This window comes from Phragmites australis, chromosome 19 (genome assembly GCF_958298935.1).
Source record: "Phragmites australis chromosome 19, lpPhrAust1.1, whole genome shotgun sequence".
NCBI classification, from domain to species: Eukaryota; Viridiplantae; Streptophyta; class Magnoliopsida; order Poales; family Poaceae; genus Phragmites; species Phragmites australis.
The window spans coordinates 25,708,595-25,818,984 of record NC_084939.1 but is presented as its reverse complement, the minus strand read 5'-3'; the positions used below and the strand labels follow the sequence as shown (position 1 = coordinate 25,818,984).

The following is a 110,390-nucleotide window of genomic DNA, read 5'->3' as shown; positions in this document are numbered from 1 at the left end:
CCCCAACGTGTTGGGCTTCCTAATCCTGGTCGTTTCAGCAGTCCTCGAGGAGGGGTGCGGTGCGTTCAGATCGTCCATGCCCAACGCTAGGTCCGCACCCGCAGCCGTGGCCGTCCTTCGCGCAGCGGCGGCTGCCGCCGACCTATCCAAAGGCAAGGCGATCCACGCGCGGCTCGTTAGAGCCACTCACTTCGACCTCGTCCTGCACAACCACCTCATCGCCTTCTACGCCAAGTGCGGCTGCCTGGGGCTCGCCCGCCGGGTGTTCGACGCAATGCCCTCCCGGAACTCTGTGTCGGGGAACCTCCTCATGTCCGGGTACGCTTCCTCCGGGCGCCCTAGGGACGCGCTCCAGCTTCTGAGGGTGGTCGATTTTGGCCTCAACGAGTACGTTCTCTCGGCAGCGGTGGCCGCGACTGCACATGTCCAGAGCTATGACATGGGTAGGCAATGCCATGGGTATGCTATTAAGGCGGGGTTGGCGGAGCAACCGCACGTTTGCAACGCGGTGCTTCATATGTACTGTCGATGTGCACACATGGAGGACGCGGCCAAGGTATTTGAGACTGTGCCCGATTTTGATGCATTCGCGTTCAACTCGATGATAAATGGGTTCCTTGATCGGGGGCAATTGGATGGTTCAGTCAGAATTGTGAGAAACATGGTCCGAGAAGTTGGGCAATGGGATCATGTGTCGTATGTCGCAGTTCTTGGGCATTGTGCTAGCATGAAGGACTTGGTGCTTGGGGGCCAGGCGCATGCCCAAGCTTTGAAGAGGAGGCTTGAACTGAATGTGTATGTGGGGAGTGCACTTGTTGATATGTATGGGAAATGTGACTGTGCTCATCATGCTCATTGTGTGTTCGAGGTTTTGCCAGAAAAGAATGTTGTGTCTTGGACAGCTGTTATGACTGCTTACACTCAAAACGAGCTGTTTGAAGATGCATTGCAATTGTTCTTGGACATGGAAATTGAAGGAGTTCGGCCAAATGAGTTCACTTATGCTGTGGCTCTCAACAGCTGTGCTGGTCTTGCAGCCTTGAGAAACGGAACCGCCCTTGGTGCCTGTGCTATGAAAACTGGGCATTGGGCCCATTTGCCAGTTGGTAATGCCCTCATGAACATGTACTCAAAGAGTGGCAACATCGAGGATGCATGGAGAACCTTCATTTCAATGTCCTTTTGTGATATAGTCTCTTGGAATTTGATCATCACAGGCTATGCTCATCATGGTCTTGCAAGGGAAGCGATGGAAGCATTTCATGATATGCTATTTGCGGCAGAAATCCCGTCTTATGTAACTTTCGTTGGAGTGTTGTCAGCATGTGCTCAGTTGGGTCTTGTTGATGAAGGATTCTACTACTTGAATACTATGATGAAGGAAGTGGGAGTAACACCTGGAAGGGAACATTACACTTGTATTGTTGGCTTGTTATGCAGAGCTGGACGGCTAGATGAGGCTGAGCGGTTCATATTGAATAATTGCATCGACACAGATGTTGTTGCATGGCGATCACTTCTAAGTTCTTGCCAGGTATATAGGAATTATGGTCTGGGCCATCGAGTAGCTGAACAGATTCTTCAGCTGAAGCCTAACGATGTAGGAACCTATGTTTTGCTCTCTAACATGTATGCCAAAGCAAACCGATGGGATGGTGTCGTGAAGGTCCGGAAGCTGATGACAGAGAGGGGCGTTAGGAAGGAGCCTGGTGTTAGTTGGATTCAAGTGGGAAGTGAGGTCCATGTTTTCACATCAGAGGACAAGGTGCATCCACAAATGTACCAGATCACCAAAAAACTTGAAGAGTTGATTGACCAGATAAAAGTGATCGGATATGTTCCAAACTTTGCGGTGGTCCTACATGATATTGAGGATGAACAAAAGGAAGAGCACCTTATGTATCACAGTGAGAAATTGGCTCTTGCGTTCGGCCTCATTCACAGCCCTAGGGGAGCAACTATCCGTATCATGAAAAATCTCAGAATATGTGATGATTGCCATGTTGCTATCAAACTCATATCAATTGTCACAAGCAGAAGAATAGTCATTAGGGATGCTGTTCGTTTTCATTGTATAGAAGGCGGAAAATGTTCATGCGATGATTATTGGTGATTCGTGCTGCACTTGTGACAGGTTACTGTTCCTGAAGGAAAGAAGAGAGATAGGAGGAATGATTTGCTACTTATACGTGATGGAGGGGAGTCTTTTAGAATTGTTGACAAGGTAGTCTGCTTGCTTTAATATTTTTTGGTAGAACTGTGGCTTCTAAGGCTAATTTTGGTTGTTGATGTCACTGTATCAGACTAAAAGGGACGACTCAACCACTGTCCTTAAAAGAGAAGAGTGGGCGAAATCGAGACATGATGTGGAGAAGCATTTCAGGAAGGTCCGGGACTTTGACTACTCGAATTGGTTCTGAAGAGTGGGCTGTTTGATTCCTTGCAGAGAAAAAAATGATATGCAGCGATTTTGCTGTTCCTGCTGCTGATTATATTGGAGCAAGCTACCGGTGTGTGGAGGCTACAGACTGTGTGGTTGGGTTTACAATTCCGCATTTCATTTGATGTATCAAAAGATTGTATGAGTTTCCTTCATATTCTGGATTGTATTTGCAGGTTGTGCAAGGGTTCCAGGAACTGTTTGCACAAACGAAATACAAGGAGGCAGAATCACCTCAGGGCCTCCTGAGAACACCTGAAATTGTTGCAAAATTTCAGGTGTGTTTCTGTTTCTTTTGCCTATCAAGCTATTAACGTATATGTACTTCCTTTTTGCTGGTGCCACTTTTGTACATTCTCAATGTGCCAACGATTCTTGATGGTACCAACTGTGTGAAATTATGAAATGTGCTTGATATGCTGTTCGTAGAGATTAGTGCGACTCTTACATAGTAAACTCAGCAAGTGACTACTGTGCTAGAATGTTGATAATCATGGGGTTTTGTTAACTAAAGTTCTTTTGTGTACTGCTTATGAGAAATCTGTGGTTACTAGTCATTCCTTGGAGTATTGTTGGATACAACCGAAAAGTACTATAACTAATCTTATCTCTTTTACTCTTCTTTCAGGACTAATTTACACATATACAATTAATCTGCTTTTTGTGTAGGTTCCTTAACTGAATTGTTGGTGGTATGGTTAAAATTGCAGAGTGTTCCCGTGCAAGCTGGGCAAACACCCCCACTGTTGCAGTACTTCGGTACATTGCTAACTCGAGGGAATCTCAATGCTTTCAAGTCTCTCGAGCTATCTCGACTTGTTGTCAATCAGAACAAAAAGAACCTTCTTGAAAATTGGTTGGCGGAAGACAAGCTAGAGTGCAGTGAAGAACTTGGAGATCTTGTGAAGGTAAGACGTGTGCTGTGCTGTGTTTATTGATTGCATGGATTTTACTGTTTCTACCAAATTGCGTTAACTGTTTAAAGTCTGGATTGTCCACTAATAATTTCTTGTGCCCTTTGATGTAGACTGTGGACAATGATCTTGCACTGAAAATATACATAAAGGCTAGGGCGACCCCTAAAGTTGTTGCTGCTTTTGCTGAAAGGAGGGAGTTTGACAACATTTGGTTCGTGTTTGTGGGGTTCTTTAATCTTTATGAATCCTTGCCTCACTGTCTATCCTGTATCTTGTTGAGCAGGGAGCTGTGAACTTCGCTTTCATGATGTCACAAATGGAGGGAGGTTGTCCAGTAGATTATAATACTATAACTGATCTCTTCCATGATCACACTGTTGCATATCAGTGCAGACTATTAGCGAGATATTAGCTATGACCATTTACTTGTTCATTGTCTCTCCCACGTTTCCTATTCTGCCTAGAGACTAGGCATGATAGTTAGACTCACATGTAATATATACCTAACTGATCAATAGACAACTCAAGTGTTGGCTCTATCCTCTCCTTCATGGTATCCGAGACCGGACGGTCATCACTAATGAATCCGTTTGCGCATCGATCCTCTCCTGCTTCTGCTGCCACGGGCTCCATGGATTCCAACGCTTCGTAATTCTCCTTCACTTCTCCCTTTGCCGATAGCTCGAGCACAGATCAACTCTGCCATGCTGCGAAGTCGTGCCGGCGTAGCGCGGATTGGGCTTGAACACACCGGCGTGGGTCCAAGCTTAGCGACCTGTCGTCTTACCGGAGCCTCGTCGACGCGCTCCAATATCTGACCTTGACCCGGCCTGACCTCACCTACGCGGTTCAGCAGGTGTGCTTACACATGCACGACCCGTGGGATTGTCATATGGCGCTGGTCAAGCGGATCCTCAGATACATATGTGGCACCATCAACTTTGGTCTCCATCTTCGGGGCCCGACAGGCAACATGATCACCGCGTATTCAGACGTGGATTGGGCAGGGTGTTCGGACACGAGGTGCTCACCATCAGGATATTGTATCTTTCTTGGCGATTCGTTTATCTCATGGTCATCAAAGAGACAGCCCACCGTATCCCTGTCAAGTGCCGAAGTCGAATATAGAGCCGTCGCCAACGTCGTCGCGGAATGTTGCTGGTTGCAGCAGCTTCTTGGTGAGCTTCACAGCGGTGTCACAAAGGCAACAATTGCTTATTGTGACAATGTTTCAGCGGTATATATGGCAGCAAATCCAGTGCACCATCGACGTATGTTAAGTTTGTCATCGGTACATGCTTATGATGGAATGAAAAATGTATCGAACATGCTACTATCGCTATTAGAGTCGGTGTATAGACTATGGTGCTTCCCGCACTTTAACATTTCAATATTACAAGTGGTATTGTTTAGTACCGATATATGCCTAACCCGACCATATAGATGTACATTGAATTTTGCTTTGGTCATACCTTATTAAATGATTCTTCCCAAATTAAATAATAATATTATAAAAATAAAAATTATTGAAATACCATACGTCGAAACGTTGATTGCCGACGAACCTGTCGACACTTGGAATGCTGACAGGCCGGTCGGCTATCGCCTAGCCCAACAACAATATCGGTGTCCTTCCGGGGGCCTGTCGTGTGGATAGGCCTTTTCTGCCCCCATAAACATGGTGACAGGACCCTGGGCCCACTCGTAGGATGTCAGCACGCGGAGTACCGACAGGTCTCTAGTCGGCACTACACGTGCCAACAAGTACCTGTTCTTACAATTTTGTGAATTTAGCTATTATTTTTATAATTTTCCAATAAAATAATATTATTAAAAAAATTATAATGCTATCTGCAATAGTTTAACCCAGATGACTAAATTGGTCACTGCCGACCAGCTACAATGATATGATACGTGTTGCAAGTAGTGATGCCTACACACCAACTAATCGATCAACATCGAATCCCTGCAGATGAACCATCTATACATATAATCTCGATTGCCATGGGGAAATATACTGGCATGTGATATATTGCTAGTCTTTATTTCAGGTAAAATCAGAGGGAAACATCAGGATTAGTTTTTTTTCACTGACTGACTTCACTGGTTTAGTTTGGTATCATCCAACACACACTTGAAAAGGTTCCCCATCTCGATTCCTTTCAACAATTCTAGTAATATTCCACGCAAAGCAATGACCATTTTAGTGCCCCAAAGCAACTTACCATGAAGCTAAACTACTTCCTTCAGACACAAATAACTGTCATATTACAACTTTTCTTTTTTTTTTCGAAAGATCACGGCGAGCTAGAGCTCCAGCCGAGTATATATATAAAGAAGAAAAGATTTAACCTAGTTTATAAGAAAAACCGGGTCAAAAACCTTAACAAAAGCATGGTTTTAGAGAGAAAAATCGGCAAACAACCTCGAAATGACAATACGATATCAAGACGTCCACACCGAAAGGCACAACCAGACAACATACAAGTTTAACCCAACTCAACTTGCATGCTAATCAACCAAACGACTGTCACCCTCACAACTTGGACGACGGAGCCCTGCTCCCACATTGCCACAACTTGGTTGGTGGAGCCTGCTCCCATGCCGCTACAAGACAACTCGGTCGACGAAGCCTTGCTCCCACGTCGCACCACTATGTCACACAAGTCGGCAGTGTGTTGTTTCGGAGGAGCACGCATTGGAACAAATCATCGTCAAGAAGCATCAGTCCAGAATGGAGAGTCATCGCGAAACAAGGATGTAGGGGTAAACCTACAGAAGAAGCCGGCGGTCCAAACCAAACTTGACCACACCGCCACTAAGCCAACGACCACTGTGGCACGAGAATTGGATTTCTAGAGCGACGCCTCCAAGAAAGACGCGATGTCGAGTCATCGCCATCGCCAGTCCGATTGCCCGAACTATGTTTTCACTCAAAAGCCCCAGGGGATGGGAGTGGGGAGACGTCCTGACAACGCCTCCAAGTAGGAGAATGGTGCCTGAGGGTGTCGTCGTCATCGGTGGCGGCCAAAAACAAGGCAAAGCTTTCGCCAGTGGCTCCCACCTCCCGCCCCTCGTGCACAGCCAGTCTACGCAAGGGCCCTGACTAAAGCAGTAGCATCACCGCCAACTCGCGGTCACGTCATCCCACGGCCAACCCAGGGCCGCGAAGCTCTCCACGGGCCCAACCTGCAAAAGAGGAGGAGGCCGGTCAAGGAGAGAGGCAATACAAACGCCAGAAGCCGAGATCAGCATGGTGCCATCACCACCGAACGCCAGCCGGAGCAGTGGAAGGAGGGGCAACCACCGCCCATGGCGCTCCGCAAACGGTCCCTGCCAAAGGAAGATTAATTCATATTACAACTTTTCAATGTCCACAAAACATAATGGACCATCAATTCATATATTAATTGGAATATATTTGTTGAATTGGCCTACTAATATTAAAGTAATAAAGATGTACTTTTTTGTTGAAAACTATGTATTCTCAAATCATTTCCATATGGTTGATCTTAAGAAAAAGGAAAAGCTGGTTGGACTGATCGCTGTTAAAATGAGGCACCATTTGGAACCTTCTCTCCATCCTTTCAATTCCCTTGAATCAGAAGCAAGATTGTGCAGGTCTAGAATTGTCGGATCCTTGAATTCTGAGAGAAACAACCCTTCTCTCTCTTCCTCTCTCTCCCCCTCTCTCTTTCTCTCCCCCCTGACCCGGTGCCACCCCGCGCCCTGCCTTGCGCCGTGGCGTGTCATGCTGTCGTGTTGCCGCGCAGGCAGTCCTCGCACCCCGCGCCGCCTTGCCCCTCACGCCCGTGCAGCCCTGCCTCCGCCCCTATTTAAGGGGTGAACAGTGTCACCCTCTCCCTCACCTCCGCCGCCTCTCTCCCTTCCACTCCGTACACCGCTACCGCCGGTGAGCCCCCCCCATTCTTCTCTCTCTCTCCCTCTCTTCTTCCCCCCAGTGGAGCGTACCTGGGCCCCTCGGTCGTCGCCAGCCGCCGCTTCTTGTTGCCGACTGCCGCTCCTCGTCGCTGGCCCCGACCGAAGCCCCTGCCCCCTCTCTCCGCTGGCCAGATATGCCCCTCTGACCAGATCCGACCACCGACGCCTCGGTCCGCCAGCCGGTGAGGTCCGCCCCCCCCCCCCCCTCTCACCTCTCGTTCTCTCCGTCGAGAGAACACCGGGCCAGCTCCCTCCCTTTTATCTCTCTCTTGTCTGACAAGCGGGCCCCACCGAGCTGAGCCGTCGAAGCTGAGCCGAGCCGACCCGACCCGAGCCGATTAAAAAAAATATTCCAGGCATATTCCCCCCCCCCCCTTTTCCTGATTTTCTCTCCCGGGAAAACTTTCGAAGCCGTTTCTCCTCCGTCCTAACTCTGTTGTCAATGATTCTTCCACCGATATTCATCTAAATTTGAGATCTACCCAATCATGTTAATTTCATTATTTTTTGTAATTTATTTAGTTTTTTTAATTGTTTGATTGATTATGTGCGCTTTTGTCGTTTGTTGCAATTGTTAGAGGAAGGTGCATTCGAGAAAGACTCTCGAGGATTCAGAGTTTGAAGAAGGAGCGGACGAGGACTTCAACGAAGGCAAGTCCTACACCGTTGATCATATTGATCCTATATTTTCAAATACAACCCGTAGAGCTATTGCTTCAAATAATAGGGATATGCGTGACTAAGTTAATAGTTGTGATTTTAAAGAATATGCTAGAATAGTTATGACCTAGCTTGTTTATGTCATGCCTTTATATTATTACCTTTATTCCGTTGAAACCCTAGAAGGTCCCTAACATCAACTATAATGATTGTTTGGATGAATGCTTGTTTACTAGCATGCTTAGGATTGCTTTGCTCAAAAGGAAGAACTAGAGTATTTACATATGTTTATCATGCCGTTTCAAAAATATGAAGTGTTGTGTGCTTAGTGCGTGTGCGTGTAAAGCTTGTGTTCTTGGAAAACTCTAGAGTATTGTTGACGAGGGTGAGTAAGGTACCCCACAAAGGTGGGAACTACCTTAGAGCAAGGTTCGCCTTTGTGGTGTTCTTGCTAGGAGACTTTTGCCTCGGTTGTATAATGATCGGTTCACTGTGACATCTTACCTAGTATCCATTCGTACAACCACATGGCCTGAATGGGCAAGATTTGATCTAACCCCTTTGACTTAGTTTGGTACCCATCCGAAGGCCGGTAGTGGCAATGGGGACCAGGAGAAGACTTGGGTGGTACGTAACCCAAGGTTCGACTAGTGATATTGTTAAGGCTATGTCAGAGCTTTGGGATTGCTAAGTGGTCCTTCCCGTGGATCTTCTAAGGCTACTGGTATCTTAGTGCCCCATGGGTGGATATTGTGACTACGTTGTGAGGTCGTTGCGTCTCGTTATGAAAGCTCCACCAGTTGCTAAGGTGAGAGCCTCTGCATATCTTATGGGTAAAGTGTACAACCTCTACAGAGTGTTAAACCTATCCAGATAGCTGTGTCCTCGGTCAAGGACATACTATGGTTCGGTCACAATGATTAGCTTTTCGGCGTGAGTACCTCCTTGGTGTGTGAGTGGGTAGTGTGCCCGCATTTTTAAAAATAAGGGGTTGGTTATGTGCTTTGAGTATCTTAGATTGTGTGTCCACCGACAAAAGACTTGTGGAAACTGGTGGGATGAAAATATCTCCCTCAGGACCAACAACCCTCATAAGCTCAACTTACGTGTTACCTTCAGAAATACTTTTAAGATAGCCTTTGCAAATTGAACCTTACATCAAAAACTAGTTTTCTGTAAAATCTAAAGACTCTACAGCCTTATCCTTGATCTACCTATATGCATCTAATGCCCCCCCTGAGGTAGGACTTGCTGAGTACTCTCCCTTGCTAATTGTGGATCCAGATGATCAAGAGGCCGACTTCGTTGAAAGGGAAGATGAAGAATAGAGAAGTTGGTTTCATCTGCACTCAAGCTGACTGTAGCGCATGGGTCGCTTTTGTGTTATTTTCGTTGTGCTTTGAGGGTTTGTTTAATTATACCTACGGGCCTTTATTATAATGAACTCTGTGTTGTACTCTAATATCGTACTTGATCGATGTATGTCTGTGATATCTATTTCTGTTGAAAATATGTGCGTACCAGCTACTAATCCAGAGACTTGTATGAATTACACAAGGTGACCTGAAGGAAGGGTCTGACAAAAATAATACATGCTCAAATAAGAAAAAAGATTTACTGCTCTACTACTTGGGTCCAAGAAATGACCAAGAGGTTGGCTGTGTGAACAGTGAACTGTACCTAATGGCTTTATCAGATACTTTGACCAAACGATTAGAAACAAATGTTACAATAACACAATTTAAATACACTATCAACGGATGATGGATAGTTGTGGTCCAGGCATTATATTGTAGAAACTTGAGAGGATGGACTGCCCTGAGCTTGTGGATGCATATGCCTGTCATATTCGCAACAACTTAGCTTTAAAACAAAATATCCTTCTCAGCCTGGAGACTGTTGACTCCTGCCCATGCATATTCTGACAGACAAATGGCGATACAAACCATGAGGACTTTAGAACAAACAGAGCATGAGAGATAGCATAATAAGTATATCCTGCTCAGCCTGGAGGAGACTTCATGCATAGTTGAATAGTCAGTGTCATATAAATTTGTCCTTGGTCCATGCATGTCTCTGGCATCTATGATGGAGATGATCGGAATGCTTCCGGCCAGGAAGTTCTTTATTTCCTCCAAAAGGCAAAAAGGAACAGAAAGAGCAAGAGAAGATTCTTCTCCCAATCAAGAGTGATTTGCCTTCTTCACCCTCATCCATGGAGTCCGGGTCAACCTCTCGTCACCCATGAGTGCTTAATCTTCGTTGCCCTCGTCCATGGAGTCAGAGATGACCTCATCATCGTCAATAGGGACTTCCTCTTCTTCGGCCTCATCCATGGAGTCTGGGACGATCACACCATCGTCCATGAGTGCTCCATCTTCTTCGCCCTCCTCCATAGAGTCTGGAACTACCTCTATGTTGCTAATGTGTGCTTCAACTTTGTCGCTCATAGAGTTCTTGTTTCTTAGTTATGGTGCTTTCATGGAGGCTGACCAATGCGTTAGCTATATAAGCATGTATGCAGCTGTTAGTCTTCTTGGTGTGGAGCACGAAGCAACGCCTAACATTGCAACCAGTTAATGGCATGCAGTAGCTTAGAGTAAATAGGGGTACTATTGACCAAAACCACTCAAATATGCATGGGAAAGAAACCACGTCTTATATTGTTGGACAAAATGAGAAGTGAAACGTGCCCTATACTTTTAGACAAAGGGAGTATTGTTTAAGAGAAAAACTTAATTAGTCTGATGAGATGAGATTATAACTCAATACTAACTTTTCTGTATTCTTTCGTTTCATATGTTGCAAACACATAACCTGTAGAATCCCTTTCATGTTGCTGTGTTTTCTTTCGTTCATACGTTTCCTATTCTTCCATTCCAAACACCCTTAACGTGTGAGCACCATGGTCCCACAGAGGTCCTTATGAGATATGGACCTTGGCATGACACAACAAGGCGTACGTAGAGCTAAAGAGTTGGTATTTGACGTAACATGTTCCTATGCAAACGCAAACATAATATTTGCTTTTAAAAAAATGCCAAAATGTTAGAATTTTCTCACGCAGGCATGTAGGCTACGAAATCTACGTCACCTCTATGTTGCTAAAACTACCTATATAGGTAGCATAGCTAGGCCGGTGGTTTTGTACGCACCTAACTATAGGAGTCCAATCTTGTCAAATGTAATATCAGGATCTCTTGATAAGAATGATTGGACCCCTCTCCACGACCTCTGTCAAAATCGCAAATTTTGTTTGAGGCTAAATCTTTGAGTTTTTTTTTTCTGTAGTGAATGTATTGTTTATTCCCAATTCACTCATGTAGGTTCCCAATTCACTCATATAGGGTGGCAGAGAAATCATCACATAGATCTACTTTTGCCGATTGTATATTAATTTCAAAGTATGGACCGGACTTTGAAGGGAATGATCTTGAAAATTATTGAAGAGAAACTGTTAGAGTGTTAAAAAGAACGAAAATTCCGTTGTGAAATGATTTTGATCTCTGAAAGAAAACCGTTAAAGATAGTATAACACTAGCTGCATCTAGTAAAAATATTTAAGGTTCAGCCGGAATAAGTACCGTGCTCATTTGCACAGAGAAAAATATAAAACGAATGTTATGTACGAGCGTCAGTACCGTCGCAGGAGGCAAGGCAAGTGGTTGCACAAGCTCAGAGTCCAGCTGAGTCAAATAAGGCATGATCATTGTTGCCGACTTTGTTAGACTAGATTATCTCCAATTGGTTAGCTTTGGTTGCGTAGATGGATTGTATCGGCCAGGCTATATTATGCCAGCCTTTTCTCATGATAATTAAGCATTGGAAAACCAATCTGTTATCTCATCTCTCTTCTCTACTCTCTCATGTCCTTGCTGGCTTGATGCCTCGCGGGCGTCGGCACAACCACCATGGGCAGGAAACCGGCCGAGGAGCAGCCGGTAACCTCCCAGGCATACTCTATCTGGTCATTGCCTCAGGGCCATGACAACGAACTACATAAATAGCTACACATGTAGTCGCAAACCCAACAACCAGAACCAGGTTACTGCCACTTTCCCAATCTTTCTCCCTCTGTTATTTCTGTTCAACTCATATCCTCCGTCTTTTCTCCGCTTGAACCAGTAGCAATGCGAGTGCGGATGGGTTAACGAGGTTCAGCCGAAGACTACATCCTAAATTGCCGTTATGTAAATACTTTTTCATTTATTAGTTCCAAATTTTACTCCCATTTTGCAGTTTTTTCTTCACCCTGAGCTGCTCATTCTTTTGTGACTACCTACTTTTGCTGTAGTGATGGAATCATTATGAACTAAGATATCCAAATTTTAGGCTGACTAATTTGTGCTCTTGACTGCAATATGGTTTGTGAGATTTCATGATTTTCCATTGAATAACTTACCATGTTTCTTATATGTTATCATTGTGTCGATGACATGTGGATCCAAGTCCCACATGTCATTCTCAATATGGATGGTATATTACGGATTAGACAGTTATTTGGTGGTATATCGTCGATTTATCTATATGGGTTTTGCCTTTGCAGAGTTTGTCCTTAGGCTGTTGTGGCTTTTCCTGCATTCTTTTCTGCCAGGTGGTGTTGTCATTTATCAATTGTGTTTACGGTTGAACTAGGAGAATCATGCATCTTGATGCTCGAGCTTCCTTCCATTATGTCCTAGTTGCGCAACTAGTTAGAATTCCTTACTCCCATGAGAGGAGCTTCTGGTCCTCATGTACAATCTTAAAGTGTTCTTTCCTTAACTCCTTAACAGTCATGCATGTGTCTGCGTTCTGGGGTGCACCGGTGCACTGGCACTAGTACTTGTAAAATTTCTAAGTTAGGTATTTGATGCCTTTGTTTGCATCTTATGTATATGTTAACATCAGTATATGCTGCTCGTCGTATTCAACTCATTTGCAGTGTGTATTATGCTGTACAATATATCAGAGGTTTCCGAGCTAGGACTCGATGATGCATTCGACTTTGATTAGAACCATCAGAAGGGCTCGCGTGAGTCAAGGTCATGTGTTTGTGTAGAAGAAGGTACATGGCGGCTGGGATGATAGAGACGATGAGAGCAACTCTCTGAATGCAAGTTGAACATCACACAGCAACTGGTATCCAAGTGCCGCGTTGCGCTGTCTGGTATGCAATGGAGGAGATTGAGTTGCATCGATCGTCGTCGTACTCCTCGTCGTTATCCTTGTTGGACTAAATCTATAATGAAGAGAAGTTGCTATTCTTATGCTGTCGTTTTTCCTTTTCTTCTTAGACGAGCTATTGCCTATTCAGAATATGATGACGATGATGATGTTTGGAAGGAGGCACTTTTAGCTGGTCAGAAATTGTGATGGCACCTTGGAAGATGAGTGTTGGCGACGCCGGACAATACGTACCGGGGTGGTACCTCCCCCAACGGAAGTTGAGCCTTGTCATTTTCGTTCTACTGCTTGCAGGGAGAAAGTGAAGAAGAGATGAGGGACGAGAAGACACCTCCCCGAGACAAAGGGGAGGAAATCGAATCATCTCCATCTCCGTCTCCTATACTGCGTTGAGATTGATTGGTGCGTCGCTTTATATTTTGTGCTGACTGACGTCCTTCTGTAGTGTATAGGGACGGTACGATTGTTCCCACATATCACTGCACTGCACGTCGACTATAGACTATAGTAATATCTTCTCTTTTCTTTTTGTTTGGCATTTTCAATTAAAGGAGCTAAATTTGACAAAGGTTCGTAACTTCATATGGCAGGAGGGAAAGAAAAAGAGAAACCGAAGGCTTGGGTAACTGCTGTTGGCACTAGTATCTGATAAGCCAACTTGGAAGCTCCGTCTGTAGCACTAGGTATTATTATCGATGAATAATAATGAGACCAAAGTCAATGCAGACATCTCTTGGATTTGATGTTTCCATGCGTGACGGCATTAGCGAGGAACAATGCAATCAAGCTCCGTCCGTCACAGTATAATGCTTGGATGGATGACAAAACAAGGTGCGGCAGTTGACAAAGAAACCCCAGGAAGATAGATAGCGCCTTCCCAAGAAGAAACCCAAGCCGGTCGGTAGGTAGGGCAGTGCTTATCAGGGTGAGGTGACTACTGATGAGTGCTGTGCTGTGCCCAACACCTAACCCAATGAATGGTCCGCGTCCGTTCGTCCTTTTAGGTACGGCACACCACCTACGTCAACAGCGATTTGCCTTTTATGATACTTGCAACTCTTAAATTTAGTCAAGTGTGTTCAATAAATCATTAGTTATATATATATATGGTAAAGTTAATAAAAAATTGATTGTATAATATATGGGCTATAGACTAATAAAATATAATTTATTATAATTATAACAGTCTATCAAACAGTTTAGACGTGATAATGTTAAACTCAAACCAAACATGTTATATATAATATAAAAGATAAATCCCCACTTTTTTATTTGTTGCCAAATACTAGACATTGCAAGATATTTCTTACTAGTGATTTAGTCTATTTGGTTAAAAAATGCATATGCAAATACACGTTACTAATCTTCGCATATTATGTAGTCAGCAGTCTTGGCTTCGTGACAGCAAGGAGAAAATAACTGAAAGGGACAGAGTTTAGGTTTGTGCATGGGAAAATTCATTGCAGATGCTCAGCCAAGTGAATGGCTGAGAGCTTATTATTCGACTACACATTTTTGCTTTGCGAAAGTGGAACCCTCCACGGATAGGTCTTCGATTGACGAATACCTAACATTCTTTTTTTTTTTATCTTTTCAACTTTTCAACAAAATGTGCCATGGGTCTATTGCTACTAAAGTTCTTTGTCTTCCTATCTACCACAGAATCCATTGCTACAGTAAAGAAGTAGGTAGGATGTTGCTTGGCTCGCCCCGTAAAGTGCTATAGTGAAGTCCATATCAGGTGATACAGTAAAATAATGGGAAGGAGATACCGTAAATTTGTGGGAGGAAAGAGGTGGCCATAATATTATCCTTAAATAATACTATAATAATATTATAGGGGACGAATTTTTAAAATATTGAAGATGACCTTACAATATATATTTTTTCCCATTGGAGAACAATATAATCACGCGGCTCTTGAAATCAAGAGCTGAAACCCCTTGCATTAATATAATTTATCAAAATTGATATTATAAATATCTATTTCTCAGAACATATTACAATTATTATAATAAATATATGTATTTTTAAAAATCCGATAGAATCATGATTTTATAATCCAATTATTTTGAGAGAAAAAACATTTTACCTAGGACCCGATCTTATCGATCCAACTTTTTAAAACGAAACTGGCAAGAGAGTTGATCGTTATATATATATTAAAGAGAGAGTCTTGACGGGGCAGAAGAACACGACATATAAAAAAGACACGTGACAAAAAACCAAAAAAAAAAGAGAAAAAAGACTACAAGAAAGCAAAGCAGAACACCAAAAGACCGCAGGCCTGCAGCAGGGTCTAATTCCACGTCATGAAGCACCTTAAATGGTATAGCTTGCAAAAGCCCAGGTGTTGGCTTCATAAAAAATACGCCCAAAACCTATTTACAAAGAATTTGCAATTTGATGACGCCCACATCTTGCAGATGAACTGAGAGAAGTTAGTGACAGTGAAGCCCGTAAACATCATCGTGTACGTCGAGCTGGCACTATAGGAAGGAGTCCGAAATGTCTGACGGGAGGAATTGAATTATTAAGCTAATGGTTTCCGTACCTTGTAAATTACGGTCCACCGGGCCGACGGAGCGGCGCGGGACACAGACCTTGGCCTCCTTTCGGTAGTCAACCCAGGTGAGGGGTCTACATGTCTGTGTCTTGGGTAACATAGGCGTCGGGTGTGTTTAGGCTTGGCATATCGTACCCGTCCGCACTCGCAGGCTGTACGATGGCAGTCCTGTCCTCCCCTCCCCCGCATCATCCTCTCCCCACTTGAGATGATGCTTCTCGCCGCTTTCCCCCTTCTGCCCCCGCCTGTACTCCCGCCGTACCGTACTCCCCTCCGGCTTATTTCCCGATATACCCCTCTCGCGGCCGTTCCCCCTCCCGTCTCGTCAACCGGGCACGAGTGGGGCAAATGTGGAAAACGGACGCGCAACTCGCCGCTCCCAGAACAACACGTTGCGGGGGCAATATGGTCACTTCCGCTTCGCATCTCGCCGCTTCTTCTCCTCCTCCTCGTTCCAAGTTCAACCATTTCCTGCCATTATTGCTCCCTCGCTCCGACCAAGAAGCCACCGAGAATCCATGGCCATGGCAACCCACCACCAGCCCAAGCGCTGCCGCTTCTCCCCTGCGGCGCCGCCGCCGCCGCTCGCCTCGCTCGCGGACGAGCTCATCTTCCTCGTCCTCGACCACGTCGCCGCCGCCGACCCGCGCGCGCTCAAGTCCTTCGCCCTCGCCTCCCGCGCCTGCCACGCCGCCGAGTCACGCCACCGCCGCATCCTCCGCCCGCTCCGCGCCAACTACCTCCCCGCTGCGCTCGCGCGCTACCCCTCCGCCTCGAGCCTCGACCTCTCCCTCTGCCCGCGCGTCACCGACGCCACCCTCACCGCCGTATCCGGATCCGCCGCGCCATCCCTCCGCGCCGTAGACCTCTCGCGCTCCCGGGGCTTCGGCGCCGCTGGCCTCGCCGCGCTCGCCGCCGCCTGCCCCGACCTCGCGGACCTCGACCTGTCCAATGGGGTCGATCTTGGGGACACCTCGGCGGCGGAGGTGGCGCGGATGCGGCGCCTCCAGAGGCTCTCGCTGTTGCGGTGCAAGGCGGTCACCGACATGGGCCTCGGGTGCGTCGCCGTCGGGTGCCCGGACCTCCGGGAGCTCTCGCTCAAGTGGTGCCTTGCAATAACAGATTTGGGGGTGCAGCTCCTCGCCCTCAAGTGCAAGAAGCTCAGGACCCTGGATCTTTCCTACACCATGGTGAGCGCCGGTTTCTTGATTTCTTCAGTTCAGTTCATTTCATTTCTTGGACCAAGGCGACGGAAAATTCCGTCTTTGTTTCCTTCCACGAGTTTCTTGATTTTATAAGGTGTGCGTCCCCGCCCCTTGATTCATCGGGCGGGGCAAAAGAACCGTTTTTTTTTCCCTTTGCTAAATCTACTGGCGTCAGTTAGTGCTTAGGGAATTGGACCACTGCACTATATATTCTTGATCTGCAGATGCTCTTATCTATGCGTAGCAAATGATCTTTACACCAAAGGATCAGAACCAGTAGTAGCCAACTGCAGCTTCTCTTCTTGTCTCAACATTTCGTGGTCGTAGATTTAGTTTGTCTTGCAGTTTTGTAAGTAGAGTACCAGACGCACTTATCATGTTGGACTAATAGAAACCTATCTTGCGTTTCAGATCACAAAAGAGTGCTTTGCATCCATCATGAAGCTACCCGATCTTCAAGTGTTGGCACTGGTGGGCTGTGTTGAAATTGATGATGATGCCCTTGGTAGCCTTGAGAAAGTATGCAACAAATCATTACAGGTGATCATCATAATTTGCCATTTTATTCACCTGTAGCAAAGTCTCACCTTCATTTCAAACTAATGATATCTTTACTGAAAAAATTTCTGATTGAGCACAGGCTATTAGGTTCTGAACTCTATACATTTGTCTGAATTAGTCATGTTGTACTAAAACATGAGTTGGCCTTCACAGAAATAGCATCACAAAAATTTGCTTACTGAGCTTGCAAATAATGTTTGTATCATTGCAGGCGCTTGATATATCAAATTGTCAGAATGCCACTGATGAGGGAGTTTCATCCGTAGTGAAGTCGATACCAAATCTATTGGAACTGAATCTCTCATACTGCTGTCCTGTAAGTAGCTAATCATCTAATTCTGTTATTGTATCGCCTCAGCATACCTTGAGCTCCTCCAGCTTATTTTAAGTCCTTTTGGCAGGTTACTCCTTCTATGGTGAGCAGCTTCCGTAGTATTGCTAAGTTGCGGACCCTGAAGCTGGAAGGCTGCAAATTCATGGCTGATGGACTAAAAGGCATTGGAATGTCTTGTGTTTCTGTTAAGGAGTTAAGTCTGAGCAAGTGCTCTGGAGTGACAGATACGGAACTTTCTTTTGTTGTGTCAAGACTGAAGAGTTTGCTGAAGCTGGACATTACTTGTTGTCGCGATATCACTGATGTTTCGCTAGCTGCCATCACTAGTTCATGCACTTCCCTAATCTCTCTGAAAATGGAGTCCTGTAGCCGTGTTACCAGCGGAGGACTCCAACTGATTGGAAAGCGCTGTTCTCACTTGGAAGAGTTGGACCTTACTGACAATGATTTGGATGATGAAGGTTTTCACTGAACTGACTATTTAAATATTCGTTGTTAAATGGACATAAAGTTGACTAAGAATATTTTCTTTGCAGGGTTGAAAGCTCTTGCAAGATGCAGCAAACTGTCAAGCCTAAAAATTGGCATTTGCTTGAGGATAAGTGATGAAGGTCTAAGCCACATTGGAAAGTATTGCCCAGAACTCCGAGACATTGATTTGTACAGGTTACTATTAGGCATGCCTTGTGGTGTTCTTTCTTTGTTTTTTCAATCATGAAACTAACTTATGGTTTCTGTTTCAGGTCTGGAGGCATCAGTGATGATGGGGTTACTCAAATTGCGCAAGGCTGTCCAATGCTAGAGTCTATCAATATGTCCTACTGTACAGGAATCACAGACCACTCGCTGATGTCACTCTCAAGATGTGCAAAGCTGAACACGCTGGAGATTCGTGGCTGCCCCAGGGTTTCATCCTCTGGGATCTCAGAAATAGCAGGGGGATGCAGGCTACTTTCCAAGCTTGATATTAAGAAATGCTTTGAGATTAATGATATGGGGATGCTTTACCTTTCCCAGTTCTCTCACAGCCTCCGTCAGGTATTAGCTCTTTCTGTTGTAATTGAAATATGCTAATACCATGTTTTAAAGTTGTGCTAATAGCATCTATGTCTCATCACAGATAAACTTGTCATATTGTTCAGTCACCGATATTGGACTTCTTTCCCTTTCCAGCATATGTGGCTTGCAGAACATGACCATTGTACATTTAGCGGGTATTACGCCTAATGGCTTGATAGCTGCTCTTATAGTCTGTGGTGGTTTGACAAAAGTGAAGCTTCATTCAGCATTCAAATCCATGATACCTCCTCATATGCTCAAAAATGTCGAGGCACGTGGTTGTGTTTTCCAGTGGATCAATAAACCATACAAGGTATTCCACAATTTTTTTTCAGCTTGCCTGGTTGCCTGTACATTAGGTTGAATCCTTGCGCCCATCGACACCTTTAATCGGCTTTCCTGTTTTGCTACTTGAACACATTCATACTATTTGCTTCATTGGAAGATTCCATTGGCCCTGCAGAAAGGGACTGTCTGTTAACTACAGAAACGTTCTGGTTCTATTAAGCCATTTCTGTGCTGTCATATTTAACTCTGAAGTTTCTTTCCCTTTAACTGTTATGTCTATGCTTGAAAACAAAAAACCCATGCTTTGATTACGGATTGTGTTGAAAAAGAAAAGTAAATGTCTAAGGACATAGCATGGTCCTCTTATATACTGTACTCTTCCTTGTCTTCGTGTTTATTTAAGTTATTCAAACGTGTGGACATCCAATGTCTAATAACAGGCTTGGTCTTGGGCAGGTTGAGCTTGAACCGTGTGATGTATGGAAGCAACAGTCACAAGATGTGCTTGTGCGATGAAAAGGCTTGAAGCATAGCTATTGTGTCAACCAGTGCATGCATTGTGGCGATCGATGGTTCTTGACTTGGCATTCTGAAGCCTAAAGAATAAGCTCGAAACATGGTACTGTACCGATACTTTGTCAGAAGTTTGTTGTAACTAGATCAGTAGATTCGGCCCCTTTGTTTGCTCAAGTGAGCCTGCCAGGGGAGTACATTGTTGACGAACAAAACCAGGAAATTGGAATTCTTTGGCAGAAGATTGTTGTATACTAGATCCAATTCTTTTGTTTGCTCAAGCTAGCCCGCCAGTGAGTTTTGTTGGGCCATATAAGTGACGTATTTGGTCTATATTTTAGAACAGTCTAGTCCGTATTAGATTAGAGTCGTATGTATTTATTTCTATAAATATATCTCTATTTATTGTAATCTTCTGTATTGTATATATTCTTGATATAGTGAAGATCGTCAATTAACGTTGATTTTTTTTTAAAGATCGTCGAATCTATTGTGCTTGTTTTTTTACAAGTGCTGAGAAAAAAAAATAGATCAGTTTTTTTTCCGTCTCTGATTTTTGCTGTAGTACTCCACCTCTTTCTTCGCGGCGCACATATCTGCCCGCCGTCCGTTCGTCGATTTTTTTAATCGTCACGACGCATGCATCTGCCGAGACCGTATCTGAAAAAGGAAGCTGATCCAAGTTTCTAGTGACATCTCAGCCAACACCTAATGTGAAAAAAAGAAAAATCAAATTTTGCTACGTGCACCCGAGAAAAGGTACCAGGAGATTAGTTTCTGATTTGATTGCTGCACATATACGAAGTGTACATGATTTTTGTAGTTGATTATTCTTCGCCATGACTTCTTTAAAGTATGATATTCTGCTGCTAGACTGAGATACAAGGTTTTTTTATGGCAAGTCAAGATGCAAGCTGTTCTTGCGTATACTGATCTGGATGATACGCTTAACAATTTTGAAAACAAAGATCAAAAGTCTTGGTCCGATAAAGATAAGAAAAAGGATTGTAAGGCTTTGTCACAAATTCATCTTCATTTATTAAATAATATTTTGCAGGAGAAAACCGCTGGTGCTCTATGGTTAAAGCTGGAATCAATATGCATATCAAAGGATCTAACCAGCAAAATACATATGAAGATAAAGCTGTTCAAGCACAAATTATAAGAGGGTGGTTTTGTGTTGAATCATCTTTCGGTCTTTAAGGAGATCATTGCTGACCTACAATCGGTGGAGGTAAAATATGATGATGAGGACTTGAGTCTTATTCTTTTATGCTCATTGTCCAATTTGTAAACTTCAGAGATACCATATTATATAGTCATGATACACTGACTTTGAAAGAAGTCTATGAAGCCTTGTATGCCAAGGAAAATATGAAACAGATGGTGTCTACTGATGGCTTGACTTCTAATGGAGAAGTTTTGATTGTGTGTGGCAGGGCAAAGGAAAAAAATTCGCAAATAGCCAAAGAGGTAGAAGTTTAAACAGTTACAGGGTTTGTTCGAAGTCCAGAGACAAGAAAAAATTCTGCAGGTATTACAAAAAAAATAATCATGATATATCTGAATGTTACAAGTTGAAGAATAAAGAAAAGAGGAAAGATAAATCTAATGAAGAATGTAAAGTTTCTGTTGCTACTTCCGATAATAGTTCTGATGGAGAGACTCTCGTTGCTTTTGCTGGATGTGCTAGTAGTGGAGATGAATGGATTATTGACTCTGTTGCGTCTTTCCATATATGCATACATAGAGATGGGTTCACCACTTATAATTCTGTTCAAGATACTGGTTTTGTTAGGATGAGTGATGACAACCCACGTCCAATTGTTGGAGTTGGATCAATTATGATAAACATGTATGATGACATTGTTAGAACATTGACAAATGTGAAACACGTTCTAAGTATGAAAAGGAATCTTATATCTTTGAGTACTCTTGATAATAAAGGGTATGATTGGTCAGGTGAGGATGGTATTTTAAAGGTGAAAAAAAGTTCCCTTATTATAATGAAAGGTGATTTAAAGTCTGCCAATTTATATCATCTCTGAGGTACTACAATCATAGGTGATGCCGCTGTAAATTCACATTCATTATCAGATTCTGATGCTACTAATCTATGACATATGCGTCTTGTGCATATGAGTGAACTTGGTTTGGCAGAATTGAACAAGAGAGGCCTTCTTGATGGACATAGCATCGGTAAGCTGAAATTTTGTGAGCATTGTATTTTTTGCAAGCATAAAAGGGTGAAATTCAACACTTCGGTTCATACAACAGAAAGTATTCTTGATTATATGCATTCTGATTTATAGGGAACATCTCGTAGGCCTTCGCTAGGTGGTTCTCGTTATATGTTAACTATTATTGATTATTACTCTATGAGTGTTTGGCCTTATTTCTTGAAGTATAAATCAGAAGCATTTAAAGAGTGGAAGGTTATGGTTGAAAGGTAAACTGAAAAGAAGTTAAAGAAACTTCGCACTGATAATGGGATGGAATTTTGTTCTGATGAATTTGATTCATATTGTAAGTCTGAAGGTATTGTGAGGCACTATACTATTCCTGATACTTCACAACAAAACGGTGTAGCTGAGCATATGAAAAGAACTATCATCTCGAGAGCTCGTTGCATGTTGTCTAATACAGGTATGCATAACGTTTTTGGGCTGAAACCGTTTCCACTGCTTTCTATCTTATTAATCGATCACCAAACATTATCATTGATAAGAAAACTCCAATTGAGGTATGGTCTGGTTCTCCAGCTGATTATTCAGAATTGAAAGTTTTTGGTTGTCCTACTTATGCTCACGTTGATAATAGTAAATTGGAGCCTAGAGCTATTAAGTGCATCTTTCTTGGTTATAAATCTGGTGTTAAAGGTTATAAATTGTGAATTTTTTCAACACAAAAGGTGGTGATTAGCAGGAATATTGTCTTTAATGAATCTGCTATGTTGCCTAATGCTCCTGTTCAGAGTCAGTAGAGTTCTAGTGTGCAGGCGGAGCATTTTATTAATGTAGAAAGTACACCAGATGTTGTTGTCCAAGATGCATCTATTGCTGAAAAATTATTTATTGACCATGATTCATCTAATGTTCCACCTTGTTCTCCCGTTGTGCAGCATACACAATATTCTATTGCAGTTGACAGGCATAGAAGACAAATTAATCCACCTAAGAGGTTAATTAAGGAGTGTAATATTGTTGTCTATGCTTTGAGTTGTACATAAGAAATTGAAGGTAATGCAGAACCTTTTAATTATAATAAGGCTATTATTTCTTCTGATTGTAATAATTAGATGACTGCAATACAAGATGAAATGGAGTCACTTAAAGAATGGTACTTGGGATTTAGTTAAATTGCCAAAAGAAAAGAAGCTTGTTCGTTGCAAGTGAATTTTCAAAAGAAAAGATGATATTTCTCCTAATGAAATAGCAAGGTATAAAGCAATGTTGGTTGCTAAAGGCTATAGCCAAATTCCAGCTATGATTATAATGATGCCTTCTTCCCTGTTGTGAAACATAGTTTTATTCGTACTTTACTCAATATAATTGCTATACGTGATTATGAACTTAAGCGATTAGATGTTAAAACTGTATTTTTATATAGGGAGTTAGATGAAGATATTTATATGGATCAACCCGATGGTTTTGTTATTCCTGGAAAAAAAGAACTTGTCTGTAAATTAAAGAAATCTCTTTATAATTTGAAGCACTCCCCAAGACAGTGGTATAAGAGGTTTGACTCCTTTATGCTCTCTAATAGTTTTAAGCGTTTTGATTATGACAGTTGTGTCTATTTGAAGACTGTTAATGGTTCATCTATTTATTTGCTTCTCTATATCGACGATATGTTGATTGCTGCAACGGATAAATCAGAAATAGCCAAATTGAAATCACAATTGAGTAGTGAATTTGAGATGAAGGATTTAGGTGCAGCAAAGAAAGTTCTTAGCATGAAGATCATTAGAGATAGGAAAGTTGACAAGTTATATCTTAATCAACAAGGCTATATTGAGAAGGTCCTTCGTCGTTTTAATATGCATGATGCAAAACCAGTGAATACTCCGTTAGCTGCACATTTCAAATTATCTTCAGCGTTATGTCCTGAGTCAGATTATGATGTTGAGTATATGTCTAGAATTTCATATTCAAGTGCAGTTGGTTCACTTATGTATGCTATGGTTTATTCTCGTCCTGATTTATCTCATGCACTAAGTGTTGTTAGTAGATTCATGGCTAATCCTAGCAAAGAACATTAGAAATCTGTTCAGTGGATTTTCATATATTTGCGTGGTTCTTCTAATGCTAATTTGCAGTTTGGAAAATCTGGAGATGGACTTCTTGGTTATGTTGACTCAGATTATGCTGGTGATTTGGAGAAGAGGAGATTTCTCATAGGTTATATTTTCACTATTGATGGTTGTGCTGTTAATTGGAAAGCATATTTGTAGGCCATTGTTATTTTATCAACTACTGAAGCTGAATATATGGCTATTTCTGAAGCATGCAAAGAAGCTGTTTGGCTGAGAGGTTTGTACACTGAGATTTGTGGAGATAATTCTTGTATTAATATTTTCTGTGATAGTTCGAGTGCTATTTGCCTTACAAAGGATAAGATGTTTCATGAAAGAACAAAACACATTGATGTGAGGTATCATTATATTCGAGATGTCACTGCTCAAGGTGATATTAAAATATGCAAGATAAGCACTTATGATAATCCTGCTGATACGATGACAAATTTAGTTTTTGGTGTTATAGTTTGAGTCCTAGAGACTTTTGGCGTCGGTGATATTTATTATTGAAGTGAGTTCATTGATGATTCTTTATTTGTTACAAGATGGAATTCGTCTTAAGGCGGAGTGTTGGATTGTGATCTGAATTCTTGTTGGGCCATACAAGGGACGTTTTCGATCCATGTTTCAGAACAATACGTATTAGACTCGAGTCGTATATGTCTATCCTTATAAATAAATCTTGTAAGCTGCCAGGAGAGTTGAGACATTTATTGTAATTCTCTATATTGTACACATCCTTGATATAGTGAAGATCGTCGATTGGTGCATATGGTTTTTTCCGGCAAGAGTTTTTCACGTAAAAAATCATGTCTCGTGTTCGATCCTATCGTGCTTGATTTCTTATATTTCATTTCATCGAACATAATCTTCATGTATTGTACAGCCTATAGTTGGATGAAAGGGATTGATAGTAAAGATATCATTTTGGGCCTTGGAGTTTAATTTGTGTGATATGCCTTGCAGTGCTTATTCCATGCCCCTGGTGTTCAGTAGTGTTTTGGAATGCTGGATTGAAGTGGCTTGTATCTGTTTGGGATCCAGGATCGTAGTTGGAACTATACTGGATATCTCTGCCTGGCCCAGTGGGGGTCTTGTCTGCAATTTCTTGAGAAAAAATGAAGTCATAGTCCAGATCTGGATGGATAGAAATAGCAAGTCTGATGCAGAATAGAGGGGTGTGCTGCAATGCCCGGCAAGGCAAAGCATTCGTTGAGCCCGCCAAATGCTTAAATCTCGTAGCTGTTGGCACTGGCGGCCCATCAGTTTTTTTCTTTTTTTTGGTGAAGTGCGAGTGAATGTTGAATGGAACTGATGACACGCAGAAGAGAGAATTCAAGTTGAGAGACGGACAGGTAGGGAGTGAAGGCAACTCTGCAATCTCAAGTAGTGAGACGGGTTTGCAGGCAAGGCAATCATGAAGTGCCATTGAAGAGGAAGTGATGCTGGTGCGTTGGAACTACGAAGCGACATGGGGCGCAGGCATCACGTTGGCGCCAACAGACATGACAGTTGCCGACCAAGGCGGATGCTACACTCCACTACTGAAGAGTAAATGCATGCATTCCATGGCTGCACCCAACCCAACCGTACTGTCCGTCCCTTTCTTCAACCATTACTACTAGCGCTCGCTGTTTGTCCTCTCCTCTGCGCGTACGTACAGTTGTATCACTCCGCCCTCGCCGTTGAGCTCAGGGTAATCCTCTCTGTCACCGTCCGTCCATTTCTGAGCTGTGACTGTGAGCTCATTGTATGCTCCGTCCGTCCTGGACCTAGCTAGAGCCACCATGACGGTCGTCATACCCGTCCACATTAATGGCGGCCGTCGGGTGGGTACCCTACCTCACTCACTCTGGACTGGAGGTGAATGATAGATTAAACTCCCAGATGCCCATTGATTGCAGCTGCAGGAGCTCTCTCTCGGAGCAATGGGGATCTGCTGCAGCAAGGCAGCAGCAGGGGAGCTCGACGATGAGGAGGGCTTCCCATGGATGCAGGATGACTTGTTCCACCACCACCTCTGGAACGATGCTGGGGTCTCCATGCACACCAAGCAGGGGTGGAAGGGTGCCAATCAGGATGCCATGACCGTCTGCCAGGTGACCTCTCTCTTTCTCTCTGCACCGTGGAGTTGCTAACTCTTGCTTCATTGATTTTCTCCGTCGATTAGAGAAATTGTTCGGCCGGTTCCTGCTTGTATGCATCCTCTCATCTTGGCACTACACAACCTGGTCATGCTACTCTTTGGGAATTCTGTTCACCCACTGCAAGTAGCATTCACTACTTAATTTGACCAGGATGCAACGGATCCATCTCTACTATGCTGCAACTGGAACTCTGCAGCCTCAAACACACCTGAATTTTCTAACACCTATATGTACTTTAGTATCTTTATTTGCCACCACTGTCCTAAAAGCATCAAATCTACATGGTAGTTTGATACTATCTTCTCCTATGCAATTATGTCTTGGCTGCCTGTATGTATCTTCACATTTTTCTTTTTTTGGGATTACGCAAGCTGTTCACAGTATTGTTGCAAGTTTGTTTACCCAGCACAAGTTGCATTTGGAACTTAATTTCAGCAAAGTGCAATGGATCTACCTCTGCTTCGCTGAAAAATGAAATATTGCAATCTAAAATGTTGGGGGGGTGGGGGGGGGAGGAAATTGAAGTTCTTGCAACCTGAATTTATGTACCTCACCATCTTCGTTGCCCACCATGTCCAAAATCCTGAACTGTATATGATCCTGAGGCACATCCGATCCTGTGTAGGAATATTGAAAATTGTGGGAAACATCCATATCTAGCTTAACATATCTAATGCAAGTACATTAAATCTTTCCTCAATATCTTCACAATTTTGCTTAATCTTGATGCGCTACACCTGTGTCAAGATGCTTAGGACTTTGCTGGCCACAAAGGCCAGATCTTCTGCGGGGTATTTGATGGGCATGGCCCCCGAGGCCGTGAAGTCGCTCGCCATGTCCGCGACGTCCTTCCGACAAAACTATCCTCTTTGAAGCTGAAAACTGAAGAAGATCCCTCAATCAATACAAATTTGGACTCCTTTGACAAGTCAAATAGCACTTCATCGAGCGATACAAGCGATGAAAATCAATTGTTGACCACATGGAAGAACATATTTCTGAAGGCATTTGAGGATGTGGATGAAGAGCTCAGGCAACACTCTGGAATTGACTGCATTTGTAGTGGCACAACTGCAGTCACTGTTGTTAGGCAGGTACTAATACTATTATTGTTTCAAGCAATGTATTCTGATTTGGAACTAAAAATCTCAATGGTATGAGCTGAATTAGTTGAACTGCATATCCTATTTCAATTATAGATATCAGTGCTGAAAAGTACAGCTTAAAGCAACATAGCTGAAACATAAGTCTGACTTATTCTGTCTTCCAATTATCCATCTTGTGCATAGGGTGACCACCTTCTCATTGCCAATTTGGGCGATTCTCGTGCTGTTGTTTGCACCCGAGACAGCAAGGACCGTCTGATTCCAGTCCAACTCACCACTGACTTGAAACCGGATCTTCCAAGTAAGCTTCTGAACTTTTCACATTTCACAGTTCTTGACATGCATTTACAGTTTTATACACTTCTTGATTGCATTTTGTATTGTTGTGCACTTGCGATAGGCGAACTCGCAAGGATTCTGAATTGTAAAGGACGAGTTTTCGCCATGGACGACGAACCAGACGTGCCTAGGCTGTGGTTGCCAGACCAGGATGCGCCGGGCCTCGCCATGGCAAGGGCCTTTGGGGACTTCTGCCTGAAGAATCATGGCCTTATTTGTACACCTGATGTTTACTACAGGAAATTGTCTGAAAAAGATGAGTTCTTGGTGCTTGCTACTGATGGGGTAAGAAAACAAGAATTCATTCACTTGACAGGACGTTTATCAGTGCCTTCTTTATTTTATAAAAAGAAAGGTTTCCACTTTCAGTGCTAGTCCAACTTAACTGAGTACGAAATAGGATAAAGGCCTTTATGATTAGAATAACAAAAGCAACCGGCTACCGAAAATGACAAATCTTTGTCACCTATTTGATCATGATTGTTTTGAATTGATTTGATTAGACAGTAGACAAAAGATTAGAGGACATAACTAAACTAACATGAGCAATAAATGCTTGTCAAAATATGTTTGTAGATTTGGGACGTTCTGTCCAACAAGGAGGTGGTCAAGATCGTGTCATCGGCCACCGACCATTCCAAGGCCGCCAAGCAGCTGATTGACCGGGCGGTCCGAGCATGGCGGCGCAAGTACCCGACGTCCATGGTCGACGACTGCGCCGCCGTCTGCCTCTTTTTGAACCGGGAGGAGAGCCTCCCAGGGCCAGCACCAGCAGACGTGAGGCCGCCTGAGGCCGTGTCGTTCACGGGGAGCTTCCGCAAGTTTCTGAGCGGCGGCGAGGCGACGGAGGAGGGGACGGTGTGGAGAGCTCTGGAGGGAGTGGCTCGGGTGAACTCGGTGGTCAGGCTGCCGCGGATCGGCCGGGTGTTGAGCTGGCGGAGGCGGTCGGCGTCGCTGGACGACGACGGAGACGACCAGGATTGAATGTGAGTCGTTTTGTTGGTCGCTACACGTAAATTCATGCATGGCTGCAAGCTTGGAATGTCCGAAAATAGACTTAGGACTTGGTTGACACAGTTGTACGTCGCATTCAGGTTGTTGAGATGGATGAGGAGGACTGGACTGGAGACTGGAGTAGCATCGCTGAATAGGACAGTAATTCTGCTCGCTTAATTGTCATGTACTACTTGCCACAACAGCATGATTGCTTGTTTCATGGGGTGGCATTTGTTGTAGCGTTGTTGCTGATGAGATTTTCTGATATCATGTGAACATGAATAATACTTGGAATTGATTCAACTGTGGGCTTCAATTATTCATTAATCCTTTGTAAAACTACGGTCATAAAGCAAAAGTAGTTAACAGTGATTAATACTACATCTTGAAGCCAGCCGCTAACGCGCTACTACAGCATACTACCTCCTCCCAGCGGCCCTCCCATACTCTTCGCCCCGTTGACCACCACCCCTTCAAGCTGATCTATATACCTCCCCACGGCTTTCTTCGCTGTTTGTTGCACCTCCCTTATAGTATATAGTTTGATGGCCGTTGATGTTTTAATCCCTATTTTTTTTTTCAATATCAGTATAACTAATGGACATATGCATACATTCACACCATCATATGCACGCACTCATGTAGCATCTACTGAAAACAGGAGATGCGAAGATTTAAGATTGGTGAAGTCATCATAAACACCTCACTGTCAACGGATATATCATCTAACATTGAAAGAAATTTCGTCCATACTCTACCTATTAGTACACCTACCATCATCCTGCATACTCGTGTGTGGTAGCGCCATTGCAGCCTTACCACCCCTATACCTCCCTGCCATCACCGGCATGTTGCCTCCCTGAACCTTGTCCCCAGCTCTAGCTAGTCACCACCATCATTGTGGGAGGTGGTAGCGCGACGAGATAAATGTGCTACCGTCGATAAGGAAGCAATACTCAAGTCAAAGTGCATATGTGGCCCAAGACGCATGCCTCACTACTACTAGCTAAAAATAGCTCAATGAAACAAGCCTTCCCATGCATCATTCACTCTTCCAGGGTGGATGAAAAGTTCAAAGCTTGTAAGCTAGCTCGGCTCGGCTTAGCTTATTGTATTTTTATAGCGAGCTGAGCCAACATTTTAACTTATTTTAGTTAACGAACCATCTCGAGCTAGCTCGCAAGCCGCTCACGAGCTTGACAAGCCAAGGCCCAACAACATCAGCCGGCCCACCCAAATAGTCCACATTCCCATCGACCTCTTCCAAGTTTCCACCTGTGTTCCCAAGCTCCCAGTTTGTGAATCTTGCACCACTCGAGATCTCATGCCTTGGCTGTTGTCAGTTGTTAGTGACCTCGATGTGACACCCCGACGACTTCCTCGCTTAGAGAAGTCATCGCCTCACCAGACCCTCGTCGCCTTGGCTATTGCCATACTGGAGATCTCCAATTAGAGATTCACTTTACCATTTAGGAATGTTTAGCGCATTTGCGTGTGCATGCATATGATGTTTGAATAGTATGATATTTGAAGTTGGGTTTTAAGTGAGTGGTGTTGAGCAGTTTTAAGTCACCTTTGGATGTGAGTTTTTTCCTATTCGTACTGAAAAATTTGTATTTTTTTTCAAAACTTTTAAAATTTCTTACGATTCAAAGAGACACTATGACGCTGTCTCGCCGGGCCCACCAGTCAGTGTCACCTTCTTCATCGTGCCGCATCAGTCGATTCTGTTTCGAGCTCGCGCGTGCGCCGTCGCCGAATCCAAATCCCAACCGAAACGCCGTGGAATCCAACCGAATCCAACTCCAGCGCGAGCTACCCGTTCCCCTATTTCTATACGCGCGTTCCTCCCCCCCCCCTCTGATTCCCATCTGCGCCGCAACCCTAGCCACCGCCGCTCAGCGCCATTGCCGCCCACCCGAGCTCATGCCGCCACCGCTATGGTGCCACGCTCCACCCTCGCCGACCGAACCCCAGCACCGCCAGCTCGTGAGGAAGCTCGCCGACCCGTTCCTGCCGCCTTCCGGCCATTGGAGTGACTCCCCGTCAACAACCCGAGCGCCTCCGCCGCCATCACTGTCATTGACCTCCTTCCCGTGCTCCGCCGCCGAAGGTATACGCTAAAATGAGTTCATCGTTCACCCCTCTTCCTCCCCGGCCTCTCGTCATCACAGATCGTGCCCGGCGACGAGGTTTTCGCGGTTTTCCGGTGAAGTTCGAGGCAGTGCCGTCGTATTCTCGCCGCCGCCGGCCGCCCTTTTTCACCTTTTGTTGTCGGTCGTCCGATATAGTGCGTGCGATCAGGATTAGAAGTGCCGATACCCCTTCGTGTTTTAAACCGTAGCCATCCGATCTAGATCATGTGCCCCAGTTTTAATTATGTTGCCCAGTCAGCGCCCACCTCAGCCAGCCACCTCAGCATCCTTGCCAACGTGTCGGGCCACGTCAACCCACCCGAGACCAGTCAGCCCGCTGACGCAATAATTAGGGTTTTTAATAAAAAATAATTCCCTCATTATCTGAAATTAGATAATTTTACATTTTGGCCCACAAACTTTTCTTTTTTCACAAATATGCCCCTGGTAGTACTGTATTTTTACTTTTAGCCCCCTAAACTTTTATTTAATTACAAATAGGTCCTTAAATTTTACATATAGGTCACTGTAACTTTCAATTTTTACAATGTAGCCCTTATACTTTTTCAGAAAAGCCTCTGTAGACTAAAACCATCACAACTTTTTCATACGAGCTCCGATTTTGGCAATTCTTGCGCTCCCGCGATCGTAGCAGCGAGTGCTATCCGTTAGTAATCTTTTTAGTGTGTTTTGCTACTCTTTTTAGATATTTGTGTTTGTGTTGTTTGTTTTCATTGTGCGCGATGGCTATAGGAGACGAGCAGTGTGTGAACTTGCAGGACCAGACGTTCGAGGGTTTTGAGCAACCAGCAATTGAAGGCAAGTGTTCTTGAGCATCTTGCACCTCTTTTAGTACTTTTATGATAGTTGTTTATCCTTCTTGCATGCTTGTCTAAATTGGAATCCTATGGTTAGGGTTTTACTAGATTTTATTTTATTATCCTTGTCGTAGTTGATGAGTTATGGGAAATGAAGGGTAGATATGCTAGTGCTGTTATGGGTAGGATAAAGGTTAATCTACACTAATATTTATGTAACAAGAAATTGAGTATGGTAATCTTGTGGTAATATGGTATAGGGATCCCAACTTGATGGTTAGTTTGAGGTGGTGCTGCATAGTAGGCTTGTGTTTGTACCTGTGTGGGATTCTAAGGACCAGTTTGTGAAGCCTGTTACCCGGCATAACAGCACAACCACGAGACTTATATGGGTACGGTCTGGCCAAATAATTAGTTGTCCTTCATGTTCTGTACGCACCAGTGGATGGTTAAGTGGCACAAGAGGGGGCCTCTGCAGTGAATGGAATCCTTGTTAGCGGTGAAACCTTAGTGGGTGCATATAAATTTGGAGGCGCTTTATAAAGACCTTGTAGTGAGACCCCGGCTCTACACCCCGAAAGTGTAAAGCAAAACGGGGATCACGACTCGAGGGTAAAGTGTGTGCAGAGTGTAAAACGGTTAAGAGCGGGCTTGGACTTCTTCATAATTAATGGGGATCTTGGATGGTTGGTTTTGGGTAGTCGGGTGGTGGAACTATGATGAGTTGGTAGCCGGATATGGGATATCTGGTGAGTCTGGTAGTCGGATGGAATCCGATCAGTTGTCCCCTTTTACTGTTGAAGTCATTACACATAGTAAGTAGATTGTTATGTCTTTTGAGTCTTAGTTTAGGTTGACATAGTTGCAGTTAGTCTGAGTCAAGCTTTTTTTTATCTTAAACTTGCATGTTATATTTTTTCCACACTTGCTGAGTACTCTATGTACTCACTCTTACCTTCTCCCAAACCCTTATTGTTGCTCAGAAGACGAAGACTTCGAAGACCTCCCGGACGATGGAGCCGAGTTCTAGGTGAAGGAAGAGGTCGACCTGAAGGCCATATTCTAGGCTAGTGCTCCCCCGGACAATGCATGTGGATGGATGGAAGACCTGCTGCCGTTGGAAGCTATATTAGTGTTTTCTTTTTGATCTACGGGTATTTTTGTAAGGAATATTATTATTATTTAATGACACATTTATATTATTACTTATAAAATCACTGTATGTATAAAAATATGATCTTAACATACATGTAAAATATATCTAATTTATTATCTTGAAAATCAGATGTGACATACTAGTAGCTCCTTTGTCGATACCACAGTAGAAATCCAAATGTATATTTTTTTTAAAAAGTGTGTCCAGCTCTCGAGCAACAAGCTGGCTCGCATGCTTAACGAACCTAGTTGAGCCAGTTTTTTGCCCTGTTAACATAACAGGTCGAGTCAAGCCAGTGTTTTTTTTAATAAGAGAATGTTTTATTATTTTGATCTCTGCACAAATAAAAAACCATTCATTATTATATCATTTCAGCCATAGACTACAAATAAAAAGCCAACAGATAAAAAAAAACTATTATAAAATCAACCATAAATATGACGTAAATCGAGCTTCAAGTACCGAATCTTGAAGTAAACATCCACTCATATTTAACAAATATCTTTATTATTATAATCTCCGGGACATGACACACTCACTTTATTCGGTTTCTTGCCTCTCTTTTTGCAGTAGGGATAAGTACCGAATGCAATACCTTTCCCTCAGGATCATCTACGTAATAACGAGCTGACGGAACCGAGCCAGCCCGGAATCCAGGCCTAACTCTCTCCCAGTCACACTCACGCATGGCCTCTGGCCTCTCTGTCATGCACATGCAGACATGCAGAGAGCCCATTGCTTAGACACGAAGGCAAAGAAAGAAGAAAGGATCGGAGAAAATTCAAGGAGTCGATGGCGCCCTAGCCTAGCGACAGTTTAGTGTCGAATCCTAGCACACTATTATGACTTTTATCATTTTAAGGTGAGAGAACCCTGAGATGTTTTAGTACCATGGATCTCATGTACGTAATGTAGTACGTACAACCAAAACTGTTTCCTGGCTCGAAGCACAGTGAATGAAGGTCATCTCAAGTCAATCGTCTACAATCCCCAGCTCTGCCATATGAGTAGCGATTTTTTAAATTAATATTATTTTATTAAAAAATATAAAATATTATTTAAAATAGGAAATTTGTAGAAGTAGGTATCAATCGGCACTCTAGCCATCTATTGGCAATCGAAGTGCTATCATCCTATTTAGCATACACGTAGAGGACTGTTAGCACTCTAATTATCGATAAATCTCATATTAAAGAAAAAATTATAATTTTTTAATATAATATCAAATAAAGATGATATTTATATAAAAATTGTATCTATTGATGGTATATATAATTTTAAAGTTAAATACTTTTTCATTTGAATCCGTTTAGATACTTAAAAGTGGCTAAAAATTCCAAATTATTTTTTGAGATCTAAAATTTATAATAACTTTTTGGCATCTAAACGGATTTAAATGGAGAACTATTCAACTAAAAAGTTGTATATATCGTCGATAGGTACAATTGTTATATAAAAACCATCTTCATCCGAGATCGTAGGAAAAAATTATGATTTTTATAAATATCATATGCAGGACAAGGGAATTACAAATCGGCTATCCGGTTGCAGACAAGGGACTAGTCGGCACTCCGATTATCGATAGGTGGCTAAACGGCAATTGGAGCGCCAACTAGCACCTATTTCTACGACTTTTTTTAAATATTATTTTTATATTTTTTTTAATAAAATAATATTATTTTAAAAAGGATTCTATGAATGGCCACCGTGAGTCGAAAGTCTACGCTCTAGTCTTCTTTCTTTTTCTTCTCCACTCGTAGTAGGTCGGGTCCTCTCGTCACCTTTCTCTTTGTTCTTCCCTCGCCCAGCTAGCTTTAAGCTTGGTAGCCAAAGAAGCAGAGAAGCAGCAGGTGAGGAACAGTAACCAAAAAAGGAGAAGAAGGTAGGGGGAGGGATCCATGGGAAACATCCTCAGGTGCTTCACGGGAGATGATGATGGTGGTGCCGATGACTACCCCTACTACCGTCCAACCTCCAGGCCCACCCACCAGCTGCAGAGCGGCACCGTCGATCAGCCTGCAGCTGCTTTGGGCGATCACTACCCCTTCTACCGTCCAACCTCCAGTCCCAGCCATGGGCTGCAGAGCGGCACCGTCGATCACTCTGCAGCTGCTTTTGCCGATGACTACCCCTTCTACCGTCCAACCTCCAGGCCCAGCCATGGGCTGCAGAGCGGCACCGTCGATCACCCTGCAGCTGCTCTTGCCGATCACTACCCCTTCTACTGTCCAACCTCCAGGCCCAGCCACGGGCTGCAGAGCGGCACCGTCGATCAGCCTGCAGCTGCTTTGGGCGATCACTACCCCTTCTACTGTCCAACCTCCAGGCCCAGCCATGGGCTGCAGAGTGGCACCGTCGATCAGCTTGCAGCTGCCTTTCGGCCTCAGCCTCGGCCTCATCAGCAGGCTCTAGCTCCCCATGGCGTGAAGGCGGCCACCACCGGCGTCGCCGCCCTGGCTCGGGACCTCCTCAATTTCGGACCCACTTCCATGGTAACATACAACCTTAGTTACATGCAACTCACCTAGTGTTCTTCCTTCCTTTCCTTTCCTTGTGTGTCTTGTCTCCCCTGAAAAATTTTGCAGTTAAATTTAGTAAAATTTGAAGTCCGTTGCAACATATATTGAGATCCACAATCAAAAGTAACTTTTGCTGTTGAACTTTACCTTCTCATGGTCATAGATCACAAGCTTTTAACTAGTCAAATCCGAGCGTGCTAGGAACGGAATGTCCATCAATATGCATGGCCACCTTATGTGCACATGTGTTAATTTAGTCTGGGAATACGAGGAATCTCAGCCTCTGACCTTCCCAGAACAAAAAATTGTTTCTCAAATGAAACACATGAAGATAAAGCTCTGCACTACAAGCAAGTTATGCCTTGCTGAAATTTGGTTGTGTTCTTTCAAATTGCCTCTGGCCAATCTGTTGTCACTGAGACCAGAGCAGTTCATGCAATACTTTCACTTGTACGTGTTCAGTTTCATATGCATGATTGGTTATTTTTGGCAGGATCATATTGCAGACCAATTTGCCTCTGAGTATATTCTTTTGACATATGGATGAATATGTACATTAACAACGTCTGAACTGCAGCAGTAAAGCGACATTACAACAAGTAGCATATTCTATGAAACCACTTGCAGATAATAGGATTCTGATGATACATCATGCAATTTCATAATCTCCTTATGCCCCAAATTTTGCATCGTGTGTACCCCAATGATAAGACACATATAAAGGAAATTTTGTTTGTCATATTATTAGGTACCTGAAGGGCTCGGACAGAATGTTACATCATCCAAGAAAGCACAGGTTAAATGGTAGGGACCACTTTCCAAAAGCCTTTGCAGTCGATGTTTTTTCTAATAATTAGTAGTACATTTGGTATACCTACTGACATCAAGTTGCTTTACTTCCTCCCCGAGCTCAATATAGTTAAGGCTCATGATAGCCAAAAAAAAGTCCCTCACTCAAATGCCTTCTGAGTTTACTTGCGACAAGATTGTCCATACTTATCCAAACATAGAACAAGCCATGCTTCGACATGGTAAAGTAAAATAATCAGAACTAACACAGCTGTACAGCTTGAATTTGTATCGAAGGCAAAACTAATGGTCGGTTTGGTCTTCTAAGTTCTAATTCACACGATAACAGGTACCGGAACATTTTGGAGGTATATAAAAATACGAGGCCTCCACCAAAAACACGGGCAGAGTTTGCCCAGCTAGTTGCAACAGCCCTAAGCAAGATTCAGAGAGCTGATTTGGAGGTAACCTGCTTGCCCCCCGCGCCGCCTTTTACATACTAAAATAGTTCAATAGAAAGAGTCAGGATCGATGCACTGATTGGTGGTGATTTGTATGTTTGAAATGTAGCACATCTATTTTTGTAAACCAGAGTAACAACGGCTAAATGCTTAGAAATTCACTGCAGTTTGCATTGCATTTTTACATCTTTAGTGTTACTAAATGTTTTCTCCTCAGGGTGTTCTTGCATTTTACAACCTCCCGATCCCATCACTCCCTGCAGCATCAGCATCCTCAGACCACCATCCATCTTCACTACCAGAGGGCATACAGTTTGTGCTGAACACTTTGCCGGTCAGATTTGATACTATTGCAGAAAATACTCTAACTCACCAACCTCACATTTTGAACAATGTGTTAGATCAACGTTTATGAATGATAATCCCCATCTATCGCTACTGTTATCAGATAAAAAGCAACTACATTGGAGATGGCGACGGCTTTACTGCCTACGTTGACACAACAAACCCGAGGGAGTCTAAGGATGTGCCATTGGAAGTGCGTGCGTTGGTGATTGCAAGGACTCGAGCACGCAATGATAGGGATCACCAGACGGCTAGTACTCTTCTAAGGAGCCTTGATGAAGCTGGATATAAGTATTCAAACTGAACCGTTACAATCCTTATATATCATAAATCTGTATAACATGGAAGATTTTTATGCTTCATAATTTAGGAACATCCAGCTACTTAAATAATAAATTAGACCCCAGTTAAAGTACTGTAGAGTTGGAGATTATTTTAGGATTTTGTTATTATAGAACACCGCAGGAATATACTGTAGTGTAATAGACAGGAAAATACTAGCAGGAAATCAATTTACTTTCCTAATAACTAACATAAACATACAATAGTGGCATAAATTTATGCAGTGTTCCAAATGAAAAAGGGATCAATATTAATGAAAAAAATGTGTGTGCGTTGTGTGACCCTGGCCATGGCTACCTTGCGCCACCCCTAGTTATTGCAGCCACTTTTTACCACCCTCGACTAAGAAACTAATCAATTACGACGGCATATATAGTTGAGTTACGATCATATGATAAAAATATATATAATTATGAGATGTATTGTAGTTTACTACTGTACCACCCTAGTTACAACTAAGAAGAATAGTCAGTTACGACGGCACAGATAGTTGAGTTACAATAAAAAATCAATTACGATAGTAACTATAATACTTTTGGCATCGTAACTGAGGGTTTGCGAAGATATGACCTAGTTACGATCATATGAAAAAAAGTGCATAATTACGACTAGAGAAGGTACCGAGTTATAACCATATATATTTATAGTAACTGACATATCTTGTGGATCGCAACTATTTTATTTTTGAGATCTTAACTGGAGGGTGATGTAATAGTGAACTACATTGCGTCTAGACATATAATAGATATACAATGTGTGTATATATTATTGCTTTTTATGGAATCACCAAAGCGCAACTTACTAAGAATTTTGATGACCAGGATGATAAGGATCTCGGGCAAAGAGATACTTGCGAGAAAATACCGAATCAGAATGAGGTATGTATTGCTCCAGATTGCACTTCTACATTCAATAGTAACTGGAAATACTGTTTTCAAGTGCATGTCCTTTCATGAATTGAAGGGGCGTTGATGCACCGGAGCTTAATATGCCATATGGGAAGGAATCGAAGAATGCGTTGGTGAAGCTCATTGGCGAGAAAAGTGTCACAATTTATGTGTATGACCGGGACCAGTTTGGGCGTTACGTTGGTGACATCTATTGTGATAATGTGTTTATACAGGTGAAACGGAAACTATTCAGTAGTTCACATGGCTTACAATTTTACTGCTTCAGTTCTGATGAGGACAGTTGTGTGTGTCTGGAGTCTTTCAGGAGCAAATGCTGAAGGGTGGTCATGTATGGCATTTCAAGACTTATGACAAGCGCCCAGAGTTTGCAAAGGTAAGAAATTCCATTGTACCTAAATGCATTTGAGGAATGTTCTGATTTGCTCTCTGTGAAACCTGGAGTATTCTTTTCGACGTGAACATCCCTGAGCTATGCTTATATAATGTTATGGGCACATGTGTTGAACCATAGCTCTGCAGTTTGTGAGAACAATTTCAGATAAGGGTTGTATTATACCATCCAAACTCAGAGCTACGTATAGATATGGTACCCCACAACTCATATGGTTATGCCGCTAGAAGTTTTTCACTCGCATTCTGATTGTGCAGTGGGAGAGAAAGGCAAGGGCTACACACCGAGGGCTTTGGGCGACAGAGAACCCCGAGAAGCCATGGGACTGGAGAAGAGACCAGCGCAACGCGAGGCATGATGCCATTCAGGTCTGCTAATGGAGCTGAGCTTGGAGTTTCCAGCTCTCAAATGATCTGATAATCACGTAGTTTCTTAACGACGTTCTTGTACAGCTTGCTGCAAATGAATGTGTATCAGAAACCAAATGCCAAAATGTATGGTTTATGTTTGTAGAAAACACCTTATTGGAAGTGCTTTCTGCCGTGTGGACCTGGGAATGTACAGAGGAGTTGTTGTCAGTATCAAGTGTTAAATATTTGCAGCACTAAGAGGGATTATCCTACAGCTGATCTGCTGATACACTTAAAAGTAGCCTTGACGAAGCTGGATATAAGTACTGAAACGGAACCTTCGATCCTTATATACCATAAATGCTTCACGTACGACCCTTTTTTGCAACTCCATTACAACCATGTGCTTTAGAAAATGGTTGTTTAGGCTCATAAATGAAGATGGAGTTTGGCAAAGGCTTCTAAGAAAGAAATATTTGCCTAACAAAACTCTAACACAAGTGCAGCATCGACCAGGGGACTCCCATTTTTGGTCCGGCCTTTTGAAAGTTAAAGATGATTTTTTGGCCGGTGGGTGTTTTAAAGTGCAAAGTGGGGAACAAGTCAGGTTTTGGAAGGATATTTGGTTAGGAGACAAATCTCTTAGTGAGGCATATCCTAATCTTTTTAGAATTGTAAGAAAAAAAGATGATACGGTGGCAAATGTCCTACGGACTGTACCACTTAATGTATCTTTTAGGAGAGGTTTGGTAAATGCTAATCTGCACTCTTGGTATGACTTGGTGTCCAAAGTTGTCCCGGTCTGTCTCACACCGGGTACAGACTTGTTTCGATGGAATCTAACAAAGAATGGCTTTTTCACAGTCTGATCTATGTACAGGTCTATGATTAAGCAAGGAGTTCTACGGGATAAAAACCCACTTTGGAATTTAAAGGTACCGCTGAAAATCAAGGTTTTCCTGTGGTACTTAATAAAGGGAGTTACTCTTACTAAAGATAATTTAGCAAAAAGAAAGTGGCAAGGAGATATCAAATGTTGTTTTTGTAGTGCCGATGAGACTATTCAACATTTGTTTTTTGATTGCCATTTTGCGAGATTTGTTTGGAATGCGGTGCACACTACTTTTGGAATTCAACCACCCACTAGTTTCTCTAATATGTTTGGTTCTTGGCTGTATGGTGTTGGTCCTAAGCTTCGAAACCAGATTTTGTTGGGGGCTGCTGCACTATGTTGGGCTTTATGGTTGAATAGGAATGAAGTGGTTTTTAACAAGGTTAAGTCTAATACATATCTACAGGTAATCTTCAGGGCGACTTATTGGATCCGACAGTGGTCCCTGCTGCATAAGATGGAGGAGCGCCCTTTGTTCAAGCGTGGTTGCAGAGACTTGGAGACAATGTTGATGGCGGTCTTTGCAAAGTTTGGTTGGTGCTTTCGGAATCGAATTGAAGCGTAGCTATTAGTTCCTTACCAGTCGTTTGGTCGCTCATCTTTGATGGGCTTAAACTTTGTTGCTTTTTTATTCCCCGCTTTGTTGTAAGCACTTGAGTCTTATGGCTTGTTTTGTGGTTGACGCTCAGCTGTGTACCATCCCCGGATGGTAGAGGCTGGAACTTTGTTCCATTATCTAAAAAAATGTGCTTTAGAAAATGAGCCTCCACCCCAATTGGTTTGAGCTCTCCGATCTTGATTGGTAGGCAAGTTAAACAGAAAAAAAATTATACATCTAGCAATTGTTCATATCACAAATACATACAACATATAATATTATATGTTTCAAAATTTCAGATCTAGAACCATTTACATAAATTGGATTCCACTTGAGAAGTTGGATAATTTTTTGCTACAATTGTTAAGTTTAGAGTAATTTTTTTTTTAAAAAAAAAATACACTAGGATTGAAAAACTATCATAAAACTACACTTTCTTTTCTTTCCCAAACACATAGAAGAACCGCATACCATTGCATTGAGTAGAATAAAAGTGGTTTAGTACATGTTTTCCACCGTTTGCATGCCCCCCACAGAATTTGACATAACGACCTAATACATAGTGCTCAACTTTGACTCCTAGGCAACGAGTGCAACCCCTATGCGCCAGTCTGCATCCACATCTCTCTCCTCTGCCAACGTTCACATCAGGTGTGTGTAATACCCTGACCTATTAGTGTTTCTAGTTTTGACCCGTGTGGTCTAAGTGTTCTGGTGTGGTGGATTTAGTATCACATTGATAGTTTAAATAGGTTCAGGCTAGTTTATAATCCTTTTACACGAAGCGAGGACGAAAGTGTAAAAGACGTGTTATACGTATGTAGGCTCACCCTTGAGCTGAGCTGTAAACGAATTTTAGAGACGGTTGAATCCCTTATGATAGTTGAGGAGACAGATCTGGCAGCCCAACACGCGCGGATAGGAGGAGGTGCCACACTTGACGTGTGAAGATGGATGAACAACGCCATGTCATCAGCATAGAGTGAGATGTAGGCCGCGGCGGTGCTCAATTTCTTCTCCGACCTCCCCCATTGAGTAGTGCCTTAGTGGTACAAGTAGAGAGGAGATAGCATAGCAGGTTGTACCATCCTCAGCCTAAACCGAGCTTTTGCAGCACTCCCAACGGGAATGCACAAAGACACCAGGACACCGTGTCGAAGGCCTTAGATATATCCAGTTTGAGCACAAAACTACGCTTTCAAAATTCCATTTTGCAAAACTGCACGTTTATTAACATTCTATATCACAAAACTAAACTTTTAAAACCAATATCACGAAACTGTACTTTCATATTGCATAACTACACTTTTAAGCCCTGATGAAAGTATATTTTTGTGATATGGAACGGCAAAACATATGCAGTTTTTGACATGATGTGACAATAGAAGTGTCATTTTGTTAAATTGGTTCTAAAAAGTGCAGTTATGCGATAGTTTTCTCAATCATAGTGTAGTTTTGTGAAAATTACTCATTATTTAATGATTTTGTTATTACAAAACTTTGCAGGAGCCAGGCTTTTTTTAAAAAATAGATAAGAAAATACTACAGAATATGGATAACTTAATCCAATAACAACTAGAATAAACATACAATGTAAAAAATCCTCATTGGGACCATGCAATCGGGCACTTTATGCATTAAGGAACTGTGCCAAAAGAAAAAAAAAAAGAAAAAATCTTAAAGCAGCTATATATGATTAAACGTCGACCACAGTTACACGAGATTGATCCTACCCATATATATGTATAGCTGCTTTATTTGTAATCAATGAAAGCACGACTTACAAGAATCTTGATGAGCAGGGTAACAGTCATTTCTGGCAAACAGATCCTTGCAAGGAAGTATAGAATCAGAATGAGGTATAAGCTGCTCTAAATTCCACCTCAAAATCCAACAATAACTAGAAATACTGTTTTCAAGTGCATCTTCTTCCATGAGCTAAAGGGGCATTGAAGCAACGGAGCTTGAGCAGCCATATGGGGAGAAATCGAGAAATGCGTCAGTAGAGCTCATTGGTGAGAAAAGGGTCAGAATTCATGTGTATGGGCCGGACCAATTTGGGCGCTATGTGGGCAACATCTATTGTGATACTTTGTTCATACAGGTGAAAAAGAAACTATTCAGTAGCTCACATGCCTTCTGATTTTACCGCTTCAATTCTAACGAGTGTGGTCCCCATCATTACAAAGCATACGACAAACGCCCAGAGTTTTCGAAGGTAAGAAATTCCCTTGAACCTAAATGAATTTGCGGAACGTTTCAAATTGCTCTCTGAAAAATCTGCAGTATTCTTTTGGATCTGAACATCCTTGAGCTATGCTTATCTAATGTCATGTGCACATGTTGAACAGTGGTGAGGCAGTTTGTGAGAATAATTTAGAGTAAGGCTTGTATTATACCATCCAAACTCAGAACTATGTATAGAAATGGTGTCCTATAAGTTATATAGTTATGCTGCTAAAAGTTTTTTCACTGGTGCTCTGATTGTGCAGTGGCAGAGAGAAGCAAAAGCTGCACACCTTGGGCTTTGGGAGTCAGAGAACCCTGAGAAGCTGTGGATTTGGAGAAGAAACCAGCGCAAAGCAATGCACAATGCCATTCAGGTCTACTAATGGAGATGAACTTGGAGTGTTCAACTATTAAATGATCCGACAGCCACGTAGTTTGGTAATGAGGTCTCGAACAGCTTGCTTGCAAATGAATGTGTATGAGTGTATCAGAAAACAAAAACCAAAATGTATGGTTTATGTTTGTGGGAGGTACCTTATCAGAAGTGCTTCCTGCAATGTGAAACTGGTAATGTACAGATTTGTTGTCAGTATCAAGTGTTAAATATTTGCAACAACAATGAAATCTAGTACTTCATGCCAGTACAAGCAATAGAAGGCGAAACTCTCAAACACCAGCATCTGAAAGCAACACGCTGTAGAAACTAGACCCAGAGCAAATGGCATCAGTTTGGGGGTAAAAATAATCTAAAACAGGCAGGCAAAATGGTAAACATTATCACATTAAAATGGATGACAATACCCTTAAGGGAAAAAAAGGTAATATAGCACATGGCATCAATTTTGCCTGGAAAGCCCGTAACCTGCGATCTGACATCTAAATCAAGGGGTCAAGCAGGAAAATTAAGCAAGGTTTTGGCCATTTTAATTTCTGAAGTACATTACAGATAAAACACAACTACACAAGAGCAATCAAACAAAACATTATTGATTCCTTTCAGCAGAAACAACTGAATGGGGAAAAAACTACAATGTGGACCTGCCTTACTCTGCCTCTTCCATGCTCCAATCACAACTCTAGCTGACTACAGTTTACATCAAACAGCTGCTCAAAATTGCAACAGGAAGTCGTTTGTAATACTACCAGTAATCATTGCAAGAGCAATGACCATCTCTAAAGCAATGGAATCGATTGTTATCTCTAACAATAATTTCACGATAGGTTATCCTTGATATGAGCTTGATGGCAGTGTGGCAGTCACCGCAAACTCGGAGGTTTTTGGTGACCCTAATGGTCTCTTCTGGTCCAGTAGTGAGGAGGCTGAATGCAATGGCAATCTTCTCGCTGTGATGCACTAGCGTGTGCTCCTTCTCCTCATCTTCAATATCAAACATCACCACCTCGGTAGTTGGTTTATAACCCATGGCCTTCATTTCCATGCCCAATTCATCTAGCTTTGTGTAAATTTGATCTGAGAGGGGATGTGACTTGTCTCCAACATGGAACTCGTGGACTTTACCATTAAACTCAACCCAGCTATATGCACGGACCTTGTCAACCCCCTTCGCCTTCATTTCCAACCTGAGCTTTGCCGCATCCTCCCATCTGCCACTGTTAGAGTATATGTTAGATAGCATGACGTAGTTTCCAGAATTCCATGGCTCCAGCCGGATGAGCTGTTTCAACACATGTTCAGCAAGGTCAGCATCCCGGTGGATTTTGCAACCACCAAGAAGTGCCCCCCATATAACAGCATTTGCCTGCATCGGCATGTCCTCAATCAGCTGATGAGCCTCCTCCAGCAAACCCGCACGACTGAGCAGGTCAACCATACAACCGTAGTGCTCGATCCTAGGACTTATACGGGATAACTGAGTCATGTTACGAAAATACCGTCGCCCATCTTGTACAAGGCCAGTATGTGTACAGCTGCAGAGCAACCCAATGAAGGTATTGTCATTCAGTGTCATGCCTAACTTCTCCATCTGACCGACAAGCGCAAAAGTAATCTTCTCGTGCCCAGTCATGCCAAGCCCCAAGATCATTGCATTCCAAACAACAATGTCTCTCTTCCTCATCTGCTGGAACACTGTCCACGCCTCATCCATGCTCCCACACTTGGCATACATATCGACCAGTGCAGTCCCCAGGACTGGGTTGTCAAGAAACTCATCCCAGTCCACCATCCCAACTGCCCTCCGTCCCAAAGCCAGTGCACCCAACCTTGTGCATGCAGAGAGCGCTCCAACTACTGTGTAACAATCCGGCTTCGCCCCCTCTGCCTGCATTGCAAAGAAAAGCTCCAGAGCCTCTCGTGGATGCCCGTTGGAGGAGTATCCCCCAACCATAGCGCCCCAAGCCACTGCATCCTTGTTCTGCATCTTGTCAAACACCTCCCGTGCTTTCTCCATCTCTCCGCATTTGACATACAAGTCCAACGCCGCAGTTGCCACGAACACGCTCCCTGCGATCCCCTCTTCCTCTGCTGCCCTCCATACTGCCTCCCCGGTCACCAAATCTGTCACACGAGCGCACGCAGTCAGGACTCGCACAGCCGTGAAGCTGTCCAGGCGCATGCCATCCGCGAACGCCTTCCTTGCAACGCGAACGGCTTCCTGGACGCGCCCAGCGTCCATGTACGCAGTGATGAGCGCGGTCCAAGAAACGGTGCTGGGGTGGGGCATTTCGTCGAACGCCCTCTGGGCGTCGTGCAAAAGGCCGCATTTTGCGTACAGGTTGAGGAGGGATGTGAGAACGTGGGGGTTGGAGTGGTAGGGGAGCTTGAGGGAGCGGGCATGGAGCTGCACGCCGGCGGAGAGCGGGTCCGGTAGTCGGGACGCGGCCTTGAGGGCGAAGGGGAAGGTGAGGTGGGAGGGGCTGGGAAGGAGGGTGTGGAGGCGGAGGGCGTGGAGGTGCAGACCGGAGGAGCAGAGGACGCGGAGGAGGAGCGGGGTGAGATCAGTGAGGAGATCGAGGCGGAGGAGGCGGCCGTGGAGGAGCTTGACTGTGAGCGGTGGGAGGTGGCTGCTGGGGCTGACGCCGGTGAGGAGTCGGCGGCGGATTTCGGCGGCGGCAGCACCCGACATAAAAGCGCCAAACGTTGCATGAAATCCAAGCATACACTTCGCTATAGAATAAGTTGACAATTTGCCCCTGAAAATATTCATGGTTTACTATGTTGGATCGAGTGCTTCGTGTGGTTTTCGACATCGATAAAATTCGTAAAATTTCAAGGATAACGTGGCACCATTGCATTCGATGCAACAAATAAGCTCTACCTATTTTAACAAATATAAAGATGTACAAGACTAAGTGCCATATGATTAGGACTCTGCAGTTCTGAGATAGAACCGGATCGGTCAACTCAGTTTGACCGATTTTTTATGTTCGTTTGGGTTTTGAGAAATATGCAATTTTAGAGGTTCGATTTTATCGTAAAAACCGACTGTAAACCGGTTTTACGATTTAACCGAAGCCCACTTGGACACCCGGCATTGGTGTCTTGGTCCTGGGCTCCTCTGCTCCTGGCCCAACACAAACAATCTATCTTCAAGCCGCTCCTAATCTCCTCTGCCAAACCCTAGGCTGAGCCTCTCCTCTGCTCTGCACCTGGCCGCCGCTTGCTGCCCACTGCTCTGCACCAAGCCCGGTCGTCGCCCCCTCCTCTGCGCCAAGCCCGGTCGTCGCCTGCTCCTCTGTGCCAAGCCCGGCCGCTGCTCGCTCCTCTACACTAAGCCGGCAAGCCCCCAGTCCGATCAGGTAAGGGCATTGTCACGTCCCAAATTTCATAATCACGTGATTAAGTTTAATCATACATCATTAGCGTCATAATTAATTTCAAGATAAATTATTTTGGCGTACTAGAACACTTCATTTAAAATCAATTGGATGAGAGAAAGAAATTCGGGATAGAAAAGAATTGAATTCGTAGTCAAACAAACTTCTCTCTCTTATACGTGGGCCCACCGGTCGGCCCCACCATCTCTCCCTCCACTTGGGCAGCAGCCCCACCTACTCCCTCACTCCCCCACATGCTCCTCTCTCCTCTCCCAACCGGCCACACCTCAGGGAGCTACCCCCTCTCTCCTCTCTCAAGCACGCTCTCCCTTTCTCCCTCAAATCCACGCTTTAGGAGCCGAATCAAGGTATGCATATGGTACCATTGTGATCACAAGCTCATAAGCTTCCCATTCCTCCAATTTGTTTGCTCATCCCCGAAGGATTTGAGCCGATTTGAATGTCTTTTGGTGTTAGGGTTGAAAAGTGAAGAACGCCGGAATTCTTCGATTTTCCATCGTTTTCTTCATCACCCGATGGCCACTAACCTTCACAAGTGTCGTGGGTAAGTCCCTTAGGCTCCCCATGGCAGGAATTCGTGATTCGATTGGTTGATTTCGTAAAAGAGTGGAATTCATGAGTTTTTGTGAGTTTAACCCTAAATTGAGGAATTGGATGAATTTGAGTTAGGGATAGAGTTGCTAGGTTGTTAAGTGAGTTATAGAACCCTTAAACTAGCTCAAATATATTCCCTTTTGGATTGGAGAAGATCGCAAATCAAATCGAGTATTTTTTCGGCTCAAAACGGGCATTTCTGGGCCTAACCCGGAGTTTCCGGACTAGTCCGGAGTCTCCGAGCGACTCCTAGCCGAAAATAACAAAGAGCTCCGCTTGGAGGGTCATCCGGAGACTCCGGTACCCCGGAGTATCCGGTGTACCCCGGGGTATCCGGGTGTACTGTTCATCAGAGGATTTTTCTCCTTTGATGATAACTTGTAAAATTCATAATTAATTCATACGAACTCCAAAAATTATGAAACTAATTTTGTTGGTTTCATTGTAACATCCTATACCTTTTAAAAATATCTTCATCCTGAAAATAATTAATTAATTGTTTTAGGCTAATTAATTAGGCTTAAGTTTCATTAATTCACCATTAATTCTTTACAAGTCTAAAGTGGATGAAACCAATTTTGCTAGTCTTCTTATGACTTTTCCTAGCTAGTAAAAATGTTTTCCTATATTTTAGAGCATATTTTTATGGTATTTCATATTGTGCATATTGAGGCATGCATTGTTGCAATTTATTCATACTCATGGCATTGCATTTATCATATTGCACCGGGTTAACTTGAAATATAAAATGTTAAATATGTTTATATATGTATGCATGTGTCGTCGGGTACCCTTGGGTAGAACCTAAGCCGTTGCATTTCTTCTACCTTGGTCACCTATTCGTGTATATTCCTTGTAGCCTAGAGATGATGTTGTGTCTAGGTGTAAGCTCGACTTATATGCTTAGCAATACATTAGGTCATCGGTAGAAGATGAACGGAAGCGTACTTCGTTGTTCGCGAGCTTAGGGTTGCTCCTGTCTTACAGTTATGTTTATGGTTACAAATACTTGATGTCGAGGTGGTTGAGATTTGGTGGTTGGTTGAGTGGTGAGTATGAGGCAAGGTGTGAGCGATGCTAAGAGGGTGTTTAGTCTGCCCGGATGTGGAGTTCCTCTGGGTAGGACGGTAAAGAAAAATCGGGCACCGTAGACCGCTTGCACCGGTTAAGCACCAGTCGTAGAGTTCTTGCTGTGGTTTGTGGATGATGGCATGAGGTTGATGGTTGGACATGTGATTTTGGTCTGGGTATGGTGGTTGGTGGTTGGTGGTTCGAGTTGGCACTTGTTCACATTGATATACTTGTTGTTACTTTTACATATGCTCAGTTGTTGGTTATGGCAGGGTAGTTTCATATAAGTTGGTTAAGTTAGTTGCTCACACCTATGTCTAGGATGCTTACCGCTTAATTAACTTAACCATGTTTAATTCTTGCTACCAGCTTAATGCATGATCCTTGGAGTCGGGAATATATATAGCCATGTTGTGTAACACTTGCGAGTACCTTCGTACTCAAGATGCTGCCCTTAAGTTGTTGCAGGTTCACAGGTCGGCGAGGAGGGGGCGGTGTTTGGCTACTTTGTGCCTGCCGATCAGGGTGGCGGGCAGGAGTAGCACACTCTACTCTGAACTCAGTGTTTTGGTATAGAGCCTAAGGGCATGTGGCTCCATATCCTTTTGTTGTATAGCTTTTAGTCTTTCGCTGCTTAGTTCTTTTGCTAGTTAGGAGTTGAGCAGGTTTTAGTCTCCTCCTAGCTCTCTTTTGCTGTAAATTATGATAACTTGTTGCATGCTTAAGAACTTATAATATAATGTTAATTACTCGTTCTTTCTTAAACTTTGTTATGATGTACATGTTGGGAAGGCATGTGTTCCGATCTTGGGCACAAAACACGTGCCAAGACTACCGGGATGATATTCTGGTTAATTATCGAGGTTGTGATTATGAATAATGATCCTCCTGATGATTAATTAGAATATTATTTGGACGGTTCCTCATAGGCATACTTGATCCTCTGCGATTCACTAATTCAGTGCATACTTGATACTCTGCGATTCACTGATTCAGGCACCCCAGGCTCCATTGATCTTCTACGATTCACTGATTCAGTGCATACTTGATACTCACGTGAAGTTTGGCAGTCTGCAATCAAGGTGTTTTTTAGCTTCTAGCTACAACGGAGTCAGAAGGATCTTGCAGTGTAATCCCTCATTTTTTTTGTCATGTTTTCTGTGAATGCCATTAAGAATAATTAATCTAACAATGTTTTATTCTTTTGGGTCCTTTAGATTGCGGACTCTGATGATATAGCAATCCTCGGTGCTACTGGATCTGTGAATGTTGGCAGTGATGAAGCTGTTGGACCCTCTGGTAGAAAGAAAATGAATCCCAGATCAGACATATGGAACCACTTCACACAACTTATAGATGACAAGGACAAGGCTAAGTGCAACTACTGCCCTCAGGTGCTTAATTGCCATTCGCAAAGGAACAGTACACCTTCACTCAATGCTCATAGAAGAATTTGTAAGAAACATCCTGAGAGGGACAATAATCAAACTCAACTAAGCTACCAGTGTAGTGCAGATGGCAGTAGTTGTGTAGTTCCTCGGCAATACAATGCTGAAAAGGTTGCTCTAGCATTTACTCACATGATAATCTTAGACGAGTAGCCATTTATTTTCCTAGAAAAAGAAGGTTTTAGGGTTTTTATGGAGGAAGCTTGTCCTCGGTTCAAACCTCCATCTACGACCACAATAGGTAGGCATATTCTACGCCTATATGAAGAAGACAAAGCAAAGCTAATGCAATATTTTAAGACCTCTCATTAAACTGTTAGCCTCACAACTGACATATGGATCGCTTCAACCCTTCAATGTATGGTTCTCGCTGCACACTTCTGTTTTGTGGACAGCCACAAGGGGGAAGATTTGGGAAAAGCAATAGATACATGCTTGTTAGATTGAGGTATTAAGAATGTGTGCACAATTACCTTGGATAATGCTACTTCAAATGATAAAGCAGTAGACTACTTACTAGTTCTTTGAAAAATAGGGGTGCTACTTCAGCAAAAGATGAACACCTTCACATGAGATGTGTAGCCCATATCTTGAATCTTGTGGTTCAAGATGGATTGAAGACAATGGCTCCTTCTATTTCCCATATTCGTAGTGCTGTCAAGTATGTTAAAAGCTCCACTGCATGGATGAATACCTTCAAAAAATGTGTGGAAATTAGCAGGGTAAAAGGAAAATGTTTGGTTTCTCTTGACGGGTCCACTCGATGGAATTCAACATATGATATATTAGAAATAGCTGTTGATTTTGAAAATGCATTTGAAAGGCTTCAAATCGATGATCCCTCCTACAACGCAGAGTTGGGTGTGAATGGGGTTCCAAGACCTAAGGATTGGGAGTTTGCAAAAGAATTCAAGAAGTTTCTTAAACATTTTTCTGATATTATTTTTGTGTATTTTCTAAAGATGTTGTTTGCTAATTGGCTTGATCACTCACTAATCTTGCTCGCAAGGACTAAACAATCTCATTATCTGCACACTGAAATTCACTCGACATATGGCTAATTTAAAGGTGATATGATTTGGGTCTCAGCACAAAAGACATTCTCAGATCTTTTTAGTGAATACAAGAATTTGTACTCTCCAATTGAAAGCCAAGGTGGTAGTCAAGCATCATTACAATCACAAAACAGTGGTGGTGGTATTGCACAATCAGATTTAGGAAATCTTATGAGATCTATATACAACAAGAAGATGAAGGTTTGCACGGGAGGAGGTGGCCTACCTGTTGGTGGTAAAAATGAATTGGAGAAGTATCTAGCTGAAGATATAGAAGAGGATTTTGCTAAATTTTACATTCTCACTTGGTGGAAAGACAATGCAACTCTTTTTCCTATCCTTTCAAGAATGGCTGCTAATATATTAGCCAGCCCTATCTCAACCGTTGCTTTTGAATCAGCTTTTAGTACAAGTGGTCGTCTTCTTGATGATTTTAGAAGCTCTTTAACTTCAAAAACACTTGAATGCTTGGTATGTGCCCATGATTGGTTGTGTGGTTCAAAGCACATAGACATTGAAGCCACTCAAGCAAATCTACAGGAGCTGTCTAATTTTGAACTTCTATTTGTTAGTGTACTGACATTGTACTACTCTAGGCATTGTACTTCTATTTGTTAGTGAAAAGTCCTTGAACTAATAATCTTTCTTTTGTGTCATATAGGTATTGAGGAGCTTATAGGCCTGATGACAATGGGGCTGATATTGTAACAACAAGTGTCTTCTTTTCGGGTCCACCTTTCAACATTGAAGAATGAGGACATGCTGTTCACTTTTTCTACTAATATATATCAAAATTGGACTTGTACTGTATGGCTGGACTTGTACTATATGACCTTTTAATTAGACATTAGTAACTAGTATGGTCTTTTAGAACTATGAATTGATCGGACATTTGGACATTTGAACTTGGACTGTTGGACAATCCCTATATTTTTATTTATCAGCTTAACTATGGACTGCTTGTACTATCACTTATCAGTAATCACTAATCAGTAATTGAGTATGGTCTTGTGTATGTGAATTTGTGATTGTGTTTATCATCGATTTTGTAGTTATCACTTATCAGTATGGTCTGAGTGTCTTGTACCGAAGTCCAACAAGTGATTGTGTGATCGAGAAACCACACCGACGGTATCGTATTTACAATTCGCGTCAACTTTGGTAAATATGATATTAACCAAAGCTGAACCGAAATAAATTGGTATTAACCGTAACCGAACCATCCACTAAGGGAACAACCGTATTTACCGAGCAAACAATACCGTATTTACCGATTTACCGTATTTCCCGAACCCAAAAAACCGAACGAACAGTCCTACATATGATCCATCTCTAACCCAACGCTGTTCACCTGCATGTTCAGCTGTTCCCCTCTTGAACCCTCACCGGCACCGGCGGTGTATCGACCACGACAACACGTTCACCTCCGCCGGTGCCGGCGGTCAATGGCGCCACACACCCTTCCCTGTCCAGCGGCGCCATTGCCGGCTTTTCCTCCTGCGGCACGCCCTCTCCACTGTCCCTGACGTACAGATTGCCCTCCTCCACGTCGTACAGGTTGCCCGTCCTCACCTCCTGCGCCAGCGCGCACGGCGCGCACAGCAACCACTTGGCGTAGTCTGCCACGACGGGCCGCCCGCCGAACATGGACCGGTCGGCGGGCAGACCGAACCGCCTCCTCATCTGCGCGCGCCAGAAGCCGCCGTACATCAAGCCGAGCACGGACAGCAAGGCGCCTGCGGCGCCGACGAGGAACCCGAGCGTGGCGTCATGGATGTTGAGCGCGGCGACCGCGAACACCAACACTGGCGCGGCGCAGAGGAGGGCGAAGGTGAAGACGTGCACGTACATGTTGCCCAACCCCAGGCGCTCCATGTTCCACCCAAACACGCAGAAGGTGCACGTCAGGGACAGCGCCGCCACCGTCGCGTCGTCGGCGAGGTCGAAGAGCCCGCCGGCCCACTCCGGCTTGGTGACCACCACTCTGCAGCTGCCGCTGTTGTACTGCGCCGCCTGCAACGCAGAGCCGCTCGCGTCGTCCTCCACCGCCACGGCCTCCTCGTCATCAGTGGACGCCGGGAGCACGATCTTTCTGCCGAGCGGGCCGTAGACCATGTAGAGGGCGGCGGCGACGGGGGCGCCGAGGCCGAGCGCCATGCACAGGTTGACGGCCCAGTCGGGGCGCGTGTCGCTGCTGAAGAACCAGAAGAGCGCGCAGTACGCGTACTGCGCGAAGCACGTGGCGTGGAGGAGCAGCACGACGATTGCCACGTGGAGGCGCTCGCGCGGGCCGGCGGCGGCGTTCTTGCAGTAGACGCCGCGGAGCTCGGCGACGTCGGGGCTTCGCCAGCGGAAGAGGAGCATGAGGTGGTGGCAGAGCTGCGGATGCTGGTACACGCACATGATGGTGAAGAGCGCGTTGAGCATCTGGTTGGCCACCTCCGTCCACCGCCGCCGGCGGGACGCGTCGGGCACTGCGGAGTTGAGCGCCCCCGTCATGAGCAGGAAGACGAAGGCGACGCCCGCGGCGACGAAGGCAAGCCAGACGAGCAGCGCGGCGTTCGTGGGGTGCCAGGCCCAGGCGACGCACTTGGCGCGCAGCGCGCGCCAGTCGACAGTGCGCGCGAAGGCCGGCGCGCGGAGGAAGAAGCGGGCGGGGGCTGATACATGGGTGGCAGAGCGCGTGCGGAGGGTGGCGACGCGCTTGAGCAAGGCGTGCGGGGAGGTGAAGCCGAAGCGGCGCATCCATAATTCCTTGGAAGGAGTTGCCCTGAGGAAGTCGAGGAGCCTCTCCTTCTTCGCCTTGCCATGGCTTTGCACTTCGACTGCTTGCTTGGGTGATCTCTCCTGCGATTCCATGGCGGTAACCAAGTGTAACGTGTTGTCTTTTTCGTGTCTAGTTGGATTGTTCTCCTTGTCAGTGCAGTGAGAGTGATCCCTCTAGGCTGCTTCCCTGATCTTTGGAGCTACTCCTGGTTGTTCTTGCTGCTCTGCTTGCACTGGATAGTTGTAAGCTCGGGAAAGCAGCAAGAATGGGCGCTAACCTATATATACGATGTTTGATTTGGTTAAGATCTAACTGTAATGAAAGGGACTAGCTCCCTGTCAAAGTTGGCAGGTAGAAGTCCTGGTCTTGTTACTGATGCTGAAAACCGTCAGAAGAACTAAGCGGGGAATGGCTAAATCTGTAGTACGTGTTGCTAGTGCTGAAAAGTCAAGACGGTCAGCCACTCAGCCACAGTGGATGGACCATTTCAACCTCTGCCGATCTCTTCTTTCTCTCAAGTGGCGCGTGATTCAACTTTGGCATGCCGTTAGCTAGGATAGGAAGGATCGTCCAAGCTGAGCTGACCAAGGTTCAGTTCAGGCCGGCCATAACTGTCTTCCTGCATGGACTCTGCTCTGCTCTGCAGTACGAGAACAGGTCACCTGTTGGCGTGCTCCGGCCAAGACTTGCTTATTTTGGCGGGGAAACAGGTATGCACTTGTCCAGTTCGTCAGGCTGGACTGAGCTGAGCCAAACAACAGTTGCTGCACCCCAACGATTAGTGTGGATGACATGACTTCATGAGTCAGTTCGCAAATTAGTTGACAAGGACTATATAGATGATTTCAGCACACCATATAGGACTTGCGGTTCTTCTGCCTGCTGTTTACTCTGAAGGTCTGCAAATAAGAAGAACGCAGAGTGATAATCAGATTCTATAAGTTCACAAACATAGAGGGCAAACCTGCATTTGGTAAACTGATATCTCTGCACAGAAAAACTCAACTTGATTTCGCTTCTCTCTGTTCTTTTTAAGAATTATGAATAGGTGCAGAAGAAAAGTTTAGGCTCATTATCTAGCCTGATCATTGTACGTTTTCCTCTCTGAGGCTCCTTATCACTTCAATAGTATCACATTTGTCAAAAAAAAAAAAAAAAACTTCAATAGTGTCACAAAACGGTAGTACAATGTGATATAAACCATTGATATATCTAGTTGGTGTTCATCTTTAGTTCAGAATACAATTCACATGCTTGTGGATCGTAGCTCCATTGTAAAATTAGTTTCTGAAACACAGGACACACATACACTGACTAAACTGAAACAGACAGAAAAAAAGTAGTAAAATGCCTTTACTTTTTTCCAAATTTTTTAGAAGGAAATACTTTTCCCAAATTTGCAGTTAGGCTTTGCTATTTCTCATTAGAAATCGCCGAATTACAAATGTACAATTCCTTCTAAATCGTGTACACCTATGTGACAAGTATATGTGTCTGTATATACACCCACAAGCTCCAGATAATCGACTTCCTATTTGCACCAACAAAAATGGAGAAAGATGAATGATCCAATCTATCTATGGCGCCTACGGCGTATCCTCTATATATGCATGTCCAATGTCCTCTGCCTCTTTAATGTATAAATCCCCTAGTGTACAAAAGAATGAGCAGTGACAGCAGAGTGACCATGTTGATCAGTTTCTTCACCTTCTCCACCCTCCAACTTCCATCAGAAGATATACTATGATCAGCATCTTCCACCAAAGATTCATCTTCCTCCCTCACAGACGCCGACATCGGATTAGCCGGATCGACCATCTCACCGTGAACAACAGTGCATTCGTCAGATTTATCATCTTCAACTTTCACCGCAACAACCTGAACATTTGGCGGGACCATCATTTCACCATGAACAACAACCAGATGATTAGTCGATGTCCCTTCTGACACTGCAACGACTGTCTCAGGTGCTCTGAAAACGTCGTGATGATTGGACACTAGCAACGGCTGCCTCTCCTCATGATCATCGTCCACAACCTTGGTGTAGAAGCTCTCGCCGTCGACGTGGTAGAGGCTTGCCGTGCGCACCTCCTGCGCCAGCGCGCATGGCCAGCAGAAGAGCCACCGCGCGTAGTCCGTCAGCGACTTGGACCCGCAGCACGCCCTGCTCCCTGGGAGCCCAAACCTTTTCCTCATCTGAATCCTCCAGTACCCACCGTACAGCAGGCCGCACGCGCAAAGCAGCAAGCCGGCGCCGCCGACCACGTCGCCGATGATGTAGTTGTGGATGTGGAGCGCCGAGATGCCGAACACCCAAAGGGGCGCGAAGCAGAGCAGCACGAACGTGACGGCGTGCACGTACCTGTTGCCCAAGCCCAGCCTCTCCATGTTCCACCCGAAGACGCAGAAGGTACAGGAGAGGGAGAGACACCCCGTGGCCGCGTCGCCAGTGCAGTCGAACATGCCGCCGGCCCACTCCGGCTCGACGACGACGCGCCCAATTGGGGTAGGGAGCTGTTTTGTCTTCAAGCCCGTGGCGTCGGAGCAGGCGAGCTCGCACTTGCCGGCCTTTCCCAGCGGACTGCACACGGTGTACACGGCGGCGACGACCGGTGCGGCCACGCCGAGCACGAAGAAGCCGTCCTCGGCGAGCTCGGGGCGGGTGCTCTTGGTGTATCCCCAGTAGAGGCCGCAGAGGACGTACTGGCACGCGGCGGTGAGGTGGAGCAGCGCCACCACGACGGACATGTGCGCGCGCTCCCCGGGGCGCGGCGCGGCGGCGGCACCATCCTTGCAGTAGGCGGCACGTAGTTCGGCGGCGTCGTGGGGGCGCCAGCGGCAGAGGAGGAAGAGGTGGTGGCAGAGCGCGGGGTGCTGGTAGAGGCTCATGAGCGTAAAGAGCGCGTTGAGCAGCTGATTGTTGATCTCGATCAAGCGGTTCCTGGCCGCCGGCGCGGGGAAGACCCCGTCGAGGAGGCCAAGGAGGAGGAGGACGAGCATGCCGCCGGAGACGGCGACGCAGAGGAGCCAGAGCAGCAGCGCGATGTTCATGGGGTTCTTGAGCCACTCCTTGCACGTCCGGAGGACAGAGCTCCAGTCCACGGTGCGGGTGACGTGTCCTGCAGGCTGGCCGTCGCCGGTTTTTCGTCGCCATAAGGGGAGTTCCCCGAGGCAGTGCACGCGCTGTCGCGGCTTTTCGACGAGGTGGTCGGCGAGCGATGGCGTGGAGGCTCGGTAGCTGACGAGCATCGCGGTGGTTGGTGCATTGTCGTCATTGCCGGCAAGGACCATGGCGACGGATGTGCTATACCAAGAAGATGGAGAAGCATCCAGGCATCTTTTTCTGTCCTTTTTGTTGAGAGGGGAGGGGAGGGGTGTGAATCCATCAATCTGGGGTGACTTGACTTGAACAGTCAAGCTTGGGTGCTACCACTCGTCCAAAATCTTTTCTTTTTTGTTGGAACGCCTGCAGCAAAGTCAAAATCTTTTTTTTGTGGGGTCGCGTGTGGCATTCTGGACTAGCAGCAGCAGGCGGGATATTTAGTTATTTGCCACTATATTGGTGTATCTAAACTGCCATTATTTTTATATGCAATTTTTGAATTCTTAGTTGTATACTACTTTGAACCTTTTGTTTTTATCTTTCTTCATCATCCATCTCCTTCCTATTCTGCTCCCTTTCGTAATCGAGCTAAGGTCGTTGGCCAGCCGGAGAGGTCACCATCATCGTGTGACAGCCATGGACTTGCAGTTACGCCCTCTTTTATGCTCAGCAGTCATGCAGCTTGGCCCATGGCAGTCTTGGACCTCGTCCCCGATGACGGCCATGGAGCTCGGCCTCGCCGCCACATCCCAAGGCCGCGGTCCAAGGTGGTGGAGAGGAGGAAGATGGAGCTCATTGGCCTAAGGGAGGTTCTAGACCGGGTTCGCGTTATTTGTTATCGCCATGGCCGCTGGTGAGGAGGCATGCATCCTTGCTGCAGGAGCCGACCACGATGGCTCTTGTGAGCTGACGAGGGAGAGGGGGTGCTTATTGACCTTGCCCATGAGCACATCTCTGCGACCTACATAGTGACCACATCAATCACGCGGAGTCTGTGGCAGTGTTGGAGGTAGATACAACGGTGGCAATGGCAATGGCTGGAGCAGAGGAGAAAGATGACAGAGAATAGGCAAGAAAGAAGAAATGAGTAAAATTGTTCACAGTGTGTTTCGCACAAGGGGAACTTGCCATTGTGTTCGAATTGTTGTATATATGTATAACTGCATATATATTGTGGGCGTGCCAGTATACGAAAGAACATGAGACAAACTGTAATTAAAACACATAACTTTATTCATTCATTATCGAAATCATAAAGTACAGTTTCATCTATTACAAATTGTTCCACACACGTACAAACGCACACGCTATCTGACTAATGCTCTAGCGATTACTTCGTCCTGGTTCCCATGGCCTCATGAGGCCGCCGGTTAATTATGTCCGGTTTCCTGGACAACCTCCGATTAAGTTGCTTCACTGGTCGTCGTCAGTTCGTCTCCGAGTCTGCAAGGGTGTAGTCACACGCATCAAAACAGATCAAAGTAAGCGTTAAAAAAATAATTAAAAGAAAAAGATGGGACAAACAGTTTAACATGAGCTCTATGGACTGTTTATATATCCCGAGTCATCATCGTCTAAATAACCTCAGAATCTGTAGTCCCTCATCATCGGCCTCAGCCTCAGCCTCAGGTGACATAAGAAAGTAGAGGGAGAGAGAGTCTAGCTACACAGCAGTTCATCAGCTATAACCTAGCGGGAGCCTGATGAACCGCGTAATATTTCTAAACTCCTATCTACGACCTCTAACCTCATCCCACAGTAACCGAGCCACAAAGGCAGGGGTAAAATAACCAAGCCACAAAGGCAGTCGAGCCACGGAGGCAACCCGTTATCGGGCCCCAATATACAACACTGGCCACGGCATAACCCAATAGCTAACCACTATCCCACTAGAAGGGAAAACGCCATCAGCCAGCCCTCATCCCAACAGAAGGGGGGAAACAACATCATCAGCCCACACAGCCATCAAATAAAAGGATCAACACCACCATCTTGTGCTATCAATCATCAGAACCTAAGGCTAATCACCATCAGGCCATCGGCAACACCTCACCAAAACAGAGGGCCTCAAAGCAAAGGCCACTGATAACAGAAGTATGGGAGACGGGGAGGACAGGACCACACAAAGTCATTGCCTAGCAATGAGAGGCCGGAAACATGCAAACAAGTGCATAGATGTGGCTATAGGGCAATCCGGCAGCAGAGATTACCAACAGCAACCCGGCAACAAGACCAGCCATAGATCAACTCAAGGCAAGAAAACAAGCTACAAAGCCAAGCCGCAACCAGTGAGTGATCAATTAACAGCAAGACCTATCATCATGCCCTATGCTATCAGATAACAAAGAAGCACATCAACAGACATCCCTCTCTAATCAGTGACAAAGAATACTTCCCTCAATCGCTGGACATCAAGGATACAGGCCAAACGTGCCTCGTGGAGCAAACATGCCCAATCTAAACCCATCTATGCAAGACTTATCTAGCATAAACAACCACATCTATTAAAGAGCATAACCATTTGAGCCGACAATGGGGAGGAGTACCAAATCAGCCTTACGAATGGATATCAAAGCAATGAGCTGCAACACTAAACTGAGGGCACACCGGCTAATTAGTGGGACACTGCCAAGCATACGAGCGCACCAACCAACAAAGGGACGGCCAAGTCTCCAGACATGACGAGCCATGGCTCACCCACACAAAACCAAAAGGGCGTGTGGAAAGGCTCCCGTCAACAACACCATGGCGTGGCCTAGCGGTACTCGGGCTCCCAGCCGGCAGTGTATCCGCGGCGGCACCAACTCCCGGCCGATGGCAACACATCATAGAGGGGAGAAATCAAGCCGGGCATAACATGATTCCACAGCAAAAACAAGGAAACTAGGGCCAAAATCAAAACAGAGACCAAACTCATCTCCATGATCACAACAATGATGCCAGTCAGATCAAACATAAGCCAATGGAACCAAGCATCTTGCCGGCAACAGCCTGTCACTAGCCGGGGCACCAAGACCTACACACCGCAGTGGCCACGACACAAAGGCCAACCATCAAATCAAACACGACACACCTCCATCTCCACGGACACGGCAACGAGGCCGGCTAAAACCACCATAAAGCAAAAGAACCGTCGACGCCTGAAATCACAGCACACCTCCATCTCCACGAACGTGGCAACGAGGCCGGCCGGTCACCACAGAGCAAAAGCACGACCAAAGCAAACCTGCACTCACACAACCACAACGCTAAGTGCCGGCCGGAGCTCATCTCAATGGACACGACACGAAGGCCAGCCATACCACAAGCATAAATCAGAATCACCAATGGCCATCTCCATGGTCGCGGCACATGACCGGCCAGATTCCTCCTCAAAGCAAAAGAACCGTCGACGCCCAAAATCAAATCGGCACAACTCCATGGTTGCGGCAACGAGGCCGCCCGGTCACCTACTTGCACGGACGCGGCACGAAGCCAATCGGCACCTGTAGCATATATGGAGGGGGGAAGAATACGGCACGCACGATGTCCACCGATGAGCCCGAGACAGCGACAACAGAGGCAGCGATAGATCTCCCTCTTTTCTCTCTCTCTCTCTCTCTCTCTCTCTCTCTCTCTCTCTCTCTCTCTCTCTCTCTCTCTCGGATCCCCCCTCTCCTCCACGGGCACCCTCGGCTGGGATATACAGCGGCGGCTAGGGGCTCCCCCCGCGGAGAACTCAGATTTGGGGGTTAGATTTGGAAGGGAGAACAAATAAGGATGGAGGAGATAAGCACGGGGATGAGTAGCTCGGGCGCAGCGGCGACGTGGCTCGGGCGCGGCGCGGTCGAGGCACGCGCTTGGACGCGAGGGCCCGGGTGCAGAGAGGGGGAAAGGAGAGAGAGAGCGGGGGAGGAGCGGGCCGGCTCGAGCACGCGTGCTAGGTGGCCGAGCTAGCTAGAGAGAGGTGGCGACGTGCTTGGGAGAGAGAGGTGGCGGCACACTTGGGAAGGATAGGAACAACGCCCGGTCGGGCACCCTAGGACAGTGAGGTGTGGAGATAAGGAGAGGGGGCGTCCGATCCGGGCCAATTTGATGGGCCATGCGGGAAAATGGGGAAGAGAGCCGGGAAATAATTGTATACCGAAATAATAGCAATAGTTTAATGTACAATCAGTTTTTTTCACAAGGAAAGCATGCTTTTCCGTACCATATAAGTTGATTGTGGAAAATAGATCACTGGTTCATGGTCTGGAGTGTTGGAACGTCTTATCCTTGATAACTTGCCTTGTGACTAACATATTCCATCCAGTGCTTTTGTATCCATTTGACGTGATGTATGGTTAGTATCGCAACTGCACCTGAAATAAGTTGAAATGTGTATCATCATTTTTTTTTTCACAAAATAGTCAAATTATCATTGGCCAGTTTTGATCTTGTAGAAGTTTGGAGTATTCAACAATAGTACAATACTATTGTTTCATCTGATAGAATTGGTCACTAGTAATCCCTTTCAAATCGCAGCAGGGGTTCCCTTTCTGCATTTTTTATCATGTGAAATTTTGACTGCATTAGGTCCTCTAGGCATATTTTTGCTTAAGTGCTCTATGAGTGGATATTGTGACTACGTTGTGAGGTCGTTGCGTCTTGTTATGATAGCTCCACCAGTTGTTAAGGTGGGAACCACCATTCCTCCACATGATGCTATGGGCATGTGTGGTAGATCTCACAGATCAGCTTCCAGAGTGGAATCAGTGGGAGTTCTACCAAACGACAGTTTACAGTTTTTAGCTCCTAGAGTGATTTTGTGAGAGTGATTTTTTGAAATGAACTAGATGTTGGGAGCTAAAAAACCCAACTTCCCTAAATTCACTTTCCCTATAGAATCACTTCCTCTAAAGAATTTACCCTAGATAATCACTTTCAGCCACATAATCACCACTTCCCATAAAGAATTTGGATCATAGGAGTTCTACCTAAATCCCCTTTGCTCCCTGCCCTCGTCCCCCTTCTCTCCATGGTGACAAAGCACGACAACCCCATTCCCCACCTTCATGCCAGCAAATTCGAAGTAGATGGCCGCCAGCGCTCCCCTCTGCCTCCTTCTCCCACATCGGCGATGACATTGTGGAGGTGTGCTGCTGTGATCACAGAGGTTGTAGGTTGGGCACCAGAATGCGGTGAGCTAAAATGCATGGGTCTGCCTCTCTTTCGGAGGCGCTTTCAAGGATCCACACAGCAGGCTATCTCAGAAAAAACTATGCCCTATGATCGATGCATGTGCTGCATATGGCACAATTTCATTGATCTGACTATTCCTTGTAGGGATCATGGTGATATATTTGCTCTATTGAGCGAGGTTAAACGGTAAATCCTATCTATCAGATTGGTGTCCTCGAGCGCCATGCATTTGATTACCAGAGGCTTCGGGCTGAGAGTGTTTGCTCGAGGTTGCCTGATCTCACTGGCATATTTGTGTCACCTCCATGCGACGAGATTCGGCGGAGATGACTGTCCGGATTGAGGGCCTCGTCCCTCACCTCCATGTGGCTGGACTCGAAGCAGATGATGGGTGCGGCGAGGATGCCAATGGCGTCACCGACCTCGTGCAACTCCCAACAGCGGTGTCCTCAACAACATGCTATTACTCACTTCATTTCCTCGATCGATGGCAGCAAATCAATTGCCGATGTGCAATGAGACCTCGTGCGACTCCCAATGGCGATGTCTGCCGGAGCAGGTCTGAAGCATGAGTCAGCTCCTCAAATTTTTTTTAGTTACAACCGATGGCACAATGTACAGGACAGTTTTGGAGCACATAGGAGACACTTGACCAGGTTTTTTTATATTGGTAAATAAAATTTATCGGAGTTCACCGGTAAACATGATTTATCGGATATATCATATTTATCAAACTAAATTCAAACAAATTGAAACAAAATTTTAAAAAAATATTTATAAACATAATAATTTTTTCTAGTAAGATCCACCGATAAACCCTGTAAACCAAATTTATCACCGGTTTTCGGTCGAAACTTTTTTCCCTGCCGCCCCTGATGATGGAGGGAGCAACAAACCAGCTGTGCGCACACCTTGACGCAAGAGCTGATGCCGTGTATCATGGGACGTATGCTCATCACATCAGCATTCTTGGATTGTATGCTCACTTTCTCTTCCATGACTGTCCTACTAGGATCGGAGAATTTGGTATGTTCTTCTTGTAGTTTGTATAAAGAACTTGCAATAAATGATTCTTCTTCTGATCCCGCAACCTTGACTTGGCAGTATATATGACCTGCCAATAGCAGGTCATATATATATATGTAAGCATATGCACCTACTCTAAGCTAGTCTTAGTTTTGTATAGCATGTGGCAACTGTAGTAGTAAAGTGATTAGCTACCATACAAGATTCCAATATAATATGGGCAATTCCGTCCGTGATCAGTGATAGCTTTCAATTAGCTACCAGAAGAGATAGCCATCCTTTCAGCCGTTGTGATATAAATGCAGCTGGTAGCAGATTGAAGAGGAAGCGAATCGAGTGATCAACTGAGAGCTAGCCCAACAGTATACTACTAGAAGAGAGTGGAAGAGAAGAGAAGAGAGAAGAGATCAGGAGAGAATTAGCCAAGGTAGATCGGTCAAGATCTCAAGCTAGCGGCAACTAGCTAGTATATATATAATGGAGGAGGAGAGGCCAGGCGACTGGCGGCCGGCGGCGGAGCAGTCGGAGCCGTTGCTAGAGAAGACCACCGGCGGGGGCGGCGGTAACGGCATCGTGTACTTGGAAGGGTGCCCCGGGTGCGCCGTGGACCGGCGGAAGGCGGAGAACCCGGGGATCCCGTACGGGAGCTTCATCTACATCTGGATCGTCACCCTTTGCACAAGTGCGTATCGCCGTCTCAATAGTCTCTGCATCATATCGTTGCCTTGCCTACCCGATGGCAGCAGCATGCTAGCTTCTGCGGTAATTATTCCCACATATATAGTATATGATATGCATCTTTGATAAGCGTGGGTTCACGTTATCTTCTCAGTTGAGAAATCTAGAAAAAAAGGGCCCCTATTTTGAGGGCGGCCTCCGTGAGCCCATCTCACGGCCCGCGCTCTCTGTGCGACATGTGGCACACGTTGAACAATTGCAAGGGAGAAAAAGAACACGGTATATCTGGTGCTTCGCGAGGCTCAATTGGAATGGAGGTTCAATTTGGCTCCATTGAACACCTTGCTGCAACCAGGAAATCCACAGGGTTCAATTGGATCGATTGAATTCGATCAGTTCGCAAGCAGAGACAAGGAGAGAGAGAGAGCAGAGGGGATGAAAGAGGAGGGTAACAGGGAGAAATGATTTCTTTCTTTCTTTACTTCCTCGATTTTAGCTGGACATATCATGTACATATATCTACCTATATCTATACGTTTATAAAATATACAATAGATTTGATCAATCTTCACCGTCATCCGAGTTGATAAAATGGTTACCATGCCACCTCCTTCTCACGGACCCTCCCGCCGCAGCTGCGGGCGCCGCATCCGCCCGCCCCGCTATCTCTGTGTAACGCCTCGTCTCCAAAATCCGCTTACGCATGGCACGTCTCAAAATAGGATTTCCGCTAGAAAGTTGGGGTGAGTTTCAAGCTGGATTTGGGCCAGGCCTGGTTCATTTTGGACAAATGGTCTATTTCCTTTGGCCCGGCTCAAATCATCAATCGGCCTTCTGGCCCGTGCTTGGGCTGTGTTTTAGCTCCACCATTGGGTTTGGTTTTCGCTTTTCTTGATTCGGTTCTTGGGGCCACGAGATAAGAGCATTGGAGCTCCAATTCACGTTCGGAAGGAATTCGTTGGTCGCTAATGGAGGAGGAGGGCACTTCGCTACTGCTGAAGGAGGAGTATCACCCCGGTTGGCTGTGCATACGACCGGAAGAAGGGCCTCCAGAGGGCAAGGAGTTCTTGTATATCTGGATGATTTGTCTCACGGCTGTTACGGAATTCTGTCTTGAATCTTCATCTCTCGAGATTCTAGGGAAGCATTTCTTTATAAAGCTCATAACTTTGGAGAATTTGGATTACCAGGTGTACAAATTAACAGCTAGCAGGTTAGTGCTTGCAGCTGCCAATCTAGGGAAGTAATAACAGAAATTTTTCTTGGTACTACCTGTGATTTCAATGCCACGTGTTACATAGTTCTTCTCGGTAGGTCGATGGTTATGCCAACTGCAACATTTATTCACCGGCAGATTTCTGTACGAGGAAAATCAGATCTTAAAAAAAGTATGTGAAGGACCCAGAAAAAACGACCAAGGAGGTGAATAGGAGTATGTTTAAAATCGGATCCTGGTGTGATTTTCACTCAACACGCCTATCTTCTGACCCATCACGAATCATCGGAATGGGTTAGGAAGTCCTCGAAAAAACGCCGAAGCAAAATGGTTTCGGAGAGCTGCACAACACACACAACACACAACTCCAACCCACTGCACAGCCGGCCAACTCAAGCTCAAAGCTAATTCTTAGAGGATCAAGCTACAAGAGGCACTCAAGTATAAACCGAAATCAGCAAAAGAAATTGCTGCTGAGATCAACCAAGATGGCCAAACCGACCATTATTCATGAAAATACCGAGACCAGACAAAAAGAAAAGCTGCCGACCTTCAACAGAGTGCATACGGGACCAACTTCTAGCATTAACCGAGACAAGCCATTAATCAATGTGATTAAAGCAATGCTAGAATGATTACACAATGATTACTTGCAGCCAGCAATGATCGCTTCACTGTAGCTCACGAATAAAAAAAAATTCAGCCGAGCTGCTGCTGCTTCACTGAGTCCGTTTTAAATTCCGTCGCCGTAAGATGTGGTGCTGTCCAGAATGAACAATTTTTTTTAAAACGCCAGGTCCCCTTTTCCGAAGACTTCTTTGGAGCCTTTGACGGAGCGTGCCCCTGGCTCTAATGCGGTTGGCTTCGTCACTGCTAGCCAAGCTAAGGCTCGGATGCTAAGGCTCCGTCACTGCCAGCCAGAATGAACAATGATAAACAGCCCGAGCTACACTAAAAAGATCAAAACCCGGTCAAATCAACTCCAAATCCTGTGAAACTTGGAGGATACGTGGATATGAGTCTAGATACCCTTTTCTAACAATAATTAACTCCGGATCACAAGAAATTTTGAAGCTTCTCCAAAATTGATTATTACAAGGCAATACCAAAAACTTGAACTTGTTGTGAGCTCGTGAGGGATGAACACATTAGGTGTCATAGAGACGATCCCCGCTGGTCACGGCTAAAAAGAAAACTCAACAAGATCACCACTAAAAGGAAGGGAACAAGAAAATCAAGATTTTACTATGAAAAGGCCTAAATTTAGTAAATCGGGTAAAAGCTCAAAAACATTCATTTGTGCTAGGGCTTTGCAACCAAATCATAGCTAGATCAATATCCCCATCCTTGCACACACAAAGAACTCACCCAAAAACGAAATTCAAAGAATTTTTTTTGCAAAACTTGTAAGGAAGCCAATAGAGAGATAGACTAGAAAGAGAAGCACAAGAGATTGGGAACAAGTTCTTCTATTGATTTTGAGTGGAACTACAGCCAAAGAGCAGAGGTCACCATCCTCCCTCACTCTTTTGTTTGGAATACAAATTTTCTATCAAAATCTCATCTCTTTCTCTATTCTCTTCTCTTCCTATCCCTAGGATTCTCTCCAAGCTAACAAGAAAGGCTCAAGGAGTTCACACAATCAACCCTCTCTGTTTATAGACACCTTAGCATATTTTCCTAAAATGCCCTCATATCAACACACTCACTACTTACCCCCTAAGGGGCAAAGTGGTCAACTCTTGATCCGTCCATCCAACGGATCAACATCTTCACGACTAAGCTTCATGTCGATGCAAGCTTCCTGATGGTGTCACATGCACCTCCATCCTTGTCACGGTTTTGAGACCAAACCGCAAAACCGCCTTGCACACTTCTCAAAACGTGTCTTCTGATATCGACACGTGCCACCTCTTCCCGTGATCCTGACCACCAGCAAGTCTCTCCCACTCCTGCTCCCACTCCTGGGCCGCCTTGTCACTTGCACCGGCATCCTGCTTGCTTTGGTCAACATGCAGTCTTCATTTGCTTCTTGACCTCTCCATGTGTACGGTGTGGATCACCCATGACTTCACCCGGCATCCCCGATCGTCTGGCCCTAAGCCCCCTAGTCCCGATCCTCTCACCGTTGACTGCCATGTTGACTCTATCGACTTACACATCATGAGACAAGAAACACATTTCCTTCTCCTCCAACAATTTTCAACATCTTCACAAACTCCGGTTAGTCTCAAATCATAATCATGTATTGCAAAAATATAGACATGCTAATGCAATCCCAAAATCCCGCAAATCAACTCAAGATAATTACTCATCACAAATACTTGAATCTTGACACATCTCAACATGGTTCTTCAGTCTACTACCATATCATACCAGCAATAGTCCAAACACAACTGCCTTGACAAAATTCCGGCAATGGGGTGGTTAATGGTGCCAATTTTCAAGTTTGTTAACCTGAGATTTTTTTAAATCGCTCCAATTAAGCAGCATTTAGGACTTAAGACTTTTCTACTGCTATGTGACTTGTTCCCCACATGTCTCAATCTGTGATCATGAACAATCATATCATATCTTTATTAAGATCATAGTTTTCTGAATGCATCAGTGCCTTTCTCGGATCTTATTCAATGGTTGCTAGTCATGATAATTGAACTAACTCGATAAATGTCAGCATCAGGACTCGTGGGTCTAAAAAAATGATTGGCATTTTTTTCTATGTTGTCAATCTTACCATGCACAGAAGCGACGACAAGTACAGCTACGGTGGTGCACATGCACCAGATTAAAATAATACTTTAGTAGTACTTGGTTTATAATGATCAATATATTACTTTAGAATTGTATATATTACTTAGATGTACTATGATGTGATGCACCACCGTCAATTTGGTTGTAACTTCGCCCCTGACCATGCATCTCGTTGTATCTCTCTTTTCTTTCATAAGTATCGTACATTGCATATTTAGTGTTTCTAACTTTCCTCTGCTCTTTTCAGCTTTGCCAATATCATCGCTGTTCCCCTTCTTGTATTTTATGGTATGTATGCCATTATGCTACTCTTTTTCTGGTTATTCAGGGTATTGTGTTACATAACCAATAATTAGTCAGTACAACAATGTTGATTTTTTATATCCTAGTCTGCCAAAGTTTTTCTTCTATATCTGTGCACATGTTCATTTCTCAAGTACCTGTACCTAATAAATCTTCATGTTGTCTGTTGCTACTCCACAGATAAGAGACTTGCATGTTGCCAAAAGAACAGAAGATATTGGGTTTTATGCTGGTTTTGTAGGTTAGTCTTAAAAATTGCTCATTTAAATTTGGATGGTTGAGCTCGATATTTATAAATGGCGAACATTTTATGATTGAGCAGTTCCATATTCTGGATCTTTCCAGGTGCTTCATTTATGTTTGGTAGATGCTTGACTTCAACAGTTTGGGGAATAGCAGCAGACCGTATTGGGAGGAAGCCAATTGTCATGTTTGGCATTTTCTCTGTGTTAGTAACATTTTGCCTCCATTATGTGAAACCAGTGTCGACTAAAGCGTGTGTTTGTTCACTCTTGTCCTTCTATTATTTCACTGTTTGAGTCTCTAACTTAATTCTTTCTGATATCTCAGGGTTGTCTTTAATACTTTGTTTGGGCTTAGTGTCAGCTATTGGATGGCAATAGCTACACGATTTCTTCTTGGTGCTTTAAATGGTTTGCTTGGACCGATAAAGGTATGGTCAATTTGTAGGTTTTTCTTTTAGTTTTAGATGTGGTATAGTTGATAACTTTATACTTGATTTTTGCAGGCTTATGCTATTGAAGTTTGCCGGCATGAACATGAAGCTCTAGCGTTATCACTTGTAAATACAAATTTCATACTGATGCACTATTGTTATAATGATTTTATTTTTGAAATTCTCTTTCCTGTAATTTTAGGTCAGCACAGCTTGGGGAATAGGTCTCATCGTTGGTCCTGCTCTAGGAGGCTACCTTGCAGTGGTATAGCAGAGACCATTTAACATGTTGGTCTATATTTAATTGTTAGTTTAACCTGGTTACTTTTATGGCAGCCTGCAGAAAAATTTCCAAATGTCTTTTCACCTGACTCAATCTTTGGAAGGTATATTTTCGTGTAGCCTAACTAGACAATCTATAATATTTGATTTGCAGAGTACTTACTTTCATGGAAACTTGTCAGGTTCCCATATTTCTTACCATGTTTATGCACATCAGTCTTTGCTGCTGCTGTTCTCATAAGCTGCATATGGATGCCGGTATGCGAGATAGCTTTAAATTATTTCATTTGTCATTAACCATCCTTTAATGCTTAACTTTGATTCTTCCACTACCCATTGTAAATCATCACAAAATGTTTTTAGGAGACTTTACACAAGCATAAAGTTAGTGAAAATGGAAATCAGAGCGTTGAAGCTTTGGAGGCTCATCTGATTCATCCGAAAGAAGAGGTCGAACAAAGTGGTAGTTTGGATACTAAGAAGAGCTTATTCAAGAATTGGTCACTGATGTCATCAATAATTATCTATTGCGTCTTCTCCTTTCATGACATGGCTTATACAGAGGTGTTTGTTTATTACTTTCTGTTTGTGATTTATGATTATGAAGTATTGCAACCTATTGGAGAATTATGCTTTAAAAATCTAGGCAGAAGTGACACATTCTACAAGCCTACATGTTAGATATAGGAAAGGACTTGGCCTTGGTAACCTGTGAATGTTCTGGGTTAAAATTTGGCCAAGAAAAAGATAGCAAACCCCACAAAGATCCCAGAAACTGTAGATTTCAAATATTTCGCAGAAAACTGGCTGAGGTTTTTTTAATTCAAATTTGAAGTTGTTGAAAAAAGTGTTTAGTGATTGCAACATATGGATGTAAGGTTTGGAGATTAACTAGTTGAAATATAATGGATGTTTTCTAATGTGCCCCTATAGCTATTGTTTTGGTGGGGAAGGTCTACAAAACATTGCTAGTGCTATGAATATTAATTATTAACTGTTGGTTGTTCTATACTTAACTGAACTCTAGAATCATTGTGCATTTCAGCAGACATAATATTTATTGGTCGACACAATTTTTGTTGAATACGCACCACGCCCATCAGTCAACGATGACTGGTAATGTAAATCATAAGAACAATGCTTTCCTGTGAAGAGTTGTTGCAATTAATAAATTTGCTACTAAAATTTAACTTGTGCTAGATTTATCCTTGTGTGCAAACATACAACTTAGATGTAAAATGTCACAACTTTATCTAGATCTCTGCTATGTGCTCTCTGTTACGGTACCTCCCTAGAAGAAAATTCAGCATGGTTTTGAGCACTAATCAAGACTAACCTCAGGTGTTCTCTCTGTGGGCTGAAAGTGACAAGAAGTATGGTGGACTGAGTTTATCATCAGAGGATGTAGGTCAAGTTCTTGCAGTTACAGGTGGATTTCTTGGTTATTTTTTACTGTTATTAACATGCAGAAAATGATTTATAGAATTGTCTGTAGTGGTTCATGTATCGACCATCTTGTCCCAAATTAAGTTGTACCTGCTAGGGAACTGTTGCTATTCTACCCATATTTCCAGAAGAACATTAACAGCAGTGCTTCTATAGAATTTTAGAAAACTGTATCCGTTTATAACCTTTCACCTGTATAGGGAAAACGAATACTTAATCATTCCTCAGAAGCTGGAAGTTCCATCTTTGTGGTTCTTGATACTTTGTACGCCTAACTTTTTGTTATTTGTGATAACAACACTGACAGTATTTTACTCTTCCATTTCAGGTGCCAGTCTTCTTGTATATCAATTCTTTATATACCCTCGTATTAATAAAGTTCTCGGGCCTGTCAAGTCTTCTCGAATTGCAGCTGTGAGTAAAAGCCGCTGTTATTTAGTTGCTGCACTGCTTTTCTCTCTGGCTGCATATCTTAACTATTTGTGCTTGACCTGCAGATTCTGTGCATACCTATTCTCTTTGCCTACCCCTATATGACATACCTGTCAGAACCTGGATTATCACTCATTTTGAATATTGCATCGGTGACAAAAAATTATCTTGGCGTGAGTATTTTTCTCATACCAGTTTTGAATCCTTGTAACTAGAACTTTTACAACTAAGCAAGGCTCCGTTTGGAATTGTAACTAAAGTTTATATCATTTTAATTATTATCATCTATGATATACTGTATCAGGCTACCATCATTACGGCCACTTTCATCCTACAAAATAATGCTGTGGTATGTCCCCATAATTTTAGATGTATTTCAACCACATTTTGTGCAAGATATCTACTGCAAGTCTGCAACTTATTGATGACTATGCAATTACTAACAGCCTCAGGACCAAAGAGGAGCTGCAAATGGATTATCCATGACAGGAATGTCCTTTTTCAAGGCAGTCGCTCCATCAGGGGCAGGCATCGTGTAAGTATACGTTGTTCCTCATAGTTTCTTTGAGATATTTTTTTTTCTCAAATATGCAGGAGAGCTACGCATCTTTGTATTAAGGAGAAACGAGTTCAAGAGGTACATGGTACACAACAACCTACAAGGTCCAAGAGCCTTAACATCAGCAGGCTATATTACATGAAAGGAAACAACAAGGGAAAAGCTCGAGAACCCAGCGGCAGTTAGATCCCCGAGCCGAAACTATGTAGACGAGCCCTGACAGCAGAAAGCTGCACGGCTCCAGCGTCGCACCATCTGTTGACATCCTCCCAAATGAGGGCCACCAATGAGTCAGAAGAGATGCGACTATTGTTGAAGACAATATCATTGCGGGATAACCAAATTCTCCAGCTAGTCAAAAGTATTAGGTAATCCAACCCTTTGCGGAACTCTTTGGCCACACGTACATGGAGATCAAGCCACCAGCAAGGAACACGGTCTCCGCCTGGGGGGATGAACTCCCAAAACCCGCCACCATGCCTCCTTCACCACCAAGCAGTGTAACAGCATGTGATCGGAAGTCTCAGGAAGTTGAACACAATGTGAGCACGAATCATCCGACTGTAAGCCATGTTGTCGCCTCCAGGACGCTGTCCAAAGTCTACCAAGGATCCCCAGCCCAGCAAAGAACTTAACCTTCCTAGGAGCCTAAGCTTTCCAAACTAATTTAGCTCCACCAAAGCGTATACTTCTTTGGAACATCACTCTGAGATATTTTTTATTTTCAAGTTACAATAGGCTGACAGCCCACATTGCTGCATTAAGGTTCGAAAGTAAGGAGCGTGTGGTGTAGTGTACATTGGATTTACTACTGCTGTTCTGCTGCCAAATTTAGTGGAGAATGTCTGCTTCATGTGAAGCTCAATTTTTACCTGCATTTTTGTTGTCAATGCAGGTTCTCGTGGGCACAGAAACGACAGCATGCTTTCTTCTTTCCAGGTTAAATTTGTTGCCTTTTTGAGAAAATTCCAGCTAGCTTTTCTTTCCTTTTTTTTACTGGACAGGTATTTTACTCTTTGTGTAATCTTCCTCACTCTACGCACGCAGGCGATCAGATGGTGTTCTTCCTTCTGAATGTCGTTGAGTTGCTTGGACTCATCCTCACATTCAAACCATTTTTGGCCGTGCCAGAGCAATATGATAGAAATTAGATTCTCAACTAGAGAAGTTTCTGTGTATTCTATTTGTAACAGCCCAAAATTTGTAACCTCAAATTTTTGCTCAGAAAATAAATAAAGAAATGCTTGAGAAATGAAAAGGAAAAGAAATAAAAGGATAATCTCCCTCTCAGGCCCCTCATCCCTCTTTCTCCCTCCCTGCGGCCCACATCCAACCTTACCCTCTCCCCCGGCCTCCCTCCCCCGGCCCGACCCAACCACCCCTCTCTCTCTCTCCTGGCCTCTCTCTGGCCCAGCTGAGCACCTGCCCACTCTCCCTCTCCCCTCCTCACTTGCGCCCTGAATGGGTCGAAGCCACACCAGCCCGCTCACCCGCCCACGTCCATGCGCCCCCTCTCTCTCACGTCGGACCCACATGTCGACGCCATCTTCCTACCCTCCCCCCCCCTTTCCTTCCTTCTCTCTGTGGCCCAACCGACACACCTGCCATTTCTGTTCTCGAAGAAGGGAAAGCAATCACCAGCGATCGCGTATACGGGAGTCTTGACTGAGAAGAAAGGAAGGAGGCCAAAATTCGTGTCGGGATTGAAGCTCGGACGGATGGAGACCACCGTGCAAATATTGCTGGCGCCAAACCCTAAACCGGCTCGAGTTCTGCCCCTCGAGCCATAAATCTCCCCCCCCCCGCTTAGACCCCCTTGAGCACCGCACACCCCTCCGCTTTCATTTCCCTGACTCCTCGTAGTGCGAGCGCCACCAGATAGCTTCTCCGCCGAAGTTCCACTGCCGCCGTGAAGCCTCGCCGTTGTGTGGTCGATGCAAGACTCCTTGACATCGACATGAGCGTCAAATGGACTCGCCGTAGCTTCCTCTCTGTGTTCCGTCGCTCGCCGTTGACCCCCCGAGTCGCGCAGCGCCGTCTCCTCTCCTCTCTGGCGACTACACCACCGCCCCAGTCCACTGGAGCAAGCCAAAGTGAGCCTCGACCATCCAATTCCAATCCTGTGGTCAGGAATGGATCCTCCGTACCCCTTCGTTTTTAGCTGAATCATTCGCCCGCCCCTCCCCCCACAAAATACAGTTAGCCGCATCAACGCCACGTGGGCGCTTTTGTCCGATGTGGCTGCCCAGTTAGCTCAGTCCAGTCGCGTCAGCACACCCAGCCAGCCTTGCCACGTGGTCTAGCCACATCGGCACAATCGTCCTACATGGCTTGGCCACGTCAGCCTCCCGTTCGACGTGACGTGCCACATTAGCCCCGCATTTTCCCTTTTTCTTTTAATTCCCCGCTAACGTCAAGCTGACATCATCACTCCGTTTTTCAGTAGAAAAATAATTCCAAAAATCTAATAAATCTAAAAATAGTTTTTCTTTAATAAGAATTTTTTTGTAAATTCTTTAATAAATTAAATAAAAGTTTTTAAATGTTTTCTCCGCAGAATAAATTTTATAAAAATGTTTATAATTCTGTTTTATTGAAAATAATTTTTTAATTATGAAAACAACTTAGAAAATTTAGAATAATGTTTTATTAAATCTTAAATAATTATTTAATGTTTAAATAAAGTTTCTTTAATGTTTTAAATTCCCAAAAAATAGTAAAAATTATGAAAATGTTTTTATTTAGTAAAATAATTTTAATAATCTGTTTTAATTCTTTTTAGTGTTTCTTTAATTCCTAAAAATCATTTTTAATTCCTAAAAATTGCTACAAATGCAGAAAAATCCCAGAAAAATACCAGAAGCCTCCAAAAAATTTCAGGAAAATTTCTACATTCTTCTTTCACCCTTCCGAAGCCATATCTCCACCGTCGCAACTTTGATCCAATTGTATCCTTTGCCAATTATTTACCAAAAATCATAAAAATAATAAATTGAGTTGTTTTGTGTGCTCTTGGCTTTTGGTGTTTATTGTCTTGTTTTATTTTGCGATTAGACTCCGCCGTCCCGGAGGAAGAATTTGCAGGTTTCTAGGACCAGGAGTTCAAGGATCCTGCTGAGCAACAGGGTGAAGACAAGTTATCCTTGATGCATTTTTCTCTTTAATTTCTAAATGATTTTCGTTTTATAAAGTTGCATGCTTATAGTTGTCGGTGGGAAAGCCAAGTTAGACTATACCTTAGTTTTCTCATATCTACCTTGTCGCCTCGATTTTGGGTGGTTCAAGGGTATAAATGCTTAGCCATGCTTGGGAGTTGGATCACACTTGGTATAGTAATTTTGATAATGATTCTATGCAACATGAGATAAAATTGGTGATGATATTTTTAGCAACATGGACTAAGAAATTGAGCAAGAGGTTGGGTTGGTTACTAAGCGTAGATTGATGGTTACTAAGCGTAGATTGATGGTAGTCTTGCTCAATTCAATTAAGGATCAATTCATAGTGCGATTGGATCAAGCTTTATAGTACAACCAGAAGTCTGGTATGTGACAGACCTGGCTGACTAATTAGTCTCTCCCAACATAGCGTAGACCTAGTGGTGGAATGGGGAACAGATGGAATTTCCATGGAACTGTATGGTGCAAGAGGGGGCTTTTGTTGCTGAGGTTGTTGTGTCACGCGGTAGTGAAACCTTAGTAGGTAGATATTTGTTGGGAGAAACTTTATAAATGTCTTACAGTGAAAATCCTGGCCGCACACCTCGGAAGTGTGGAAGTGTTTAGCTAACACGGGCATAACAGATAATCACGTCTTGTGGATAAAGTGTACAACCTCTGCAGAGTGTAAAACTGATTAATCAGTCGTGTTCACGGTCATGAGCAGCGAGGAATGCCGAACATGATTAGAATACACCATCTTTGGATAACTTTGGGTTGGTGGTTTATTTATGGTTGTGGGAACCATGTTTGAGGTGGTCAACTTCGGTTGATGTGGTTTATGTCAAGAACGTTAATTTTTGAGGTTGTTACTTTCAATTGTTTACTTTCGCTATTACTAATTGTTTTCATTAAATTCCGCCTTTATGCAAATAATCCCTTGTAAGTCTTATTATTGTGAAAGCCTTCATTACATTTTTTACCATAACTTGCGGAGTACGAAACGTACTCACACTTGTCATAACCATATTGCTCAATCGGGGAAAACTCTGAAGATTACTTTGAGGATGGAGAATTCTAAGGTGGTGCTCTACATCGACTGCCTATGAGAGATGCGAAATAAGAAGATCGCGCTAGTTGCGGAATTTATTTACTTTTTGACCCTTGAAGGTCCTATATGTAAGAATTACTTTTCACGTTAAGTTAATGATATTATCTTTTATTATCATATGTGAAGTCTTCGTATATTGAGATTGATTTCTGACTTAATATATGACAAGAATATTAGTCTGTCCTTAGACTGGTCTTGACACTATTGGCCTCATGAGTCCTGCACCTGTGAGGCAAGGCCACAAAGGGCATAAGCCCTTATACCAGGAGGGTCAATGAGGACCTGAAGAAGCAAGAGTAGTTTACTTGTATTTGTATGTAATTGCAGCATTTCAATATAAGGAAATGTGTCGTTGGCAAATGGTGTCCAATAGATTGTAAGTAGTAGTAATGTAAGAGACGACAGCTCAAAATTATTTGCTGGAAATGAAAACGGTAGATACTTATATCCTGCTTGTTTATCTAGATATATTCTCCTTATTTTGCTGATCGAGGGTGCTCGTCCTTTGAGTCATGTCAAATGCAAGACATCCTGAAAGGTTGGACATTCCGAAACTGTTGATGCAAAATTGTGTGCAAGTTTTTTTGAGCAAAATGGATGCATGCCCAGTTTGCAACTCAGAGACAGCATGTAGCACATGAAACGATAGCCATTCTATACCAGGTGAGGAATTACTGCTGGGCTTTGGTGTTGGTGCTAATTCAATATTAATTCGTCACTTGCTAGCTTTAAAACATGAACACCAATTAATCTTAGTGGAAGCGTCAACATACTCGATGAGGAAGACAACATGACGTGTAGCTCCGTCGGTTTAGAGCCACGATAGGGATCAGTATGGATTGGTGATGCGCAGTATAGTGTAGCTTGGTGACGTAGATCCATTCGGTGAAGGCAGTGACGTGATCATGGTCGCCGGTGTGGTGGAGAACTTGGTGCAGACGACACTGATATGTTCACGCTTCTTCAGGTCAAACAGTGCAGCTAGGAGGATTCTCTATCCTCCCGTCCTACACGTGTAAAAGTAATTTTCAGTTTCACTTGATTTAAGAAACCAAAGAACATACACCATCAATACGAGGCCTCCTAAAATCAATGTCTGGAAGTCCTTTTAAGATAGGTTAATATAAGATATGCTTCAATTAATCATGACAGCTTAATCATTTTGGTCTATTGAATCCTATTTCTGTATAAATTTTCCCCTTAACATGAACAATGCTGATGAAACTGTAGTTCTGTATCACATTGTTTCTGTATTATATCAATTAAATTTGCATAATATATGTCCCTTACATTGTCAGAGTCGGAATCTGAGATGACCTCATTTAAGGTTTATTTAGCCTTTAAATATGATTTTGGTAATTAATGATAATACCTATGGACTAATAATTACGTTGAGAATTGTTTGTAGTATATTCTATAGGTGATGTATGATTGGTAGAGCATGAATTCACTGAGAAATACCATGTGGTCAAAAGAGATGTATCGAAATGAATGAGCTATAGGTGGTGCTCGGGTGATGTTCATGAGATAAATGAGAAGCTCAAGAATATTGATAATAAGCGTGAAGATAAAGTTACTTGTGAAGATCAAGTGACTTAAGGTATAAAGTTGTCAATTAGGTTTTATGAACTAACCCATGTGCTTTGTGCTTGAGAGTGAGATTGTGTTAGATTACATTAGAAATCATGAGTTGAATTGACATATTCAATATGCTAAGTTGGAATAGAAAGATCAAGACAAATTTAGTAGACAACTTATATGCTTGATGCTGACGGTTCATATTTTGGTGGTAAACCAAATGAAGATGATATAAAAAGTGAAAACTCCTATGCTTGGTGCATGGGAAGCTATCAAGAGGGTTTCATTGAGCTTCTGGAAATCGAGTGATGATCAAAATGACAAAGTGAAGAGATTGAAGATACATGATACAAAGTGACTATCTATAGCAAGACGGTGAAGGGCAAACGATGCTCGGCTACGATGGACCATCCGGTTGTGAAGGATAAACAACGGGCTTGGCGCTGAAGGACAAATGCGATGGTGAAGGGCGAGTGAATGCTTTGTGCCAATGAATCGTGCGAGGCCATGTGAAGCTATGGATGATTCGAATCAATCACATGAAAAATGTAAGAAGACATGGAGTGAAGAACAAAGATTGAACTTCATATGTTGAAGGACATCAAGTGGCTTAAAGATATAGAAGAGGTTAAACTTCATGAGTTGATAAACATTAAGCCAAAATCCAAAGTGGATATTGCTCAAGGCAAAGGTATAACTCGAATAGGTTTTCTAATTTTTCCGGTCGCAAGAAGTTTGGTGGGAGACAGGATTATAGGATCAATAGCCGTACTATCGAGAGGGGCTGCCGAAAGCGTTGCTCGATTGTTGTGTCGAGTACTCAAACCATGTGCTTAGTGCGGGAAGTGTTTATGTTGAGAGTTCGCTTTAGGAGTTCGGGGTATCTAAAGTGTGTTTTAGATTTAACCCTTTGAGTTGCCAAGCCTTAGTGGTGTTTGGCATGTTTCATGTGGTTCCTAGTTTAATCTTGGGGGATTAAGCTTTGAAAAATTGGAGGAAGTGTCCGAATCGGTTTTCAGAGTGTTTCTAGCTTTGATCCAATGTGTTTGAGATCATGAATTTAGTAGGGATATGTATCCCTCTAAATAAACTCTTAATAGAGGCTACAATCACCGAAATCGAACATCGGGATCAAAAGTTATCGTCGTTTTTCAGAGTGTCAGTTGTGCTGAATTCGGAAGTTCTGGTTTTGGACCGGTAGTTCTGGGTTCAACCCAGAAGGAAGCTCTCGGTTGTGGTTTTCTCATGAAACCGGAAGTTTTGGTTTTAGACCGGAAGTTCTCGGTTAGTCGGTAGTTCCGGTTTCAACCCAGAAGGAAGCTCTCGGTTTTGGTTTTCTCATGAAATCAGAAGTTCTGGCTCTGGAATAGAAGTTCCGGGTTAGGCCAGAATACCTATAATGGCTAGTTTTTCAGAGTGGGGGTATAAATACCCCTTTGCCTCCTTGCGTGGAGGCAGAGCTTTGAAGTGTTTTTTGCTACCTTTGTGGTGCTTGTGAGAGGTGTTAAAACTTGGTGTTCCACCTTTAAGTACTCCCCTCCCCTCTCTATCAAGAATTTGTGAAAATCAAACCTTTGTGGCTTAGTGAGGATAGAGTGAGATGTGTGGAGCTTGGGTTGCTCGCACGTGTCGCATTAGTTGCGTGTGTGTGAGGATTGGTGACGTCCTAAGAGGGGGGATTAGGACACTTAGAATCTAATCGGCTCAAAAAAATAATACAAGATAAATCTATATCAATTTCTATCTAAATATGTTCTAGGTTTATCTAGTGTGTCTACTCTACCAATCAAAGTGCTTGCAACTTATCTAAGAAGGTAAATTGCAAGTAAGTAAATGCGGAAATGTAAATAAGGTGGAGAGAGCAAACTCGACATAAGGATTTTTTTCCCATGGTATCGATAGCATGAGTGTCACCCTAGTCCACGTTGGGAGCTCCACCAAAGATATGCTCCCGGTAGGCACCTGGTTCGGCTATTGAGCCACCAAAACACAAAGACAAGATCTCAACCCGGATGAGCCACCAAGACAAGGCCTCACTACAAGCCTCTCTTTCGATCCCTTACCGCCGTGATCACTTCAGAGCTTGAGCCACCAAGGCAAGGGTCTCCGCGTCCCTGTACACATGTCTTGCCGCCGCTCCACACCAAGTCGGAGGGTCAAAAAGTTTATCGGTGAGTCACCAAAACTCTAAGGTGCCAGCATACCAAGAGGTACAAGTTTAGATCACTTCTTGATCCACTCTCTAGGCAACAATCACCTAGCGACACACTCTCTAGGTCTATAAACACTAATCACTCAATAGTATGTTTAATGGTCTTGGATGATCACTTTAAGCACTTTGGTGGCTTAGATGTCTTCTCAGGTGTATAAGAGCTTCTCTGGACTCCAGCTACATGCCACACCTTCAAATGACTAAGTGGAGAGGTATTTATAGCCTCAAACCCGCAAACTAGCCATTTCCCAATGGCTTAGAAAAGCTATTAACACCAGATGATCCGGTGAAAATAGTGGTACTAACACTGGATCATCCGGTGAGTACACTCTCACAAACTAACCGTTGGAACCCCATTCCAAGCCTCCAGACAGTCGGTGTATGCTCATCTCTATCACCAGATGATCCAGTGAGTTATTTTAAGCCATCCGAGCCTTCTGCAGCCTCTCCGTGTAAATTACTCTGGTGTAAGCATCCGGTGCACATCACTTCATCATCAAATCATCCGGTAGGTTATCTTCAGCCAACCGAGTCAATGCAACCCTCTCTGAAAATAATGCTCCGATATACACAACATTCATCACCGGACCATCCAGTGCCTTGAACTTCGTTCTTCAACACTTGTCACCTTCTCTGTGTAAATTAGTCTGGTGTTAAACCTCCGATGTGTACAACACATACACCGGACCTTCCAGTGTGTTGATCTTCATTCTTCTGTGATTGAATTCTTCTCTGCAAGAATTAGTCCGGTGCTTTATATCCTTCATCACCAGACTGTCCGGTTAGCTTATCTTCATTCTTCAGCACAGGACCCTTCACTGGAAGAATTGCTTCAGTGATCACACTTGCTAATCACCGAACCTTCCGGTGAGATCTTCAGACCTCTCTCTCCCTTTGTCAAATATGCTCCGGTGAGTTCAACACTCAGAGCACCGGACCATCTGATGAGGCAAAACTTCCTAGGGCTTCTCCAATTCAGTTCAACTTTGTCCCAGCTACGGTGGCATCTTCATGTATTGCATCCATGAGATTTACTAACATATATTCTTGACAAACATGTTAGTTTCATTGACTATGTTGTTATTAATCACCAAAATTACAATCATGGCTTAATAGGATCATTTTCGCTATAGTATATTTGAGTACTTGGTGTTGATCGTGCGCGAGTTTGGGAGTTTGTTACTCTTGGAGACCACCGTCTCCTAGATGGCTCGGTGGTGGATTACCGGCGACTCCTCAAGTGAAGATTGTGAGGTTTCGGAAGTGATTGCGGAACTCACCATCTCTGAAGTGGAGAAAGAGTTGGGTATAGTGGAGACGAGGAGTGCATGTGTGCAACCTCGTGAGGAAAAAAGTTAAAAAAGACCCGACTCAAGTGTGACCGAGCTTCCTCAACGGATACGTAGGATATCGGTGAATATCCAAACTTCGATAACAAATCATTTGTCTCCGTATTTCCTTACTCTTGTGCATTACATTGATATTTATGTTTGTATGCTTATTTGTATGTGGATTGAGTTAATTTCATGATATATCAAATCTATTTTTCTGAGCTGATCGAAAGTTCTGATGAACAGTAAAATTGGAACTTCTGATGAACAGCACCGGTACTACTGATGAATAGTAATTCTAGAACTTTTGATTAGAGTTTTCTTATATATCTTTTACTAGATTTGAATAATCTTAAGCCAAATAGTAAAAGGGATTGAAGTTTTGTTAAAACGCCTATTCAGCCCCTCTAGATGACATCATTGTCCTTTCACTCTTTGATTTTCTTGGCATCATACAATCCTTGCTCCTTCAAGGCTTGCTCAAGCTCTTCTTTTGTAATGTACCTGTGAGATAATGATATAAATTTGCATTCTCCCACAATATTCCAAGTCCAAAAAAGGTATCGCAGCTGTATTAATTTTGATGCTAAACTTACCCACTGTTGTCCTTGTCAAAATACTGGAATGCTGTGTAAAGGTGCTCCTCTCTATCCAGTTTGTTCATGTGCACTGTTTGCGGTGACAAACTTGTCGTAGTCAATCAACCCATTGCCATCAGCATCAGCCTGAAATTATATAGAAGGTTTAAGGGATCATGTCAGCTTAACTTGTCATCTTGAATAGAACCATGTTCTTAGAGGTGCTCAGAAGAGAAAACTCACTGCTTCCATCAGTTGCTGAATTTCATTGTCTGACAGCTTGGTTCCTTGCTTTGCCAACCCTATCTTAGCTCTTCAAGCGCAATGGTCCCGTTGTTATCTTTGTCAATGTTCTTAAACATCTCCTTCAGCCCGGTGAGCTCCTCTTCGGATAGGCACCCAGCAATGATCAACATTAGGTCCAGGACAGCATTAAAGTTTAATTGGTAAGCTGTTCTTCAGCAATTAGATATGTGGAATGCTTGCCAAATATGTACCCTTAATGCTGCTTTCTTGAACTGGTTCATGACCCTAAACTGTTTGAGCCTGTTGAGAACAACATTATCAAGTGGCGTATCAAGTGCATCTCCATCTTCTTTGATCCACGGGTGCTCTACATGTTCAAATACATGCCAATTTGTTATGTCAATGCCACATTGATGATACATTCATATGTGCTACTAATGAATAATGATATCTACGGATTTTAGTACTTACTGAAAACCTGGAACGCCGTAAGCCGCTCCTTGGGGTTGATGTTCAGCATCTTCTTGACAAGATCCTTTGCTCCTGATGAAATGCTCGGCCATGGATCGCGGTGAAGATGCCATTCTCATTTGGGCCAATTAATAATTTGTCACCACTTAAAATGGGTTTAGCCTATTTATCACTCTGACTCATAGTCAGACTCAGACGATCTCATATGGCATTGACTTAGGTGACATTATAATCGAAGGGGCTAAAGTTTTAGGTGGCAAATTATCAATTTTTCCAACTCATTCTCTGTCAATAGTACAGTTAAAAAACCATTTGAAAAGGCATAGAAATTCACAATCTTTATCGCGGCGTACATATGTGATATGTACCTGCCCAGAAGGGAGGCACGCTGATGAGGAAGATGTAGAGCATGATGCCTACGCTCCAAATGTCAGCCTCTGACCCGTACTTCCTCTTGAGCACCTCCGACGCGATGTAGTACGCACTACCGATGATGTCTCTGAACACCTCACCTTCCTTGAAGAAGACGAAGAGCCCGAAGTCGTTGAAAGTAAATTTTATAGGACTTTTCTACGAAGGACCTCCGTAAGACCCTGATCCTATCACACATCTTCTTATCTAACGGCTGGATTGAAAAGGAGAGAGAGGAGACACGTGTTATTATAGGAAATGAGGTCTTTCGTAGAAACCGATGTTATAGAATTTGCTTTCGAAGTCAGTGGCCTTGATCTGCGCGTCCTCATCCTTACTTGGCAGCAGGAAGTTCCCCGGCTTGATGTCCTAGTGCATCACCCCCATGGAGTGGCAGCTATGCACGATGGTGCGCAGCAACGACACGGCGGCGCGCTCCGTGTACTGCCCCTTGGCGATGATGCGGTCGAAGAGCTCGCCGCCGCAGAGCTCCATGACGAGGTGCACGATGTACTTGTCCTCGTAGGCGTCCCCTGAGGTCCACGACGTTGGGCTGGCTGGAGATGTGGTGCAAGATTTGCACCTCGCGCCGCACGCGAGGCCGGCTTGGTGGGTGCCGCGGACAACGGTCGTGGACTATTGTTCGCCGACGCGTTGTGGCTCGGCGCCTCCGCCATCAGGGGCATCGCTGGGTCCGTGTCCGCGGTTGCGGCCTGCCTTGCGCCCTTGGAGCAGCAATGACCCATGGCTGCGGGGAACGCGTGATGCCCGCTCCGACGGAGGGCAGGCATCCACAGACATCACCCCACTTGGATGACGAGGATGGGGGGGGGGGGCAGACGAGGCAAATTTTTTTTTTTGCTTGGTTTGGAGATGGTTTTGTTTTTTTTTTTTTGCTAAAAATGTTTTTTTTTGGCTAAAAAATGGTTAGGATTAGAAGTATCGCGTACTCTTTTGCGTGAATAGATCTTAGTTGTCCAATCTAAAACGTGCACATTAGATCTAATTACTCATTAGATGAGTCAGCGTGTCCACATCGGCGATTTTATCTGATGTGGTGGTCTAGTCAGCCAAACCGAACTTAGTCAACATCTATGTGAGAGTGATGACGTTAGCCAACACAGTAATTGGGTTTTTTTCTTTAGAAAGTAAAATAAATTGTGAAATTTTGAAAATTGTAAATAAGTTTTTTATTAGAATTTTTTTTAATAAAATTCAGTAATTGGTGGTACGGAATGGAATGGTGCAATTCGTAAGGTGCAAGAAGGGGTTTCTGAAGTGAAGAGTATACTCGCACGACGGTGAAACCTCAGTGGGTTGATACGTGCTAAGAAAGACGTTGTAAAGGTTTTGTAGTGGAATCCTAGTGCACGTCTTGAAAGTGTGTAAAAGTTATCCGTCGGCCAACGGGTACTTAGTAAAACAGGAAGATACGTCTTGTGAGTAAAGTATACAACCTCTTCAAAGTGAAAACTGATATATCAACCTTGTTCACGGTCATAAGCGACATAGACCCTCACATGATTAGTTAGGTGATATCAGATGGTTTTTTTATCAATTCTAGTGGATTACAACTGTGTGAGCTGTGATTCGAATTTGGTTCTGACTAAAGGTGGATGAAACTTTAGATGTGAAGCAAGGTGGTTAAAAGCTTGGCTCAAATTTTAGAGAATCTTTCACTTAGATAATAGGTTATTTTTATAACTATTTTACTACTAAAATGACATTTATACAAATAAATCTCTAGAGTTAAATCATTCTTGTTATTGACCCCATGTCATACTTTTTCGCACTTGCTAAGTATTCTATGTACTCACGCTTACGCTCTCCCCTCATAATGTTGCTACTCAGAAGACAAATATTTCTTAAAGTACCCGAGGATGATGCTACGTTCTAGGTGTTCTCTATTGATTCCCTATGAAGTCACTGAAAAATTGAAAACTACACTTAGTTCTGCTTTATTGCTGATCAAAAGATATTAGTTTTGTTATTTCACTGATAACATCACTATATGTATATAATCTAATCCTAACATACATATAGCTACATTTAGTTTAGTCTTTGAACCGGACGTGACACCTTGCCTGAATTTCATCTTAATCGCTCCTCATGCTAATCTTTATCTATTTGAAACTTTGCTCTCATTTACAAGAGATATGCTTGTTGGCCGATGCACAACAAGTCAGTATCTATTAACCCCAATGGCATTGCAGAGCTGGAGGAATGCAGGATGAGCTTAGAGGGTGTTGCTGAGCCATTGTAAGCATCTTGTGCTCCAAATGTCGCTTTCTTTAATGGAAATACAAAGGCCTAGGCTCCCATTCCTGCAATAGCACTGATACATTTTTTCTGAACTTCATGATGAACAAGCAAAAGAAGCATTTCCATGATTATCATGTGGTTGTATATTAGGAACCCAGAATCCTGAGGATTTTCTCAGAGATATCTTCATTTGGTCCTCCTGCAACAGGCCACTGAAGACTTCAAGAATGCCAGTTAACCTTGTGGTTGTATAAGCTGTTCCACTGTCCGCAAAATGAAACCCTCTTCTTGAATCTCTAGTGTAGCATGTAATTGTTCCTCTTTGATGAACAAATTTGACAATGTTTCCTTGTAGTTGTTCACAGCATCCTCTGGATGCCCTCTTGCTATAGATGCCTGCAATTTCATTATTGATGACAAGTAAATAACTTGAGAAAACTTGAGCAAAAGAACATATTTATATCGTTAGATCAATGCTAAACTATATTCCTGTCTATTTGAACAGTTCTCACATACCAAATGCATTTCATCAAGCTTGAAAAGCCAAAATCTCCATTTCCTAGACTCTTCTCCATCAATCCGGATAGAAATATTACTCCAGTGTTCATGGTGGAATTCTAATCGGTGCAAACCAAATCCAACACCAGCGCCTGTGGCTTTAACAAATGCTTCTTTAAGGCACCAATACCTATAAAAGAAACAGACAATTGAACAATGTACCTCAATATACTGAATTTTAAGTAACACTGCACATCATCATTAACATTGACATGATTTAGACTTCATAACTTCATAATCTCAACCAAAAACAAGAACTACTACACATTTTAGTGAATGAAGACCTACTTGTTCCGAAGATAGAAAAAAGAATTTTCCTATCAACTTTTTAGATGTAATTCAACTAACTGAATAAGAAGCTGTGCTAGAGCCAAGAGGGACACTTTGTTGGCAAAACCATGGGTTTGTTAAGCTAAATGTACATCCCAAGCCACATGCAACTCAACTGGTTTCAAAAGGTTGCAGCATCTGAAAATTTTTGGGTAGTTATGAAGAAATTTTGGACATACGAGTACAGGTGCTTGGTCCATATAGATGGTTCCTCCATGATTTCCGGACTCCAGCGAAACTTATGAATTCAGGCTGCTTGTGATGGGCTTTAGCAAGCAACTAAAGAGTACATTCTCCCTTGCCCTATCTAGCCTTGGTGATTTAAGAAGAAATTCATAATCCTCTGGATTGACAGCTCAAAAATGCCCATAAAAGGTTTGACACCCAACACAGCAGATGCAACATACCATAACCGAAATGCTATTTCTGGATGTACACATCATCTATCAAAAAACCCCTGAAAGTTATACCTGTAGAACTCTGTTAGCACTTCAGTGTGGGTGTCAGAGCGAACAATGCAGCCCCACTCATGGTCTGTAAGGTACGAAGTGAAGCTGCTGATGAACTCGGTGACAGTTTCTCCCTGGGGCTTGGAGATGGATACAATGTCCAGGCCAACAAGGCAAAGCGGCTCAGATGCTATGCCGACGTAGTCTCCCTGATGCGAGGTGCTGAAGTTGAAGTTTGGGAAGGTTGCATTTTTGTTCTGCTGCAAGATAAATCAACCGAAGACTGGTCGGTGATTGTAGGAATGAAAGTGAGTAAAGGTGATTGTAGGAATGAAGACATGAAGATTGGACAGGTGGTGTATACCAGGTACGGTTTCCCTTCTATTGTGCGGCATATGTTTATCTGATCAAATGGAATGCCGAGAACATGGTGCACAAGGGAGTACTGCAGAAGGCGACTGACGAGCGCCCGTTTCCTGTCATCGTCTTTGACAAACCTGCAGGTGCAACCCATAAAAAAGGGGCTTTATTTGACCTGAAGCATAGCTATTTCAGTGGGTTTATTTCTCTTTATGATCTAACTGTATTATTCAACACTGACACAGGCAATGAAGTAGAAAGTTTGGTTGTAGAGATGGACAAGGGACAAGAAGCACGCATCAGTTGAAGGAGGTATGAAGAAGGTGGGGGAACGGAGGGGTGTGGATGAGACGGGCGCACCCTAAGAGTTTAGCAATTGGGTTACCTGGCAACGGCGGGCCGCTCGTGCGGCGGCAAGCCGGCGGCCGCTGCGTGGAACTGGGCGGGGGACGGGCGCCAGCTCCTGATGTCGACAAGCCACCGCCGCACCCCGCTCTCCTCGTCCTCCATTTCCTGTGGACCCAGTCAGGCCGACCTCCTCTATTCTACCGTGGCCGGCGGGCGAGATTGGAGGTTCCCCAGATTATTCGGCCGGCGGGGCGGGACGCCGACGGCATCATCGTGCTCGGTCGGCGGTGACATCGAGGGGTCGTCAATGGGAGGCCCGCGTCCGTCGTCGGAAAGCTAGCCCAGTGGACCGAAGGCCTTCCTGGAAGTCGCCCGGCCTGATCCAATTCCCCAAACTGCAATTTCACTTTCACAGCTTCACTTCACGTTCACTAGGATAGTATGATGCCGAATCTTTTTTATATTTTTAAATAGAAAATTAGGAATATATGTGTCCATTTTGAAAAATTACAGATGTTAACTCCCTAACTCCTGTCTCCCGTTGAAAGCTTTCACGTATTTTTGTATTTCAATCGGAAAAGAAGTTTTCCTTTCACGTATTTTTGCGATGTCATATATTACTCCTCAAGATGCAAAATCTTAAAACAATGCATGTCATCTGTGCCAAGATTTAGTATGAATAACAGATCAACAATGCATGTCATGTGTGTCAAACTTTGGCTTAAAGTACAATATGAATAACAGATCAACATGCGGTAATATTTTTTGCTATGAATTCCATAGAATCCTAGATGAGCATTATATGCATATCTTTGAAGTAAAAAAGAGATATTAATTTTAGTTCAAATTTGTAGGAGTAGCTAGCGTACCTGTACATGTTTTCCGTTCTAACATTTTTCTTCTGCGATTTAGTGCTCTAAATTAAACTAATACTTAGATACAAGTTTGCATGCAGATTGGGCTATGTGCATCTTGATCATGCAGAGACTGAGAATAAACTCTTATACGGTTGTATCTCTTTATTATAACGATAAGAGTTAATAAAACTTTCATTAAAAAAAGATTTGCATGCAGATTGCACTCAAGTTCGAATCTATACTAGATATATCCCCTTCAAAACTCACTTTAGCTCTAGAACTAATATATCAGGTAAATTTAAATGATGGTGTGTATGCATTATTAGAGATCTAGATAGGAGATGCACTTGTCGATGATAGAAATCCTATTACTTGGTAAATATATGTAGGATAATTTCTTGATCGAATGGCTGTTAAACTGAATATAAATGCAATCTTGAATTGATAAACGTACGTCAAGGGTATAGTTGGCGTCACAGTAATATGTTAATGCAGGTTTTTATTGGCACAAAAACGGCAACATGCTTTATTCTTTCCAGGTAAATGTGCATTAACTGAGTTGAAACCATCGATCATCCGATCCTAGCTCTACACCTAACTCGCTTGTTTAGTTTGACAAGTGGGATGAGTTGATCCATCACCACCTCATACCTCACAAGCACTTAATTGGTGATGCCATCTCACTAAAATTCATGAGATCATTTCATGATGGATCATCCCATCTAAGATGTCTCAAACCAAACACGCTATTTGTACCCCATTTGATCTTTGAGGTTTTCAGTGCATTAAATAGTTGGTATGGTACGCAGGTGACCAAATGGCGTTCTTCCTTTTGGCCGTCATCGTGTTCGTTGAACTGATTTGGACATTCAAGCCATTTCTAGTCGTGCCAGAACAATTTTCTTCGAGCTAATGTCCCTCCTGCTTTATGTCATTGAGAGAACTCGTTTACCATCAAGACACACCATGGCTGCAATATATGCAAGCATCTGCAGGTGTCAATGGGGGAGGCAAGCGCTGGGCGATGGGAGGCTGGGCTCGCCAACTATTAGCGTCCATCCAAACGCATGTGAGGAAGCGAGGTCAATGCCAATTTTTTGGCGGGGCGAGCGCCGGCGTCGATCCAAACACGCCCTTATAATTAGCACTACTCAAGCCTGGCAATTTCGATGTTATTGTTGTAACATAAGATGGATTTACCCGGTTCTAATATATGAGATGAGGCGACGCGTACATGATCGAGTCGCCACCTCCGCGCGCCACTTGATTTGCTCCTCCGCCACCGCCATCTTATTACCAGAGCGTCTCTTGGGGGGAGACGTTTGATAAAATTGGAAGGAGAAGATTAGCATGACCCTTTAGTAAGGAACAAGTCAACTCCAAGCAGACGCAGCCCTTGCCTTGCATTCTTTAGCTCCATCCGAGATGCATCCCGAGATCACTCGCCGTCCGTTCCGCATGATGAGTACTGAGTGGCATATATATATCCTTTTATCATCATGCATATTCCATAATCCAAGAGGTAATAACACTCTTCTGCTTATAATAATTAATTGATTTGAAAAAGGCACATGACCATGAGAGTACCACCGCGAATGCCGTTTGTGTCTCTCCTAACTAAAGATGGCCAAATGGGCCGTGCTTACTGGGCCGGCTCGAGGCACGGAATTGTAGACACGGCCCAGGCACGGCCCGGCCCGAGCCGAGATGGGCCGGGCCGGCACGGCACGAGGCCATGGGCCGTGCCTGGGCCGAGCGCGCGGCACGGCGGGCCGGCACGGCACGGCCCGACCGAGTCGGGCCGGCACGGGCACGGCCCGGCCCACGGGCGGCACGGGCACGGCCCGGCTCAGGCACGGTTGGTCCAGGAGGCACGGCCGGGCCGGGCCGGCACGGCACGCGGCGGCCCATCACGGCACGGCCGGCCCGGCACGGCACGGCCCACCGTGCCGGCTCGGCACGCGGCGGCCCACGGCACGGCCCGGCCGGCACGTGGGGCACGATGGGCCGGCGGGGGCACGCGGGTTAACGGGTTAAACGGGCCGGGAACGGCCCGTTTAACCCGTTAACATGATATTTTTGAATTTTATAGCCGTTTTGTGACCGTTTGAGCTCCAAAAAATTCGAAAAAAATTGCAAAAATCACCATTTTTCACCTATAAATAGAGGAGCACCTTGCCCTTCCATTCCACACCAGCAACACCATTTTCTCTCTTGTTTCCTCCTCTCATTCTTGTCTCAAAGTTCGTGAGAATTAGCGATAATTTGGCAAAATTAGTTTGAATTGTTGCAAAAAAATCCGAGCAATTCCAAAATCGTCATCCTGCTGATTTGCTATCTTGAAGTTGAAGAAATCTTGGTGATTTTTTTGCATCGTTGTTGAGTCTTATTTTATTATTAGTTTTATTATTTGATTATTTCTAACTCTGAATATTTGCAATTTTTGTAGTGTCATTCGACATTGATCATGGATGCCGGTGATCATGATACATCCATAGATTATGATTTTTTTCTCCAAGGACTCACAGGGGACTACGGCCCCTTTGATACTAGTGCTGCAGGTGATGATGGACCCGACGGTGAACCTCCGGTTGGTTCACATCCAGATCCAGGTGATGCAGCAGGAGTGCCATCGTCAGGCTCTACAAGTGCGCACACATTAGCAAGCAGCGGGTCTAAAAGATCAAGAGCCGGTACTTCCGAAGTTTGGCAAGACTTTGAAAGGATCTACAAAGAGGAAGATGGGGTAAGTGTCAGGTATGCTAAGTGTTATATTTGTAAAAATGAATTATCTGCAAAGCCCTCGGGTGGAACGGGGCACTTGAAGAGGCACGCCATAAGTTGCAAGCGAAAGAGTGGAGCAGCCATGAAGCAGACGGTGTTGCAGTACAACCCCGACGGCTCTGTTCATCATTGGGAGTACGACTCTGCCAATGCTCGAAAAGAGCTATGTCGCTTCATTGCAAGAGCGGATCTACCACTCAATATCGGTGAGTCTGCTGCATTTGAAGATTACATTAAGCAAGCTCATAATCCTAGGTTCACGCATGTTTCTAGACAGACAACTAGTAGGGATATGGTAAAATACTACAATACGTGTCGTAGCAAACTTAAAGAAATGTTGCAAACATGTACATTTTCAGTTGCTTTGACCTCGGACATATGGGCAGGTAGGGCTAGAGAGGATTATCTTAGTGTGGTTGCTCATTTTGTTAATAATGATTGGGAATTAGAAAAGAGAATAATAGGTTTTCGCTTGATTGACAACGCGCATACCGGTGAAAATATTGCTGAAAAAATATCTCAAGTAGTTGCAGACTTTGGCCTCACGAATAAAATATTTTCTATCACTTTAGATAATGCCGGTGCAAATTCTAGAGCAATGGATATTCTTACTCCGTTGTTTAGTACTTATGCTGAATCTTTCTTGTTACATCAACGTTGTGCTTGTCATATTATCAATCTTATAGTAAAATTCGGTTTGAAGAGGTTATCGCGATACTTAGAAGATTTTCGTACTGCAATATCTTTTGTGAACTCCTCTAACCAACGAATTGCAGCATATAAACAGTATTGTGTTGCAATGGGTGTGCGTCCAAGTAAGTTTGCTCTGGACATGCCGGTGAGATGGAACTCTACTTTCTTGATGCTTAAAAATATTATACCATATAAGAGCACATTTGGTATGTTTATTCATACACATTACCATCAGCATGGGGGTCAAACTTTACTCACGGAAGCGCATTGGTATGTTGCTGAAAGGATACTGGAGTTTCTTGAATTTTTTTATGATTCAACTGTGAGTTTATCAGGAGTTTATTATTCAACATCTTGTTTAGTAGTGCATAATATTGTTGAAATTGCTACTCATTTAAACAACTATGAAAATGACAATCTTTTAAGAGATTGTGTAGTTCCTATGAAATCTAAATTCTTAAAGTATTGGAAAGAAATTCCTTTGTTATACGCTTTTGCCTTTATTTTAGATCCTAGAGCTAAAATTGCAGCTTTCTGTAGAGTTCTCGCAATTCTAGGTGATGCTCTTGGCCATGATTATTTTAATTATTATACTAATGTTCGTTCTAAGTTATTCGAAGTTTATAGTAAATATGAAACAAAGTATGACGAAGTTCGCCTGCAACGACCTCCACTAGCACCCACAACAAGTAAGAAGATGACAACGTGGGGGAAAATATTTGGTGCAGGTTCTTCATCAAGAAGTTCAGACTCTTCGTCACGATCGTCTACGGGCACCGGAATTCTAACATCCGGAGGGGAGCTAACTACCTTCATCGACAGTGACGTTATCAGCCACGAACAAGAAAACTTCAACATACTGCAATGGTGGCATGAGCACAAGACGAATTATCCAGTCCTTTCACTGTTAGCGCGAGATTTGTTAACGGTTCCTGTATCTACAGTTTATTCTGAGGCTGCCTTCAGTCTTACAGGAAGGATAATCGAAGAGAGAAGAACAAATCTGTCAAGTGAGATGGTTGAAATACTCACTATAGTAAAGGATTGGGAACAAGCTGAAGCACGAATGCAACACACTGCAGAAAATACTGAGCTTGAAGAATCATTCCAAAATTTGTATCTAGATGCTGATGAGAACGTGTAATTTTAAATTTTCTGAGCTAGGTTGTACTCTTTTTTCCTTTGCTAGAAAGGTTTTTAATGAGGCAACCTATCAATAAAGCTCATTTTTAGAATTAATCATGTGCCCCTATTATTTCTAAGTTTTTTTTATTCATGTTTTTTGTTTATTTTTTTAAAATACCCCCCGCGGCCCCACCCCCACCTACCTCTCCTCTCATCGTGGCCTATAAATACCATCTACTCCATCTCAAACTCCATGTATTCTCATTGCCCACCCTGCCCACCCATCTCTCTTTTCCTATTTGCTAGCCAAGTAGCCAGTATTCACTTCACATCAAGAAACTAATTCCATATTTCAATTCATGGATCAAGATGCCGAGAACTCAGGTGCATGGTCCCAAGTGTGGCAACATTTTGAAAAGGTCTTCAAAGAAATTAACGGGGAACAGGTAAGATTTGCTAAGTGTAATATATGCAGTATAGAAATAGGTGCCAGATCTTCACATGGAACGGGACACTTGAGGAAGCATATTAAAAATTGCAAGCAAAATTCTGGGGTTTCTAATGAAACCATGTAATTTTCGGAGCATAATCATTGGTTGTACTCTTTTTTCCTTCTAGTAGAAAGGTTTTTAACGAGGCAACCAATCAATAAAGATGTTATGTATTTATTTTCCATATTTTTTATTGTTTTTTGGAGTTTTTTAGCTATTATTTTTGATTTTTTCCTATTTTTTTGAGTGCTGACGGGCCCACTGTGCCGGCCGGGCCCGTCGTGCCTTCCCGTGCCGACCTGGCCCGTCGTGCCTCCACCGTACCGGTCGGGCCCGTCGTGCCAAACGGGCCTATCGTGCCTCCACCGTGCCGAACGGGCCCATCGTGCCGAACGGGCCCATCGTGCCGGCCGGGCCCATCGTGCCGACCGTGCCGTGGGCCGGCCCGGCACGGCACGGTGACAGTTGGGCCGTGCCGTGGGCCGACGGCTCGGCACGCGGGCCGGCACGGCACGGCCCGTAACAGTAAATGGGCCAATCGGGCCGTGCCGATTTCGGGCCGTGCCGAGATGGACCCGTGCCGGGCCGGCCCGATTGGCCCATTTGGCCATCTTTACTCCTAACTGAGAAATCCCTGTTCCTAGGTAATGATGCAATGACGCCGGAAACGAACCACAATAAAATACTAGCTAGACTAGTGCAATACCAATAAAACTCTCAAGAAATCTGCAAAGGATCATTGCAATGCGATTGGCTTTGTAAGTGTTTACTTATATATTGAGCTATATGCACCAATTATTTCACTTAAAAGTCTAAGTTGATGAGAAGATTACTTGTGCCTCAGACGTGAAAATAAGAGTCACGTGTTATATTTTATTTAATTGCGTCCATCATGACTCGAACTCGAGATCTCTACCCCTGATATCATATTGAGCTGCATGCACTAACCAGTTTATCCAAAAAATTAAGCTGATAAAGAAATGTGAGAAGTTTATTTATACTTTAATATTGTCCCCCCGAGAACATGACAAATACACATCAATATCACTTGGGGCTCATTAGCTCTTTGTTGTTGGCAGTTGCTCGGAATGTCGAATCTCACTAGACAATTGTAATATAATTCATTTTCAAATTTACTCTGCGTGTCAGCTATAGAAGCAATTGAGCCTGATAATACTAAAATTCGGAGACAATTAAATAATAGTGGTTGAGCACCTCCCAAGGCTGGGAGGAAGGCATCTCCAATGTTTAATACCTCCCTTGGTTCTAAGTTGAGCCCCACTAAGCTTGTGAAAAATACCACAATATATAGGATCTTCTTGGTCGTAAGCTAGGCCCCACTCCAGAATAAAAAAAGAAATTTGGCCGCTCCGACCACTATTCCTCCACATTGGGCCAACTTCTCCCTTCGCTCCTTGCCCTCGTCCCCCTTCTCTCCATGGCGACAGAGCATGGCAACCCCATCCCCCACCTCCACGCCAGTGGATCCCAAGTAAATGGCCACCAACGCTCCCCTCCGCTGCCTCCTCCCACCTGCGGTTATGTCGTGGAGGTGTGCTGATGTGATTGGGGAGGTTGTAGGTTAGGCACCAGATTGTGGTTAGCTACGCGAAATGCATGGGTCTGCCTCTCTTTCGGAGGCGCTTTTGAGGATCCACAAGGCAAGCTATCTTAGAAAAGATTATACCCTATGGTTGATGCATGTGCTGTAGATGATGCAATTTCATTGATCTGATTCCTTGTAAGGATCATGGTGATATGTTTGTTCTATTGAGCGAGGTTAAACGACAAGTTCTACCCATCAGTTTGGTGTCCTCGGACATCATCGCATTTGATCACCAAAGGCTTCGGGTTGAGAGTGTTTGCTCGATGCTACCCTGGTTGGCTGGCATATTTTTGTCGCCTCCATGAGACGAGATTCAGTGGAGATGGTTATCCGAATCCGATGATGATGGCATCGTTCCCTACCTCAAATACGGTGGCAACATCGAGGGCCTCATCCCTCAGCTCCAAGCGGTCCGACTTGAAGCAGATGATGGGTGTGGTGAGGACGCCAACGGCGTCACCAACCTTGTGCGGCTCCCAACGGCGGCGGTGTCCTCGACAACATGCTATCACTCGCTTCCTTTCTTTAATCAGTGGCCGCAAATCAATTGTTGATGCACAATGAGATGAGGAAGAGAGATGAGAGGATAGAGATTGTGTCATTTATATTCCGTAGCTCTTCAAATTTTTTTAGCTAGAATTGATAGACAACACAATGTACAGGACATGGTGCCAAGGGCTTAGGACAGGTTTTGCAGCACATTGGAGACACCCTAATGATGGAAAGAGTAGTGGAGGATGCATCAAAGTCACGAAGGAGGGCTTGGGGGAGGGGCCTATAGGGAAGTGGCAGCCAGTAGGGGGCTTGAGCCCCTTCTATGTGAAGATCCGCCAATAGCATGCAACAAACCTGCTTTGTGCACACCCTTACGGAAGAGCCGATGCCATGTATCATGGGACGCATGCTCATCATATCAAGATTCTTGGATTGCACGCTCACTTCTCTTCCATGATTGTCCTACTAGGAACAGAGATTTTTTTTTTGAGAATCAACCAAGAGCATTCATTAACTCATAACATAAATATAATCTTGTTCATTCCGGCACCTGACTATAACAGGCACACTCCGGAGTAGAAGAAGAAGCAAATTTAGCAAGTTTATGAGCTGCTTCATTTGCTTCCCTTTTAACATGACAAATTTCAAAATAATACATCCTTCAATAAGCTCTTGGATTTGATTTATAATCGGTATAATACTAGCTCAATGGTTCTTGGATTTCCACAGTGATATAAATCCCATGTGTCGGTGAAATGGGATCGGGGGTTGGTTCCCCGATTCCAGGGGCCAGGTCAGCAGTAGTGTCACGTGGCGCCATGCCTTAGGGATCACCTCCCCGGGAGGTCCCCGAGGGCCCAAGGAGGACAAGCTCCGGGAGACGGTGCTTGGGGCTGTGGTCAGTGGCCCCCGAGCACCCGAGCTCCCGAAGAGCCAAGAACTAGTTTCGGGAAGGAGTGCTCGGGGCCAGGATCAGTGGCCCTCGAGTGCTCGAGGTCCCCCGAAGACCCGTCATGAACAATACCGGGAGAGAGTGCTCGGGGCCAGGAGCAATGGCCCCCGAGCACTCGGTTCCCCGAGGACCTGAAGAAGACAAGTTTCGGGAGAGGGTGCTCAAGGCCGGGAACAGTGGCCCCGAGAACCCGAGCTCCCGAAGAGCCAAGAACAAGTTCCGGGAAGGAGTGCTCGGGGCCAGGATCAGTGGCCCCCGAGCGCTCGGAGTCCCCCGAAGACCCGACATAAACAGTACCGGGAGAGAGTGCTCGGGGCCAGGAGCAATGGCCCCCCGAGCACTCGGTTCCCCGAGGACCCAAATACACAGTTCCGAGAGAGTGCTCGGGGCCAGGAGCAGTGGCCCCCGAGCACTCGGTTCCCCGAGGACCTGAGGAAGACAGTTCCGGGCGGCGGCATGCTCGGGACCACGGACACGTGGCCCCCGGGTACCCGAGCTCCCCGAGGACACGAAGCCAACAGTACCGGGAGAGGGCGCTCGGGGCCGGGAACAGTGGCCCCCGAGCACCCGAGTCCCCCGACGACCCAAGATGAACAGTGCCGGGAAGAGGGTGCTCGGGCATAGCTCCCGGGCACCCACAGTCCCCCGACGACGTTAGAAGCCCCTTGCCGCTGGATCCCGCAAGGGCTCAGCGGTGAGATGTCAATCGGTGGGAGGCCCGACGCTACCTCAACAGGAGCATGGACTGTCACTTCCGACCACTCCCCCCATGCTTATCGTCAGACCCTACCACCGCCTGGCAGGGAGGCGTGGGGGCATTCAATGCAACGAAGCTTATCGCCTGCCCCCCCCCCCCTGCTGTGTCAGACTCCCTCTGACCCAGCGGCGTGCGGGGCGGCTCAGAGGCTGCCCGGCAGGCCCCCTCCCCTGTGCCTGCTAAAGTTGGGACGTGAAGGCCGACGGGACAGCTCAGGGAGCGTGTAGTCAACCCCTGTAACATCAAACTGTAGTGTCAGGATAGCTGCTTACGGGAACTTATGCCCCCGGCTGGGCATGCAAGCCTCCCCCAGTTGTATAAAAGGGGGAGCACTCCATCAAGAAAGAGGGAGAAGAACGGAAGGAAGGGAAGGAGAGGCTCTGGAGGCTCTAGAGGCGGCTCCGAACCCCGGGCACTCTCGGTCTCTGGGACTCCGAAGAGGAAGACTCAGGCTCGCTCTCTCGGAGGAGTAGTTCGTCAAGCTCAGAGAGTCCGGCACTTGAAGACCCGGGCTCCAAATAGATAGGCCAAAAATACCATTGTAATACCTTCCCCGACTCCGGGGCGTTGGAGATCCAGAAAGGGCATTCCGAAGGCCCTCCTAATACAATAGCATACACACAGGAGTAGGGTATTACGCCTCCGCGCGGCCCGAACCTGTCTAAATTTCCTCCGTGTCCACCGGCCCGACCGGTTCCCACCTGTTTCATCATCCAAGGCGGATTCAGGATCATCCCCCCGGCCGAATCTCTAAAAAGGGGTCCCTCGGGATCCCTGCGACAAGAGTTAATCCTCCGACACCATGGAATCTGCTTCCATTACAACTTGAGATATGCTTCAAGTTTTCATCAATTTCGCTCCATCTCTACAGGCATATGCTTCAGCTGTCAATACATCAGGGATAAATTCATGCCAAGTGCTGCTTGCCACCACTATGTGGCCTTGATCATCTCTTATTATTACTCCAGATGTCCCATTCATTTCATCTACATTATAAGCAGCATCAACATAATTCTTATAGAAACCTTCCTGTGGTCATTGCCAGTGAGCTTGAATTTTCATTTTTCCACCTGATTGAGATGTTCTTGCACTTAGAATGAGATCTGTTGTAGTATCATGTGCCCATCTACATGCTTGATGTAATTGGTCTGAAAACCCACCATGTGGTCGAGCATTGCGTGCATTCCATACCGCCCACATGTCACATAATATATAATTAGCCTTTTCAGCTTCATAAATGGAGGTGTCTAAGATATCTTGTGCCCACATTAATTGATGTAGTTTGAGGAGCTTTATTTTGTAGAGATCCTTGAACATTCTCCAGAAATTGCATGCATAAGAGCATTCCACAAGAGCATGGAAGATAGTATCCTTGGTAGCTCCACATTCTACACAATTACTTTGCATTTCAATGTCTCTTATGCAGTATAGCCTAAACTGGAACAAAACCTTTAATGACATGTCACCAAAAAGTACGTACCTTTGGAGGGACTGAGATGATCCACAACTTCCTCCAGATTTATTGGTTTCAAAATCGGAGCACAATGTAGTATTTCTTCAATGGTGGTCATTAGATCTTGATTGGTTTGCAAGGAGCCTGTAGGTCGACTTGACTATATAAAATCCATGTTTTTCTTCATTCCAAACCCAAAGATCATGGTTAAGTTTCCCCAAGGGAGTTTTGAGAACTTCATTGGTATCTATGAGTAACAAATTGTTGTTCACCTTATGGACATCCCATTTATCCCTTTCTGCATTAAGAAGTTCGGATACCATTGTTACATTTGCTCCATATCAGGACCAAAACAACATGGTAATGATATTGATGTGTACCTCAGGCCTTTAGTCGATGATCTTAAGAAACTCTGGTCAAAAGGTGTTGAGGTTTGGGATTAGTACAAGCAAGAGTACTTTACCTTGCACGTCATGTTGTTCGTCAACATCAATAATCTGTAGCACTTCGTAACTTGTCAGATCAGAGCAAAAGAAAAGGTGAAGCTTACTCCCATTGCTTAGATGACACATGCAGTTTAAGGTTGAACAACTTAAAGAAAATAGTGTACATGCGGCATCAACGTTTCCTTCACAGGAAGCACCTGTACCGAAACATGGACAAGCAGTTCGATGGCACAAGGGAGAAAGCGTTACCTCCGAGGTATTTCAGTGGGGAAGATGTCCACAATCATGTTAAGAATATCAATGTTATCCTTGGCAAGCGAAAACCATCCTCTAAGAATGATGAATAGTTAGGAATGTAGAACAAGAAATCAATACTATTCAAGCTATAGTATTAGGAAAAATTAGATGTTCGTCACTTTATCAATAACATGCATGTAAAGAAGAATATTTGCAAGAGTCTGATCGGTATATTGGTCCAAATGAAGGGAAAAGGAAAGGATCATGAGAACATACGGGCTGATCTTGAAGAAATGGGCTTAAGGCCGGACCTCCATGCACATGATACGGACAAAAGAAAACACCTACCCCCAGCAGCTATCACTCTCTCCAAGAAGGAAAAAAAAATTATGCGAGTTCTTGCATAGTGTAGAAGTTCCCTCCGGTTACTCGTCCAACATTGCAAGACTTGTTTCAGTGAAAGAGCTAAAAATGAATTTTGCCTTGATGAAGTCCCATGATTGCCATGTGATAATGACAACACTGCTTGCGATAGCTATTAGGAACATCTTCCCAATAAAGGTTCATGAGGCTACCCTGAGCCTGTGCTTTTTCTTCAATACAATTGAACAAAAGGTGCTCGATTCAGACTCGTTAGAGAAGCTGGAAAGAAGACACTTTGAGACTATGTATTTTTGAGGTGTATTTCCCACCATCCTTTTTTGATATCACAGTGCATCTCACTGCTCACCTTGTGAAGGAGATACACTACCTTAGCCCCGTGTTCCTGCATCACATGTTTCCATATGAGAGATATATGAGAGTTCTCAAGTCGTACGTAAGGAATTGAGCCTTTCCTGAGGGATGCATCGTGCAGGGTTACGTGATGGAGGAGGCATTTGAGTGGTCTATTAATTACATTGACCCAAATAACCCAATTGATGTTCCTAAGTCTCATCATGAGGAGAGTTCGCAGGTGTAGGGGTTCTGAAGAAGATGGCAATAACTCCTGATCAGAAGGCATATGACCAAGCTCATTTTCTCGTGCTGCAACAAATGAGCACAAGAAGATCGAAGCTTGTGTTGCGAGGCAACATATGCAAAGGTTTACGACTTGGTTCTGAGATCGAATCAGACAATCGAGTACTCCTACAAGTGCTCTGATAAAAAAAATGGCATCAGACCTTATTTACACAATTATGACATATCAAGGGTACGATATAAACGGATACATATTTTACACGGTTGTACAAGATGAGAAGAGCATATACTAGAACAGTGGTATCCTTATAGATGCTTATAACAACGACATGCAGAGAGTCATATACTATGGTCAACTAAAAGAGATATGCGAGCTAAACTACATGGGATTCAAGGTAGCCCTATTTCAGTGTTGTTAGGTACATGGGGCAAAGGGAGTCACTAATGACAAGTATGGATTCACTAGCGTTGATCTCAAACATGTCGGATACAAGTCTGAATTCTTCGTACTCGCTAAAGATGTTCGTCAAGTCTTTTATGTGACTGACACAACAAAGAAGAAACGTCATGTGGTTCTCACTGGGAAAAGACGCATCATCGAAGTTGCAAATGTCGTTGATGAGGAGGAGTTCAATCAATTCGATGAAATCCCCCCTTTTTCTACTGCAATCATAACACGCCTTTCGCCGATCGAGAAAACTCCATATCTACACTCCAACCATAACAAAGGGATTCATGTCAAGAAAGTACAAAAATGGCGGAGGGCGCGTACAAAGAAGCAATAGTACAAAGGTTGCTATGGAGGAGACATACCCCGAAAGAGCAAACCAGGGGGAGAAAGAGTACAAGGTGGAAAAGGACAATTATGGCCTACAGCGAAGCCATAGTCGACCGTGAGGCAGGAATATCCCACAACTTCACCAAGAACTCCCCCGAAGGGCACCTTCGCCTCCTTCGGGTCCCGGCAGGGGCCGCGCATGAAGCGGCGTATGTGTCTCATCTACAGCCTACTATTGCGTAAGCTGATGCAATAGACGGCTCTCGAGCTGTCGGAAGACGGGGAAGTGAAAGCGCATCTAGCCCCTATGTGTGGTTTTGGTAATTAATGACAATACCTATGGACTAATAATGTTGTTGAGTTTGTTAGTAGGTTGTTCCATAGGTGATTAATGGATGAGAGATATGCATGAGCTCTAGGTAAATGGGGAGATTGAAAATGCATCAAGATGAATGAGCTCTAGGTGATGCTCGGGTAAGTGATGACAATGCCTATAGACTAACAATCATATTGAGAATTACTATTAGGTTATTCCATAGGAGATGCATAAATGATGAAGCATGAATTCTTTGAGAAATGCCATGAGTTCAAATAATTGCATCAAAAGTCATTGAGATCTTTTAGTGATGCTCATAAGAAGAAGAAGAAGCTCAATAAGATTAGCAATAAGCTTGAAGGCTAAGTTACTTGTGGAAATCAAGTAACTAAAGATATAACTTGTTAATAGAGTTTCATGGACTAACCCGTGTGCTATGTGTTTAAGAATGAGTGGGGTTAGGTTCTATATGAAGATTGACAATATGCGTGAAGGCTAATAAGTTACTTGTGAAAATCAAGTAACTTAAGGTATAAATGTTGTCATTTAGGTTTTATGGACTAACCCATGTGCTTTGTGCTTAAGAGTGAGTTGGGGTTAGGATTTATAAGAAGGCATAAGTTGAATTTAAATCACATATGCCAAGAGTGAAGAACAAAAGTGGACTCCATATATGAAAAAGTGAATTCCTTGAAGATGTCGAATACAAAGTGGTTTACTATGGCAAGACGGTGAAGGGCAAGCAAGACTCGGCTGCGATGGACCATCCGTGGTGAAGGGCAAGCAAATGGCTTGGCACCGAAGGACCAAGGCGGTGGTGAAGAGCGAGTAAAGGCTTTGTGCCGATGGACCGTGCGAGGCTATGGGAAGCTATGGATGATTCACATCAATCATACGAAGAATCAAGAAGAGATAGAGTGAAGAATATATGGAAGTTGGCAACCCTCAAGGTTTGAATGAAAGAAGCGGTACTTAAAAGTTTTCAAATACTCAAAGTGGTTCAAATGTGTTTTATCTTTGAATTTGAGTATAGGCATGCCACCCTATTAAGAGGGATGCAATGTGAGCTAATTGTCGTGTCTCAGTGCTCAAGAGTTCCCAACCAAAACCAAAGTGAGAGTTTCTTGTTAAGAGTCCGGAGCGGAAAGTGTAGAAGTGTCCAAAATGGGTTTTGGAGTGTTTCTAGTTTGATCCTATATGTTTTAGGTCATGAATTCAGTTGGGATGTGTATCCCTCTGAATAAGCTTTCCATAGAGTCCAAAATCGTCGAAATCGGACTCCGGGATCAAAAGTTATCGCCGTTTTTCGGAGGTCAGCTATGTTGTGGCTGGAGACTCCGGTGTAGGCCGGATACTCCGGTACCTGAAGTGGCCGAAGACTCCGGGAAGTCTCCGGGGCTGTTTTCTGTGTTAAGTGCCGCCCGGAGACTCCGGTGTAGGCCGGATACTTCGGTAAAAGTTCAGAAAAGTCATAACGGCTAGTTCTGACACATTCTAAGACCGTTCTGACGCCGTTTTTGGAATTGGGACCGGATACTCCGGTGTTCACCGGATACTCCGGGGTAGGCGTGTCAAAACAGTAACGGCTAGTTCTTTGGAGTGGGCTATTTATACCCCACTCACCCCATCCTTTGGGGCTGCTGCAAGGGCACGAAAAGAACATCCTCTAGAGCCAAAAGAACCTCTCCCACTCCATTCTAGTGTGTGATTTGAGAAGAAAAGTGAGTTGGGTTGAGAGATTGGAAGATTGAGTGCAAGTGAGCTAAATCCATTCTTGAGCACTTGAGTTCGCGATAAGAAGTTCTCGAAGCGTTTGTTACTTTTGGAGGTGAAGCCTCCTAGCCGGCTAGGTGTCGCCGGTGAGCTCCCGTGCTTGTGGTGAGCCGCGGGAAAGTTTGTGAAGGTCGATCTCGCCTCCGGAAGGGAAGAGATCAAGTTAGTAGAAGCCAAGCTCAAGTATGACCGAGCTTGGAGAGGAAAGAGGTTGAAAGAGACCCGGCTCGTTGGAGCTTCCTCAACGGAGACGTAGGATTCACGGTGGTGAATCCGAACTTCGGGAAACAAATCTTTGTGTCTCCTCTCTTGTTTCCTTACTTTTGAGTTCTTGTTCAAATCTTTTGTGCATATTGCTTGATCTACTTGTTTGTGTGTATTTGAGTGTAGGTTCTCCGTGGATCTACTTGGAATCATCTCCGGGAACACACGACATCACTTGGTTTGAGCTAGAACTCTCTACTCATTAATTTTATTCAGTTTCGGGCTCTGTTCTGTACAGAAACCGGAGAATTCGGACTTTACCGGAGTTTTCGGACCTGTACACACCGGAGTATCCGGACTACACCGGATACTCCGGATAAACAGTAATTTCAGGCATATGAACAGTGTTTTCAGCCTTTTTCAATTTAAGTTTTATTGCATATCTCTTGCTAGAATTGAATAATTTCTGTCACCTTAGGATTGTAATTTCCACACTTATTTAAGGTGATTGTGCACTAGTTGAGCCTAGCATATTTAGGTTTTTCACTTGTGAAAACCCGTTAGTTTATATTCCGCTGCAAGTTTAGGCCAACGGTAAAAGGGGACGAATTTTTTGTAAAAATGTCTATTCACCCCCCCCTCTAGGCGACATCATTGTCCTTTCAGGAAGAAGTCAAAGAAACCACCACCGTGGCATCCTTTCCCTTCTTCATGGCCTCCTCCTTCGCCGCCAGGGCAGCCGACTTCTCCGTCGATGCATGCTCCTCATCGTCACTCTCCCTCCCCAGGAGATCCCAGTCGATCTTCTCTTCGTCATCAAAAATATCAATGATCTCGACATGCGCAATCCCTCGAACTGGGGGTTAAGCTGGAGTGGCAGGCGGTTGTCCTCCCCACAGGGGTGAAAGCAGGATGGCCGCCGGAGCCATCGCTGGCAACCGAGACAGCCCGCCCCAGTCGAGATCATCTACATCTCCGAAGAAGATGAGGAGGAAGACGATGCCATATTCAGGTCAAGGTTAAGTGCTCGCTCTTGAGGCAGTAACGAATCCAGCCAAATGACCCAGCTTTTATAGTCAGGCCAAGCATCCAAGTACGCTCGGGAGATTAAGCGGAACCGACATGGCGTTGTTTCATGGCACTCCTCATTACTCTCCAGGGAGCCTGTGGCCATATACCGGTCGTTCTGCCTACATGTGGCAACATCCTACGACGATGCCTTGTTGTCTTGCACACAGGTCCCGTCGTATTAATGGCTTGGACTCCTTTCGGTGCATGCCAGGGGCGCGAGCACGCGACCCCAAACGAACCCGCACATTATCCAGTCAAACGCGCCAGTGACACATCCCGTCCTTCCATTCTTAAATAGGCAAACATGGGAAGCCCCCCCCCCCCCCCCCGCTCCCACACGTAGTCTCCACTCTGACAAATTCAAGTGGCGAGAGGACTCATCATCAAGAAGTCCAAAGGATCTAAATCAGCCTTGGCACGGACTCTGGAGTGTGTCATCTCCACTGACGCCCCTCCGGCCTTTGGTCACAATGTCTTATGTACCAACTCCATTAGGCTCTAAAGCGTGTTTCCTCTGCCGTTGCAGCCAATACGCCTTCGGTCTTATGCCTCGACGACGGCCACACCCCTGACCTCAGCATAGGCTCCGGAGCGTGTCACCTCCGCCAATACTTTTTCATTCTTTGGCCTCGACGACGGCCACGCCTCCGACCTCAACATAGGCTTCGGAGCCTGTGCTGGCAATGACACCCGGGCGGGCTTTGGCTTCAACAAACAAGTATACCTCTGATATCATCGTGACAAGCCACTGAGGACGTTAGAGACTCCCTCCCTCAGTGTCTCCTCTAAATGTGCCTATGTCTTCGGAATATGCTATCAGCCTCGAGCTTCACCATCAATACCCACAGCTCCCGCTGAGAAACTCCTCAGAGGTAAGGGATTGTGTTCGGGCATCCTTGTTACTATACGAGGCTGGAATTGGCTTTCCTCTATATCCTCTCACCCCTCCGAATGTCAGGGCCTGCGAATAATGGTTAAGGATCGCTATCAAAGGTCCCTCCGAAGCCTTCGGCCTCCGGACTCTCAGCAAGAGGTCTGGCTTTCAGAGGCTATGGACCCCTTCGGGCCCACCCCTTTGGTGCCTATGTGGTCTTCTCGAAGTTCGAAGATGCAGCAGATCTCCGAAGATAATATCGGGGAAGAAAGGACAATTAATGCCGATACAAGTGGTGCTTATCCTGACACTCCAGTGCAATAGATGTCATCCTGACACCCCTGACAGTGCGGTGCGAGACCGCAATTGGCGACCAGCTCACCTCAGGGTTGCTTGTACCGCAATAGTTGCTATAGTAGATATTTATCTTTTATATAGGGTTAAAAATAGTTATCTAGGATAAGACCATGTAATTCGGTCAGGTCGTAGATATTTGTATATGGTGATAACTTGTACACTAAGCTACGTATAACCTTATAAATGGGGGGGGGGGGCATAGTCATCTAGGGGAAGATAGATACACACAAACACAAAGACACAATACTCCTATAGACCAATCTTTTCGACTATCAATACATTTTCGGTGTCCCTTCCTCTCAAACTTCATCTTCAAACTTAAGTCTCCTCCTTATAAGAAACTCTCGCCGTATTTATTAGCGTAAGAGGATCTCTTACGCCAACAGTAACCTATACATAAGTGACAGGTAAAGAAATTATCCGTCACTTATGTATTCTTCCATGTGCTGGTGAGAAAGACATACATGACGAGTAAATGAGTTACATGTCACTTATATCTGAATATAGTGATGGATAAATTATGTATCCGTCACTTATATGTTCTCCTCTAAGCTGTATAAAAAGACATAAGTGACGGATAACAGCTAATAGGTGACAGGTCGTGACCCGTCACCTATAATCTCATTGGTGACAGATCCTTACCCGTCACTTATAACTCGTCATCAGTGACACATTTTAAGTGATGAGTGCAATACCCGTCACCCATAATTTTTTCGCATAATGACTAAGTTGTACGTAGGCGTGGTGTAATGACGGTAGTTCATCTATTTTTGGTCGATTTTGACAGGATTATTACGATCGAGCCTGCACTGCACTCTTAGGTGATTAGGTCAGTAGCCTTGTTCGGGAGGAAAGTTAGCGAGCAAAGCGATGATCGATCATCTGACACTCTAGTGTATGTAGCATGACAGCGAGCCATGCAGATGCTGTGTAGTGATGCACCCAGCGCAGTCATGGAAGGGCTGATTTTCTTCCTCCTCCCCGGCACCTCTTTCTTCTTCTCCTTCTCTTGTAAAAAAAATTGGAGGAGATAGACTGCATGGGAGTGGCAACCGATAGGCAGTAGCTTGAGGCCTTCCCACCCCTGAAGATCCGCCGCTGATGCCGGAGTCACCGATCGAGCAGTTAGAACATGGTAATCCAGCCACTTCTTCAAGACAACAAATGTACGTTTAGCACGGCGTTTAATTACCTTCAACGCCCCCGAAACAGGCGTAAAGCGGCCTTCTTTTTGCAGATCAATAATGGAGGTGTGCGTCTCTGTCCAAGTGTCGATGGCGTTCTTATCGCTGGTGCCGTTGAAGTCAATCTCGGCTGCTGGCGGAAAGCCAGGGAGATCCAACTTCCAAAGCAATTCTGGCAGAAAACGAACGGCCGGCCATCTTTTGACGCATCAATAATGGAGGTTGCAGCATCCTAGTCTCTACCTACTATGATCATTCTTGGAATTGGAAGTTGCTCGTAGGCGTGTTACTCGGACATGAATATAGATGTTAAAATTTAATTCGAATTTAGATATTTGATTCGAAAAAAAATTAAACACGCGAAACCTAACTTAGAATCCGACACTACACAGTAACGCTGGCCCGTTGCCGTCCAAACTCCAAATCTGTCACCCCAATGCTCTAGTGCAGGGCAGTGAGCAATCATCTGGCGCAGCTGTAGACTCGTGATGTCTCCTTGCTTGCCGTCCTCGGTTTCAGTCTGCTTTGCACAGGTGCATCGATCCTCAGGTGGTTCGTCCACGGCATCGATGGCGCGTCAGCTCGCATATCAGTCCATTCCTATTTCTCTCGTCGTCATCCCTGGCTCATCAGTTTGCGGAAGAGAGGAGTAACGGGGAAGATTTTTTTTAAAAATACATTTTTTCGAATATTATAGAAATAATACCGAAAATGATGAAATTGTAAAAATAATACCTATTCGCTCAACGGTTCGACGAAAACAGTTTTCACACTATCGTACAATGAAAATACTATTTTCGTCAAACCGTATGGCGAAAATAGACAGGTTAGGAGTGTCTGACTGTAACATCGAGGCAATTTTCGCCAAACCGTTTGGCGAAAATTAATTGTCACCAAACTGTAGGGTGAAAATTAATTTTTACCAAACCGTTGAATGAAAAAACCGTGTGAGCTCAGTGGGCCATATCTCCTGACCCGGGAGCTCATTGTAAACCATATCCCGCGTCCGAATGGCCGAAATTATTTCTTCCGTTGAAAAAATATTATATCGCATTTTTATTTTGCAATTGAACTTATTTCTGATACGGAATAAAAAGATGTAAAATAAATCGTAGAATTGTTTGTCTGACAATAGGACATAGCATAGAATTGCTATAAGAGTCTATAATAGTAATTGTAAAGCATAAGTACCATAGAACCTAGTACAAAAATTACATACGCCGATGAACATTAAATGTGACATAGGATTTTTCGTCGTAGTGCGGATAGACCCTAACCATAAAAAGCTGCCAACAACAAACATTGGCATGTACGGTACGCCTAAAGAGTAATCTAATAGCATGTCGCTGTTAAACTAAACATGTATTAGGGAATGAAAATAGGTCAGGGTACAATAGATACTCTCTACTGAATGCACCTAGAATATTTGCCCTTTCTTAGGGCATCAGGCCCCCGCCTTAGCGTGACGGGTCCTCTCCCGCTTACTTTCCCTTTCTACTTCGCGTGCTTGAGCCGCGGCGCTTCTGATGCGCTCCTCCTCCTCCTGTCGTTTCATCCGTAGTTTCTCCTGATGTCGCTCGTACTCGCGGTGTTTGTAAGCTTCCCTCATCCATCGCATCTCTATATCTACCCACCGCTTCTGGTCCTCATTTTGCTCCATGTTGAGCTATTACCTGAAGTCGCAGATAGGTGGAGGAGACTGTATAAAAGAAACAAGATGAGAGATTAGTAAGAGAGTGCATAAAATCATATGGAAAGACCCATATGAGTGATTTATGTCTGTCAGTGACATGGTAACCAGGGGTCCCCGAGTCCCGAGGCCAGAACAGTAGAGTGTCATGTGGCGCCCTCCCTCGAGGATTATCTCCCCGGGGTCCTAGAAGACCAAGTTCCAGGAAAGGGTGCTCGGGGCTATGAACAGTGGTCCCCGAGTACCCGAGTTCCCTGATGACCCGAGAATACCAAGTTCCGGGAGAGGGTGCTCGAGGCCATGAACAGTGGTCCCCGAGCACCCGAGTTCCCCAACGACAAGAGAAGTCAGTTCCGGGAGAGGGTGCTCGGGGCCATGAAAAATGGTCCCTGAGCACCCGAGTTCCCCGAGGACCCGAGCAGTCAAGTACCGGGAGAGGGCGCTCGAGGCCATGAACAGTGGTCCCCGAGCACCCGAGTTCCCCGAGGACCAAGAAAGGGCATATCTCGGAGAGAGTGCTCGGAGCTGTGAACAGTAGTCCCCGAGCACTCACAGTTCCCCGAGGGCCTGAAAAGTCCTTCGCCAATGGTCCCCACAAGGGCTCAGCGGTGAGGTGTCATTTGGTGAGAGACCCGATGCCGCATTTAAGAGGGCGTGTGGCCTATCATTTCCAACCACTCCCCCCACGCCTGCTGTCAGTCCCTGCCACGGTCTGGCAGGGAGGCGTGGGGACATTTAATGCGCGGGTCCCATCGCGCGTCATCCGGCGCGCCTCGGGATAACGTCGCATGACTCGAGGAATATCGTCGGTCGCTCTGCTGTGTCAGGCTCGCTCTGACCGGGTGGGCACGCGGGGCTGTTCGGTGGCTGCCCGGCGGGACCTCCCCGCTGCACCCGCTGAAAAGCGGAATGATGACGACAAGACCGGACGGGGGCGCGTTTTCAACCCTCCCCGTCACCTCAAGCTGCAGCCCATGATGGTTGCTTTCCATTTGTGGCACATTGGAACTTGCGCCATCCTTTCTGGGCACGCTACCTGCCCCGACGGGTATAAAAGAGGGGCAAGCTCCCTAGAGAAGAAGACGAACGAGATAGAGGGTCGGACGAACTCTGATCGAAGGAGCTCTGGACGACGAACAACCAGTCTTCAAGACCAAGACAAGCTCACGCAGCTCTAGATTTAGACAAACATTCTTGTAACACAGCAGATCCTCAGAGAGACATTCCCTGAGCATTTATAGCATACACACGGGAGTAGGGTATTACGCTCCGTACGGCCCGAACCTGTCTAAAATCCCCTGAGCATTTAATTCCTACTGCATCCGATCATCCATCCCACCTGCATCTCCTTTACTCCCATTTATTTCACCTACGAGGCAGACTCAGAACCATCCCCCGGCCGAATCTCAAAGGGGGTCCCTCCGGATCCCCGCTTGTGGAGTTCATCCTCCGACAATGTGGCTATACCGGTGAATACTCGTATGGTCCATGTCGAGGCTTGTCATACTGGTAGTTAGCACACATGAAAAAGCGTAGGCCATATGTGTAGGATATGTTCGGGGACTCACGAAGTTTACAATGATCGCCACAGAAGCACATCAGTGGTTCGACCCCCTGGGGGATGAAAATACCCCAATGTTTCTTGGGTGGTCTTGCAAGAGCTGAGGAAGACATTTCAGTTGAAGGAGCTGAGGAAGGAATGATCTATCCATAGATGATGGTGGGGTTATTTATAATGGATGGGGGATGGTGCATGGACTGAGTGCACGAGCTTGGCTAGGGGCTGGAGCATTAGATGCCCTGTGAAAGCTAGAAAAGTTATGGCATTGATGCTTGGCAGAGATTCCCTATGGTAGCTGTTGCTTGGTGTGGTCATTTTATTATGTAAAAGTTTAGCAAGTAGTTATTGTAGTTGAAAGTGTTATAGTTGTAGGGTTTTTTTGATGCAACGGTGTTTTATTTTGAAAGTTTGAAGTGAATGGTTTGAAAGGGGATATGAACGGAGATGAAGTACTCGGTGTGTATGCAGTGAAGCGTATAGTGAATGCATTGGATGTATCAGATCTACCTAGTGATTTTCCTCCACTGCCATCGAATGTTCCCACCATACTAACATAGTAGAATACAATAGTAGAATAAGGTACTAGCATCATAAGATAGTATCATCAGAGTAACTAAACTACTTCGTAAACCAGCAGTCTGAACTAATAAAATGGAAAGCTAAACTAATGACATTTATTAATCATAAAAGCAACACAGACTACTCCTGACCCCTACCCTGACCCCTTCCCTATGCCCTGCCTCTGGCACCCTTGCACGTACGTGCTGACACTAGAACGGCTGCCTTCTCCTCCTCCCGAGGATGCTTGTAGGCGGAAGGTGTGTACCAATCAAGCATGTGGCTCTCACATCTGGGCAACTGGGGACCATAGATGTCTTATGCCTCCTGCTGCATAGTCTAAGTGGACGATGGTGCACCGTACAATTGTGGTGACTCCAGCAATTCTGAGGCCCCTACATAGTCAAAGAATGGGTTCCCGCTAGAGTGCGATGTACCCTCGGAAACTTGTGTTGTTGTATCGATGTGGATCAAACCTGCATTTATATCGTGCACAAACAACTGAGTATTGGCGGAGAATGCGTAATAACTCAAACATTACGGAATAAAGAGTCGTGACATACCTAGCGTAGGAAGACACACGGGCGTGGCAAAACCAGAGCCTCCTGCATGCACAGGATGCGAAGGCTGAGGAGTATCGTAGCCATGCCCGATCCATCCAGGGCTTCCTGTGAACTGCGGGGTGACCCATCCAGAGCCTCCTATGAACTGGGGGTGGCCTATCCCAAGCCTTCTATGAATTGGGGGCAAGCCCATCTACATCCTCATGTGAATTGGGGGGCGGCCCATCCAGAGTCTCCTAGGAACTTGGGGATGGCCCATCTAGAGCCTCATGCATGCACAAGTAGTCAAATTAACACCATATGGACCGTTATGCATTTGACCATTTGCATAGAAAATTATAAGATTTCTAGAGTTTGACATAATT

At 44.4% G+C, this 110,390-nt stretch overlaps 10 protein-coding genes and 2 pseudogenes across 20 annotated transcripts in view; 7 read left to right on the top strand and 5 right to left on the bottom strand.

Moving 5' to 3' along the window:
* LOC133900714 (pentatricopeptide repeat-containing protein At5g39680) overlaps window positions 1–3,896 on the top strand; it is a 4,168-nt gene extending 272 nt beyond the window's left edge. Inside the window, exons 1-6 of one of the 5 annotated variants that reach the window (XM_062341936.1) lie at window positions 1–2,224; window positions 2,304–2,535; window positions 2,617–2,718; window positions 3,110–3,348; window positions 3,468–3,568; window positions 3,641–3,896. The exon at window positions 1–2,224 is cut by the window's left edge and continues 272 nt beyond it. In XM_062341936.1, the coding sequence (XP_062197920.1) occupies window positions 77–2,113 (2,037 nt within the window). In that variant the 5' untranslated portion in view covers window positions 1–76 and the 3' untranslated portion in view covers window positions 2,114–2,224; window positions 2,304–2,535; window positions 2,617–2,718; ... (1 more) ...; window positions 3,468–3,568; window positions 3,641–3,896. Of the gene's footprint in view, window positions 2,225–2,303; window positions 2,536–2,616; window positions 2,719–3,109; window positions 3,349–3,467 lie in introns of all 5 variants that reach the window. The other 4 variants (XM_062341937.1, XM_062341935.1, XM_062341934.1 and 1 more) reach the window with 4 other exon arrangements.
* A 12,223-nt stretch (window positions 3,897–16,119) lies between these two features.
* Window positions 16,120–19,932, top strand: LOC133900644 (F-box/LRR-repeat protein 3-like). 2 transcript variants are annotated; one of them, XM_062341839.1, is made up of 8 exons: window positions 16,125–16,881; window positions 17,308–17,436; window positions 17,669–17,773; window positions 17,859–18,252; window positions 18,328–18,457; window positions 18,535–18,829; window positions 18,912–19,163; window positions 19,595–19,932. In XM_062341839.1, the coding sequence occupies exons 1-8, from the start codon at window positions 16,210–16,212 to the stop codon at window positions 19,652–19,654; spliced, it is 2,037 nt and encodes a 678-aa protein (XP_062197823.1). In that variant the 5' UTR covers window positions 16,125–16,209; the 3' UTR covers window positions 19,655–19,932. The 2 variants fall into 2 exon arrangements, with proteins under 2 accessions (XP_062197824.1, XP_062197823.1); XM_062341840.1 differs by lacking the exon at window positions 19,595–19,932 and having other exon boundaries at window positions 16,120–16,881; window positions 18,965–19,157.
* Window positions 19,933–23,763: 3,831 nt separating this feature from the next.
* Window positions 23,764–28,863, top strand: LOC133900350 (probable protein phosphatase 2C 73). Of its 4 annotated transcripts, none has more exons than XM_062341449.1 (7): window positions 23,765–24,183; window positions 24,915–25,644; window positions 25,853–26,047; window positions 26,851–27,189; window positions 27,385–27,825; window positions 28,117–28,526; window positions 28,635–28,863. In XM_062341449.1, exons 2-6 carry the CDS (start codon window positions 25,504–25,506, stop codon window positions 28,522–28,524), a joined length of 1,524 nt encoding a protein of 507 aa, XP_062197433.1. In that variant the 5' UTR covers window positions 23,765–24,183; window positions 24,915–25,503; the 3' UTR covers window positions 28,525–28,526; window positions 28,635–28,863. The 4 variants fall into 4 exon arrangements, with proteins under 4 accessions (XP_062197432.1, XP_062197433.1, XP_062197434.1 ...); XM_062341450.1 differs by having other exon boundaries at window positions 23,776–24,183; window positions 27,385–27,502; window positions 27,602–27,825; window positions 28,117–28,863; XM_062341448.1 differs by having other exon boundaries at window positions 23,764–24,183; window positions 28,117–28,863.
* A 5,541-nt stretch (window positions 28,864–34,404) lies between these two features.
* On the top strand, window positions 34,405–39,051 carry LOC133900351 (probable staphylococcal-like nuclease CAN2). Its single transcript, XM_062341453.1, has 9 exons — window positions 34,405–35,137; window positions 35,913–35,968; window positions 36,303–36,417; window positions 36,632–36,748; window positions 36,863–37,050; window positions 37,923–37,979; window positions 38,065–38,224; window positions 38,317–38,385; window positions 38,661–39,051. The coding sequence occupies exons 1-9, from the start codon at window positions 34,544–34,546 to the stop codon at window positions 38,778–38,780; spliced, it is 1,476 nt and encodes a 491-aa protein (XP_062197437.1). The 5' UTR covers window positions 34,405–34,543; the 3' UTR covers window positions 38,781–39,051.
* LOC133900315 (probable staphylococcal-like nuclease CAN3) lies at window positions 39,033–42,855 on the top strand (annotated as a pseudogene).
* A 539-nt stretch (window positions 42,856–43,394) lies between these two features.
* On the bottom strand, window positions 43,395–45,722 carry LOC133900349 (putative pentatricopeptide repeat-containing protein At3g08820). Its single transcript, XM_062341447.1, has one exon. The coding sequence runs from the start codon at window positions 45,637–45,639 to the stop codon at window positions 43,612–43,614; it is 2,028 nt and encodes a 675-aa protein (XP_062197431.1). The 5' UTR covers window positions 45,640–45,722; the 3' UTR covers window positions 43,395–43,611.
* Window positions 45,723–51,437: 5,715 nt separating this feature from the next.
* LOC133900348 (uncharacterized) lies at window positions 51,438–53,440 on the bottom strand. The gene has a single exon (XM_062341445.1). The coding sequence runs from the start codon at window positions 53,295–53,297 to the stop codon at window positions 51,798–51,800; it is 1,500 nt and encodes a 499-aa protein (XP_062197429.1). The 5' UTR covers window positions 53,298–53,440; the 3' UTR covers window positions 51,438–51,797.
* A 1,064-nt stretch (window positions 53,441–54,504) lies between these two features.
* LOC133899918 (uncharacterized) lies at window positions 54,505–56,564 on the bottom strand. Its single transcript, XM_062340954.1, has one exon. It carries the CDS (start codon window positions 56,494–56,496, stop codon window positions 54,838–54,840), a length of 1,659 nt encoding a protein of 552 aa, XP_062196938.1. The 5' UTR covers window positions 56,497–56,564; the 3' UTR covers window positions 54,505–54,837.
* A 6,101-nt stretch (window positions 56,565–62,665) lies between these two features.
* On the top strand, window positions 62,666–72,054 carry LOC133899894 (protein ZINC INDUCED FACILITATOR-LIKE 1-like). Of its 2 annotated transcripts, XM_062340928.1 has the most exons (17): window positions 62,666–63,176; window positions 67,387–67,427; window positions 67,623–67,683; window positions 67,788–67,890; window positions 68,013–68,115; window positions 68,191–68,244; window positions 68,321–68,383; window positions 68,455–68,504; window positions 68,583–68,658; window positions 68,764–68,964; window positions 69,742–69,829; window positions 70,175–70,260; window positions 70,344–70,451; window positions 70,583–70,627; window positions 70,725–70,813; window positions 71,733–71,776; window positions 71,885–72,054. In XM_062340928.1, the coding sequence occupies exons 1-17, from the start codon at window positions 62,972–62,974 to the stop codon at window positions 71,986–71,988; spliced, it is 1,521 nt and encodes a 506-aa protein (XP_062196912.1). In that variant the 5' UTR covers window positions 62,666–62,971; the 3' UTR covers window positions 71,989–72,054. The 2 variants fall into 2 exon arrangements, 1 of the variants encoding a protein (XP_062196912.1); XR_009906461.1 differs by lacking the exon at window positions 71,885–72,054 and having other exon boundaries at window positions 70,725–71,205; window positions 71,733–71,774.
* An 8,601-nt stretch (window positions 72,055–80,655) lies between these two features.
* On the bottom strand, window positions 80,656–82,679 carry LOC133900314 (calcium-dependent protein kinase 26-like; annotated as a pseudogene).
* A 1,343-nt stretch (window positions 82,680–84,022) lies between these two features.
* Window positions 84,023–86,639, bottom strand: LOC133901103 (uncharacterized). 2 transcript variants are annotated; one of them, XM_062342398.1, is made up of 5 exons: window positions 86,278–86,639; window positions 85,897–86,029; window positions 85,554–85,789; window positions 84,712–84,883; window positions 84,023–84,591 (listed from the first exon to the last, which is right to left on the bottom strand). In XM_062342398.1, the coding sequence occupies exons 1-5, from the start codon at window positions 86,400–86,402 to the stop codon at window positions 84,430–84,432; spliced, it is 828 nt and encodes a 275-aa protein (XP_062198382.1). In that variant the 5' UTR covers window positions 86,403–86,639; the 3' UTR covers window positions 84,023–84,429. The 2 variants fall into 2 exon arrangements, with proteins under 2 accessions (XP_062198382.1, XP_062198381.1); XM_062342397.1 differs by having other exon boundaries at window positions 85,554–85,792; window positions 86,278–86,634.
* Window positions 86,640–89,176: 2,537 nt separating this feature from the next.
* On the top strand, window positions 89,177–91,813 carry LOC133899976 (uncharacterized). The gene is made up of 2 exons (XM_062341027.1): window positions 89,177–90,087; window positions 91,303–91,813. The coding sequence occupies exons 1-2, from the start codon at window positions 89,565–89,567 to the stop codon at window positions 91,716–91,718; spliced, it is 939 nt and encodes a 312-aa protein (XP_062197011.1). The 5' UTR covers window positions 89,177–89,564; the 3' UTR covers window positions 91,719–91,813.
* Window positions 91,814–110,390: the final 18,577 nt, after the last annotated feature.

Coding starts and splice junctions, on each gene's coding strand:
- LOC133900351 (XM_062341453.1), top strand. CDS start 34,544: ATGGGAAACATCCTCAGGTGCTTCACGGGAGATGATGATGGTGGTGCC. Junction 37,051..37,922: donor CTTGATGAAGCTGGATATAA/GTATTCAAACTG, acceptor TTTGATGACCAG/GATGATAAGGATCTCGGGCA. Junction 38,386..38,660: donor AGCGCCCAGAGTTTGCAAAG/GTAAGAAATTCC, acceptor CTGATTGTGCAG/TGGGAGAGAAAGGCAAGGGC.
- LOC133899976 (XM_062341027.1), top strand. CDS start 89,565: ATGGATGCCGGTGATCATGATACATCCATAGATTATGATTTTTTTCTC. Junction 90,088..91,302: donor GGATCTACCACTCAATATCG/GTGAGTCTGCTG, acceptor TATTTGGTGCAG/GTTCTTCATCAAGAAGTTCA.
- LOC133899894 (XM_062340928.1), top strand. CDS start 62,972: ATGGAGGAGGAGAGGCCAGGCGACTGGCGGCCGGCGGCGGAGCAGTCG. Junction 68,245..68,320: donor AAGCTCTAGCGTTATCACTT/GTAAATACAAAT, acceptor CTGTAATTTTAG/GTCAGCACAGCTTGGGGAAT. Junction 68,505..68,582: donor CCTGACTCAATCTTTGGAAG/GTATATTTTCGT, acceptor GAAACTTGTCAG/GTTCCCATATTTCTTACCAT.
- LOC133899918 (XM_062340954.1), bottom strand. CDS start 56,496: ATGGTCCTTGCCGGCAATGACGACAATGCACCAACCACCGCGATGCTC.
- LOC133901103 (XM_062342397.1), bottom strand. CDS start 86,402: ATGGAGGACGAGGAGAGCGGGGTGCGGCGGTGGCTTGTCGACATCAGG. Junction 85,793..85,896: donor TAGAAGGGAAACCGTACCTG/GTATACACCACC, acceptor TTTATCTTGCAG/CAGAACAAAAATGCAACCTT. Junction 84,884..85,553: donor GTGCTAACAGAGTTCTACAG/GTATAACTTTCA, acceptor TTTCTTTTATAG/GTATTGGTGCCTTAAAGAAG.
- LOC133900349 (XM_062341447.1), bottom strand. CDS start 45,639: ATGAATATTTTCAGGGGCAAATTGTCAACTTATTCTATAGCGAAGTGT.
- LOC133900348 (XM_062341445.1), bottom strand. CDS start 53,297: ATGGAATCGCAGGAGAGATCACCCAAGCAAGCAGTCGAAGTGCAAAGC.
- LOC133900350 (XM_062341448.1), top strand. CDS start 25,504: ATGCATGCATTCCATGGCTGCACCCAACCCAACCGTACTGTCCGTCCC. Junction 27,190..27,384: donor CAGTCACTGTTGTTAGGCAG/GTACTAATACTA, acceptor TCTTGTGCATAG/GGTGACCACCTTCTCATTGC. Junction 27,826..28,116: donor TGGTGCTTGCTACTGATGGG/GTAAGAAAACAA, acceptor ATATGTTTGTAG/ATTTGGGACGTTCTGTCCAA.
- LOC133900644 (XM_062341839.1), top strand. CDS start 16,210: ATGGCCATGGCAACCCACCACCAGCCCAAGCGCTGCCGCTTCTCCCCT. Junction 18,458..18,534: donor CGAGACATTGATTTGTACAG/GTTACTATTAGG, acceptor TTTCTGTTTCAG/GTCTGGAGGCATCAGTGATG. Junction 19,164..19,594: donor GGATCAATAAACCATACAAG/GTATTCCACAAT, acceptor GGTCTTGGGCAG/GTTGAGCTTGAACCGTGTGA.